Here is a 144,179-nt window from a genome sequence, read left to right on the forward strand (position 1 = left end):
TTTAAATATTTGACACTAAGTATTTGTAACCATTTTTAATGTTTTGTTATGAATTCGTTGGTGACGTTTATAATAGATAATTTAGAGGTAAAAGTTTTTGGATATTTTATTTATATTATACGTGGAAATGTTCATCCTTGGATAGGGTATATACTTTTTCGCGATCAGGTAATTTTATATATGTCCTTTTTACCGACTTTAAAGATTCACAAAATTTTCCTGCATTTTCTTGCAAATTTTTCTAATTTATGAGAAAAAAGCAGTGTACATGGATAAAGTTAAGAGTGTGCGCAATACCAGTTTTGTGCAATTCTGGGATTTTTTTTAAGTAAAAATAGGTCAACGTGCACATGGTTACCGTGTATGTGCCATTCTGAAAAACGCGGCAAGGAGTTGCCGATTCTGCACTTTCTCCCAATTTTGCAGTTAATATTTGTCATGATTAAGCAGTTTTGTTCCATAAAATTTCTAGCATAAGTGTAATTCGGCTAGTAGATTGTTGGAAAAAGTGTTCAGTAAATAAAAAGAAAAGAAATATGTCTTTACTTCGTGAAGACAAAATGGCGGTGGGAAAAAATAATAGAGGATTGTTGTAGCAGAGTTGGTCGCCAAAAAATCGCCAAGTTACCATAATCCAAAGATCAACCGATATTTTAAATACAGCTCATGAGAATATCATGAAAAATGTATTATGACTGTGCAACAATAAACTTATGGACATAAATTTTAGAAGTTACTGACTAAATATTAAAATATCTATGCTTGAAGTGCTAAATATTAAAAAAAAATCATATAAAAACTGAAGCATTTAATTATCAAAGCATTTGCAAAAATCCTCCCATATTTCCATTTTACATGAATATATTAATTAGCATTAAGGGGGGACATTTTAAATATTTATATTAAAAAATTATAATCTCATATTTTATAATTTTTATCCATTTCACCCTCAAGCCTAAATAATTATAAAAAAAAGCATTTATGATTATATTCTTTTTAAAAAATAAGGTTTATTAAATAAAATAAACAGGTTGAAGTACAGCAATGTTACTACAATAATTTCCAAAAATAAAATTTCAAAGTAATCTAGCAAATTTCTATGAAAGTTCTGCATTACAAATACCTGTTATGGGTTTTAGAAAAAGGTGTTTGTTTTGAATTAAAACCATAAAAATGGTAACCAAGTGCCAAATATTGCTAGTTTCTATTCAGTTTCAAATTTGCATTATTATGGGAACCACACGACACAATTTTTTTATGCTTCAGATATGAATAATGATAATTTTGCTTGATCTTTACAATATGGTAACTGGTAGTTTGGTGACATTTTGGAGGCGATAAAGGTTACTACCTGGGACTTTGGTAATAATGTGAGCAGTACTCAGTTCCGATTACGCATTATTTTGCGTGAGGGAAATGAGAGATCATGGGATATGTCATGTGATATTAATGGACGAATTACGGTTCTTTAATCGGAAAAGGGGGGAAATCGTGAAAAAATGTGGAAATTTTGTATTTAGCTTTATTCCATGTTGTGTGAAACAGTGTTGTGTAATTTTTGGATCCCATGGCCCTAACTAAAGTGATTCGAAATGGGTATTTAGGCATTGTGATAAAGAGAAGTTTGCTTTTTATTTAGCGGAGGAAGTATGGAGGAAAAATTTGCAGAAAAAATCTTTGAATAATTTTATTGAATGAATTAGAAAAGGGTATCTGCAACGTAATCAAGATTCTGAAGAAGATTAGGTAAGTTAGTATTTTGAATTATTTGAGGATATTATTTTTATGCATTGTTCTAAATGTAAGGTGGAAAGGAATTTGGTATTATTGGGAAAATTGTTCTTAGCAATGATTTAGTTTAAAGTAATTAGGATTGTAAGGTAATTTTTATTAATTTAATGTATGTGCTCATTTATATTTTAAGTAGTGTTTTTGAATTTAATTATATTTTAATGAAATGATAGTTATTTTGTGAATTTTATGTTTGTAGGAATTTGGTATACGTTTAAGTTGAAATAAACGTGCATGGAAATAATTTAAATATTTGATACTAAGTATTTGTAATACTTGCGGTATGAATTCGTTGGTGAATACTTCGGTATGAATTCGCCAAAAAATCGCCAAGTTACCATAATGTAACGATCAACCATAATTTTTTTAAATGTTTGAACACTAAGAGAGCTGCAAGTCAAACTGAGACATTTTTTTCCCTTTAGTACACAAATTTTCATACGTATAAAGTGCAAATTAAAAATTAAGTTTCTTTCAACATTGGATAAAAAACACAGAACAGTTTTTGGCTAATCTTTGGAATATGGTAACAGGTAGTTTGGCGACATTTTGGTAAGGCGATAAAGGTTACTAGCTAGGACTTTAGCAGTGTACATGGATAAAAGTCAAGAGTGTGTGCAATGCCGTTTTTGTGCAATTCTGGGATATTTTTTTAAGTGAAAATAGGTCGACGTATACATGGATACCGTGTATGTGCAACGCGGCAAGCAGTTTGCGATTCTGCACTTTCTCCCAATTTCGCACTTAATCTTCGTCATGATTAAGCACTTTTGTTCCATGAAAGTTCTAGCATAATCGTAATTCGGCTAGCAGATTGTTGGAAAAATATGTTGAGTAAAACAAAAAACATGCCTTTACTTCGTGAAAACAAAACGGCGTCCAAACAAAAAAATTAGCAGGTTGCTGTAGCAGGGTTGATCGCCGAAGTTTCGCCAAAAAATTGCCAAGTTTCCATAATCCAAAGATTAACCCAGTTTTTGAATAAATATTTACTATATTTGAGTTTCTTACCTGTATAGAAATATTTCCATACTGAATTCATTTTTTCAAATGTCTGCTTAGGTACTTTACACACATGGGTTGCTGTAATTGTTATGTCAGCTGACAATAGTTCTAATTAGCTAAAATGTATCAAAAAAAAAAAAAAAAAAAAAAAAGAACTATGTGACTTGACTGCAGGTTTGCAGTATTTCATCATAAATCACATATACACACAGACACAAAGCACTTACAAGTTACAGTACCCATTATGTGACGAAACATTTAGTCATGCTTCCAAATTGCAGTATCAGAAGTATGTCAAAGTGGTAACAAGCATAAGATCACCAGAGTGCATTTTGGTAGGTAAAAGATGTAACACTGAATATGAATTATGCAAAAGCTGTGAAAAGTGCAATCCACTGTCAAGGATTCAACTTTTGGAAAAAAAAAAAAAAAAAATGGACGAAATGTAAAACATATCAAGTCAGATTCTGAATAATAGCTTTTCAATCAAGTTTGGCACAAGCAGCTTTAGACCCTATAGGACAGACTAGTAGAAAATGTAGCTTCAAGTTAACATTACTTAAAAAGGACTTGAGGTATATCTTGTTAAATGAAGATTTTTGGAAAGAAATAGAAAGTTTTCTCATTAATTGCATCAAATGACAATTTACAAAATGCACGGAGGTTCAGCAGTACGTTATATATCACATGCTATAATGTCTTTAAAATTCTACCACTGAATCCCTCTCTTAATTCGAAGAATTTTGGCCACCATAGAATACTGACAACGGTTGTGAATGAAATTGTACCGCAAAAAAAAAAAAAAAAAAAAAAAAAGTGTTTTTTTGCTGCATGCGCAAATCTTTGCTACAATGATAAATAAATGTTGATACTAATTTAACCATCACCTCAAAAGACAGAGGACTTCTCTTTTGTGTACATAAACAAATATTTCTTCAAATTATTCTACTATCCAAATGAGTTGTTACATACATAAAATGAAAGACTCTCTTCTGCGGATATGCATATTTTACTGATCCTTTACTAAAAATGAATTTTTATATAGCACACACATGTGTTTTCTGCTCTGTGAACATGCATATGCCTGTCAAATTTACCCTTGTGACTTAAGGACTTTTTACACAACCGGATTTTCACCTCTGTGAATAAAGATATGTCTGGTTAAACTATCCTTACGACGAAATGACTTCTTACATACTTCACACACATGAGGTTTCTGTCCTGTGTGAATAAGCATATGAGTGTTTAAAGGACTCTTGTGTCTAAATGATTTCTTACATACTTCACACACATGAGGTTTCTCTCCTGTGTGAATAAGCATATGAGTGTTTAAAGAACCCTTGTGTCTAAAGGACTTCTTACATACCTCACACACATGAAGTTCCTCTTCCGTGTGAATAAGCATATGATTGTTTAAAGTACACTTGTGTTTAAATGACTTCCTACATACTTCACACATATAAGGTTTTTCTGCACTGTGAACAAGCATATGGCTGTATAATGCACGCTCCTGACTAAATGACTTCTTACAAACTTCACACATATAAGGTTTTTCTGCAGTGTGAGTATGCATATGGCGGCTTAAAGCACACTTATGACTAAATGACTTCTTACATACTTCGCACATATGAGGTTTCTCTCCTGTGTGAATACGCATGTGAGTATTTAAAGGACCTTTCTCTCTAAATGACATGTTACATATTTCACACACATGTGGTTTTTCTCCCGTGTGAATAAGGACATGCCTGTTTAAAGTAAGCTTCTGTCGAAAAGACTTCTTACATATTTTACACACATGAGGTTTCTCTCCTGTGTGAATAAGCATATGATTGATTAAAGAACGTTTCTCATTAAATGACTTCTTACACACTTCACAGATATGAGGTTTTTCTCCAGTATGAATAAGCATATGACTGTTTAAAGAACCCTTCTGTCTGAATGATGTCTTGCACACTTCGCACACATGATGTTTCTCTCCTGTATGAATTTGAATATGCCTGTGTAAACTAGCCTTTTGAGTAAATGACTTTTGACATACTTCACACGTATAAGGTTTCTCTCCTGTATGAACAAGCATATGATTGTTAAAAAGACGCTTCTGACTAAATGATTTCTTACATATTTCACACATATAAGGTTTTTCTGCAGCGTGAATACGCATATGGATGTTTAAATTACCCTTCTGACTAAATGACTTCTTACACATTTCACATACATGAGGTTTCTCTCCTGTGTGAGTAAGCATATGAGTGATTAAAGGACTCTTCTGACTAAATGACTTCTTACAAACTTCACACACATAAGATTTCTCTCCTGTGTGAGTAAACACGTGCATGTTTAAATTAAAGATTTGGCTAAATAACTTCTTACTTCACACACATATGAAGGCTTGAGGCTTGTCTCCTGTGTTAATAAGCATATGTTTGTTTGAATTCTCTTATGACAAAATTATTTCTTACATTCTTCACACATATTTCATTAGTTTCCTGTGTGAATAAGCAAACGCTAGTCTAAATTAATGATTTAAATAAAAGTCCTCTTATGTACTTCAATCATGTCACGTTTCTAGCCTATGTGAGTTAGCATATGCATGCTTAAATTACCTTTTCAATTAAATGAAATCTTACAAATTTCACACATATGAGGTTAGTGTTTGGTGTGGATCTGTATGTGCTCTTTTAAACACTGCTTGTTGAAAATGATTTGTTAGGCATCTCCAAGAACATGTAATTTCTGCACTACATTGATAACTGTAACTGACATTCTTGATATTATATAACTTGCTACATACCTCGTAATGAATTTCATCCTCTGAATGGATATAAAAGGAACTGCTGAACTGAAATTTCGGCCCAAAGTAGTTCTAAGATGGTTCACTTTAGCGTTTGATGCCTCGTGTAAATACGAGTGTTTATCTTGATAAGAGAATTAATACAAGTTACTTAAAAGACATATCAGCTATTTAATATTAGAATACCTTAAGGATGCATTGATTTCGAGGTGTGCTTCATTAAAAATCACTTCTTATCGTTCATAAAAATAAGATTCCTTGCCCGACAATCTAAACATGTAACAGGAATTTATGGAATTGTGTTTTTTTTCTAGAGTTGCTAGCCAGTGATTTATATTTTGAAGAAGTTACATGTTACGTTACAGGATTAGTAACAATTGTTGAAGCTTAAAAGAAAAAAGTCACCTCCTTTTCAAGCTTTCAATACTTAAAAGTATAAATCACACTTCAGCCTTTAATTAAAAATCACATGACAGTTTTAATACTGTCCCTATCATTAAAAAACTATAACTGCGGTGATTATTTACAGAATAAAGGTTCAATAAACTTTATTGTCACGAAAGAAAACAATCCCGCTACTAGCAGTACGTTGTTCGGAATTCCTTGCTCAGAAAGACAGACAATGTAAACCAAGGAGGTTAGAATACCTCATTGATGTAAACAGATGTTTTGTTCTGCACCTCTCTAAGTCTTTCAACCCGATGGGCAAAAAATCAAAATCAAGGAGCAAGGAAGTTAATTTACGGAGTGCGTAGGCTAGGCCTTTAACTTCACATCATCAATGAAAAATAATTACACCAAAAGAGGACTTCATGTAATACGGGAAAAATTTGGAAGCCTAAAATAAAATAAATAAAAGCTTTCAGATAACGCTTTCTCCATGAGATAAGAAAAAAAAGGTAAAAACTCAAGAAGGTCTTTTTATTTAAATTTCGTGTTTTGATAAGGGCCAGAAATCAATTTTGATAGGGGCAATCATCATCATTCAGAATTTAGAATAGAAATAAAAGGTGCAAAAGATTTCCTTGATCTTTGACATCTACGATAAATAAAAATATCCCAAGTCACAAGGAGAATGGTAGGAAGAGAGCTAGCCCAAGAGCAATAAATTTGAACTCGCACCCACTCGGGGTAGCTGGGAGAAGAAGGCAGCTGGGAGACCGGTTAGTTGAGCTTTGGAAGCAAGTTAGAAGAATCAGCTGAGAGGAGGAGGGAGATTTTGGCCGCTAATCAATGCGACATTTGAAGTCCTGCAATTGACACTTTAGGGGGGGATAAAAACAACCCGTTTAGCGGGTGAAAAGTAGCATTTAAGAATCAAATTAACAGTTAAGTGCAGTCTCGTATGGCTGCTAAGATAAGTTGGTCCCTTGTTAAAGAGACGCTAAAAGACTCTTTTTTTTTTTTAAAGAGTTGTAGTACGGGGTTCATTCGGCAAAAATTTGGAAAACTTATACTCAGTCAAGAAAACTATATAACTAAAATCTTAAAATACTTTGAAATGAATGAACGTAAACCTGTGAAGACTCCAGGAATATCGGGTGAAAATCTTAATGACATAGCATCTTCGACATCTGCGTCGAAGACAAAATATCAAGAAGCATTAGGTTCATTGATATACACTTAGCAACAGGACTTACTTAGCCTTTGCCATAACTAATTTGTCAAGATATAATCAAGATCCCAGAGAGGAACACTGGAAAGCTGTGAAGGATATTTAGTTATATTAAAGGAACACAAAATGCTTGTTAAGTATATACTTCAGGCAAAGAGAAATTAAATGCTACATCAAATACAAGTTGGTGCACCACTGAAGATGGAAAATCATTTGGAGGTTATTTCATTAAATTAGGTAAAAATTTCATAAATTGGAAGCGGCCGAGCGGTAACGTCGCTGAACACTGGTAGTTTGGTCTGAGGTTCGAATTCCACGAATGGGCTGGCTGCATGGGTGTTTTCGTGGTTTTCCCATGTGTAATGTGTATATGAGCCAGTTTCCCTTAAAAAGTCCTCCACGAAGGTATCCCTTCCTTAAGGCAGATAGCCCTCGAGTGCTTTGCCGTAATCTAATAAACCAAAAAAAAAAAAAAAAAAAAAAAAAAAAAAAAAACCCATAAATTGGAAGTGCAACAAATGAAGATTAGTTGCTCTATCTACAATGGAAGCTGAACTTTTAGCAGTCTGTGAATGTGGATTTGAAGTTAAATGACATCTTTTTACTTGAAGAATTGGGACAAGATGATTTAATTCACAAACCAATGGAAATTAGAACAAACGGTCAAGCATTAATAGAGTGGATAAAAAGACCAAAAACAAAGTAGTAGTTCAAGGCACATTAATCGAAAATATTTCTTTGTAAAAGATGAATATGAAGTGAATCAAATCATTCCTCAGTTTGTTTGTTCACAAAATCAAGAAGCAGATATTTTAACAAAGTATCTATCTAGAGTGAAATTGAAAGATGAACTATTAAAGTATGGACATGACTGACTGATTAAAATTATATCTTTAAATACAAATAGGGGGGATTGATAGTATTTGTTTATAAAGTATAATTTTTAAGTTTTAATTTTTTGGCAACATTGATAAAAACCTATTTCTAAACTATAAATTGTGTAAAAGAATGAGTTAAAATGTATCTGGCATCTAGGGAGTTTGTTATGGTTTTGCAGAATGCGGTAAGGTTTGTTATGACTAATTTTATTTAATAAAGTTTTCTTTTTATATATTACTGTACTTTTATTAAAAGTAGATAATTCTTTAGAGAATATCATTTATATGCCAATTCCAAACCAACAAATTTTCAGTTGCAAGGCTGTCAGCTAAAACTTCAGCCTTTTCAGTGTCTGTGAAGTGTGTCATCTGTGTGTCATCAGCCGTTTGAAGGGACGGAATGTGTCTAGTTTGTTTGCGTATTCGGGCGACGGCACGCCAAACCGAATTATCTCCGTCTGTTTAAAAAGACGAGTTTCAGTCCTTATCTCGTTCTGTATTTTGCGAAGTTGGGCGTGGATACTAGAATCGCGTGACCTTTGCCAAAGTTTTCGCAAAAGGTTTCCGTACTTAATTTTGGAATTACTCTCAGGTGGGAGTCTGACACCCAGATAGAAAATAGGTTTTGAACCCGCAGCTCTCGCTTCTTTGAGTATGGACTCGAAATTTTGTAAACACCTGTCAAAGTCCAAATTGCTGGAAATTTTGATAGATGGAGGTAGCAGTACGTTAAGATAAATCTAAGATCTTCCCAATTTGTAGAGTCGTAATCCTGTAATTTTGAGTAACAATTTTGAACATTTAAGGTAATCAAAATTGGATAGTGATCAGAATCAAGGTCTTGAATCACTTTTATTTCATGCCCTGCAGTTCTTGATCTGGCTGCCTTTTATAATACCATACCTGTTTCTGTTAGGGCAAAGCCAAGAGGTATGACGTGAATTTAGATCACCAGCAATGATTAGGCGATTTGATATTGATAAAAGTTTATCGAAATCACTGACAGGAAAAGTACTTCTTCCACGTGCAGCTGAAAGTGGAGGTAAGTATGCTTTTACTGGGGGGAGAATTTTGGAGGGCAATTTTGATAATTGTCGCTTCCAAAATACTTAAATCGGGGGGATATCGTGCGATGCTTAATCGAACGCTTCACGTAGTTACAGGTGCCACCACTTGCTTGCCTGGCTAATGACACGCTGTCAGTCGAGTACATGTCACAATTCCCAATTTTGGGAGTTCTCCCTGGGGTTAAGTGAGTCTCTTGGACTAATAACACGTCAAGATCGTGCTCTGTAACGTAAATACAAATAGGGGGGATTGATAGTATTTGTTTATAAAGTATAATTTTTAAGTTTTAATTTTTTGGCAACATTGATAAAAACCTATTTCTAAACTATAAATTGTGTAAAAGAATGAGTTAAAATGTATCTGGCATCTAGGGAGTTTGTTATGGTTTTGCAGAATGCGGTAAGGTTTGTTATGACTAATTTTATTTAATAAAGTTTTCTTTGACCTCATCGATCTTATTGATGAGGCCGTTTGTATTCCATGCACACAGGGTAAGTTCTTTGTTGGTAATAGAACTTTGTCTGTTTTTGACAATTGAATTTAAGGCCCTGATGAAAAGGTTACAGCTCTGAAAAACCTAAGACACGGGTCTAAAGTAGCCGAATAATCCTAATTTTATAGTATAACAAAACATTCATAAATTAGGAAGGCCCTTGTAAGAGCGTCTACCTGCCTAAGCTGTGGCAGGGCCCTTTGAAAGGTTTGCAGTAGAATATGCCTATCTGTAGCTGGGTCGCAGGAGATTTCAATAAGGCACTTTAAAGTAGAGGAGAAAACATCCTCAGAGTCTCCACTTTTTACTTGAGTAACCGGGGGGCTACTTGAGGCATATTCGCCGTAGCCGCCGGATTTTGACCCTTGTTTTGGGGTCGGGGCTCAGTAGGTACTTTACCTAGTGTCGCTGCTCGCTGTAAGAAGGAAAAACTGTAGTGAAATATCCTTGAAACAACAGTCAACAGTCTACACGGTTTTGTTTCCTGTTGATGTTTATTTTTAAAATTAGGCAAGACAACGAGCCTGCACTTGTTGGAGCAGTCACAGGGGCTTGTTGTACAGCTTTTGCTGTGGGTTTCGTGGTGCCCTGCGAGGCGCCTAACGGTGCACTGCCCTAGGAGCTTGTTTTTAGTGCTCTTTTTGTTGTTACCTGGGTAACGAGGACAAGATTTAAATGATGCTGGATGAGAACCTCCACATTTGCAACAGCAAGCAGGTTGATCGTCACTTAAAGTGCAATCTTTTGCCCAGTGCGGGCCAGCGCATCTCACACAACGGATGTTAAGGGTTCAAGTTTCAAAAGAATGAAAAAAATCGTTGGCACCTAAAGCATTGAGTAGGGCCTTTAGGTTGTGTTCAGACGGGGACATAAAGGGCACAAGTGGTTAAAGCCAAGCTGCATTGCTAAGTCAACTAGTCTGTGCTACGTCACATAATCTGGTTTAAGGCTCGTGGCACAAGGTTCCACATTTTTAATTTTACGCCGAGTTTGGAATAAGCGTTGACCAATCAGAGTGAAGCTAAAACGAAGCGGCTTTCTTTAGACGATTTCACTGTCATAACAAAGGCGACAGTTTTTTTTTAGTATGGAGCACATCGTATCCGAACGAAATAATGAGTTGATCTCGCAAGAAATCTACAGTACGATGATGACATGCATTTTTAATGAGTGATCCCATCCAATATTTTTCATTTTATTATGAAAATTCTGTAAAAATTGCATGGTTGCAAAAATTTTATTTTTTTCTGTGTAAATTATTATTATTACTTTCTTTCTGTTTATTATTTTTGTATAAATTATTACTATCATTTTCTTCCTGTTCAATTATTTTTGTATTTAAGAATTAATTTATTGAAAAAGCTGGAAATATTGTATTGCTGTTTGCTTCAAATGCTGATTTTGTTTCCAAACAAACTTCATGAATTAATTTTACTAAAACATCAAATCAATATCAAGAATCTGTTGGCTTTTTTTACAGTAAAAATATTACTTAAAAAAAAATTTTTCACTTATTTAAGAATAGTCAGATTAGCCAATTCATTGGTGTAAGCTTTGTATAAGTAATAAAAGATTAATCTTTTGAGAAAATGCTCTTATGAATTCCAAGAAGGAAAAACTGTAGGGAAATATCCTTGAAACAACAGTCAACAGTCTACACGGCTGTGTTTCCTGTTGATGTTCTATTCTGTTTTTTAATTATGTTCTCCATGAAAGGAATTTACTTTTAATGAAACTGAATGGCACACATAATTCATAACATGGAGTATAATTTAATGAATAGTATTTGTTATTATTATTCACTCTTTATTACTGTCATTTGAATGGAATTTTGATCATTAAATTCATGCTATTTCTCTGGTAGAAATTTCTGGATAAGGTATGAATGTTTATAATTTTGTTGTATTTGAAGACTTGATTACCTAAAATTTGTCAATGTGAAATTATGTACTTTTGAGATATTGGTCGTAAATAGAAATTACAGCATATGTTGAAATTAAACTCTTTTTTTGTGTTAATATTCATGTGTTCCAGTGAGTGAAGACTTGTCATAATCTGTCAGCAAATGAAAAATCATTAAAAGTAATTACTTCTGACAACAGACGTGGAAGAAACTTACATCTATGACATTTCACAGCAGATCAGAGTTGTATTTGAATTACTTATATGACGTACACATACCAGTTTGCAGAATTATCCACAAAAATTCCTGAAAGTTAGTATTTACTATGTACTTAGTCTCTCGAGTGTAAACTCCTTTTTTTTCCCAGAAAAAGCATATGAAACTCAGGAGTGCGGCTTATACACCAAATTATTAGAAATAGATGTATACAAACAGTTGGCAACACAGCAAAATGTATTTAATGATTGAGCGTAAAATACATTGTTGGGTGAACGTTTCATAGTATTGCACTAGTTGTGGTTGGTGGTCATGGTGACCAGTTGTGGGATACTAGTGATAATTGATACTGGTAGTGCAGCCAACTACTGTAGTGATCGACAGTGACAGTGAATGTGTGGTACGCACAGAAACATGTTCCTTTTGATTGAAAATTAAAAAAAAAAATAATAATAATGTATGGTAAGTACTGTTTTCCGCTTAACAGCTTTCACACCTGCAAAATGGAAAAATATTATATACAGGCTATATGTCACTTATCATGACGATTTTTTTTTAAAATTAGGCATATTTAGAATATCGCATTTCTCCTAAGAGAAATTACATATAAAAATTGAAAAAGGTTTTATGTATATAAATACGCATGTGCATGTTAATAGTATAGAGAGTACTACAGTACAATGCAGAAATATTCCATACTGATCTGCACAGAAATATATGTGTCAACCAAGTATTGGTCTTTCCAAAAAATATCTTTAGACCATTTCGTTCTTTTTCTTTTTTTTTACCTTCTTCCGTTGCCTCTGGCTTATGAGAAGGGCAGATAAAAGAGCATTCTGTCGAACCAGTAAAACTTTGTGGTGAGCTGAAAAAGCCATGACACAAAATAACGAAAACAAGAAGAGCGAGCGCGGGAAATCAATCGAGCTAGAAAACAGCGCTCGAAAGGTGTAGACACATCCACGCATGCGCAAATTTAGCTTCTCTCATTGGCCACAGCTTAGACTCCCGTCTTGCCGGTGTGAACGGATCCCCCGTATTCTATGCCCTTATAACTATGCCTCTATGCTCTTAATGCCGCCGTCTGAACGCAGCTTTACGGCCTCTGTAAGCCTCAATCGTGACTTCAGCGCCCCACATATCGGTAACGCTGTACAGTTGGTCAATGAAGGGATAAGGTCAAACTTGTATATAAACAAGTGGCATAGGGTGTCTAGTGCGCGGTTTAGTCAACCGAGCGTCCCTATGCACTTGAAAACCACAGAATTCCATTTCATTTTTTAAGTCCTCGAGTTCAGTTTCTTTAGGGAAGCCTCTAATGACAATTTTGAAAGGCCTGTCCTGTTTTAGATCAAAAAACTTAAATTGTATGCCGGCCTGACGCATCCATCATGTAACCTCCCTAAACTCTAGTTCAGTTTGAACAAATAATTTTAGAAAAGATCCAGTGAGAATGCACTTAATATTTGGTAGCCATCTCTTGCAGGAAAGTCATCTGCGTTCTTCACTGCTTGCTGCTCTTTAAGAGGCTATCACTTCTAGGGACACGCGCGGCTACGCGGGACAGTTCTGAGAAACGAGATTCTAGTAGCATTGCTTTAAGCGGGAGGTTTCCGAGAAATGTTTCGTCTAGCTAGGTGCAACATGTCCCGGCTATGAGCAACATTTTGAAACTTTCCCGAAAATGTTCCGTCTAGAGATGTGTTGTTCGTACGTTCAACCAATCAGACGAAAGTTCTGCTTCTGAAGGATCACGGGTAACTTTCAATATGGTGATGGCTCTCACTGTGAAGTCTGGAACGGTGGGGGCCGATTTAATTATTGCTGGTTTGCTGTAATATAACTAACTGCCAGAGTCATTTTAAAAATGTTTATATATGCATTAAATATATAATCGTGGAAATTTCAGAGCTGACAGTATTTTACGACGTTCTTGCAGTTCGGATTTGTTTACAAATTGTTCGTCAAATTTGTCGTATTTCGCGCTGATCGTGTGTTATCACTGTTATATAATAGAATTTTATTTCTTAAATTTAAGTTAAATAATTTTTAAAAATCCGTTTGTATATGCGCGGCTTTTCTCCTAATTACTTATCTTTTAAATTGCTAATTGCATAATCAGTGACACATTTTAAACAGCATAAAAGATGCATAAAAAACGAAAAGCATAGCTTATGTAATAATGAGAATACTCATTAAATCTGTCTATTATTTTCATGTTATTAAAGAAATACTTTTTGAATTATAAATACATTAGAAACTATACTTTTATTGTAAATGCTACATATTGAAACATTGAACATTTATGGATTTATTATTATGCAGGATGAAAAGCATTTGTATATACATTCATTAATATAAATCTTATTCATTACATTATTACTAATAAATATATATCAACAACTTCTAAACTATCGCATCTCTTTATCTGTATGTAAATATATGACTTATTAGATGTGTATATATATATGTATGTATGAATACAAAAATGGACATTGCCAAAAATTTTATTTGAAGTTACTTCTAATTCATATAAGCATCATGTAATTGGCAGCAACTGTAGTCATCAGTTCTTTGCAAATTATTATGGCTAAGTAATAATCAATTGAAAAATAATTGATGAGCATTTGAGTACTAAAGAGTGTACACATTTTTTGGGGGGTTAGTTCATAATTACTCGTATATCATATGTATGATCTACATAATATAAACATGACTAATAAATAATAAGAAATGTAACAGCTGTGCATTTATAACATTTGATTACTTAAAACAGTGCACAACTGATTATCACCTTCATGTGTGTTTATATAATGAATTCTATTTTCCAGTTATGTTACGGGCTTACTAGTGGCCTAAGCGTTGTTAAACACTGGTAGTTCTGTCTGAGGTTAGAATGCCGCGAACGGACTGGCTACATGGGCGTTTTCTTGGTTTTCCCCATTTGTAACTGGTATTCGAGCCAGTTTTAAAACATTTTCTACAAAGGGATCCCTTCTGTTAGGCAAATATCCCTCGAGGCTTTGCCGTAATCACATAAAACAAACTCATGATGTGCATCTCCTAATTTCTAGAGTTGGCATAATTAATGTGTTTTAGGTATATTACGGAGTGTTCTGTGGGACAGCAAACAACTCACACATGTTTGATTGCTCATGCATTCATATGCTTTATTTAATCTTTATTTTACTGAATAGTTTTTGCTGGCTGTGAGGATGTAAATATCAGCCATGTAGATTTTTGTCATAGAAGGTCTTGATCTTTTTGGCTGTTTGTTTGTTTATATTTATGGACAGAACAGTAATTATGAGTCATAAAGTTAGTCAAGATGGTAGTGTACGAAATGCGCGAAATTTGATCCAAGATCCCTCCTCCCCTTTTATCTAATACGCGAACTGCGCGACGTTTTCCTGTCCCCTCTTTCTAAGGACTTTAATTCCCAAGACGATGGGTGCTACAAAAAGTAATTTATCGCCATTAATGGGACATTTTATTGTGACTGCAAGCCTCTATTTTCATTTATTAATATTGTAAAAATTGTGCATACAAAACAAATACGAATTTAAAATCTGGCGTGTGCTAAAGTAAAAATGAATTCCTTTTACACTCATTTTAAAATTTTTTTATGCTTAAAAGAATAATGAGCCAGATCTTTTTTATTCTCTGTAAGAATTAAAAACTTTCCATGTTGTAGATTTAGCTTATATATATATATATATATCACAGTTTTGAATAATAAAATTGATAGATTAACGACATACATAAAACGAATACATAATCAATCTATCAAATATCGTATTTGTACCGCAACTTCATTTGATCAAAGTTTGGACTTCTAGTTTGTTGGCAAGTTCATTAATACGATGAAAAAGTGTCTTACCGACGTTGACTAGTTGCTGGTATCCGTTGGTATCCAAAGGTGCTCCGGTTCTTTTAAAGAACATATTTTGTGATTGAGTGGCTTCAAACTGAGCTTAGAGTCCGTAAAAATCTATAATCCATTTCGTGCGGTTGTCAGGGTCAATATCATCTGTGGAATTACTCTCAGAGGTACACAGTTGCACTGTCGAAATGTCTATGAGCGCGTTTTGAACATTTTGCTGCGATAAATCGCTAAATTCCTGTGAATTAGGCTTAGTTGGTGGGAGCTCGCTACACGAGCGACCTTCCTCTTCGGTGTCCATCCTCGGAATCCCAAAATGTCTTTTCAGGCGCAAGAAAGTCCAAAGTTACTACAGGGTATCGAACACGCGATAAAAATCAAGTTTAGGTGCGAAGGAAAGGTATATTGAAATAGGGCAGTTTCGTATTTCAGTGTGTGTGTGTGTGAGATTATGGCAAAGCCTCGATAGCTATCTGCCTAAGGGAAGGGATGCCTTCGTGGAGGACTTTCTAAGGGAAACTTTCCCGTATACACGTTACACGTGGGGAAAACCACGAAAAGACCCATGCAGGCAGCTCGTTCGCGGGATTCGAACCTCGGACCGAACTACCAGTGTTCAGCGACTTTACCGCTCGGCCGCTGATGGGATTTGTATTTCAGAGAAGAGTAAGAATATGAATTAATTTTCGAAAGGAAAAATGAATTTTTTTTAGCTAAGTACGACGGTCACTTAGTTACATTTTAATATAGAATCTGTAAAAATTGTTTTTAAAGCTTCTTCATTTAATCATTTGGGCTCCTTTGAACACTTTCACTTCATTAAAAATTTTTCTTGTTTACTTAATTATAATAATTTTCCAATCTCACTCTTCCTAATGCTTTTAGATTTTTAATAACTTTACGTTTCATTACTATGTTACGCAACACATCATGCTACATTCCTTCACTTAGAAAATCGTTTCGCTCCTCCCGATGAAGAAAATGTTTCCAGTATTAAAATTCGATGCAATAAATATCCAATTCAATTAATGGATAAATATCATCAGTACTTATTGTTGGTAGTGCAGAAAATCCTTTTCGGAATACTGAAACACTTGCTATTAATATGTCAATTTTGCCAACTGAAATGCAGAAGTGTAACAGTTATTTAGCAGAATAATCAAATGAATCCGTTAAATGAAACTCAGAAATAAAATGCAACTCCGTATGCTTGAAGGCGTACTCTTTATAAAATATGGTCTAAAATGGGATAACAAATATTAATAAACTTTTCTAATTTTCTAATTTCAAGGCAGCTTTCTTAAGATGGTATCATGGCCGCTAAGCGAGAATTGTAGCTGAAATTGAACAAATCAGCGCAATTAAAGAATTTCCCGAAGAAATAAAAATTAATATCTTATAAAATTAATAAAAATAAATAAATAAATTCGAACTTATGTCCTTGAAATATTTACTTCGTTCAGTAACGAGTGATTCACTGTTTAACCGATGATTATATAAATAAATGATTTCATTCTCACAAACTTGACAAAAATTAGCTCAAAATCAAGCTTCTACTGCAAATCTTAAATTTATCTATTGCAAATGTCCAACTTTATTTGCTTTCAGAACATATTTTTTTGCTGCTAAACTGCATGAATATTTATAAATTCTTTACACATATTGACAAATGTTACATTTTACATAAAAAAAAAATTCACATAACAGATTAGACTGAAAATACTCATCACGACTTGCAAAACGTAATATACATATTACTTTAATTAACAATTATAGATATGTTTCATAGATATATTATAGATATTATAGTCAGTAAAAATGATGTTACAGAACTGTGTATTTAAATCCAAGATTTTTAATTCTACAATCATGAGACGAATTGCTTATTCTTAGCTTAAAAATAGCGGAACAAAGCGTCGATATATTGCAGAGGTTACAAACAAGAGAACACCATAGAACGAGGTGTGTTTGTAGGCGGAACTTAATACATAAACTCTAGTATATGCACATATATAGTGAAAAGTGAATAAAATTTATTCTTATGACAACAAATAAAACAAAATGATGAAATTTCTTTACAGATATTTGTACAATATCGCAATATCTCGTGAACTACTAAAACGTTGAATAGAACTCAATTCAAAACACTGAGAAAGATAATCCGATCTTACCGCGAAATTCGCTGCAATCAATAACAGCACTAAGTAAACAACTGAACTGAGATGTTTTCCTCCAGCTTTTATAAACTTTTTAATCACGCACGAGAACATTCTGGTACTTTCTCGATTTTTCTGGATGGCAAATTTTATTCGAGATATCTATTTATTAAAATGTTAAATGCGCGTACTCCTGTATTTTAATTTTTCTGGCGTAGCTTTCTCTTCAAATAAGTCTCGTGCTGCATTGCACGGGAATATAAAATAATTTTAATTACAAATTCTACTAAAAATAGCTAAATACAAAATACATAACAGTATATACAATCATTTTTCTTTCTTAAATAAAAATTACGCAATAATTCAGCTCTATTAAAGTTTGAAGTTGTATCATAGTGGCCAAACTCGGTAGGTAAAAATGAGTATGCCCGATTCCGACACTTTAATATAGTTTTTTACTGGGTGACGATGAGGTGACAATGATTTTTAAGCATCTCTTGTCACTCGCCATAATCTTGAAAATTCTCTTTTTTTGTTATTTTTAATAACAAAATCAAAAAGAGTTGTTAATCCAACACTCTAACGTCAATATTTCCTTTAAAAGCATAATTCAAGAACAATAGTGAATTTTACTTCGGTATTCAGATTTGGAACATTCTTCTTATTTTCTAGCAACGCACTTTTAAAGGTCCAGCCTAAAAAAGCAATTTTCATTGGAAAAGACTGATTATATAGTAAGTAAAACGGTTACTCTATTTCTGTTAGGGCCAGCAGTGGCCGACAGGTAAAGTCACTGAGCACTGGTAGCTCGGTCCGAATTTCGAATCTCGCGAACTGACTGGCTGCATGGATGTTTTCGTGGTTTTTCCTATGCGTAATGTGTATACGAGCCAGTTTTCTTTAGAAAATCCTCCTCGAAGGTATCCCTCTCCTTTTAGGCAGATATCGCTCTGGCTTTGCCGTAATTACGTAAACCAAACGGTAGTCACAGACTATTTGGAACGAATTCCTACGCCTGAGACCTAGCCCAGAATGCCTTACGTGTAAATAGCATACTGAGGGTGTAAACAGCATTTCAGAAAGAAAAAAAAAAGTAGTTCTAGTGTCACCAGGAGTAGGGCGAATCACTCTACTTCCTGACAGGGAAAAAATGTTTCATTAGTGGGAGGAGTGGAATGACTTTGTACAGGAATGTGTGTAGCATGATGTGGTGAGCAAAGTGGCAATGAAATTAAGACAGCAATAAGACGCCGAACAAATACTAATTCAGAAGTCAAACAACAAAAATCAGCGTTATATTTTCAAATTTTCACAGGACTAGCGCATATGTTTGCGCTTTTGCAGCTGAGGATGGTGGTTCGGTAAAACCATCGAAACTAGTCCTATGAAAATTTGAATATATAACGATGATTTTTTGTTGTTTGACTTCTGAATTAGTAATGAAATGTTAAAGTATTAGAAATCTGAAAGTATTAGGAAATGCGAGACTCATTGTCGGCTAAATGTCCTGCCAGCTAACTATCCGTGTCGGCTAAATGTCCATGTCGGCTAAATGTCCTGCCGGCTAAGTGTCCGTGCTAGCTAAATGACTTGTCGGGTAAGTGTCCGTATCGGCTAAATGACCTGTCGGCTAAGCATCCGTGTCGGCTAAATGTCCTGTCGGCTAACTGGTCTCGGTTAAGTGTCCGCGACCGAGAAAATTTACACTTTGGAATTAATTTCATAAATATCTGGTGTAAATTAGGAAAATTACCAGTAAGAGCAATATCGCCTTATTTAGAAGGTATCATGAAAATCAGCCAGTTGCTATTAAGATTACAATAGATTACTCCCCACTTCCAGTTGTCAGTTTAACAGTATATCTAGGAGTCATTCTAGATGAACAATTAATGTTTAAAGATCATGTAGAACAGGGCTTAATTTCTAAAATTAGAAGTGCTGGAGCCCTCAAGAAAGAGAAACAAGAATAAATAAATAAATAAAATGACTAACAAAATCATTACTAATTAAAAAATTAAGTAATTGATGATTAAAATAATTAAATAATTAATGATTAAAGTAATTAGATAATTTAATAAAATATGAAAAGCGAAATTAAAACTTAATAAGCGTTTTTTAATTTACTTTTCCCATATGGGCTTTAGCCCAGATGGGCTATTAGTCTCAAAACCCTGAATCCCTTTTCAAATTGTTGCCAAAAAATATTATATTTAAAGAAACTAAATAATGAAGAATCTACATGAATGTATGAAGGTTTCTCGCATTGGGGAAAAACAAAGGTGCCATCAAATTTTGAGTAGCATAGTCTTGCAATGGAACATTGGTACTTGAAAACCCAAATATGGAATTGGTTTTATTGTCCATTTCATATTTTGTTAAAAGTTAGCAAATTTTTTTAATTAAAAAACTCAACAATTTCATATCGAGCATCAGAATAAAACATTTTTACCTCTAGTGCGCGAGACTGCCTATCGGAAACTCCAAAGATATGTTGTTTTTAAACATTTTTAGCGCAATGTGGCGTTAGCCCAAATGCTCTCGAAATGTGTCCACTAATTAAAAAGAAGAAAAGGCCCGTTTGGACGTAATATAAAATCTGAAAGCTTTCGGATTTTTTTATTACTAAAAATAAAATTTTCGAGATTAAATTTTTAGTGAAATTTTTGTGAAGTTACATAAAAGGAAGTGCAGGAGACTTCTCTATTTAGGGGTCCGGTGCGCTCCGATAAGAGTTATGATTAATACCCAAAACTTAGAAGTACCGGAACCAGGATTCGGTGAGCTCTGCCGCGATTTAAGCTCTGCTTTAAAGAAAGCCAACGCCGCCTTTATGTCGATCTACAGCTTAATCAGGCGAAAATCAAAACTGAATCTCAATATTAAAAGAAATTTATATCTTACTCTAATTCGGTTGATACTTTTCTATGCTTCGCCGTGTTGGGCCACCGCGCCGAAATAGTATCGGCCTCCAAAATAACATCCTTAGAAGCCTAACAAATTCACCGCGGTTTGGCAGAAATCAACAGATACATCAAGATTTAAAAATTCCTCATGCCCAAGATTACATATTGATGACCCTGCATAAATTCCTCAGAAGTGATGAACAAAATTCAGAACATCATCATACTGCACAACTCTCAAAACTATGATCCTACAATTTTGCATCCTTTCAAGCGTCCTCGTACTATTTATCACTCTGCATAAACTTCGCCTAAAAGTGCAATAACCTCGTTTTTCTCCTTGCTCATAGTTACTAAATCTCATTAAAGCAACAGTTAACAGACTACAAACTGTGATTCAACTGGCAAAGCATCAGGACTTTGTTTTGAATTCTCTACATCATTTTGCATTTTTATTTATGACGTATTCAACTTTCATATAACTTGCAAAGAAATGAACTTTGTTCCCGACAAAGCGGGAATAGGACTTTGTTTGTACCTTACTTCAACCCATAATTTTACTCTCAACGCAAATTATTATTCTAATGTTAGGGCATTTATGTAATTTGCAAATAATTTTCGCAGGAATAAAATTTCTTGATATATAATCTACTTCACCTAAGTTTATTATGTTTCAACTTTATGTTGCATTTTTCGTACAGAAAAAAAAACATTTTCATGTTTGTTTAACTTAGATACTTTCTTTCTTTTCACCATCGACGGAACAGCTGGCCCACAGGGTTAGGTGCTTTTCAGCCTGTTGGATACCGCGGATGGAATTAAAAATAAATACATGAATAAATATAAATAAAGAGCTTAGTACTGTGTCCTCCGGGGATTGGCCACGAAACGAGGAACATTGTAATAAGGACCAGAACATGGAAAGAAGGTGCATAGTGGGGACTGCTGAGACTAAGCGGAACACTTTTCACTATTATCGTACATGCTAGGCATACAGTTATATTAAGGATGTGCTATAATAATCAGGTACAGATGTAAAGATGACCAAATACATTACAAATTGTGGAATACATGAAATGAGTTCTGGATTAATCACATTACTATATATAATTAAAAAACAGCAAAAACAACAAAAAACACAAGACATTAAGTAAATTAATATATGTACAGAGCAGGCTGCTGACGGCACGGTGTCCAAGGAAAGAAGTCACTCCAGGTTGTCAGCAATACTTTTAGCAATGGTAGTGCAGTCTCTAATGCGGCTGAGCGCATAGTTATTCTTAATTGTGTTCTTGAACCATGCTGGCATATTGATTGCAGTTGGTCTTTTTAAATGCGAATTCCCTGTGTGCGAGTAGTCAAACAGACAGTGATCTGGATCACCAGTACTGCCACAAATACATTCGTCACTGTCTCTTAGGCGAAATCTGCGAAGATAGGACATATATGGGCCATGCCCTGTCAGATACTGTGTGAGGTGCGAAGAGCTGCTATTTAAATTGTGGTTAACTTTTGGTTGGAAATCGTACAGTCTTCTGCCTGTCGTGCTTGTCTCCCAGTAGTTTTGCCACTGCTTGTGCAAAAGCGCATTTTCTTCTATTTCCAGTCAAAGGCCTCAGAGCGCAGCGCCAACTAGAGGTTAAAACTCCTAGCGGTTTGATGCCTCAAGAACCACCAGCAATGTCCGACGTTCGAATTATTCCCTGCTGAACGGTGTAACACCTGGGTACCTGGGCAGCGAGGCTCTACCCTTAAACTGATTTATAAAAGTTTCCTATTTGATACTTTACATTATGGGCAATCAAGTTATAATCAGTATTAAAACATTTTTAGCCCAAAGGGGGATTTGTCCCTAAGGGAACTATTGTTTTCGTTTTGCGATTTTGCGTCGAATCACTCTGAATGTCCATTCCACCTTTCAAACTATTGCCACCAAATATTATCGCCCTGCATTATATTTGAAGAAATTAAATAATAAAGAATCTGCATAAATGTATGTATATTTTTCGCATTGTGATAAAAAAACAATGGTACCTAGAGCCATCAAATTTTGAATGACCTTATCCTAAGCCCAAATTTTAAATTTGGAATTTGGCTTATTATCGATTTCATATTTTGTAAAATTTTAACGAATTTGTGATTAACAAACTGAAGCATTCCAAAACGAGCAATGGCGACGTTATACAGTAAAAAACTTTTTTTTATCTCCATCGCGCGAGACTGTGTATCCGAAATTCTAAAGATATGCTCATTTTAAAATTATTTTGCGATATTGCTCTTGAATTGAACTTTTCAAACTGTTTTGCAATATTGCTGTTGAACTGAATTTTATTGTTTAAATGCGAAGAACATGATATTTATTATATTAAGGTAACGCACAAAATGTTAAAAAAGCCCGTTTGGAAATAATTTTAAATCTGAAACCTTTCAGATTTTTTAAAAAAGTTTTTGAAAGCTTTAAACTGTTTAGCTGTGCCGTTCGAGCTGGGTGTAAGAGCCTGAAATAAAAGGGGTTAACACACTGGGAAGTAAAAAGTTTTAGCGCTGCTGGTAAAGAAATAAGATGCAATAGAAGCAAGTTGGCACATGGAGAAAATTCATAGTAATACGACAAAAAATGCAAGAATATACATAAATATACAATAAGCAATAACTATAGATTCAATACAGAGGATAAAAAGAACCATATTACATGTTCTATGTATTCAGGTTGGCCATAGGTCTGTTTAAATTGAACAGGTCATAATCATAGTCGCAGATTTTGATGGCTGCATTATGGTTTTTTAACCTGGCTTTCATGAAATTTCTTGCTAAGATTCTAGTAGTGCGTTCGAAGTAATGCGACGTTAAGTTCTTCGTGGATGCGGGGTATTGCATAAGTACCAAGGAGAATTTGTAATTAGGCGGCAAGCAGCACAATTCTGTACCGTTTGTAATCTTTTCTATTTGATTTACAGGCATGAGCTCAGACTGGACATGCATAACAAAGTGATGGGCGTAGAACGGACTTATAAATGATTAATTTGTTATCTAAGAATAAAACACTGTTTCCAGCAATTAGGAGTGGAAGAGGTGAGCTTCTCGAAAACTTCTGTATAATAGATGTGATGTTTAGGGTTCATGTGAGAGTATAATTGAGGATCACCTCAAGATAAAAGACTTGCTTGACCCAGAGTAAAGGTAGTTCAATAAAACTTGAAGTTCTTATTGATATTCTTTTCCCATTGTGAATAAGATAGTTTTGGTCTTGTCGACATTCACAAGAATTTTTCACTTGATGAGCTAAGTCTCTAATGCTTGTATTTGTTGTTGTAACCGCTGGGTGGAATATGTGCCAGAGATTCGAACGACAAAGTGTCTACCTGTTAAGTAAGATTTTATAATGTTTATGGTGTAATCTGGGAAACTCAGCCAGTGTAACTTGTAGAGGAGTGCATCCAGCTACACACGATCGAAAGCCTTAGCAATGTAGATGAAAATTCCTCCGGTGACTTCTATTTTAGCCAGACCTTCAGAGATAGTCTTCACCACCTTGTGTAGCTGGTTGGTTGTCGAGAGAACTCTTCGGAATCCGAACTGATACGGGATGAGGATACTTCTTTCTTCGATAGAATGGCTTCCATAATTTTGCTCAGGCATGACAACAAGGTAATGGGTCTGTACAATTTTCTGGTGCTGTAGCAGGTTTGCCGGGTTCCAGGATGGGACTTATAAAAATCGTCTTCCATTCTCTTGGGAAGTACTGCCGTTTCAAGATGATATTGCATATTTTTGTGAATAGGAAAACAGTTTTCAGCGTAAATTTTGTAATCATGAGTTTGGCGATTCTATCGATGCCAGGGCTCTTTTTCTTCTTTAATTTTTAGATATAGCCAACGACTTCCGATGGCATGACTGGAATTATGTTGTCCATGTGTGGGTTTGTACAGTAATTGATGTTGAAGTTCAGAACTAAGTTTTCTGTTGTAGTATCATGAATGCTGTTTATGCAAAACTAAGATTCCGGATGCTATGTTAAAAGTTCTGCTTGCTCAGTCTCGTTTAGTGGATCCTTTTTGGCCTTTAAGAGGCGGAATGTTATTGTGGCATTTCATATACTTTACAATTGCTTACCAACGGGAGTTATCCTCTGTTGAGAGAGAGTTTAAGTATTTAGTCCTGTCGAGTTGTTCTTGTAAATTTGTTAGAGACTTGATTGCATTATTTAACCTATTGAATCTCTGCTTGTCATCTTTGTGTCTTCTTCTTTGAAATTGCCTCCCAGAAATTTCGTTCTTTGATGAGTTTAGAAAGCTCTTTAGTTCGTTTCACTTTTGAAATTTTGATTTCTTTTTTGAAAAATTCATGAGCATTTTGAACAGCATTTGTGAATACCTTGATTAAAATGTCAATGTCCGAATTGAGCTTTTTGTTTGGTTTTAAATGCTTATAATGTACTAGTCCTCGAATGCCCCACCATATACACAATATTCTCCTTATTCAGGGTCAAATTTGGTTTAGAGGTGGGAGGGCTAGCTTTTCTGGGTTCACAATACGCCGTTTCCTTTACGATTTTTCCGTGGATGAAGCTCTTTTCATTCTCAGTTATCATCCGATTCAAGAAGGGCTTCATTTTGTTCGGAGTAAGCAGAGATGTGCATATGACGACTCCATCATCCAAATTCTTCTGGCTAATTCATGTGGCACCCATCTTGAATATTTCCACACCAATCCTATCTTCCGAATATGGTTCGAAATGGTTTGCTGAGCTGAATTAAGCCTTTCTGCGATCTCTGAGGTTGTTAGCGATAAAAATAGAATGCAGAACATACGGCAAATAAAAATCTGCTTACGTGTCGAAAATTGTTGTCATAAAACGGACATAACTTTCCGGTAGACCGAATATTTATGTAGTCCAGTCGAGCGGAAAAATATATGCCACATTTTTTAACTTAAAAAGACATGTAGCAAGTGTTCATCAAGAAAAATTGCATGAAGAGCAGGAAAGATTGCGAATTTAAATGTTCTAACTGTACGCGTCAGTTCAACAAATTACGAGGCGTATTCGGAAACTAAGTACCGTTTTGAAAAAAAAAAAAATAGTAAAACAATTTTTTCGAATCCAATTTTATTTTTACATGAAAATACATGTCTTAAACTATTTTTCAACATAGTTTCCGCCAATGATCAAACACTTGTCATAGCGGGTGACCAGTTTTGTATACCATCGTCAAAGAAACTTCCCTCCAGTTTCGATAACCACGAGTCCACAGCATTTTTCGTGTCATCGTCAGATACAAAGCGCTTGCCACCAAGCTCGCGCTTCATGTGCAGGAACAAGTCATAGTCGGACGGCGCCAAGTCCTGGCTGTACGGCGGGTGATCGAACTGCTCCCAATGATACTGTCGAATTAACAATTGAGTGACACCAGCAGTATGGGGCCGAGCATTGTCATGGAGCAACACAATTCCTTTACTGAGCATTCCTCTTCGTTTGTTTTGAATGGCACGCCTTAGTTTTGTTAAAGTCTCACAATATCGTGCCGCATTAATGGTTTCACCTCTGGGTAGAAATTCAGTAAGCAAAACGCCTTTCCCATCCCAGAAGACAGTGCACATGATTTTTTGTGATGACATTGTCACTTTGAACTTTTGTTTTTTTTCGGAGAATGAGTGTGTCTCCACTCCATCGATTGTTGTTTCGATTCTGGTGTGAAATGACACACCCAAGTTTCATCACCTGTCACAATTTGGTTTAAAAAGTTTTCTCCCTCATCACTGTACTGCTTGGAAATGTCAGGGCACTACCAAGTCGCTTTGTTTTGTGAACATCAGTGAGCATTTTTGGAACCCATCGGGAACACAGTTTGCGATAATTCAAGCGGTCAGACACAATTTCGAACAAAACAGTACGTGAAATTTGTGGAAATGCCTCTGAAAGAGTTGTCATTGTGAAGCGTCTGTTCTCATGAATTGCTTCATCAACTTTCCTTACCAAATCATCGGTGACAACAGAAGGCCGACCACTCCCAGCCTCGGCGTGGACATTTGTTCGACCTGCATTCAACATTCTTACCCACTTTCTCACCATTCCATCACTTATCGCGTATTCACCGTAAACTTCTGTCACTTGACGATAAATTTCGGCCGGTTCAACATTCCTCGCGTTCAAAAATTTAATCACGGCACGAATCTCACAGTCAGCGGGAGAACTAATTGTCTTAAACATTTTGAATGCGCACAGCAAGCTGAAAGCACAACATAGAGCAACCAAAATGGCGACAATTGAAAGTCAGTGAACAAGAAAGACTAGTGCGCATGCGCGGGACGCCTACCACAGCGCTGCGGCGGCGCTAGAATGAAACGGTACTTAGTTTCCGAATACGCTACGTATTTAATATTTGAAAGCGCATGAACGGCAGATGTATGGAGCAGCCTCGTTACCCCGGCATCAGTCACATAAATGTCTGTTATGCGATTTCTATTTTACTAAGCGAAATACCATTTTGCATTTTGAAAATGATCATGATATAAGAATAGTCGAAGGACATTTAGAATTGGTTTCCTTAGAGGCATTTTATAACTAGAAAGAAGGTCACGGAGTATAAAGGAGATGAAACTGGCATTACGACTTTTTTCCAAAATGGCCGACTTTTTGTCGCATTATTTATAGATGGCGCTGAAATCACCACTGGTTCGTCTTGTAGTATTTGACATAGGCAGTAATACCGAAAATATTGATTTGATATCAATTTCCATTATGAATAAGTCATCTAATGGAAACCGTGTCATCCCTGGATGCAACACTGGTTATAGAACTCTTAGGCTGGATATAAAAGCATGGAAATCGAGAATCCAAGCATATTTAGAGCTTCAAATGTGACCAACATTTATATGATGTCTGATCACAGTCAGACGAATTTATATAACTTTTCAGAACGTCTGGATTGTTAGTAAATAAGAGAATATTTACTGTATGCTTATAAAAAATGTAATAAATTGGAAATTAGTTAAATATTGCACAAAACTTATGTGCATCTGCATTTCGTGCATGAAAACAGGCAATCATTAGATGTTAAAGTTAAATAAATTTCTAAAATTATATAAGAATGATGGAGTATTTGCCCTTTTATTTCATTTAGAGAAAAGAAGACCCAACTTTTCTGTTTGAAGTAGGTTTTTATAATAAATGGAAATGAACACAATGCTGCTTATAATTAACTTTAATTGAATGATTGAATTAAAAGATAACAGCAGATAAGTGTAATGAAAAATGGATTTTCCGTGAGAAAAATTCATTACATTGAATAACTTATGAATATTAAGAATTCATGCCATCTGATCACATAAATGAATGGCTATTAAAAACTAAGATTTTAATCTTGGTACAGTGCAGGATGAGAACTATTATGCACAAGGAGTTTATCTTTGTTCAAGTGTTACATGCTGCAATTAAATTTTAATTTGGCATTGCAATTTTCAAATTAAATTTTGATCTTTACATATTACATTTGCGTCAAAGTAATGTAAAAAATAATCTAATCCTGTCCAATCCGGTGCTTCTAGGAAAATAAAGACATGGAATTTCTTGGGCCTACCGAATACTTTTAGAGAAGGATGTTGTAACGATTTTATGAGACCAAATTGTCCAATGGCACGGTATTCAAATTAGAAATGGGCCACCCTAGACAAAGGAGCAATACTTCAATTTTCCCACATCTGTCGTTGTATTTATCTAAACCATCATGCAAAAGAAAAGCAACTTCTGCAAGAAATGTGTGTGTGATTGCTCCCTTGGTTGCACATAATGTTGCTGCTTCTAAAGCCACAAGGATTTTACTATTCCTCTGCTGAACGAAAGTCCGCAGAAGATTTCCAAACCACATTGTTTTTGGATCGTAAATTCTGTAGTTGTATTTATTGTATGTGTTCGATGTACTACTAATTACACGTGTGAGATAAGAGTTATAATCGATAAAGATATGACTACAAAGGTCAGTTTTATTTTGACATTTTTATAATTTCCGTATTGCGCATCAAATTGCATTTAGTACTACTATGCAACACAATTCATTTTCAATATTCGTACTTCAAGTACTAGTTCCAGCTTCACCTATCGGCGTGGTGGTTATCACCTCTATTTTTAAAAATTTACCAACGCCTTACCAATCTCTTAGACAGGCAGTCAAAGCAGGAGAGTAGTAACCCGGGGTACTCGTGCGGCTAAAGGATGCCGGCGTGACGTAATAGAACAGTGGATGGCGCAACGGAGGCGTGGTCTTCGCCACCTTGGAACACGTGACAACCGGAAGTGACGTAGATGGATGGGATGACGTCATGCATCGTTCCGTTTTTATTCTGTGGCAACGATCCTACGCTTCAAAGTTTTTATTTTTTGTGGCAACGAACAATATTTAGGTTTATGGCAACGGTATCTTGAACTACATGTTTGGACTGCACTTTTTAATTTATTATTTTTAATTATTTAACACGTGATTAATTTTAATTATTTACGCTTTTTAATAAGTATTTTAATTATTTAGTAGGTCATTATTTTAATTATTACCTTTAATTAATTTTTATTGAATTTAATATTATTTTCCCTGAATTTTAAAAATAACTCCACGAGGGGGCTTCAAACCCGCCATCTCTTGCATGGGAGAAAAGAGCGTTACCTCTCAACTTCCCTTCGTCTTATCAACCTTGTTATTTCACATTGTGGACCATTGATGTCACGAGGCTGAAAGTCTGCGCATGCGTGAGCCTGTCTTGCATGAAAACGGCTTCACACATTTGTTTTCTCACGGCGGTTAACGAACGCAATCTTGATGGCCAATCAGATTCTTGCTAATAATATCCTTTTTTTGTAACCAAAGAGCATGTTTATGTTTCTTGAAACGGACTAGGATTTCTTTTGGCTTCTAAGTCATTCATTGCTGTTTTAAATGGAAGATTTTCCAACATTTTAAATTTCTGTTTTTTTTTTTTTTTATTTTATTGGGATATTTTTAATTGTTTTCTTTTTTCTTCTCATTCTAACTAAAGTTAATTTATTAATTTTTCATTGTATTTTTTTCCTTTCCCAAACATAAATTTTATTTTTAACTTTCGCAAATTGACGTTTATTTCTACAAAAGTGAATTTACACTTTCTTTTTACTTTTTATTTTGCAAAAGATTTTTTTTTTCAAATTTATTCCTTTTTGTATTTTTACTTTAATTTTTTTATAATTAACTTTCTTTTTTTGGTTTTACAAAAGTACTATTTTATTTTTACGAATTTAAATTTTCCTATTTTGCAAAAGTTTTTTTCTTTTTTTATTCCTTTTCGTATTTTTAATTTATTTTCTTTAAACTTTTTTTTTACAAAAGTAATATTTATTTTTACTTTATTTTATTTTCTTTAAACTTTTTTTTAACAAAAGTAATATTTATTTTTACAAATTTTATTTTTTCTTTTCGCTTTTTATTTAAAAAAAAAGTTGTTACTACATTTTAACTTTATTTTTTTTACAAAAGTAAAATTTATTTTCACAAATTTAATTATTTTTTCAGTTTTTTCATTTTTATTTTTTCCTGTATGCATTTTACTTCGAAACGTAAATTTTAGTTTTTTCCTTTCCTTAAAAATTTTTTTCTTGTTACATTTTTATTTTACTCTTAATTTTTTTCCCTTGTTTTAAATGCAACATGATGACACATCTCCATTTCTCCAAAAGTAAACTTACCTACATTTCTCTGTCTACGAAATTTACATACATATAACTTCACTCTACAGGCTTTCATGGATAATATTTTCTGTAACTTTAAACCAGTACGGACAACGTTCATTCTATTTAGTTTAACTGGAATACTACGTTTCTTACTTTTTATACTACTTAGTTAGAGATACTCAGAACTTTCTCTTCTAATGTATTGTACTAACTATTAACAAGTGTATTAACTTTTTGACCAACTATACAACACTTCGCGGATTCTCTTTTACACGTCTTATCTTTATTCAAAGGATTCACCAAACTATGTCTGACAAATGTAATTTTTACACTTTCCATTAACACATTTACCCTTATATTTAGCTTATACAACATATTCATGCTGTATTTTTGATTCCTTTTCCTCAAAAATTAAATACAGACATACACAAATTTCTTTATTGCAAGACCTACATGACTTTAACCCTCCAGGCGGCAAGGCCGTATATATGCGTTCGAAAATAATGGCTCTCATAGCGGTAAGGCAGCATATATGCGTCCAAATATTTTGGTCCTCATGGCGGTAAGGCAGCATATATACGTAAACCTAAATTTTGCACGAAACGGCAAAGCAGCATATATACGGCCTGTCTCAGAATGCCCTCCCCTCACTGCTCTTAATGTAAACTGACAGGTGATAATTTTTCTCTGCGGGATGTAATTGAGGAGAGGAAACTGTCTATTCGCTAGGGTAAAATGGGTTTTATCTTTAGGTTTTGAATAACAGTTCGAAATAAATAGCTCGTTCAAAACTTCCAGCTGTTCCAGCTGTTCTGTGCTTATACCAGCTATAGTAAACTTAAATGTTTATATATAAATGTAAAGAGAATTTTCATTTTCCAGCCTAATTATTCTCCAAATTTTAGATGCAGTTTGGCAAAATGTAATTGGAATTAAAATTAAAATTGCAAGAAACTGCAACAATATTTTGAAATATGGGATTTCAATTATATTGCAATTGTAATTAGCTTCGCAATTACAATTAGAAAGTAAGTACTTTTTAAATGCAACAATAATGTATGTAATTGCATTTTAATTCTTAAGTCTTACAATTACAATGCAATGATAATCACAAACATTATAATTATATAATCTAATTACAATTAAAAATTTTATTGCATCTAATCACACCTACGGTAATATAGCTAATTACAACGTAATTTTAACTGCAATTGCTGTTGGTAATTATAACTACGTAATTAGGAAAGTAATTGTCTCTGATAATTAGAATTACTTAACATAGTGAAATTATGATCATAATTGTAATTCTAAGTGTAGTATGCAATTGTAATAAAATTATGCAATTACTAAGTAGTTATAGTTACAAAGTAGCTGTTTTTTTTAATTACAATTACAATTTACGTAATTTCATTTAAATTACAATTACTCTATATTTGTGAAATCCAATTTCATATTCAATGCAACTGCAATCATATAATCTAATTACAATTAGACTGTCATTGTAACTCCAGTAAGTAATTATAATAATGTAATTAGGATAGCAATTGTTTCTGATAAAAGCAGTTACGTAGCCCAGGAAAATCATGATCTTAATTGCAAATGTAATTGCAGAATGCAATTGAAAACACATAGTAATTGGAATAATATTATGCAATTAACTTGCAATTACAATGTAACAATTTTTAATTACATATACAATTTACTCATATGCATTTTAATTATAATTGCATTTTAATTGTGAAATCTATCTGAATAAACAGTATAACTGTAATTATATAATCTAATAAAAATTACAATGCAATTGTAATGACCTCTTAATTAAAATTGCGCAGCAGATGATTGTAACTATTTAATCAGAAAAACAACTGCCCCTTATAATTTCAGTGACATAGGCTAAGGAAATCGTGATAATTTTTGAAAATTACAGTCAATAATATTATATTCGAAATGTTTCTGCATTTTGGATAATGAGTTTTTAAATAATACAACGGGATAATCACCTATAAGAAAAATATTAATATTTTCTGTCGTGTCTTCTGAATCATTTTACATATATTGTAGTTTGTGGTACCAGCATAAATAGGAGTTTATTTAAAGGAAATATTTTATATAGACCGAAATGCACATAACGTTAGTAAGCAAATATGTATGTTTATGATCTTCGATATACATGTGAACTTAAATTACAAGATTAAGGGAAAGCAAGCAAAGAGTTTATGCCAGTGCAAAGGGATGTTTTCGCAAAGGATTTGTTACGGGACGCTTGTCTTGTTTACATTACACAAGAAATAAATCATAAAAATTACATTTATTCTTTTCTTTTCAGAAAGGTTTGCTTTGGTTTATTTAATTATGGCAAAGCACACTAGGGCTATCTGCCTATGAGGAGGGATGCCTTCGTGGAGGACTTTCTAAGGAAAACTGGCTCGTATACACGTTACACATGGGGAAAACCACGAAAACGCCCATGCAGCCAGCCCGTTCGCGAGATTCGAACCTCGGACCGAACTACCAGTGTTCAGCGACTTTACCGCTCGGCCTCTTTTCAGAAAGGAGATCATCAAGGACTAAACTAAGCCTCATAATTATTTTCTAACCTATTGCTTTAGCTGGTAAAAAAGGATTCTGATCAGCAATCAGTATGCTTAATTGCTGTGTGTATTAGACATTTTACTAAATCCATTTATTATGAATTACCGCCCAGACAGTAAAGCGGTTCGTGACTCTGGTTGCCGTACCGAAGAGCCTGGGTTCGAACCCCGGATAGGGCATGAATGTAATTTCTTCGTCCTCTTCATAGGTGGCAACGGTGGTCCACGTATTAGTTCCCTCCTTAATAACATGACCGGCCTTAGTAGTGATCAATGTCTATAAACGGCTACTACCTGCCATTGGAAAAAAAAATTTACGATTTGGTCTTTTATTCAACATAACACATTTTCCATAAATAGTTAAAATGCATTATTCAGTTACAAGTGAAAGTACTTGCATGAACTATTTTCCATCATTGTTTCACGTAAGAACAAATAAAAGTACAATTTTCTTATGCACCTGTGATTGTCATATTATTTGGATTACGGTAAAGACTGCAAAGATGCTTCTGTGGAGGACTTTCTAAGGGAAACTGGCTCATGTTCACATGACCCGTTAATAAAAGCAGAAAAAGATCTTTACTTAATTGAATGCAACGAAACGTTTAAGAAGAATGATGTACTCATAGAGAACTTTCTAAAATAAAATGATTTGTATTCATGTTACACATAAGGAAATCCACGGAGCTATCTAAACATTTAGATTGTTTGCCAAAATGGGCATCCGATTTGAACTAGTAGTATTCAAAAGACGACTTATTACTCTGCTGAGCGAAAAATCTAATTGCTTTTGAAATTATATTGAAATTCGAACAATCACTGTATTACAATTATTATTATTTTTTGTTCCCCAATGCCAGATTGTGAACAGTTACAGTGCAACACAGTCCATTAGTCTATACAAGGCCAGAAGTTGCAGTCACTTTATTATGGAGGCATCTAATATGTGGGATCATCGCCTCCTATGAAAGGACGAACAGTTAAAGCCATGCCTTCTCCGGGATTCGAACCCAGGCCCTTCGGTATCGCAGTCAGGCTTCCCTAACCACTATACCATCTGGGTGGCACAATTACAATTATAACTGCATTAGTTGTAGTTTTAACTACAATGAATTACCAGCTTTTCTCAGTCAATAACAGATAGCTTAAACTTTAAAGATAAATGGGAGGTCTTATAATTTGTCGAATGGCAATATTCTAAGAAAGTGTAGTCTCCAGGATGGTCGAAGTTTAATTACAGTCTTACATTTCGCATACTCGCAGCACTTGCCCAAAGGCTGTTCCAAGATTATTTCTGTTCACCTCATCCATTAATTTTGGAGCAGAATCATGTCTAGAGACATTTTTTTCTAAGGACAGTATTTTATATAATAGAAAAAAAAATAATAATAATGCGTCTCCCTCAAGGTGCAGGAAACAACAAATACTGATAAATTTAATTGAAATTACAATTATAATTTTAGTTAATACAAATACAATGTTACTTTAACGGTTAGAAATACATTATAGTTCTAATGGCAAAAATATCAAATGAGTGTTATAGATTAGTATACTTTTACTTATCACAATATTAAACTTTTAATGCCGTTTTATTTTATTTAGCTTATCACAATATTGAGCTTTTTAATACCGTCGGTACTGAAAAAATGTTTTACTACTGTCATGAAATGTATATTCGATAATAGTTTCTCATTGATGTTTTTCTTATATATTTTTCTGCATAATTCCTAAATGTTTGCAATGGAAATAATTCTGAGGCTTTTATAATACTTCTAAATTTTCATGAAATAAAGTTCCATTAAAGTTTACTTGAAGGAGACTCTCAGTGCAAGCACTCGAAAAGAAGTTATGCTACATTTACATATTATGAAACGGTTGAATGTACAGTATTTACTTGTAACAGCGGTGCTCAATATATCGCGTTTTCTGAAAGAATGCATATGTTGCCTAAAATCGAATTTAAATCACTATAATCAGAATAATTGGCTAAAGTATTAAATTGTAATTTTTACAGCATCAATCGAATTAGTGGATTTTATTGAAGATAAAAATGTGTTGATATTGACAAGGTATATTAGTTTTGGTACTATAATGAATGCTAGCTAATAGCTATATGAAGATAATGAAAGTACTATAATGAATGCTACCTAGTAGATACTCTAGTTAATAGCTAAAGTAAAACTCAGGATATGGTAACATTAAATAAATAAATAAATAAAATTTAAAAAAAAAAGAAGAAGCAGAAAACGAAAGCGAAAAGGAACTGAATACATTCGGAAAGAGAAGGCTTACTATGGTGAAACATTAGAAACGTGTATACAAAGTGTTAATACTATATGTTTTGAGAAAATACTAAGGACAAATTGAAATACATCATAGCTACGTTTGGTGCTTTCTATATTATTTGTATCAATATTAATATAAGTACCAAAAAATACTTAAAAAATAGGTATTTTCGAAACTTTAAAGGAACAAAATTGCAGTCTGAAAATTTATAGCAGCGGAACGTTTGAAGTAATTTCATGCCTTCTGAAGGTCGCCATGAACATAACAATTTATAACTGTCAGCTTTTACAACTAGGAATCAGATAAACTCTATTGTCTGGTAAACCGGACTGTCTAGTAATGTTTTCGGTACTGTCTAGTTTCCGGGAATGGCGATGTATGCAAGCTTTTTCCTCTTTCTGCCCTAAGAATAAACAGCTCATAGGGGAATTCTGAAAAATATATAACCCTTTCATATATGTACTCATACCCTGATATTCACAATAGCGTTTCTTAATTTAGATAGCTTTGAGCATGCAAATTCAGTAAAAATCAGAAAACAAGTACCATACTTATAACAAAGCAGGTTATCTCAGTAAATGAAGGGAATTAAGTATCGGCGGTGGCAAGATTTTCCCATGGTTTGAAGACTAAGTAATTTATTCCTTTCAGAAAATTTTCTCGGAAAGCAAATCATCACTTACGGATAGAAGAATGTTCTAAGAACTACGGGACAAATTTATAATGGGAATAAAAGAATGAAAGAAATCGGAAACTCTTTTCTAGTAATCATTTTACTCCTCGAAAGTTGGTTTCAGTATCACCTTTTTAAGGAAATGACACATGAAATGGATTTCAGAAACTGAATCTCGAAATCATCAATAACTATCCAAAATTCTGCATTTGTAAATATTTATCTAATTTGCATTTCAACCAAATGTTGAAAACAAAGCGGAAAAAAATCTCCTTACAAAAAGGGAAAAAAAAAAAAAAAAAAAGATTTCCATTTTTTACAGTGATATTCCATTAAATTATATCAGAAAATCATATCACTGATGGATGCAATAAATACTAATTTCAGACATGTTGCCTGTTTATGTTGTTAACTCTCTTTTGCAACTGAACACTGGTAGTTTTGCCTAAGTTTGAATTCCGGCGAATGCGTTCGTTGCTTGGTATTTTGGTGAATTTTAGGTTGAATATATCAAACCAGTTTCCCTGAAAAAGTCATCTACAAACGCATCCTTTTCCTCAAGCAGGTGCCCATCGTATACTGCCTGACGAATGTGCAAGAATTTTTCTTCTTTTACACAGCTTTCATAATCATATATTACCCACCAGGCGGCCGAGCGGTAAAGACGCTGAACAATGGTAGTTCAGTCCGAGGTTCGAATCCCGCGAACGGGCTGGCTGCATGGTCGTTTTCGTGTTTTACTCCATGTGTACATGTGTAACGTCTATACGAGCCAGTTTCCCTTAGAAAGTCCTCCACTAAAGCATCTTTCCATTTAGGCAGATAACCCTCGTGTGCTTTGCCTTGAATAGCACCATACCAATAATACCATAATCACATATTATATTATTGAACATTTTTAATTTGCAAAACTATAAGTTATGGAAAACTCAATGACATATTTATTTTAAATAAAAAGATAAAAATTAAATGCGTCATCGACATCATTTTGTTAGTAATATCATTATATAATCTATTGTACTTTTTTTTTTTTTTTTTTTTTTTTAGTGTACTGGGGAATTAAAGAAAATTTCTCAAAAGTATCATCATGTTTTCGTAAACTGATATATAGTGTTAAATTATTATATTAAATTTCAGTTTATTATAGCAGAAATCGTAAATAGCTGCATTATGTATAGCTCTTGCTTCGCTGAGCTTTCAGAAGTTAATCTGCGTCCATCCGCATAATCGTTGTGGGATCTTAATTCTACTGACCGATGTTCTATAAATTTAAAATATTTTGCCCTGCCTAAATTCTGTAGCTCTCTACATTCTAAAACTTTTGCCGTTGTCAAGTGCCAAATTCTTAGAATTTCGCCATCCCTAAATTTTCTTGTTCGATGCCTCTTTAAATTCTAAGAATTTTTCAGCCATTAATCTGCCTCCTGGCCAGACGTGTTTTTCGATGCCACATATGTCACTGAAAAAGTTGAAAAATCGGAATTTTAAAAGAAAACTTCCTACTTTTCATCAAATAAATTTTATCGATTAGCAGTGCTATGGAAGCATTAAAACATTTATGTAATAAATATACAAATACTTCAGAAACATTTTTTTCTCTCTACTGAAGAAAGGCCTGTCTCTGACTACCTGCGAATTTGATTAAGTTTTATCCAAAATCTACGTCAAAGCGTTTCTTTTTGGCCTAATATTAAATTTTACATTGGCATGTTCCTGTCCCTGCTTGATGTTGACAAGATTTATTCAAAACTTACTGTTCTTATTTTTTATTTTAAAACAAACAATTTAAATGGAAATCCTCAGCTTGCTTTTATTTATTTAAATAATAACATTTGATAATGTGAATTGAGATCAAGAAGTGATTTGCGTATTTGAACCCAAAAAAATGTTAAACACCAATTTTGAAGCTTTTGTTTTGGTTTGCTTTATTTTTCCTTCAAAGCAAGGGAGAGCTATCTGCCTAAAGGGAGGAATGCCTCCGTGGAGGACATTCTAAGAAAAACTTACTCGCGCCCACATTATGCACAGAGAAAACCACAAAAATTCCACTTTGAAAGGTAAAAGTGTCTAATTTTTTAGAGCGAGATTTTCCTAACAATGAATTTTAGCAATTTAATACAAGTGCTATATTTAATTAAGAATTAAAACAATGTTCTTTTGTGATTTACGTAAGGTAACTCTTTCTGTCAAAAATAATCATATGAAAATGCACCGAATTTCAGTACCATGTAATTTAGTTCGGAAACTGAGAGGTATCTGTGACATCTTGTCTATATGTAGAAAATTTTTAATAAGGTTATTATGACTGAAATTTGTTTCAAAATATTCAATCAACCAATAAATGCGATGAAGGTAAACGCCCCTTTTATAAATATGAAACAAGATAAACGAAATAAATTTGTGGTAAAATGAATTACAAACATTATGTCAAAATGACTGACACTGAGCATGTGTTTGTTATTTTAATAGTAATTTAATTATCAATTACATGTAGCTTTCAATAGGAATTAGGTATTTTAAACCTCTTATAAATTTTTTCTTAGCGTTAAAGCTCGATAACATGAATCAAAAACAGAAAATTAGTTAAACTACACTGTCTCACTAGTCGTAAGATTATATTACTGAAATACGCATATAAAAACAAATTAACATTCTATAAACGTACATTAAAATACCGAAACGCAATAAAAATTAATAACATTTATACTTAAAAGCAACAAAGCCGGGCTCATGTGAATCACTAGAAGAGGCGCCAAATTGGCTATGCGAATTCGAAAATTACTTTAATTATTAGGGGAAATAAGCTTCGTCAAACTTAAATCAATAAAACAAACCAAAAAAATTGCAAGAAAACCTAGAAATTAATGCAATATGCATTTCAGTGTTATTTCTTATTTATCAAAAACGAATTTTTTAACTTTTTCATTTGAAAATTATAAATAATTGGCTACATTATTTCTCTGAATTTATAAAACTACGATTAAAAAAATACTTTAAGAATTATGGTATAATTATGCTATAAGAGTTATGACATTTTGATTTAATACAATTACTTTTGCTTAATACAAGTGTAGCTATTTTTATATTTATATGGACGCGCATTGACCTTTCTGCCTCAGGTGAAAAATTATCTTGGCACGGCTCTGATAAGCAATTAAGATTAGAAATATGCACAAAATTAGTAACAAGGCAATACAAAACTTCCTTTTTCTGTTTTGGATTTCCAGAAAAAAATATCTTTTTTCGTAGCATGGACACAAAACGTGTTCCTTCCTCCGTAAGGGCAAAAGCAGCCCATCTGCTTACTCGCCTCTAGGCGGTAATCAAAGGACAGTAGGAAACCATCACTTAAGTGAAACGACTTGTTGATCGCCCTACAAGAAGGGGGAAGAAAATCTAACAAAGGCCGTTTTCAGGACAATTTTGGTTCACACTAAATGAAAAAAAAAATTGTAAACATGTTTAAATTTTACTGCAGTTTTCGAGACGTAAATAGATTTGAATGCGAGCCGCCCGGTGAATTAAACAAATCTAATAAGAAGCAATAAATTTTCATGGTATGAAGTCCACTCAAAAGAATGCATGGGACATTTCTACCCAGTTAAGTGTAGATACGTACCAATAGTACTTCATTTCTTATTATTTTACTCTATAGACATTTCTACGTATATATTCAGAACACTCCCTTTTATTCAGTAAGATTCATTTATACTACTAACACAAATTTTGCTAACTCTTTGAAATATTTTACGAAAATATCTTGTATTTTCTTACACCCATCCTACTTAAATCACCAAAAATACACTGAACCTTCATTTTCCTTCATGTGAAAACGTCACTCGGATTCTTATATGATTCCATCATTTACCGCAGAACTTTATAAACACTACTATATTTGAACTTATCACAGCCTTACTCTCTTAACAAGGTACAGAAGATTGAATTATATTTTAACTACAGAGAAGAATATTCACATTGTAAAGTATTATTTTAAATTTAACTTAGCCACATTTCGTGAATTAGAACTTAAAGTCTATAATACACATGGAATTAATATTCAGCCATGGAAATGAAATATTATCGCCTTTTTCCCAACTTGGAATATAAAAATTTGTCAACCTGGAATATTTTTAACGTATTCATTGTAACTTAACTAAAAAATACTTATATTTCACATTGTCAATAATTTATTTAGCACTGAACTTTACAGCCTTTTTGAGAACGAAATTTGGCCCACCAGTGGCCGAGCGGTAAAATCGCTGAACACTGGCAGTTTGGTCCGATTTTCGAATCCCGCGAACGGGCTGGCTGCATGGGCGTTTTCTTGGTTTTCCCCATGTGTAACGTGTATACGAGTCAGTTTCCATTAGAAAGTCCTCCACGAAGGCATCCCTCTCCTTAGGCAGATAGCCCTAGTGTACTTTGCCGTATACTCAATACACCAATGAGAACGAAATTTAATTTATCATACTTGACAAATAACTCCTACATAGTTATGATACATTACACGAAATATTGAGTAGAGTTCCAAATAATGATCCAACATCGTAACATAAAAGACCTAACAGAAATAATTTTAAGATAGAAATTTCAAACTGACATTGTTTAATAACGGACTTTTACAGCTTTTTTCACATTTAACTTCTCATAGATAGTAAATAAAATTACACACAAATAATTATACAGAATAGGTAATAATGACAGAAACTCCATATAATGATCTACTATAGTCACCAACTTTAAGAGTTTTAACGCATTTAATATGTCATTAGAAAGACCACACTTTTTTGAAAAGCATTATTTTATTTAAACATTGGAGCGACACAGTCCTGCGCACATGTATAACATTTCTATTTATCATGAGCATGACACATAATAAGTAAATAAAAGTTTCCCAAAGTACGAAACGCATATTTCTTTTAACCGGCTGTACTAAGAAAAGATGCAGTATGGAATGCTTAGAACCACTCGGTGCCACAGTTCCTCATTTCCCAGCGCATTGATCAAAATATACATGTACTTTAAAATCAGTTAAACAAATTCAAATGCAAGTATTTAAACAGGAATACTTCACAAATTAGATAAAAGATAGGTACACAATGAACTTAAGTGATAAACACAAAAAAGTATGTAAGGACCAAGAAACAAAAATGTATTCGTGCAGAAACTTTTAAGATAAAGTTGCTCTATTTTTGCACGTGGGTTGCATGTTTCGTTTCAGATTAAGCAAACATTCAAGATAATTGCTGTATAGCTAGGGATTTTATTCACACTTGCTAGTAATTTAATTTATTAGAACAGTGACAGACATATAGGAGAAGTATGCCATATCCATGAAAAAAAAAATTTCCCAAACCAGACTGTAATAGTGAAATATAAAGGGAATAAGAAAATGCCATATTACCAACAAAATTAGTATCTGAGTGTGCAAAACATGAACAAAAAATGAATATTTTTTCTGAAAATGTTCCGAATGTGATAAGTCAGGAATAAGAACTTTGACTAGTTTCATGAACAAAGCATGAAAAATAATGAAGAATTTTTAATTTTATTTTGTCTGTAGTACGTTTACTTATACTAAAATCTTCCATTTGGTTGACTGTACTTTACATTTAGATGCAAGTTGATAAATCAGACTGATTTTGTGTTTTAAAGCTTCAGATTGAGAACTATTACAACTTCAGAAATAATACAACTCAAAAGCAAAAAGATTAAAACGACAAGAGAATATACTGTAAGTAAGCGAACGCGATAAATGACTTTTCTGGGCTGATTTTCATGAATTCATAGATTGATAGCAAAATTTTAATGCACTGTATATGAACTATTTTTCAAATGCATTACGATCACTGTTTTTCAACTATAAGTAAACATTTCATGTTAATTTACCATTTTTCCTGAGATTTATCTACGTATTTACTAAATTTTTGCATTTTGTTTATAAATATAATACCAAAAGGACATAAAGAGAACATTTGTTTCTTGAAAATGTCCATATTTTTACCCAACTGTTATTTCTTTCATATCTTTGAAGTAACCTATTAAACACATAGTTATCTTGTATTGCCCAGACAACCGTTGGCCTTGCCAATGTCTGAGGGAAGTCACAAAGCTAGAAAATTTAAGAAATATTTTATCATTACGAAGAACTTCTTACTTCGTTTTCGATGAAAATTGACCGAATTTAGTAGTTCATTACCGATCTATTTCTTCTTTATCATATTCGAAATAAACAATTAACCGTACATACCTAATACATTGCATTGATGAGTTATATTTTAACTTACTGCATTGCATTTCAAGTGAATGTGTTATTGCAGCTTTTAATAAAATCTTAAAAGCTGAAATGAGTGTTTCATTACCAAATTAGTACTTTCTAACTTCATTCTATTGAAACGAAAACATTCATAACTTATTGCAAAGAAATATTTTTACATGTTATACTTTTGAATTAATTTTCATACCACAGTATTTTCTTTGAAAATTTGTTTCCTGGTCCACTGCTAATATATTACTAATTTTCGCTCTTTCAATACATTTCGTACATGACCAAAAAACTCAGTTTAGAAACGTTTTTACTTAACACCTTGTATTGCATTGCTTTCATTTTTATTAAATATCATGCGAATATTTTTAAAAAGGCATATTTTTTTCCTTCTGTTTGGACAATTTTAAACAGCATTTTACTATTACAGAGACTATACTTTGGTAAAATCGCAAGGGTTAAACTGAACGTTTCATTACTAATTTTGAAGATTCTGGAGATATCCTACTTAAAAGTTCATAACCGATTAGCAAAATAATTTATATATGTACTTCGTTGTGCTCGTGGTTAAATTTTAAATCGTTGTTCAACTATAACACTTGATTTCTAGTGAAGTATCGAAATGATTATTTACTTTCCGCTTTTTCCAAAGAATTTCCTAGACACATATGTTTAGTACAGAAAATTTTCTTAACTTAAAAGTATTATTACCGAAACAGAAAACATGCAAAATTTTACTGAAAATTTATACTTTTTTTTTTTTTTTTTTTTTTTTTTTACAAACATGTACACGAATACCCACATTTAATTACTTAATGTGTATTTTCCTATATCAGAACGAAAATTTCGAACGAAAATTTTTAAATAATGTCATGTTCCATAAAATTTATGTATTTGTGATGTCATTGTCAAACGTTTTGAAAGTGTGCTCTAGGTAGTCGTTTAGACATTTCGAAACTGTTTTCTCTTTGCTATTGGAAACTATTTTATCTCTGCTGCTTTATCTCTTTAAACATATCCCAATGAATTGTCGATACTTTTTTGGTTTATCTTCAGCTTATGAAATATTTAAATACTTAAAAATATATTTTCAAATCGTTTATGTAGACACTTGTGATAGATTTCCTGGATGTTTCTTTTGGAGAATGTATTTATTTTATTCACGTGAATGAAGCTGATGTTTTCTTAAAATTTTATTATGACAGAATACCGGATTTGTTCTTTTTATTCAACATTCATATGAACTTCAGTATTCCAAATCTCTCACGTAAATGTAATTTTTCCTATCAGTAATAGGAAGACGAAAGGAATAAATGCAGTTTATGCAGACATAAGGTAAAAATCTGGAAGTAAAGGAAATTCTTCAGAACTAGGCAATTCAGTAGAATGTGCTAATATTCATCCTATTCGAAGGTTAAATTTTGGAATTACATAGCATATAAAATGTAAATTTAATAAAAAAAGATCAAGTATACTGCAAAATCTGGACGGTAATTATACAAAATTAGTTATAAAGCAGTTTTTCATAAAAAAAGCGGTTCCAACGAAGAAAATATGCCAGCAATCTCCTGAAACACTAAGCAGGCGTTTGATCTTCGCTCTTACGTAGAATTTACAATTCTACTTAACTTTTGTAAGAGCAAAGATCAGGTGCTCTCTTAGAGTTTTACTCTCTTAGAGTTGATTCTTAGAGTTTTAGGAGACTGTTTGGTTTGGTTTATTTAATTATGGCAAAGAACCCTAGGACTATCTGCCTAAGGGGAGGGATGCCTTCGTGGAGACTACTTAAGGGAAACTGGCTGATACACACATTACACATGGGCAAAACCACGAAAACGCCGGTGGGCGGAGGTCGTCAAAGAGAGAGCAGTGTATGGGTCATTGTGGGAGGAGATAAGGCCCACACCAACACAGGCACGATCAGCAGATGGATTGTCCATTCTTACTGTGGTATATCTCCGTATCTTAGCATGTCTGCTTGGTTTTAACAAGGACTGAAGTGCAAAGCAGGCAGGTTGATAGATGTTGATAAAATTATTGATATTATCCAGGTCTTGACAGAAACCCCGGCAATTCCACGAAATAAATGTGCCTATTATTGATGCTTGTTTTGATGGTGGTGTTTTTTCGACTTTCGAGGCAAAGTGTTTCGGAAGGGATAACTCTTGTTCAACGTCCATTTCGTCTAGGCGTCCTGAACTCATGCTTGCAATAGAACCTGGCTTGGGGGGTCCTGGGTTTGTGCTTATTTTTCTCTTTGATAACATCCCTATGTTTAATTAAGATACAATAGCACGCCGAACAAATATTAATTTAGAAGTCAAACAACAAAAATCAGCGTTATATTTTGTTTTAGGAGATTTTAAAAAATTCTGTTGTCATTCCCTTCTTTCCATCAATTAGCTATAAAGTTGCAAGTAGTTTGCAGAAATTTAACTTTCGGGTCGTTTATTCTCCCATCAATAAAATCCAAGTTCCATACTCAAGGACCCATTCCGGATATGAATTCCTGAGGTATTTACAGGATTCCTTGCCAGTGTGGCTTAATTTACATTGGCCAAACTCAGACTGCTTTAAAATTTCACGTTAAGGAACATGAGACATATGTTAGAAAAAAAGGAAACACAGAAGTCTTCTGTTGCCCAACATTGTTGGTCCGAAAATCACACTTTCAATTTTTCTGCTGCCAAAATTATTGAAAAACATCTTCCATTGGTGAACTGGATTTTATAGAGGCCTTTCACATTCAAAAAAATCTTTCTGTTCTAATTAACGACCCTAATTCCAATCCATCTTTGGCTTCAGCCTTTAAAGAAATTATGTTTTAGTTCTGGTTTCATCAACAAATGACGCCAGTAGCTTATCTCCTGTCCAGGCTTTCTTATCTTATCTAATCATTATAGCTTATCTCGTTCATTTGCGCTTTTGCAGCTGAGGATGATGGCCCGATAAAACCATCGAAACTAGTCCTATGAAAATTTGAAAATGTAACGATGATTTTTGTTGTTTTAATTAATCTCTATGTTCATTCTGTTTTCTTTTGGACGCAGTCACCAGCGTACTACTTTCAACTTCAGGTTTTTTTCTCTGATTTTTGATTTCTAGGATCATCTGTCATTGCTAGTTCTTTTTTCTGTGCGGTTATTGTGGTTTGCTTTGATATTGATCTGAATGATTTTGTTGCGGGTACGTAAGATTTATTATGTCTTGGCTGATTAGAGAGAACAAGTCTTTTGGCTTCTGCAAATGATATCTTTTGTGTAATTTTAATGTTCTCAATTTGTTTTTCTATCTGCCATTTCGGACATCATCTTGAAAAATCTGGGTGCTCACCTTTGCAATTTATACATAAGGGGAAAGCAGAGCAGCCTTCACTGGCATGGCCTACGATGGAATATCGAGCGCACGTGAGGCTACTGCGACAAGAGGTCTTTCCATGTCCAAAGCGCTGACATTGAAAGCAACGCATTGGATTCGGTATATACGGCCTGATTGAACAGTTTAGGTATCCAGCTTTGATGTTCTTATGCAGGTTAGGAGACTTGAAAGTAAGCGTATGCTTAGTGGGAATCAGAACCTTCTTTTCGTATTTTGATCCTACGAGTACCACACACGTTATGATCTGCCGACTCTTTAACAGATTCCTCTTCAGTTACTCACAGTCAGAGACTGAAGACTGTCAGAGATTACTCCTTGGGACAAATTTAGAGTGTTATGTGGTTTAACTGCAATGTTTGCTTGTCCTAATTTAGTTAGTTACAAAAGAATAAAAGAATATTAGACTGCTTTCCAGACACAGCTTTTATCAAAAGGTCTCCACACCGAAATCTCTTTATATTTTTCAGTTCTCCTACAGAAGACAAAAGATGTTTGTTCATTAGAAAGGGTGACATTTTTTTCAATTCTTCAGAGCTGGCTATAATTAAGAAATGTGGAGAAATACATCTGACACAGTCCTTTCTATGTCGTTTCTTAGTTCTTTGGTCACAATCGGAGTATCGGGTACATTGTTGGAGCAGAAAGGTATCATAGCATTCATATTTAAATGGAGAAAGATTCGGTTCCGACCGCCCCACTCACCATGGAGCTGAACAAGGGGACGTGGATTCCTACACCAGGGCTAGCCGGACCTATACGCAAACTGAAGTCCCACAGTCGGCTTTCCCAAAAGGAATAATACAGAACTCAGCAAATCGGGACCCGGAAGTGTGTTCTACGTCATTACTGGATATGTACCTTTGATATCTCCGTTGGCAGTAAAGCTTGGCGGAGCATTTGGCGTTATTTTTTTCTCGCGTAAATTTTTCCGCAAGCTCAAGAATTGGCGCCAATTTAGTTTAACTGCTAATTAGCAGCTGTGATGTGTGTATTTTTTTGCGCCATTTTTCTCGCTTCATTTGAGCTATTTACTTCTTTTCTTTAATTAATAATTATTTGTATTTTGTTATATTTATGAATAGTGTTTGATTTGATTTTCATTTAATTTATAGTTGCTTTTTACTTACAGCGTATTTAATTATAACTAAATTACTGACCTGTGTTTCGATTTGTAGTTGTTTGTTTTGCCTATATGCAACCAAAAAAAGATGAAATTACTTATAATTCGAGATTCAATGGTTAAATATTTGGATGAATATATTTACCGGCGAATCTTCTGAATTATGAAATTGATTTGCATTCTTTTCGTGGTGCAGTGATAGAAAGGTTAAGACGCAAGATATCCTTTTTGGACAATCAATACCATTTGATTTTGGTACGTGTTGTACCAACAATTCGGATGACAGGGTTGAAGTTGTTCTTAAAAAGTACGATTGCCTCTTTAAGGATATTAAACGTTTAAACCTGAATATCAGTGTTGTCATTTCAGATATCCTACCATGTGGTGAAGACTTTTTCACAATTTTAAATTAGCGAGTAGCAGCTTTGAACCGTTTGCAGGTAATTAATGAGAAAATTTACAAATTAATTCTGAAAAAATACTGTCAAAATGTTTCACCAGAACCATATGAACCTTCATATGGTTCTGTTATGGTTTTAGATATGTATGTAGAAAGTCTGTCTGATGAAGTAGGAATTCAGGTTTCTGAACGCCTGGACAACAGATCAGTAACGGCCTTCACAGTATCATCTATTTTTACACACCTTACCGGAAGCAAGGTCAAGTCTCTCACTCATAAACCAAATCACTCATAAACCAGAACCATATGAACCTTCATATGGTTCTGTTATGGTTTTAGATATGTATGTAGGAAGTCTGCCTGATGAAGTAGGAATTCAGGTTTCTGAACGCCTGGACAACAGATCAGTAACGGCCTTTACAGTATCATCTATTTTTACACACCTTACCGGAAGCAAGGTCAAGTCTCTCACTCATAAAGAAACATTGGAATTCTAAATATGTCCGACACTCACATTCCTTTAAAAGATGCAAATATTGGGAAATCTTCAATATTAAATGGATCACTCTAGATTCTAAATGTATAAACTGTTAGATGTAGTAGCGTACATATTACCAGATCAGTGCTGTGAAGTAACATTTTAAGTTGGTAGACTTGGGTTTTCTGTCTATCGTTAAGGAGGGATACTCAATGACATACTCAGTTGCTCTGTTTACATCTTTTGTTCAAGATTATTCAACAATTCAAGATTGTTCAACAGTTCAAGACAACCATTGTTCAAGATGTTGGAAATTATTGCAAGTATGTCAATTTAATAAGAAAAGTAAACAAAAAAGAAAAAAATTGGTTTAATGCAAAACTTACCATCGGTCAGTGAACGTTTTGAAATATTGTCTACTGATACTGTTGGAGGTTTAAATTATTAAAATTCTACTAAAACGTTTATCCACATAATTATTGATCATGCAACCAGGTATATGTGGCCTTTTGCTTCTAAAAGTGTAACTACTGATACTTATATAAATTGCTTAAGGCAAATTTTTCAAACTCAGGTAAAAAAAAAAAAACAATTAAGTGATAGGAATGCTGCTTTTACATCTTCAAAATTTAAGCACTTTTTAAGGAATCATAATGTAAAACAATTATTAACTACTGCATATAGACCCCAAACTAACGGTAAAATTGAACATGTTAATCAAACGATTATAACTAGGTTAAAATATAAGCTAAATTCTTGTCTAAGTAATATTGCGTGGACAAAATAATTACCCCAAGTAACTGAAGAATATAATGACACCCTTTATTCTGTAACAAAATTCCCACCATTATACTTAATACTTAATGGAAAATTACCTTATGATTCCTTAATTCAAAGTCGAGAATTATATCCGATACAAGAAGCTAGAAAAATAGCTCAAAAAGATCTGATAATTATCATAATGCAAATAAAGAAAGCTATGATACTCTTTATACACCTCGTAATTTTAAAATAGGTGATTTAGTAATGTATGAAAAATTTTAATATCATAATGCACGTAAACTTTCTCCTCCATTTTCAGGACCTTACAAAATTCTAAAACAATATTCTGAAGTTACTATGAAATTGATAAACCTAATCCTCTAACTAAAATCAGAAATTGTTCATTCAACTAGACTAAGACCTTTGAATTCAGCAAGTGAATTTAAATTAACTGTTAGAACCAGTAGAATTCCTAATGTCTGCCCAAAATTAATTTAATTTTTCAAAATTCCCTATTAAAAGTTTTCCTGATTATGACCTTTTAATACCTGATTTAGATCTAAACCTTAACTACGACAAATTCTTTTCCCGATCTTGACCTTTTGTACTTTTCACATAATTTTAGAAAACAAACATTTTCTTTCTTACATTATTTTGTAACATTTTTTTCCCCTTTATTTCTTCTTTTTGTAAGATAATATTCATTTCTAGTTTTGTAGGATTTTGTATTTTTACAAAAACACATTGCTACAATGTACAATGTCAAAAACCAGTTACCTTTTATTAGACAACAGAGGTTTTTGATATTTTGTACCTAGCACCCCCCAACCATCAGCGAACTAGTCACGCTGATCTATTGGAGAGGAAATGCCAAAGAATTTTATTCAAGGTGTTATTGTCTTATTAAATATTATATTATATTCTTAGAGATTTATATTGAACAGTTTTCTTAAGGTATTATATCAAAATGTTTTATATTAAATTTTTAAATTATTTTAAAATATGTCAATGTATTGTTAATTTACCTACGATGAGAAAAATGAACGCACGTAATACATTATGCATAAATTGTGTATCTTCTAAGTTTTATATGAAAAAATGTTCCCCGCATAATTTTTAAATATCTTCTATTCAAAAATTATATATGAAACCATATTCATTGGAACAAGTGCATAATATCTGTGAGCTTATCTTTATCTTGTGGACTTACTGGCATCAGGAAACTTCAATCAATATTTTCACTCGATGAATAGGACTGTTCAATGAACATTTTGAGAAAAATTGAGGTTTTCTCTGATTGTAATTTATTATTTATTCTTCTTCTTCTATATATTATTGTCTCATAGTTCTAAATTTAGTTATAAATTATATGTTCATTTATGAATCATTGTAAAATTATATAATTAAAAAAATTTCTAATTATATGAGAAAGATCATGATTTATGAAAGTGCATGGTTAAAGCCTGTAAGCTATGTCCTGGATGTCTTTCTTCATGTCTTTTCTCATACTTCTTGCTTCACTAATCTACTAATGCTTAACTTGCCCGGCCTCTTGTTTTTGAGGGGGGGGGGAAGATGTAAAAAGCACGAGTCTTTGCTCTATGTGAACACGCAACCTTTAATTAACTTTCTGCAGTTTCAGGATCTTCCCCCTAAACCAGTATTTTCGAGAACATTCCAGCCTATTACGTAACCGCTTCTATAAATAGAGAACTTGCGCCATTTTGCGTCAGAGAGATCGCCTTCTCCCTCTGCTGCTAAGATCTGTGCCGCTGCACTTCTGTCTTTTTTTTGTTAGAATAAAATGGCGCATTGAAATTAATTTATTTAGTAAACAATGATAATATGCCTGTGAATTGATAAAGATGTGGTATCAAAACAATTAACTTCTGTGTCGTCCTTGGATTGAAAAGCTTCACTCATGTGCCCGACTGCCAAAATATCACACACATACTACTATATTAGGCAAGAGTTTGTAAATTGCATTGTTTTTCTTAAAATTTGGTTTTCTACTCTTAATTGACTTTTAATTAATTTAATTAAATTTAACTCTAGTCATTTACTTGCTATTTTCTTAAAATTCCACTGTTTAAATTTTTTTTTTTTTTTTTTTTTTTTTTTTTTTTTAATAATTCACAACATTTGATTTTATTTTTGGTTTTGAATTTTAATTTTATCCTTGCATATATGAATGATGAAACACGAAATGAGTAATTGAAGAGTTAGAATTGGGGGCAACTTCCCCTTGATAAGTCTGTCTCCCACCTGCTCAACAATTATTAACTTATGCAACTTTAAGAATAATAAATTTAATTTTTTGGAATAATATCTTTTTTATGGTTTTAGATAAATGCAATTAATTTACATATGCTTTTAGAATTTAAATGATATTGTAAATTAGTTTGCAATAATAATAATTTTTTTTATTTTTATTTCTGAAATTAAAATTTCGTAATTAAAATTAAAATTTTAATTTTATATTTGCTTTTTTATTATATTATTAAAAGTAAGCACTGCTTTTTTTTATATGTGAATAAGGGAAAAAACCAAATATATTATTTTCACTAAAATTGAAATAAGGAATTGTTTACCTGATAGATCAATAGATATCGTAGAGTATGAAATGAAGCCAATTATTCCTTACCTTTAAATCAGGAGTTCTCGTCATTCTTAAAAGCGCAACCTATTTATTATCGTCTTACATGGAGGTTAGATGTCTAACCTCCTTGCTCTTGTATCTTGAGTTAAGTTGCTCCTGATGGCAACATTATTAATATAGCATTTAGAATAAGTTCATATTTAAGTATAATTATATTCTCAACTGAGAAATCGTACTTTAGTGAACGATAAGAAATTTTTTTGGATTGAAGCATTCCTGGAAATCAAGGCATCCTTGAGGTATTCTAATATAAAATAGCTGATATGTCTTGTAAATAATTATCGATTCTTTTATCAAGATAAACACTTGTATTTACACGTGGCATCAAACGCTAAAGAGACCCATCTTAGAACTACGTCGACCGAAGTTTATGTTAAGCAGTTCATTTTACATCCATTTGGAGGAAAAAATTCATCACTAGGTATTTAACAAGGTATATTATCTTAAGAAAGCCAGTTATCGTTATCAATGTAGCACAGAAATAATGTGTTCTGGCAGATTGTAACCAATTATTTTTAAGAGGCAATGTTTAAAAGAGCACATGCAGATCTATACCGAACACAAACCACATGTGTGTGAAATTTAGATTTCATATTGTCGAAAATGTAATTTAAACATGCATATGCTAATTCACATAGCAGAAGAGCCTGATATGATTGAAGTGCGTAAGACTTTAGTTAAATAATTAATTTAGACTCGCATTTGCTTATTACAAACCGTATATATGTGAATTATGTAAGAAATAATTTTGTCGTAAGAGCAATTTAAACAAGCATATGCTTTAACACATGAAACAAGCCTTCATATTTGTTTGAAGTATTTAAGAAGTGATTAATTCATAAGGTTAATTTAAACATGCACATGTTTACTCAGACAGGAGACAAATCTTATGTGTGCAAAATATGTAAGAAGTCATTTTGTCATACGTATGGTTTAAATAGCCATTTGCTTATTCACACTGCAGAAAAACCTTTTATGTGTGACGTTTGTGAGAAGTCATTTGGTGTGAAAGGTTCTTTGATCACTCATATGCTTACTCACACTGGAGAGAAACCTCATGTATGTGAAGTGTGTAAGAAGTCATTTAGTCAAAAGGGTAATTTAAAGAGCCATATGCTTATTCACACAGGCAAGAAATTGCATGTGTGTGAAATATGCAAGACGTCATTTAGTCAGAAGTATTCCTTAAACATCCATATGCTTATTCACACAGAAGGAAAACCTCATGTGTGTGAAGTATGTAAGAAGTCATTTAGTGAAAAGTATAGTTATCACAGGCACATGCTTATTCACAGAGGAGAGAAACTTCATGTATGTGAAGTGTGTAAGAAATCCTTTAGTGGCAAGTTGGCTTTAAACAACCATATGTTTATTCACACAGGAAAGAAACTTCATGTGTGTGAAGTATGCAAGACGTCATTTAGGCTTAAGGTTTCTTTAAACAGGCATATGCTTATTCACACAGGAGAGAAACTTCATGTGTGTGAGGTATGCAAGATGTCATTTAGGCTTAAGGTTTCTTTAAACAGGCATATGCTTATTCACACAGGAGAGAAACCTCATGTATGTGAAGTATGTAAAAAGTCATTCACTCATAAGCGTGCTTTAAACAGCCATATACTTATTCACAATGCGGAAAAACCTTATATTTGTGAAGTATGTAGAAAGTCATTTAGACAGAAATCTAATTTAAACAATCATATGCTTATTCACACAGGAGAGAAACCTCATGTGTGTGAAGTTTGTAAGAAGCCATTTCGACAGAAGTGTAATTTAAACATCCATATGCGTATTCACGCTGCAGAAAAACCTTATATGTGTGAAGTATGTAAGAAATCATTTAATCAGAAGCGTTATTTCAACAATCATATGCTTCTTCACATAGGACAGAAAGCTTATATGTGTGAAGTATGTCAAAAGTCATTTACTCAAAAGGTTAGTTTACTTAGGCATATTCATATTCATACAGAAAAACCTTATATGTGTGAAGTATGTAAAAAATCATTTAGTCAGAAGCATCTTTTCAACAATCATATGCTTGTTCACACAGAAGAGAAACCTTATATGTGTGAAGTATGTCAAAAGTCATTTACTCTAAAGGCTAGTTTACAAAGGCATATTCATATTCATACAGGAGAGAAACATCATGTGTGAAGTGTGCGAGATGTCATTCAGACAGGAGGGTTCTCTAAAGAGTCATATGCTTATTTATACTGGAGAGAAACCTCATGTGTGTGAAATATGTAAGAAGTCATTTAGAGTGAAGTGTCCTCTAAAGACTCGTATGCTTTTTCACACAGGAGAGAAACCTCGTGTGTGAAGTATGTAAGAAGTCATTTTGTTGTAAGGATAATTTAACTAGTCATATCCTTATTCATAAAGGAGAAAATCCTCATGTGTAAAAATGTCCTTTAGTCACAAGGGTAAAAATTTAAAGAAATATATGTTGATCTGCACAAGGGAGAAGTGTTTTGAGGAGATGCTAAATTAGTATCAATTTTTATTTATCAGTGGAGTACAGATTTCTGTATGCAGCAAAGAAACCTCATCTCTTGTGTTGAAGTCAGTCTCAATCACAACAGTTGCCCATATTAAGCGGTGGTCAAAATTCTTGGAATTAACAGAGCCATTCACTTACAGAATATTATATTTAGAGACATTATAGCGTGTGATTTAAAGCATAATGGTGACACTTTGTGCAGTTTGTAAATTGTCATTTGATGCAAATAAGTAATAAATCTTTTATGTCTTTCCAAAAACAAAAAGCTTCATTTATGCAAGATATATCTCAAGTCCTTTTTAAGTAATGCTAACTTAAAGTTAATATACTACTTTCCTGTTCTAAAGGGTCTAAAACTGCTTATACCAATCTTCATTGAAAAGATGTTATTCAGAATCTCACTTGATGTGCTTTACATTTCTTGCACTTTTTCTCAAAATTTGAATCCTTTGCACTGATTTTCATAGCTTTTGTTAAACTCACAGTGTTACATCTGAGACCTACCAAAATGCATTGTAGTGCTCATATGCTTGTTACCACTTTGAAACTTACACTTTACTTTTTACTTTACACCACTTACACTTTACTTTTTACCATGGCTATATTTTTCGTCCGATATGGGTACTGTAACTTCTATGCGTTTTGTGTGTGTGTGTTTTGTGCATGTATGTGTTTTGTGATGAAACACTGAAGACCTGCAGTCAAAATACGTAGTTCCACTTTTTTGACATACTTTTGAGCTAATTAGAGCTATTATCAGCAAATATTATTCTCAGTATTGCTAACCAGCTGCAATATCAAATGTGTCAAGTGTATAACACTCATAAGACTAGAATATGGTTAAGGCAAAGGAAAATGAGGTCTTCTACAATCAAATCCTGGACATACCAGTTAGAGCAACCCTGTGTGTGTAAAGAAAAAATGAATCAGTATGGAAATTCATTTTAATGCAGGTAAGAAACTCAAATATAGTAAATATTTATATAAAAACTGTTCTATGTTTTTTATCTGGTGTTGAAAGAAACTCTATTTTTAATTTGTAAGGATGTACACTTTATAAGCATGAACATCTGTGTACAAAAGAAAGACAGACGTCTCTGCTTCGGTAGCTTTCTCAGTCTTCAAACATTCTGAAAAATTATCATTATTTATATCTGAAGCATAAAAAAATTGTGTCATTTAGTTCCCATAATAATGCAACTTTGAAACTGAATAGAAACTAGCAACATTTGGCACTTGGTCACCATTTTTATGGTTTTAATTCAAAAGGAACACCTTTTTCTAGAACCCATAACAGGTATTTGTAATGCAGAACTTTCATAGAAAGTTGCTAGGTTACTTTAAATTTTTATTTCATGGAATTTATTGAAGTAACATTGCAGTATTTCAGCCTGTTTATTTTATTTAATAAACCATATTTAAAAAAAAATTATAATCAGAAATGCGTGTTGTTTCATTTATCGCAATCTGAGTAGTTAAATGCTATGGAAACATTGTGGTGAATTTGGAAAGTGCATGTCAGATTTTGGGGAAGGGCTTGTGTGTGTTGGATAAGTATGTTGTAATTTTGTGATTTAGATGGTGAAATGTCTGAATGTGGTAAGATTAATTTGAAGCTTTTGTGCGAACAACGTACGTGCAACGCCCTTCCATGTAAAATGGCATCCGAAACGTAATGCAATAAAACATAATTAAAAAAAATTATAATCTAAATAAACTGCATTTTAAATCAAAAGAAAGCAAGTAAATAGTACAGAAATGAAACTATACATTATCTAATCTGCATAATGCAAAAAGGAAATATTGACTTACCTTATTTAGAAATTTCGGCTTTTCATCCGCAGAGAACCGTTGGCGCTTCGGGAAAGAACCCGTTGGTGCATTTTTACTCACCAAGCTCGCGTTTCATCGACGATGAGCCAAGCCGCAAACGTGATATTTTGTAAACATGATTTTTTAGTGCATGTAAATTCAAGTTAGCAGACAAAACAATATATTAAGCATAAGGTAGTAAAAATTCACAGATAATAAGCATGTAGATGTAAAACTAACTTGTTAAACGTAATATACAAACATTGTATTAAATTCAAGTTAGCGCAGAAAAGAATATACAGTCAAAAGTCGTTAATTCGGACACCCATAATCCGGAATGATCTATAATCCGGACCTCAAAGCTAAAATCTTTCTGCGCATGCGCCGCATTGACGCATGTGCATAGGCGTTTTACTCGTGCGCACAAGACATTTAGGACTGCGCAAGTGCAGAATACGTTTTCGCGTGCGCGTTTAATATATAACGGATGGTATAAGCTAAAATTATCTAATTATCTATTTCAGTTAATGTTGATGATTGCGTTGTTCTTTAATCTTCGAATTGGATCCGGCTTATTATTTTTTGCAGACTGTAAGAGCAATTTTCTAAAAGTAAGCTTGAACTTTCGATTATGTCAAATAGAATTTCCGATGCTGGAGCTCCCAAAGGATCTAGAAAACGAAAGTATGTTTCGATGTCCATCAAACAAAAAACGAATTGCTACAAAAAATGGATAAAGGCATATTCTTTGTTTATCTAACCGTTCCGAAATCTGTTTATCAATTTCACGCTGCTCTGCGTGGGGGGGGGGGGGGACATCGCGGCGCGCAATGAACTGGAAGTTGATTTGTCAACACTATCGTTATCTTCAGGGCAGATGTTTTTTTTTATTCGGCTTATAATTCCTTACTAAATGTAGTATTTAATTTCGATGTACTCCGTCTTTGATATGATTTAAATCAAATTCCTCGTCATTATAAATATCACGAATACAAATGAAATAGTTTTCTGGTTGCAATTTTCTAATTTCGGCTATGCATAAGGTATGCTTTACGCATCCGCACGTTGAAAGAAATGTTTAATAAAGTAAACAAATAAATATTAGGCCTCTTTTTTGGTAAATTTTGATAGCCTCTAGATCATAATTGCTCATTATTTTATAAATTACCGTTTCATATTTTTAATTTTATGATTTCTGCATGCCATCTTACCAGATTTAAACTGATGATCTATAATGCGGAAAAATCGATAATCCGGAATCGCCGAAGTCCCGACGAGTCCGGATTAAAGACTTTTGACTGTATTAAGTATAAGACAATATATAAGCATTTATAACGGAAATAAAAATTCATTTGAAAAATATAAATTAGTATTAATGTACTGAAATTAACCTGATAACGTGATAAACAAAAAAAATTTGTCTTAAATTCCAGTTAACACAGAAAACGATATATTCCTTACACCAGCAGTGGTTTGCTAATTTTGATGACCATGGTTATGCATCAAACTATTCTGTCATCTTAGATAATCAATAATCTTTTTTATTTCAACTTAATCATCTATTTATGTCACACCTGCCATCCTCTGAAAGGTTATTGTTAGAAAAGCATTAACAGTATATTATCTTGTTAAAATTTTACGCCAGAAAATTGATTTATTCTCATAATTTTAGATGACAATAACCAATAATAAAAATAAAAGCATTACTTAGTTATTTAAATTGCTGGTTCTTAGAGCTGTTAATAATTAAGAACACAACGTGAACAGCCGTGTTACAAATTAGCATTCACCCCTCCCGCCGTATTTTTTTCCTTTCATCCCGAACCGAGAACCGGCATCTATCTACGAAAATATTTCTATCAATTCGTTGTTAAAAATTCAGAAAAAATAATAATAAATAAGAGAAGAATAATATAAATCTGCAAATGCGAACAACGACAGTGATAATTCAACAAAATGAACGCAAGAGGAATGGTTGCAAACTTCGAACAAGCAAATAGGATAAATCCGCTGAGTTACCAGGTTTGAACTATTATCGCCAAAGTTGGCGATGTTTACATTTACCGTGTTCTCTGCGGAAGTGCTTCCGAAATTTCTGTGTCTTCAGTGTGTGGCACACAAAATTCCTTAATAGCATCCAAAACCTGTCTAAAATTATTTAAACTGGCATCTATGCTGCTGTCACCCCCCCCAGGGGTCGACGTAGAGAACTCTGTGAAGCTACTGGCTAGGATCTGTACCTAGGCAGTCTCGGCCACAGGGGTATAAAATTTATGAACTTGGTGGTTCTGAAGGCTCTGGGAAAGGTCACTCATTGGCTGGCCCCGGAGTCTGGCACATCCTAGCGCGGTGTGGTTCTGGTAACCCGGGGGTCTCCCCCGGGGTCGCTGGGTAATGTCCCGCTGCGACGGGCTCGCCCAAGTGACTGGTAGGAGCATTTGACGACAGGTGTTGCCTGGTGTTGTATCCAGGTGGTGCACTGCTCTCCTGGAGGGTAATAGTGGAAGTTGAACTTCCACGATGTGCCCAAAGGGTGAGTGGACCTGCAGTGAGATTGAGTTCTCGGAGCAGGGAAGCCAAAACTCTTATCTTATCTATGCTGCTGTCACCACATAAATTCACAAAAGTAAGATTTAAATTATCCTCCATTGCCGGACTTCTGGTGGCATTTCTTTTAAAAATCCCTTTATATTACACCCCACATACTTTTGATAGTGTGGATATGAGCTCCACTTTCGGAATCCTTAAATGTAACTGTGTAATTTACTGAGAGATGAAGAAAACGATTTTTCAGAAAGACAATTGTACAACTTCCAGCACTCGGATGTGATCGTGGTTCCAGGTAAGATATTCTGTTAAATTACAATTAAACCTTCACACCGATCAATCAATACTGTCTTTCTCACTCACTCTAAATCAAACAGAAACATCAGATTATTTTGATCACCGTCAGCTATTTCATGGTTATAAAGCACAAAATAAGCATCGTACTTCCTAACTTCAGAAAAGTTTTTTTTTTTTTTTTTTACGCCAAGATCGGCACCAGGAAAGCACAATTTCAAGATGGGTGCTACATAAAACCAAAATAAGAAGTTAAAGAATTGCACAAATTCTGTGTCCATGTACACATTGATCTTTTCTCACTTAAAAAAAAAAAAAAAAAAAAAAAAAAAAAAAAATTCCCAGAATTGCACAAACTAGGCATTGCACACTGCCTTAAATTTGTCCATGTACACATCAATCTATTTTCATTTTAAAAATATCAGGAAGCTAAAACAAAGTTAAAACTATCATGGTAACCAGAAATGAGGTTTCGTCTCTAAAATTAAAAAAAAAAAAATTGTCGCTAAACGAAGGGGCATCCAATTCTACACTAGAGCCCTAACTTCTTTCCTTGGCGATAATCCAAGGCTTACCTGAAAATACAGACAACCCGTGCTAGTACATTCTCTCTTCTGTATACCAATATAATTTCTTGTTTAGTTACAAAGATCCATAGTTCAAGTCCTGTAACTGTTGTTTCTAGAATTCCGTTTAAAAATTTTTTAACAGTAACGTCTCTTTCACTTTTGGCAGCATTATTTCCTGGATCTAGTACTATACTACAGATTTTGCCATCCATTAATTTATTGATGATTAGGGCATTGCCATCGCAATCAATAGCTTCTGTTATCTTCATTTATTATCACTTCTCCACATATCTTTACAAAATCTTTAAATTGGAACATTTCACCCTTCATTAGTGATATCGATAAACCTTCATCATTGCAGCTATCATCTTCACTACGAATTATGGTGGCTGGCAATAAATTTTGCCAAGCACTTTTTAAATTATCTGGAGAAACATCTTCCCATCACCTTGCGATGCTCCACACGGCAAATTTTATGCTAAAATATTTCACATATTCTTGAATAGTCTTGTTTTCATTCAATAAATTTAACATAGATTTTAAAAATGGTACAGTCAAGAGTCGTTAATCCGGACTGGTCGGGACTTCGGCGATTCCGGATTATAGATCATCAGTTTAAATCTGGTAAGATGGCATGCAAAAATTATAAAATTAAAAAAAAGAAACTGTAATTTATGAAATAAAGAAGGTTAATCTTTGGCAAAAATTTGGCGACAAACTCTGCTACACCAACCCTCTATTTTTTTTTCGCCGCCATTTTGTCTTCATGAAGTAAAGACATGTTTCTTTTTTTTTTTTTATTTACTCAAATTAAAAATATTAAACCGTAATTTATGAAATAAAGAGCAATTATGATCTAAAGGGTATCAAAATTTACAAAAAAAAAAAAAAACCTTAATATTTATTTCTGTATTTAACTAACGACGAGGAATTTGATTTAAATCATATCAAAGATGGAGTACATCGAGATGAAATACAACATTTAGTAAGGAATAATAAGCCAAATAAAATAAAAACATCTGCCCTGAAATTAAGGATAGTGCTGACAGATCAAATTCCAATTCATTGCGCCCCTCTCCCGCCGCAGAGCAGCATGAAATTAATAAACAGATTTCGGAATGGTTAGATAAACAAAGGATATGCCTTTATCCATTTTTTGCAGCAATTCCACTTTTTGTTTAATGAACTTCGAAACATACTTTCGCTTTATAGATCTTTTACATATTAGTAAATATATATCGGAAATTCTATTTGACATAATCGAAAGTTCAAGCTTACTTTTATAAAATTGCTTTAACAGTCTGCAAAAAATAATAAGCCAGATCCAATTCGAAGATTAAGAAACTACGCAATATGCAACATTAACTGAATTAGATCATTTTAGCTTAGCTTATACCGTCCGTTATACATTAAACTCGCATTCATAAACGTATTTTGCGCATGCCCACATGCATATTCGCAGCTGTAAAGCTCTTACTCTGCGACGCATGCGCTGAAAGTTTGTAGCTTTGATGCGTCAAAGCAACGCATGCGCAGAAAGTTTGTAGCTTTGAGGTCCGGATTATGGGTGTCCGAATTAACGACTTTTGACTGTACTTTATATTTGCATTTCAGCACAGGCACTATTCCGATATCCATAGGCTGAACGATGGGCGTACAGTTTTGAGGAAAGTTCAATTTGGATACGTTATCTTTCACTAAAACTTAAGTGAAGTATGAGCATAGCAGTTATCTACAATGAGGATGATATTTGCGTCATCAGATAATTCAAATATTGCCAAGCCTCGGATATGAAATGATTTTCAAACCAATCATTCATGAATGCTTGCATTATCCATTCTGTTTTATATAACAGGGAAAATATTTACTCCTTTTAATTCTTGAGGTCATGTATTTTTTCCAATTATGAAAAGTTTATAGTTGTGCATTCCTACAGCATTTGTGCATGCTAAAATTGTTAGACTCGCTTTAGAATCTTTGATACCATTTGGAGCCTCTTCGGTAGAGCTTGCCAAGGTAGTTCATTTTAAGTATATTGCCAGAAAGACCAGTTTAATCAACATTGTAAATTTCATCTGGAGATTTTTGCTGTTAATGAGTTCAGTGCAATAGTTCATTTGCAAATAGTTCAGCAGCTTAGCATGAACTGAAGCTCTTTTACCTGAAATTTTAAGTCATTTTTATTTCACCCCAGTTTTTTTATTGCCTTATACATACTTTATATTGACGATTTTGAAATTTGGTTAGCCAATCTGTCAAATATGTACACTCAGCTTTTAAGTTCACTTCTGCACGAAATATCTTGGCTTAAGCCATTATCTTGACCTGTCAGTTGCAGTCAGTCACTGTGATGCTGTCTGACCCATTCAATCGTTACTTTTGGTGTAATAAAAAAAATTTTTCTCTTATTCATTGCGAGTAGAGTGTCAAAATCCACAAAATATTCAAAAATTTCCTTTTCTGATTTCTGATGTCATATACAGTTGAATTTCCAAATCCATACTCCTCGCATAATTTTGAGACGGATATATCTTTATCCATCTTTTGCAACAATTCCACATTTTGTTTAATGGACATCAAAGTATGCTTTTGCTTTGAAGATCCTATTTCAGCTCCAGAATTAGAAATACTCTTCGTTATTCATAAGTTCAAAATTTAATTTTTATAAAATTACTGTAATAAAAACAGTTTGCAATAATTAATAAACTGAATGAAACCAGAAAGTTGTTTAGGAACAGTGAAATCTGCTATAACTGAAATATAGAGTTAATTTTATCAGTATATAACAAGCTTCCAGTAATTGCGGTAAAAGTAAAGTTTAGGGTACCCCTTGGCGATTTTTGGCTGTACATGGATACAGATTTTGTGCAATTCTTTAAATCATTATTTTGGCTTGTGAAGTGGCGATTTTTCCGCCCGAAATACCGAGTTTGTGCAATTGTTTGTCTTGTTATTTTGACTTTGTGAAGCGGTGATTTTTGTGCCCAAAATCGCCGCTACACTTTAAAAAAAATCCCAGAATTGTACAAACTTGCATTGCACATTCCCTTTATTTTGTCCATGTACGCATCGATATATTTTCACTTAGAAAGTCAAAGGAGGACCAAATTCTACAATATAGGCAAAGAAAAAATACATAATCTCAATAAAATACATTTTAAACCAAACAATAAAATAACATAAAAAAGGAAAAACGTGTTATACATTTAAGCATTCCCAAAAGCAAATATTCATTTACCATGATTTTCGGGTTCGCTTCGTACACCCAGAGCCTTGTAAAAATCAAAATATCAATCATACTCAAATGACGTCTTTCAAACCAGGTACTCTTTTTGATCGAACGCTTCACATAGTGACCATCTGAACCTTTCTTCCTACAAACCCATTCAAATCCATCTAAACGGTTTTTACGTTTGACTTAGACGCATATCCTTCCTACATATAGGATGCTTATAATGGCTTCTAAGTAAACCTTCATTTACACACCAGTCAATTAAAGCCCTTTTCCCCTTTCACTCTAAATCGTACAGAAACTTCAAATTAATTTTACTATATTCGGCCATTCTACTGTCTAAAGAATCAAACCAGCAAACACCACAAAAACACTTACAAAACATCCCATGATTCAAAATTTCCCAGAATCATGCACCCGATTACGTCACAATACTGTTTCCATATCATTCAGCTACTCAGGCTACCATAAATGAAAGAACAACTTGGCGATAAATCAAACAACTTTGCCATAATACAAGGGGTACCTTAAAGTCTACTCTACCCATAATTGCTTATGTTAAAATGTTTCAGTAAAGTTCTGAAATGTTTAAAAAAAGAAAGAGTTACAAATATTTAAATTAACATCTTCTTCTATAAACTGTAATTTACAAGAAAATAATATAATTGATTTATTTATCATGTCTAAAAATTACATTTTTAAACTGATAAGAATATATGCTAAATACAAGAAGTAACATTAGAAAAGTATATTTATGGGTACCATGTGGCTAAAATAGGTGTTTTTGACAGTACATGGATACTGAGTTTGTGCAATTCTTTGACTTGATATTTTGGTTTGAGTAGCTGCGCCACTAATGACAAGAAAAGTATTGCACAAACTCGGTATCCATGTACACATTGACCTATTTTCTCTTTAAAAAAATCCCATAGTTGCACAAACTTGCATTGCACACTCCCTTGACTTTATCCATGTACATATCGACCTATTTTCACTTTAAAAAAAAAAAATCAGAGAATTGCACAAACTAGGCATTGTGCACTCCCTTTGTCCATGTACACATCAAACTATATTCACGTCATAAGTCAAAGGAAGAGTCTCCCAAAAGATGTATAATCTCAATAAACTCAATCATCAAACAATGAAATAACAATAAAAAAAGGAAGTTCATCTTTGCAATACACAAAGGAAATATCCATTTAACTTATTTACAAATTAACATGCCTTCATTCAAACAAAATTCCTTAACAGCATCCCAAAACTTCCTAAAATTATCTGAACTAGAAATCTGTTAAATTCACTAAATAAGAGTGAAAAAATATCCTCCATAACTCCGTTATAGTCCGACCATGCACATTTCCTTCCTACAAACAGAACACTCAATAATGGCTACTAAGTAAACTTTCATGTACACACCAGTCAAGTAATGCTCTTTTCTCCTTTCTTTCCAAATCCTTTAGAAACTTCAAATTAATCTTATCACATTCAGATATTTTACCATCTAAACCAGAAAACAAGCAATGTACTTCCTAACCAATACACAGCACGAGCCCTTACAAATTCACTGCAATCATGCAACCAATTCTGTCCTAATAGGGTTTCCATAACATTTAACTACTTAGGCTATCATAAATAAACCACTACTTGGCAATAAATAAAACAACAACTTCACGGTAATACAAGGGGTACCCTTCTCTCAACTCTTAACCATTAAATTTGTGGGAGTTATATACACATGTTTATTATTATCATTTGCAAACCAGTTTACTGAAAGGACCAAATGTGGTTGAATTTTTGACTATATATTTTGTTACTTACATAACGGAAAAATGTTGAAAGTGATAATGTTGCATGTGTACAGGTTCGTAATAGATTGAATGCAGAAGTCCGATAAAAATTAATAAAACTTATTCGTATCACAAGAAATGTAACAAAATGTTAGTTTTTTCGTCAACAATATTTGTTCAATATCACATCGTAGTTATATTTTAAACTACTCCAAACGTTAAATACAGTCAAAAGTCGTTAATCCGGACTCGTCGGGACTTCGACGATTCCGGATTATCGATTTTTCCGTATTATAGATCATCATAAATATCTGGTAAGATGGCATGCAAAAATTATAAAATTAAAAATATGAAACTGTAATTTATGAAATAAAGAAGGTTAATCTTTGGCGACAAACTGCTACAGCAACCCTATATTTATTATTTTGTCTTCACGAAGTAAAGACATGTTTCTTTTCTTTTTGTTTACTGAACACTTTTTCCAACAATCTGCTAGCCGAATTACACTTGTGCTAGAAATTTTATATGGAACGAAACTGCTTAATCATGACAAATATTAACTGCAAAATTGGGGAAAAAGTGCAGAATCGCAGACTCCTTGCCGCGTTTTTCTGAATTGCACATACGCAGTAACCATGTACACGTCGACTTATTTTTACTTAAAAAACATCCCAGAATTGCACAAAAATGGCATTGCGCAAACTCTTCACTATATCCATGTACACTGCTTTTTTCTCATAAATTAGAAAAATTTCACGAAAATGCATAAAAATTTTGTGAATCTTTAAATTCGGTAAAAAGGATATATATGAAATTACCTGATCGCGAAAAAGTATATACCCTTTCCAAGGATGAACATTTGCACGTATAAAATAAATAAAATATCCAAAAACTTTTAAATCTAAATTATATATTATAAACGTCACCAACGAATTTATAACGCAAACATTACAAATGGTTGCAAATACTTAGTGTCAAATATTTAAATTATTTCCATGCACATTTACTTCCACTGAAACGTATACCAAATTGCTACAAACATATAATTCACAAAATAACTATCATTTAATTAAAATATAATTAAATTAAAAAACACTACTTAAAATATAAATAAGAACATCCATTAAATTAATAAAAATTAGCTTACAATCCTAATTACTTTAAACTAAATCATTGCTAATAACAATTTTCCAATAATACCATATTAGTTTATTTACTCCTTACATTTAGAACAATGCATGAAAATAATATCCTCAAATAATTAAAAATACTAACGTACCTAATCTTCTTCAGAATCTTGATTACGTGGCGGATAAACTTTTCTTGTTTCCTCCGCTAAATAAAAAGCAATTGTATGTGCGCCTGTTTCAGGATCTTTAAAATCATACTTATGGTTCACAGCAAGATGTTGAAAACCTTCATCCTCCAAACAGACATATGACTTCCAGCAATCAGATATTATTCTTGTACCAGGTAGAATATACCGCTTAATAAAACTTAATAACCAATCTTTACTTCTATCTCGCACAACCTTAAAAAAACACTTATTACTACCCCTTTCAATCCCTCTAAATACCCATTTCGAATTCACTTTAGACAGGGCCATGGGATCCAAAAATTAACCAACACTGTTTCACACAACACAAAATGAAAAAATTTCCAGATTTTTTCCAGATTTTCCCCCTTTTCCGATTAAAGAACTGTAATTCGTCCATTAATGTCACATGACATGTTTCATGATCTCTCATTTCCCTCACACAAAATAATGCGTAATCGGAACTGAGTACTTCTCACATTATTCCCAAAGTCATAGGTAGTAGTAACCTTTATCGCCTACCAAAACGTCGCCAAACTACCTGTTACCATATTCCAAAGATTAGCCATAAAGAACAATTATGATCTAAAGGGTATCAAAATTTACCAAAAAAAGCTTAATATTTATTTGTTTACTTTATTAAACATTTCTTTCAATTTAATTTGTTTAAGTTGCTTCGTTTTATGTAATAATACTTTCTCTTTAATTCTATAAACAGACATAATTTCTTCTTCAGTTACAAAGTTCTGCTGTTGAAGTCCTATAATTGCTGTGTCTAGAATACCGATTAATTTGTCAATCGAAATTTTTTCGTTTTCAATAACCTGTGTGTCTATTTCTTCACTATCGGAAGCGAATTATAATGACGAGGAATTTGATTTAAATCATATCAAAGACGGAGTACATCGAGATGAAATATACTACATTTAGTAAGAAATTATAAGCCAAATAAAATAAAAACATCTGCCCTGAAGATAGGATAGTGCTGGCAGATCAACTTCCAATTCATTGCGCACCACGGTGTTCCCCCCCCCCTTGCACACACACACGGCCGTAGAGCAGCATGAAATTGATAAACAGATTTCGGAATGGTTAGATAAAGAAAGGATTATGCCTTTATCCTTTTTTTGGAGCAATTCCATTTTTTGTTTAATGAACTTCGAAACATACTTTCGCTTTGTAGATCCTTTACGTATTAGTAAATATATATCGGAAATTCTATTTGACATAATCAAAAGTCCCATCATACATATATAGCTTCAGTAAGGGACGAGCAAGAATGGGTAAAAATTTAGAAACGGAATTGCTCCCATCGTTATGAATTTCTCTAAAGTATCAACTTCTTCAGCAACTGCAGAAACTGTTATCAAATTGTTGTTCGATTTGTTGTTGAACAGCACAAACTCTTCCTTCGATTTGTTCTTTGACAGAAGAAACTCTGTAATCTATTTGTTGTTCCACAGCCGAAACTCTCACTTCTATTTGTTCTGTGGCAGAAGAAACTTTTTCTTCAATTTTTCCAACTTTTTATTAAACCACATCTTCTAACTTATATGAAAAAGGCTAAACGTGACGGGATGAAAGCATAAGAGTAAATAACTATTTCAGGTCATTATTATAATTTATTATATAAAAATTGCTAAACATAACTGAATGGATGCCTGCATCGCTATTTAGCTACCGACTTATCATTAAAGCATAATTTCATCTTGTTGGTTTTTCAAATGTAATTTTCTATAATTAATGATGCCTTTCTTTGAAAATATTCTTAGTAAAGTGCAGAATCGCTCACTTATTTGTTTGTCGCATTTTACAAGGGTAAAAACAATTGAATTTTTGTCAATTTTCTTTTTTTTTAAGTGAAAATAGGTCGATGTGTACATAGATAAAGTCAACGGTGTCCTCAGTGCCATTTTTGTGCAATTCTAGGATTTTTTCCCTTAAGTGAAAATAGGTCGATGTGCACATGGATACCGAGTATGTGCAGTTCTTAAAAATGCGTCAAGCAGTGGGTGATTCTGCACTTTATCCAAAATTCTATTGACGACTTTTCGTCATGGGCAATTCCCAAATTGTTAAATCCATAGGATATCAAGAAAGGATTTAAAAATTAAACTAGTATGTTAATGGAGTCTTAAGAAATATAGAACTATATAAACTTACGCAATCTGAAATAAACGCATACGCTAGATTTGGCACGCTGTTAAATGGGCGCGTTTGCTAGATTTGGCGCTTTTGTGCATACATTTTCGCTGCAATTTTTTTATGGCCCTCAAATCCAAATAGTACCCTAAATTTTAGTTTTTTTTTTTTTTTTTTTTTTTTTTTTTAAGTTTAAGATATTTATTGCCATGATATACTGTAAAAGCTAAAAGCTCCACTGTCTGGAAATCTTACAGAAATACTGAATTCCAGATACATGAAAATTCCATGTAGTTGAGCGTATAAAAAAAAATGGAATTCATGTTAGAAGATTCAAATCAATGAACAAAATTTAGCTCTAAAACAATAAGAAGAATCATCTTGTATGTTACCAACATGAATCTCAAAAACCTACATTTAAAATTATATTGTTATGAATTTTGCATATATGTAAATACTTTTATTAAATTTTTTTATAAATTGTGTCATGGGTAATGTAAGACAAAAGGCCTCAACAGTGTGAAGTATTCCTAGAAAAACAAGGTTATAGTGATAAGTACATTTAACACTGAGTTAAATGGCTATCTCGCGAAATTAGTGAGATGGTTCCAAGTTGGCAGTGGTCTTGGTAGACAGTTTTTGTCTCTGAATTTGGTGACAAATCACCAAATTTGATGACACTTTAGTCTTATACGTACATAATTAGTCCAATATCTATGTTAAAAAAGTTCCCTCTGGAAACATTTTTTTGAAATAGACTGCTTACTTTATGGTTAGTTGAATGTTACATAGTCGCGCTTTTACTTTGTATATATAGAAATTCTTTCACACTTTATTTATCATCAGTTACATAAAATTTCAGTTCACTTTTTCTCAGTTGTGATATGAAAAATTTTCCCTTCAACAAATACTGTGCTTTAACTGTAACAAGGCACTTAAAAACCTGTATATATGCTCAGTTGACGCTGAATTAGAGGACTCAGTAACAAATTACTGCTCATTTGGGTGAGTGAGTGAGTGAGAGTGAGTTTATTGACTCAAAACCAAAGATGATTATAATGCTCCAAAAGCAAGGTAGGATGATCTAATTTGATGAAATCAAGACAATTTATTAGTAAATAAAAAAAAAGGTGGACAAGTGTACCAAACACAGAAAATGAAGTCATATAAAAACAAGGTAGTAGCACACAAATGGTAAAAGCACACATTAAAATACAATACACAGTCTTAAAAACAGATTACATCTCTACATATAATAAAAGAAAGAGTCTGTCTGTGTGCTTGTCTTTCGATTGCGATGCGCATAAGCTAATAGACCCATGGCTACAAAATTTGCATCTAGACAAAAGCCAGTGCACCTCGAAGCGTTTTTTTCGAAATTCGAATTAGAATTTTTTTTATTTTATGTTTTGTGACAAAATCGCGTCATTTTGAGACATAATGGGCTATAGCAAAGCGAGATTTTACTCTACACACTCCATTTTCACATCGTCATGAAATGTAGGCACTTAGCTATTTTACGAACTTAAAATAAATTTCGTGTTTCAATAAATCGATTAAATACAAATTTATTTAACAAAGGGAGCTTAACACCTTTTCAATGGGATTTTTTCTAAAAAAGTTTATTTTTAAAAATGTACATTTTATTTTTCTTTGATTTTTGGACATGTTAAACTTTCATCCTTGCGACTGCTTTTACAAAAAGAATTTGGAAAAATGATAATATTTTGTATTTTTAAAGAATATTTTAAATGAAGCTTCTGAGTACACTTCTCACATCTCACATCTTTAAAAATGTGATTTTGGCAACAATTTTCCTGTCTTATTGTTGTTGATAGATTTTTGATGAAATCGCATCATTTTGAATAGTTTCATTATTTTAGAAATATGGGTTTGGCAACAATTTTTCATCGTCTTTCTTATGTTGTTGTTTTTAAGAGATTGGCATATTTCATTGTCATTTATATATATATAATACATTTTTATTCATTTTTTTTTGATAAAGTTGTTCTGCAGAGTAAAATTCTGCACACAATTTTATGTTTTTTGAGTTGCTTTCATGTTATTTTTTGCTTATTTTACTGTTTGTAAGGTATTGAAAAGTTTTGCATGATTTTTTTTCTTCAACGGAAAGTTGGTTAATTTTTTATTAGGATAATTAATATTTGTATTAAGGGATATAGCTTATTTCATTGTAATTTTTTTGTTTTTTGTATTCTTTTATGTTATGCTCATTTCACTGTTTTAAGATATTGAAAAGTTTTGAGTGATTTTTTTAGGAAACAAAGTTCTTAACCTCCTTTATACCATTTAAGTTCTTAAGTTTTTGTAAAGAGAAGTTGGTTAATTTATTTATTAGGATAATTAATATTTGTATTAAGGGATATTGCTTATTTTGTTGTAATTTTGTTATACGTAATAACTTTTTTTTTTTATGAAGTTGTTCTGCAGAGTAAAATTCTACACATTTTTTCAATTTAACGTTTGGTGTTCCCTTCAGCCATTTTTCAGGTACATTTAAAAGCTAGATGAAGGCTGGCAACGAAGCTGCTAGTTAAGTAATAAAAGCAAGTCTCTTTAAAAAATAAAATAAATTACGGTTAACCTTTCTTCGGATTAAACGGTGGAGAGTTAAGTTGCAGCTATTAAAATATTTCTGACGAAGACTATTAAAACATGGACACTCAATTAAGGTTTGATGGACTGACAACAACAACAATATTGACTTCCCTGGCCTCATGAGACTTAGCCACATTACAGGTTCACTGCCCCTTTAAGACAAGTCGCAGAGGTTCAACCTCCGCTATTGCCCCTCCAGGAGGGTGGTGCACCATCTGGGATTCCCCAGGCAGCACCAGTCATTTGATTTGCTACCTGCCTGTCGCTCGGGCTACCCTTTTCAGTGGGTCATTATCCAGCGAATAGAGGGGGTACTGCACCCCGGCTATTAGAGTGGTACCGCTCAGGATTTGCCAGATCCCGAGGCTGGTCAATAAGTGACATTTCCCAGGGCCTTCAGAACCACCAAGTTCATAAATTTTATACCTCCCGTGGCCGAGACTACCTAAGTACTAATCCTAGCCAGTAGCTTCACACAATTCTCAATGTCGACCCCTGGGGGGGGGTATCATGGACTGACAGACAAACATTACAATTTAAACAAGCAGGCTCATTGTCAGCCTTCAAAAGGTAGTTATGTGTCACTCTGGTGTGACCAATTCTTAGGCAAGTCGAAAGAACTTTGTCCTTACAATTTCTACTAAAAACCCAATGCTCAATTCTAGGTTTTACCCTTCTCAACTTGTTGTGAAGCTCAACGTCTCTAAGTTGCTGCTATTTTTTTTGGATCTTCTCTTTGATAGCACGACAGATACCTCTAAAAGGGGCAAGGTGACTGGATAGTTCAACGGCAGATTTCACTGTTATATCTGCCACCTCGTTTCCCTTTATTCCCGCATGCCTGGGAACCCAATAGTACAGAATTTCATATCCATGACTCAAGTTTATATGAATCTTCAGAACATCCACTACTGCAGGATTCTAAGTGTTGGGAAAATCTTCTAGCACTTTCGGTGCTCTATACAAGTTTGTGTAAACTATGAACTTTTTGTGGCAGAGCTTTGAGATGTACAAAAGACTGTAATATATTGCAGTTAGTTTGGATGTTAAGAAAAAGAAAGCATGGTACAAGCATCTCCCCTCTATGTGATCTTCATTTACAAATACCATCCCAACGTGATCATTTCACTTGGATCCATTGATATATATTGTATATTAACTGCTATATTTGTGCCTGTGCTCAGTAAAGATTTATCTGTAAACTATCTAAGTAGTGCTTCTGTTCACGTGATGGTTTATAACATCATCAATCTGGATTCGGGTACTTTCCCAAGGTGGGATTTCAAAATTCTGCTCTGCTTGGGCATATATATCAGAGAGGAACGGATCCTCAATGTCAGGTCAAACTCCTAACCCTTTGCGGCGCACTATACGTTAACGTCCGAGTTTCAACAAAAAATTGTATGCAGTCTATTTAGTCCTAAAGGAGTATACAGGTGAAATTTTATAAAAGATGCACTTACCGTTTTAATTCTGTGGGTGTTCCATGAGGTGGAAGACTGCGTCGCCAGAGCTTTTAAAAGTGCGACTAAGCGAGCATTGCAGTGAAGCACGAAAATGAGTAGAAGCGTTTGTATAAGAATGAAAAAACTCTGTATTAAGGCTGTATACATGGTTTCCTGGATATACACAATATTTTTGAATATATACGGATAAATGAGATAAATATCTATATAGACAAGCCCTATATACAAAAATATTTACAAATTTTCGGAAAGAGTTAGACCTCTCCATGCCATTTATGGAAAATTAATAATAAAAAAATTAACTGCGTTTAATATTAACAATAAAGAAAAAGAATCCTATAATATATACATACACAAAAAATATCTACACAATTATTGAAAATAAACGGGAATGAGACTAAAAAACGACAGCAAAAAATTCGCGCAGGTCTAGTAAAGATGAGTCAAGCTACTAATAAAATTCTCGCCTAAAAACTACTCCTAAAAAATTAGAGATGCCAATATTAGGGCTTTCATAACACAAAACACACCTCACCCCTCAATACTGCTTTGTTTGAATTCATTCCCCCCCCCCCCCCCCCGAAAAAAAAAACAATGGAAACAGAAAATGTAAACAACGGATGTCCTCTCCTAAGCACAGATGTTCTGATTCCTAACAGCATGAGATCGCTAAAGACTCAGTGTTCCCGCTAATGGAACACTCGGTTTTATTCAATGATTCTGCATATGGTTTTTGTATGAAAGATTAAAATAAATATAGAACAAAAAATTTGGAGTACAATGAGCAAAATTGTGCCTAATTTTTTTTTTCCAAATAAAATTTTGTTTATCATTAAAAAAATAGAGAAAATTACTTGAAAAAAAAGTGGATTTTAATAACACATAGTAAATGAAAATTCTGTGTCTCCTTGTGATATGCTGCTATCTACTGTTTAAAAAGAAAAGTTCAAAGTATATTATAAAGGCATTTTTATCTATTTACGGTTGAATTTAAAGGTTTCAGAAGCGATTGAATTTGGGTGTTCCATGTAGTGGAACACTGAGCCACAAAGGGTTAAAGGAAAGGAAGGCATGCAGGATGGACATCCTTCAAATAAAGTGTTACACACATTATCAAGTAAGCACAGCATATTAGGATGTTCAGGTTGCGATAGACAATTAAAATATTGCAAAAGGGACAATTGCTCACGCCTCAGATAAAGTGATGGTTCATTAGAGTCAATATAAAGGTTCTGGACAGGAGATGTCCTGAAGGCTCCAGAACAAATCTGCAGAGCTTGATGATGAACATGATCACGTTTTAGCAACACTAAAGGGATCCGTAAATAACTGAGACTAGTGTAGACCAGACAAGCACTCTGTAAATGCAAAGCATAGAGCAATCCTCTGTACCACAGGAGGTGTTCGCCAGTACTTTAAAAATATTTAATGTTTTTAAACAGTTCTCAGATTTAAGACATGAGAAAGAAATAGAGACCTCGCTTTCTACAAAAGTGCACACACACACACACACACTGCTTTGAAAACGCAAATCCTTGTCTGTTTGCCCATTCCTGGGTCCTGTTCAAAGCAATCTGGAGCTGCCTTTCTACATGTCTCATATCTGCACCTCGGCAGCTAATTTGTAGGTCATCAACATATAAAGCTCCTGGAATGGTGGGAGGATGTTCTTTTAATACAGAGTTTACTTTTAGGTTGAATTTAGTGTTACACTAAGCCCGTAGCCTTGAGGCACACACTCTTCTTGTTCAAAAACATTCAACAAAACAGAGCCAATTATTACTTGAAAAGCTCTAGCGTTAAAAAAATTCTGAATGAAAATTGGTAGGTTGCTGCTCAATCCACTCCCTGTGAAGATCCTGAAGTATGCCATATCTCCATGCCTTATAAGCTTTTTCAATGTCAAAATAAATAAATATATATATAAATAAAAAATAGAGACAAGATGGTTTCTTCTAACAAAAGCTTTTGGAATGGATGTCTCCAAAAGGAGCATGTTATCTATGGTTGTTCTTCCGTTTAAAAAAAACCGTTTTGATAAGGCAATGTAACATTATTCTTTTAAGTAAGTAGTAAACTAGGCGGCTGTTTACTGCTTTCTCAAACAGCTTGCAAACACAACTCGTAAGGGCAATTGGCTGATAGTTGGAGGGATTCCTTGGGTCTTTCCCTGGCTTAGGAATAGGAATCACAACAGTTCTTCTCCATGCACTGGAAAAATTTCCCTCCTTCTACACTATTTTAAAGAGCAAGAAGGGCAGTCAGTGACTTATTAGGCAGATGCTTCAGCATTTTGTAATTCACGCCCTCAAGACCTACGTGTCTGTAAGAAAGCCCTCTAACTCAAACGTAGTAAAATCTGTATTATAAGGCTCACAGTTGGGAGAGGTAAAAGCAGTCAGATTTCTCTCAAAACGCTGCTTGATAGAAAGAAATGCAGGTGAATAATTTCTGCTGGAAGAAACTGCGGCAAATGTCTCTGATAATATTCGCAATTTCTTCTCTAGATCTAATCACTCGGCCATCTTTTTCCAAAAAGGAAAGTGAGTGGTCTTTATATATTCCATATGCTTTTCTAACTCTTTCCCAAACTCACTTATTAGACATAGAGAGTGTTATTGAATACACATAACGAAATCCATGAAACCATCTGGCTGTGCCATCTTACTTTTCGTGCATTTGCTTTGTCTCTTTTAAAAGCTATAAGGTTTTGCAAAGTAGGGTTCTACGAAAAATTCCCCATGCTTTTCTCTGTTTTTTCAGTACTTCACCACAGTTACGATTCCACCATGGTTTAGAATACCGTGTATTTTTCCTGATACGTAACATTTTTCCTGATTTCTAGGAATGGATAGCGTAACTGCCTGAATTATAACATTAGTAACCAATTCCGATGCATCTTCGATCTGCACATCTACCATTTCCTCTGTGAGCACTGCAGTGGAAGAGAAGAGTTTCCATTCACCCATATCCATTATAAGATGAGGGGATCTCGACATGGCTTTTGCTCCTCCTCGTATGAGAGATTCAAAAATGGGATAATAATCGCTGTTGTAAAGATCATTCCTGACACTAAAAGTTCAAAATGGCAACGGAGATGGTGAACAAATGGCAAGATAAACAGCGTGAAACGTCCTTGTAGGTTCATGGAAGTATGTGTCCTGCCCATTATTCAGGAGACAAAGGCAATGATCTTGGATCATCTGTTCAATTTGTCTTCCTAGAGAATTGGTGTTTTTTACTTCCTCACAGCAGACTGTGGACGTTAAAATTAAAATCCCCTGTTGTGATAAAGTGCTCAGGCAGCTGCTTTATGAGGTCATTTAAATGCTGTTGATCAACATACTCATTTGGAGGCAAGTAAAGAGAAATGACTGAAACCACAATATGCAAATTTACCCATATAGCGACAACTTGAAGGGATGTCATCAAAGGAAGTGTATCTGATGGAAAGTGATATGAGGTGAGGAGACCTACACCTCCTCTGGCACGTTCACATGGAAGATTATCTTTCCCGACAAATGAAAAACCTCCGAAGTTTTGCTTGTTGTTCTGGTTTCATGTTTGTGTCCTGTATTGCCAAGCAAACAAGACGATTTTTTTGATGTCAAGTTAATTTCGGTGGAAGTCGCGACAGTTCCATGAGACGGCGGTGGCCATTATGCTTTATAATTGTTCTTTCTGTGCTGCATTTTTGTTTTTTGTGAAAGTAGATGCTTGGGAACATCTAGCCCGTCCTGTACTTGCATACTATTTGAATCTAAAGATTCAGCTAGTATGCAAGATAGTATTCAGATAGTATGAATCTAACACTATCTGAATCTAAAGATTCGGATAGTGTTAGATTCAGATAGTAGAAGCCTTAGCAATAGCAGATTCAGATACCATATCATCAAATGAGCTAAGGCTTCTATTTTTGTTAACTGTTTTTGGGTTTACTTTGGATTGCTATTTCTTTTTTGTGTACAACATGTTTGCACAACAAGACACTCTGATATTTGAAGATATTGTAAATCTACCATAAGTAGAACAAGAACTATGGAAAAGAGCTATGGACGAGGAAATGAAATCTATGGAAGATAACGACGTCTGGGAACTATAAAGTTTACCCCCTGATAAAAGAGCTATTTCCTGCAAATGGGTTCTACGTAAAAAATGAGATTCAACTTACAAAGCCAGGCTTGTTGCTCGTGGCTTTATGCAAAAGGAAGGCACAGATTATACACACACGTTTTCTCCAGTGATTAGTATGTGCTCTTTATGTTTAATCCTGGTAATTACCAATAATGAAGGTTTGCAGACTTTTACTTTAGATGTCAAGACAGCTTTCTTGAACGGTAAGTTAGATGAAATCATCTACATAGACCAGCCAAAAGGATATGATGATATGAGTGGTAAGAAATGTAAACTTTAAAGAGTTTATATGGTCTTAAACAGTCTCCTCGTCAATGGTATCAGAAATTTCTTAATTTTGTTATTAAATTAGATTTTAAGCAATTGGACTCTGAACCATGTATTTTTATCATAAATTTAAATTGTAAGAAAGTAATTATGGCTGTTTATGTAGATGACTTATTAATTGCAGGTTCAGATGTAAAAGAAACAAATATTATAATATCATTGTTGTCTAGTGAATTTCAAATGTCAGAATCCGAAAGGGTCTCAGAATTTTTGGGCATTAGACTGAAATTTGAGCCTGATTGTTTATATTTAGATCAGAAACCATATATTGAAAAATTACTCGATAAATTTAAAATGTCTGATTGTAAAACAGCCCAAACTCCCATTGAACCAAAATCTACAGCAGCTGATTTTCAGAAAGGAAATGCATTTAATGGCCCATACAAAGAATTAATTGGATCTTTACTTTACTTAGCATATATTACAAGGCCAGATATTTTATTTGCAGTAAATTGCTTAAGCCAACTGCAGGAGCATAAGCTACTGATGTTGCCTGGTGTGCTCTAAAGAGAATTTTTAGGTACTTGAAAAACACCTTAAATTTAAAATTGATATACAAAAAGGGTGATTTGGAAATGGAAAACGTTTGTTTGTATGTAGATGCAGATTGGGGGGGGGGGAGAAACTCAAAAATATAAATAGGAAATCAAAAAAAATAAAAAATAAATAGGAAATCAATTACTGGTTACTTTATAATGTTTTTAACTGTCCTATTATGTGGTGCTGTAACAAGCAAAAGTGTATTGCACTTTCATCAACAGAAGCTGAAATAATTGCTTTATGTAAAGGTATTCAAGATGTTTTATGGATAAAAAATGTAGTAAATGAAATTTCCAGTGTTAAAGTTGTTTATATTTTTGAAGATAACCAGTCATGTATCAAAAGTATTGTTAATGAAAACTTTACAGATTGAAACATATAGATATAAAATTAAAGTTTACTCATAAGACTGTTAAGGAAAATAATATTAGAATTGAATATGTACAATCAGGTTTACAAATTGCAGACATGTTAACTAAGGCTTTGTCTGAAACAAAATTCTGTGAACTGTTATCATTGAGCTGTTTAAGAATTGTGTAATTCTTTTATCTTTTGTATAATGTGCGATTAAGGGGGAGTGTTGAGATATCTCTAATCTCCTTCTTACTGGTTAAAAGGAAGTATAGCTTTCTGTCACGTCCAATACATTCATTAGTTTTTGGTCAGGTCCAAATTCTTCTGAAACTTAATCCCATTCTTTATGTTATTTTTGATTAGTTATTTATTGTGTCTTGTTTATGATTTGTTAAACCATGATCTGTTGTAAAGTTATATATATGACCTCTGTAACCGCTTATTGTTGCTTGTGCTTGTATTTGTTTGTGCTTATCTCTGCTTGTTTGTATTTCTTTGCATGTAACTCTGCGTGTATCTCTGCATATCTCAGTAATAAATATTTGTTTTGCGAACCGCGACATTTTCTATGTTTAACAGATCTCAAATCATGTAATAACTGCTGGTATTTCTGTCTGTGTTGTCTCCTTCAGCTTGCAGGTCATCACTGTTTAAATCTGCTCTCTCACATGCAATTATCTTCAGAACCGTAAGGACCATTAGATATCCCCATTTTCTTGAAGACCTTTCATATTATTGCTTCACGAATTAGAGTCTATTTACTAGCAATTTAATTAAGTAAAGGAAATCAACCATTACATACAGCATTACATTAAACTAATTTTAAAATTCAAAGGCTCTTGCATTTTGAACACCATGAAGAAATTGAAAATTACGTGGCTACTTTAAAAATTTTCGGAAACTTGTGCTAAAATGCTTATGGGAATCATTTGAAAAATATGAGTAAATATGTCATATAATTAAGAGACACGACTGGGGATAACATTAATGTACAAACCTGTTTGAAACCTAGCTGTTATTTATGTTTACCTTGTACATAAATATATTAATTTTATTGTAATCTAAATTTTATTAGACTCAGTGTAAGTTATTAGTTTAATTATTAACTAGAATTTTTATATAGTGAAAAGAATTATGAATATAATTCATTAGAATGATTTTTTCTTTCAGCATTCATCTGTAGATGATACTTAACCCACCCTAAAGTTTTCAACACTTGTTTGCAGTGGCAAAATTCTGACCCTGAAACTGAACTGAACGCATAAACTGATTCTTAGCCTCAGCTGGAACATGTACGAGTATGATGAGTCCATTAATGCAATCTGAACATATGCTTTTGAATATTTATTTGGCCAAGCTGATATAAACATGCAAAATATAAAACTTTGTGATATGAAGATTTGACGAGTCAGTCACCCAGAGACATGCAAGTTATCAGGAGGTATTTTGTTACTATTGCATGTTGAGCAATATGGCACAAAATTCAGCACAGGATCTTTATATGATAAAAAAATAAAAAATTCTTAAAGTAAAAAAAATATTCTTGTTATTTGTAATTCCTTTTGCTTATTCTAATTGTTTTTAGTCTGTTTAGAAATACATATGCTTAATTTCCACGCAAAGTTGTCTGTGATTTCATTAAATATACTGGAACTGATTTTTCACACTTTGCAGTGAAACTTAATAAATCTTAAATATAATTATTCAGTGTTATAGGATTTCATTGCAAAATTCTAATGCACTGTGATTGATGCATTTCCAAATTTAACAAAATGATTAAAAATATGTATACATATTCGAATAATTTCCTGACATTAATTTTTGGCTTAATAGCAATTGTGTTTAACCATTTGATCACCTAATGAATGGGAAAGGAGTTTATAACCAAGAACAACAGAAAATATTTCTTTTATTTATTTTTGAGTTTCATCCTACTCTTTTCAAAGCTGTCTGCATTTGACCACAATATTTTAAAGAACATTTTTCTGTCTCTTAAAAATTAAACTTTTTTTTTCTCCGATTAATCGGATGCTAGATGTAATTACAAAAGAAAGTGGTAGATGTGGTTATGTGTCTTGTTCAGAATGAATACTTCAGTAAAAGTACTTCAGAATGAGTAGTTATGCAGTGATGTCACTGCAAATAAAAGGAATGAATGATTAATTAATAATTTTCACTTTAATGTTTTTTATTTCCGTTTTTATTAAGTCTTGATTATTTTAAATCATATGCAGAATTTTCTAATGTAAAATGCCTAAAACAGAATTGTCCATTGCTACCGAAACTTTTTGAATTCATTTGGAATGGGTTGCAACAGATTCGAAGTTTTTTTTGCAAACAAAATCAGCAGTTTTATACTTTTTGTGTAATCTGAAATTAATGGGGTAAATCTAATTTATAATTTTTTTATTTGTAAATTTTTCTATAAATTTTACATTTAATAAAATATTTAACTTTTTCAAGTTATGTTTATTGTTAGGGATGCCATTCATATCACAAGTTAGATATTGCACAAACATTTCTGCTTGGCATAAAATGTCGAGCTAATTAAAAAAATATGCTAAATGTACATACAGGGTGTTTATAAAATCCCGGACCCAATTTGATGTTTAATAACTCATAAAATAGTGAAGATATAAACAAACTTATGGCATTTATTGATGGAACAACTTGTATATTTTCCTTTTCAGGTTGTTGAGCGTGTCAGAGAGACATTTTTACACAATCCTAGAAGATCTGCGAAATGAGCGGCAAGAGAATTGGATATGCCGATTTCGACAGTGTACAAGGTTATTATGAGAAGACTGCATGATACAAAGTTGAAATTGCTGAAGTTTAGGAACTGGACGATAGGCCTAAGAGATAGGCCTTTGCAACAGATATGCTAAGGAGGATAGAAGATGATGTTGAATTTCTGAAGGGCATAATGTTCTCCGACGAAGCATCCTTTCATCTTTCTGGCATTGTTAATCGCCATAATGTGCGCATATGGGGATCTGAAAATCTTAGTGAATACTGTGAGGCGCAAAGGGATTCCCCAAAGGTTAATGTGTGGTGTGAACTAATGCACGACCGAGTCATTGGGCCTTTCTTTTTTACAGAAAAGACGATCTCATCTGTCGTATACTTAGACATGTTGCAAAACTTCGTATTTCCACAACTGGAGCTTTAGCCACTTCTCTTTTTGCAACAAGATGGTGCACCACCTCATTGGGGTACCATCGTTCGTAGTTGTTTGAATGACCATTTTACAGGAAGATGGATTGGGCAAGGAGGTCCAATTCCTTAATCACCCAGATCACCTGGTATAACGCCGCTGGACTTTTTTCTTTGGGGATTTGTAAAGGACAACATTTACAGGAGGAGAGTGTCAAACATTGATGACCTAAAAGCCAGAATTACAACTGCAATAGCATCTGTCGATGCCGACATGCTTGGTGGAACCTGGCGTGAAATTGAATATCGACTTGATATTCTCTGTGCGACGAAGGGGGCACACGTGAAAGTTCATTGACAAGGGTCATGAAACTTTTTGAGTCTATCTAACCATTTATGTTATTAATTTTAATCTGTCTTTATTATTTTATGAGTTATTAAACATCAAAATGAGTCCGGGACGTTATAAACACCCCATATTTTAATACCCATTCATTTTTTTCTATTCATCAAGAGCTGCATTTAATCTCAGTATTTTAAATTCTAGTTTTACATTAATTTAGTAAAAAAAAGATGCAGAATAAAAAAAAGTAGCCAAGCAAAAAAAATGGATTATATTGAATTCCTAGAATTAAAATTAGATGTCTTCTAACTTGCATTTTATAAAATGCATATAACTTAATGCCTTGTCAAAATTCAAAGACTTCTAAAGCATAGCTGAAATATCTACTGATACAAAAATATTTTTAGACATTACAGGGCAGTTTTCAAATTAAGGCCTCTTGGTGATTCATGTTCGGGTTTTAAAAAGCATCAGACAGTAGGCTGCTGTTCCTGAGGTGCTAAAAAAATAGTTATGTCTACTCGTCCAATTTTATTCCGGTTAGCTCATACGCCGTAGAAACACTAAATGACGTACTAGTTGCGCAGAGACGCATTTATAATTTCTGCGCTTTCGGACCAGTCGTGAAGAAATGTATCTTTACATTTATGTTGATTATAGAAGAGTTATTTGTTTTTCCATGTAAAGCTAGAATGACAAAGAGAAGGTTTTTGTTATTTCATTTATTAAATAATAGCTGTCATTCTTCAATTGATATTTAAAAATTTCTACAAAATAAAAAACTATAAATATATCTGAGTATAGTTCTTATTTTAAATTCCTAATAATTGACCATTTTATACAGATACAGAGTTTACACAAATAATGAGAATTCCTTGAAATTCTAATCAACAAATTAACATAAATCATGCATGCAAGCAGTAAACTCACATTCTTCTGAAACGAAATTAAAAAGCAAAATAATCTTAAAACTTTTTGTAACATTTTGATCATGTGTAGCTAAATATTTTTATAAAATTTCATATAGAAGCATTATATATATAAGGAGAGCGAGTGTTCAGGGAGTTTGATAAGAGGAGTTTTCTGAAAAGCTGTTAACAAACCACCCCGCTCTTTAAAAAAACAGAAGTTTACAACTATTTTTTTATCATAATTTTGGTTCTTGAGCAAAATTATGTATGCAGTTTGCTTTAAACTTTTAGACAGAATTAAATTTTAATATAAAGGCATGAAAAATTTTGACCTTTTTGATATAATATTGTGTACTTAATTTGTAAAAAATACAGTTGACTCTCTCAACTTCTAATTAATATTTAATATTGAAAAGCAGGAGGGGGAATAATACAAAATTATAATAAAAATATCTCTAGGTATTTCTTTATAAATATATATGACTGTCTACAGACTCTGAATATATAATCTAATTGCTTAAATGGCTTATGCAGTAGTATTTGTTTTATTATCATATCCTGCCCCCGTAAGTTAAAAAGTAAGATATTGTACGGGAACACAGAAAGTCAGTTTTACCTCCAAATATGTTTGATGATATTGAAGTATGATGAGAGGTGATTATTTTTGGCAGAAAAATTATAATATTATGAATATTTTTTAAGCAAAATCTTTTCCTTTAAAAAATATATCTTTATTCAAAACTATTCAAGCAATAGATAGCAGCATTATGTTTTATCATTTATGTGAGCTTTGTCAAAAGAACTGATAGATATAGGATCAGAGCACCTAATTTCTTGTGTAAGAACTTTATTTTGAATGTCCCTTTTTTCTTTCTGTTTCCCTGTAAAATTTTACCTTTATACTACTTAGAGATATGAAGTCTAAAATACTTGGCTTAAATGCAGTTTTTAATGAAAAATCTAAATATGGAAGTCCGAGAGATATTTGTATATGGATAGAGTAAAATATTAGTAAATTATACATAGGTACATTATTAATGTAACATAATGTATTTAAAAATATTCAGTTTAATGCAAAAATGTGGATCAATTTAATGACATTAATTTTATGTGTCTGACTTATGTTGGATGTTTGAAGTAAACATTTCAAAAAAAAAAAAAAAAAAAATTTAACCTTTTCATCAACTTATCTTACACTTGATCTTCATTATAAAGTAATGTCACAAGCCAAACATCCTGTCCGACTCATGACATCTGATCACTACTGGCGTATCTACCAAACACGTTGTGATATTTCTTTGGCAATGTGAAGCAACTCCATTGATAGAACACAGAAAAATCTTAATTTAGCACTCAAAATGGCGACATGCAAAACAAGAAAAAGAAACGAATTCCAATACTTAAAAATAAATTACATTCTTCCTGCGAGAGTCGCATGTGGCACACGAGCCTGCGTTTCAAACATTGCCATTCACATATACTTTAATGTTCATCTAATTAACTTACTTATTCTAAACTACAAGATTTTAATAATATTTAAAGCTGTTACAACCTGTACCCCAACAGAGAGATTTTTCCGAAGGGAAAAGTTCTGTAAAATTTGAAAGTTTATAAGCTGAGCTTGCTCAAATGCTTAAAGAGAAAAGGTAACTTCTCTCCTAAGTTTGCAAATTTCAGGCGAAACATTTTAAGTTTTAAACAAATACTTTTACACCACATTTGAATAGAAAAAATGGAGAACGTTCAAATACATCAGTAGAGCATACATTAAACAATAAAATAAATTCTAAACGTGGTTACATACACTAAGAGTTATTATATTACTTAATTCTACTCAGAACATCTAGGTTCTTGTGCAAAGGTCCTTTGCGAAGAATGACCTTAAAATTATAAGGTTCTAATGAGAATGCCCAGCACATCAATCTAGAGTTACATTTGGCGTTGGATTGTAGCCAGACCAAAGGGTTATGATCAGTTTGAATCAAGAATTCTTGCTGATCATCCAGATAAAAATGCAGTTTCTTGATAGCATAGATGATAGCAGCGCACTCCTTTTCAGAAGTACAATAATTCTTTTCGAATTTAGTAAACTTTTTGCTTATATACAAGATAGGATGTTCATCATCTAATTGGCATACTACTATACCTATGCCATTGTTTGAAGCATTGGTTTGTATAACAAACCTTTTATCAAAGTCGGGAGCATACAGAATTTGTTTCTTGCATAGCAACTCTTTTAAATTTTTAAAAGCTTTGTCACATATTTCAGACCATTTTATATTTCCTTTTTTTGTTACCCTCTTCAAAGCGTCCGTGAGGGGTGAAGCAATTTCCAAAAATCTCGGTATGTACTGGTGATAATACCCTACTAGTCCTAAGAAAGCACGTACTTCTGTTTTGGGTTTTAGGTGTAGGATACTCCTTTACAACCATGATCTTTACATTTTTTAATACAAAGGGTAAATGTAGAGGCCTGAAACTTCCAAAACTAGTTACAAATGTTGCATATCTTTGGTTTCTTTTTGTTAATGAAATTTGCCAGTAGCCTCTAGATAAATCTAATAGGGTAATATATTTTGGTTTTGCTACAGTTTCGATACGTTCTTGAATATTAGGCAAAGGATAGTATTCAGTTTTAGTAACAGCATTGAGTTTACGATAATCAGTACAAGGCCGAGGATCCTTTGATGAAGATTCTATCAAAATCATGGGAGATGTATAGTCCGATTCTCCCGGCTCTCTAATTTTAAGATCCAGCATTTTCTGGATTTCCTTTTTGAGAATTTCAGTCTGTTGCGGTGACAGTCTGTATGGCTTTATTTGTGTTGGTTCGTTATATAATAGCTCAATATCATGACAAACTAAGTTTGCTAGTACAGGATTATTTGAAAAACAACCAGAATATTTCCATAAAACCTTTCGTAAATCTTTTATTTGCTCGGGTTTCAACCTTTTCGCAAGTTTATTCTCCTCTATGATGTCCGAGAAATTTAATATACTTGATGAGGATGGAAGGTAAATGAGGAATGTCCATTTCTAAGTCCTCTTCCACTTCAGTTATCATATTAATCATTTCTGGTCTTTTGTAATGTTGTTTAAGCATGTTAATGTGATATACTTGATTTGGCTCATTTTGTTCCTCGAAACTTTCAATATAATCGGCTCTTTTAACCATCTTCATCTGTGATCCATATTTCTCGCACTTCATTAAAGAAGCAATTAGCGAGGTTTCCTCCAAAAATTTAAAATAAATTTTCTCCGACCCTTGTAACAATTTGTAAACAAATCTTTGATTAGGAAAGCCAGGCTGGTCAAAATAAGGTCTCAAAGGACAATTTTTTGATTCCGATACCAATAATTCTTGGTACTTACCAATAACAACATTCATCTTAGACATCTTTGATGGAATTCGAAGATATGAATTAAATTTTAAAATGGCGCGGAAATGCACAAATTTTCAGTAACCAATCAGGGAGCTGATTACAGCTTGTTAATGCACAAATATTCTATAACCAATCAGAGAGCTTATTACATCATGTCTAGAATTAAAATTATTTAAAAATTCATACATAATAAAATCATTTTTAAAAAAATGCAAAATTAAATTGTATTTTAATATTTAACAGCCATAAATAATGTTTAAAGCATTAGATTAAATTTATACATATTAAAACCAATTACTTTTAAAGTAAGGTGACGTCATTGATTACATCATCCACAGCATAAAATATGATAAACAATAAAATTTTTATTTCAAATAAAAATGCAAAGTTAAATTGATTTTTAATATTTAGAAGCCATAAATAAAATTTAAAACATGGAATTTATGCACAATAAAACACATTATTTTTTAAATAAAATGACAACAAAGTATTGGTTACCATAAATAACTTATCCAGCAATGGGTTTACCATAAGTTGTATTACTCGCCAAAAGAAAAATCGCCAAAATCCATGCAACTGTCTACCAAAGTAGCACCCTGCTTTTACGTCTTCAAAATTTAAGCACTTTTTAAGGAACCATAATGTAAAACAATTATTAACTACTGCAAATAGACCCCAAACTAACAGTAAAATTGAACATGTTAAACAAACGATTATAACTAGGTTAAAATATAAGCTAAATTCTTATCAAGGTAATATTGCGTGGACAAAATGATTACCCCACATAACTGAAGAATATAATAACACCCTTTATTCTGTAACAAAATTCCCACCATTATACTTAATGTACGGAAAATTACCTTATGATTCCTTAATTCAAAGTCGAGAATTATATCCGATACAAGAAGCTAGAAAAATAGCTCAAAAAGATCTGATAATTATCATAATGCAAATAAAGAAAGCTATGATACTCTTTATACACCTCGTAATTTTAAAATAGGTGATTTAGTAATGTATGAAAAATTTTAATATCATAATGCACGTAAACTTTCTCCTCCATTTTCAGGACCTTACAAAATTCTAAAACAATATTCTGAAGTTACTATGAAATTGATAAACCTAATCCTCTAACTAAAATCAGAAATTGTTCATTCAACTAGACTAAGACCTTTGAATTCAGCAAGTGAATTTAAATTAACTGTTAGAACCAGTAGAATTCCTAATGTCTGCCCAAAATTAATTTAATTTTTCAAAATTCCCTATTAAAAGTTTTCCTGATTATGACCTTTTAATACCTGATTTAGATCTAAACCTTAACTACGACAAATTCTTTTCCCGATCTTGACCTTTTGTACTTTTCACATAATTTTAGAAAACAAACATTTTCTTTCTTACATTATTTTGTAACATTTTTTTCCCCTTTATTTCTTCTTTTTGTAAGATAATATTCATTTCTAGTTTTGTAGGATTTTGTATTTTTACAAAAACACATTGCTACAATGTACAATGTCAAAAACCAGTTACCTTTTATTAGACAACAGAGGTTTTTGATATTTTGTACCTAGCACCCCCCAACCATCAGCGAACTAGTCACGCTGATCTATTGGAGAGGAAATGCCAAAGAATTTTATTCAAGGTGTTATTGTCTTATTAAATATTATATTATATTCTTAGAGATTTATATTGAACAGTTTTCTTAAGGTATTATATCAAAATGTTTTATATTAAATTTTTAAATTATTTTAAAATATGTCAATGTATTGTTAATTTACCTACGATGAGAAAAATGAACGCACGTAATACATTATGCATAAATTGTGTATCTTCTAAGTTTTATATGAAAAAATGTTCCCCGCATAATTTTTAAATATCTTCTATTCAAAAATTATATATGAAACCATATTCATTGGAACAAGTGCATAATATCTGTGAGCTTATCTTTATCTTGTGGACTTACTGGCATCAGGAAACTTCAATCAATATTTTCACTCGATGAATAGGACTGTTCAATGAACATTTTGAGAAAAATTGAGGTTTTCTCTGATTGTAATTTATTATTTATTCTTCTTCTTCTATATATTATTGTCTCATAGTTCTAAATTTAGTTATAAATTATATGTTCATTTATGAATCATTGTAAAATTATATAATTAAAAAAATTTCTAATTATATGAGAAAGATCATGATTTATGAAAGTGCATGGTTAAAGCCTGTAAGCTATGTCCTGGATGTCTTTCTTCATGTCTTTTCTCATACTTCTTGCTTCACTAATCTACTAATGCTTAACTTGCCCGGCCTCTTGTTTTTGAGGGGGGGGGGGAAGATGTAAAAAGCACGAGTCTTTGCTCTATGTGAACACGCAACCTTTAATTAACTTTCTGCAGTTTCAGGATCTTCCTCCTAGACCAGTATTTTCGAGAACATTCCAACCTATTACATAACCACTTCTATAAACAGAGAACTTGCGTCATTTTGCGCCAGAGAGATCTCTTTCTCTCTCTGCTGCTAAGATTTGTGCCGCTGCAATTCTGTCTTTTTTTTTTTTTTTTTTTTTTTTTTTTGTTAGAATACTATGATGTATTGAAATTAATTTATTTAGTAAACAATGATAATATGCCTGTGAATTGAATAAAGATGTGAAATCAAAACAATTAACTTCTGTATCGTCCTTGGATTGAAAAGCTTCACTCGTGTGCCTGACTGCCAAAATATCACACACATATATTAGGCAAGAGTTTCTAAATTACATTGGTTTTCTACTTTTAATTGACTTTTAATTAATTTAATTAATTTTAACTGTAGTAATTTACTTGCTATTTTCTTAAAATTCCACTGTTTAATTCTTCCCCCCCCTTTTTTTTTTTTTATAATTCACAACGTTTGATTTTACTATTGGTTTTGAATTTTAATTTTATCTTTGCCTACATGGATGATGAAACACGAATTGAGTAATTGAAGAGTTGGATTTGGGGGCAACTTCCCCTTGATAAGTCTGTCCCCTACCTGCTCAACAATTATTAACTTATGCAATTTTAAGAATAATAAATTTAATTTTTTGGAATAATATCTTTTTTATGGTTTTAGATAAATGCAATTAATTTACATATGCCTTTAGAATTTAAATGATATTGTAAATTAGTTCGCCAGAATAATGATTATTTTTATTTTTATTTGTTTGAAATTAAAATTTCGTAATTAAAATTAAAATTTTAATTTTATATTTGCTTTTTTATTATATTATTAAAAGTAAGCACTGCTTTTTTATATGTTAAAAAGGGGAAAAAACCAAATATATTATTTTCACTAAAATTGAAATAAGGAATTGTTTATCTGATAGATCAATAGATATCGTACAGTATGAAATGAAGCCAATTATTCCTTACCTTTAAATCAGGAGTTATTGCTATCTTTTATGTGGATGATCCAGTAAAGTATGGCCTTAATTTATTTTATATTGTGTAATTTATTTTATGCTGTTTATTTTGTATTGTGTTTATACTTACTTCTGTAAGCATCATGGGATAATGAGTGGTACATGGAGAACTTCTTGTTTCTTTCAGTAAAATATATAGATAGATAGATAGATATTGATACGGGTCCATGCTTATAGGTTTGGTAAGTTGAAATAACCCAATAAAAGTAGAATTGTTAGCATCAAATGCGTTATTTCTATCGCGAAACACTCGAGGTTTTTGCAAATCTTAAGAAATTAAAATATCCATTACGTACACTTCCAAAATCTATTGGAGAGGAAATGCCAAAGAATTTTATTCAAGGTGTTATTGTCTTATTAAATATTACATTATATTCTTAGAGATTTATATTGAACTGTTTTCTTAAGGTATTATATCAAAATGTTTTATATTAAATTTTTAAATTATTTTAAAATATGTCAATGTATTGTTAATTTACGTACGATGAGAAGAATGAACGCACTTAATACATTATGCATAAATTTTGTATCTTCTAAGTTTTATATGCAAAAATGTTCCCCGCAAAATTTTTAAACATCTTCTATTTAAAACTTATTATGGAACCATATTCATTGAAAGAAGTGCATAATATCTGTGAGCATATCTTTATCTTGTAGACTTACTGGCATCAGGAAACTTCAATCAATATTTTCACTCGATGAATAGGACTGTTCAATGAACATTTTGAGAAAAATTGAGGTTTTCTCTGATTGTAATTTATTATTTATTATTATTCTTCTATATATTATCGTCTCATAGTTCTAAATTTAGTTATAGATTATATGTTTATTTATGAATCATTGTAAAATTATATAATTAAAAAAATTTCTAATTTTATGAGAAAGATCATGATTTATGAAAGTTCATAATTAAAGCCTGTAAGCTATGTCCTGGATGTCTTTCTTCATGTCTTTTCTCATACATCTTGCTTCACTAATCTACTAATGCTTTACTTGCCCGGCTACTTGTTTTTGAGGGGGGGATGTAAAAAGCACGAGTCTTTGCTTTATGTGAACACGCAACCTTTAACTAACTTTCTGCAGTTTCAGGATCTTCCCCCTAGACCAATATTTTTGAGAACATTCCAGCCTATTACATAATCACTTCTATAAATAGGGAACTGGCGCGAAATGGCGCCAGAGAGATCGCTTTCTCTCTCTGCTGCTAAGATCTGTGCCGCTGCACTTCTGTCTTTTTTTTTTTTTTTTTTTTTTGTTGTTGTTAGAATACTATGACGCATTGAAATTAATTTATTTAGTAAACAATGGTAATATGCCTGTGAATTGAATAAAGATGTGGAATCAAATCAATTAACTTCTGTGTCGTCCTTGGATTGAAAAGCTTCACTCGTGTGCCTGACTGCCAAAATATCACACACATATATTAGGCAAGAGTTTCTAAATTACATTGGTTTTCTACTCTTAATTGACTTTTAATTAATTTAATTAATTTTAACTGTAGTCATTTACTTGCTATTTTCTTAAAATTCCACTGTTTAATTCCTTTTTTATATATATATATATATATTTCACAACATTTGATTTTACTTTTGGTTTTGAATTTTAATTTTATCCTTGCCTACATGGATGATGAAACACGAATTGAGTAATTGAAGAGTTAGATTTGGGGGCAACTTCCCCTAAGTCTGTCCCCTACCTGCTCAACAATTATTAACTTATGCAATTTTAAGAATAATAAATTTAATTTTTTGGAATAATATCTTTTTTATGGTTTTAGATAAATGCAATTAATTTACATATGCCTTTAGAATTTAAATGATATTGTAAATTAGTTCGCCAGAATAATGATTATTTTTATTTTTATTTGTTTGAAATTAAAATTTCGTAATTATAATTTAAATTTTAATTTTATATTTGCTTTTTTATCATATTATTAAAAGTAAGCACTGCTTTTTTGTATGTGAATAAGGGGGGAAAACCAAATATATTATTTTCACTAAAATTGAAATAAGGAATTGTTTATCTGATAGATCAATAGATATCGTACAGTATGAAATGAAGCCAATTATTCCTTACCTTTAAATCAGGAGTTATTGCTATCTTTTATGTGGATGATCCAGCAAAGTATGGCCTTAATTTATTTTATATTGTGTAATTTATTTTATGCTGTTTATTTTGTATTGTGTTTATACTTACTTCTGTAAGCATCATGGGATAATGAGTGGTACATGGAGAACTTATTGTTTCTTTCAGTAAAATATATATATAGATAGATAGATATTGATACGGGTCCATGCTTATAGGTTTGGTAAGTTGAAATAACCCAATAAAAGTAGAATCGTTAGCATCAAATGCGTTATTTCTATCGCGAAACACTCGAGTTTTTCACAAATCTTAAGAAATTAAAATATCCATTATGTACACTTCCAAAGTCTATTGGAGAGGACATACCAAAGAATTTTATTCAAGGTGTTATTGTCTTATTCAATATTATATTATATTCTTAGAGATTTATATTGAACAGTTTTCTTAAGGTATTATATCATAATGTTTTATATTAAAATTTTTATTTACTTTAAAATATGTCAATGTAATGCTAATTTACCTACGATGAGAAGAATGAATGCACGTAATACATTATGCATAAATTGTGTATCTTCTAAGTATTATATGAAAAAATGTTCCCCGCATAATTTTTAAATATCTTCTATTCAAAACTTATTATGGAACCATGTTCATTGAAACAAGTGCATAATATCTGTGAGCTTATCTTTATCTTGTGGACTTACTGGCATCAGGAGACTTCAAAAACAGTATTTTCATTCGATGAAAAGGACTGTTCAATTAACATTTTGTGAAAAATTGAGGGCTTTTATGATTGTTATTTATTATTTATTATTATTATTCTATATATTATTGTGTTATAGTTCTAAATTTAGTTATAGATTATATGTTTATTTATAAATCATTGTAAAATTATACAATTAAAAAATTTTCTAATTATATGAGAAAGATCATGGTTTAAAAAGGGCATAGTTAAAGCCTATAAGCTATGTCCTGGATGTCTTTCTTCATATCTTTTCTCATACTTCATGCTTCACTAATCTACTAATCCTTTGCTCGCGTGGCTTTTTGTTTTTGAGGGGGAGAAGATGTAAAATATAAAAAGGAGGATGGCTTTGCTCTATGCGAACACGCAACCTTTAATTAACTTTCTGCAATTTCAGGATCCTCCCCCTAGATCAGTACTTTCGAGATCATTCCAGCCTATTACGTAAAAGCTTCTATAAATAGAGAACTCACGCCATTTTGCGCTTTCTCCCTCTGCTGCTAAGATCTGTGGCGCTGCTCTTCGGGTGAGACTAAATTTCAACTTGGCAGGAAATTTTGATTGGTTGGCTCTGGTGACGTCATTCTGACGTATTTAAACTCTGCCTCTCATGTGGTTTACAATCAAAACTCATCATGCGCCATGTTTGGTCATGACCAAAGATGGGTTCTTCTCTTGCTATATCAAGATGTCCGTATAGCCAGGGTTTAAATTGCGTCGGAGTGCACTAGAGGCTTGGTCCGGTACTTCTTAGTTTTAGAGAAAATTCAAAATTTTAGCCGGAGCCCTAAATAAGAAGGCTCCGGCACTTCTTTTATGTAACTGAACAATAATTTCAGTAGAAATTTGAGCTTGGAAACTTTATTTTTAATAATGAATTATTTATTTTTTTAATTGTTAATGATTTTATTAGTTATCTTATTCTTTTATTTATTGTTGTTCCTCTTTCCTGAAGGTCTTCTATAGGGCTCTGGTACTTCTAATTTTAAACCTTGTGTATAGCTGACCCTTTTGTTTTTCTAATATGCTTCCTTAGGGATTATGACAGCCATATACTGGTAAAAGGCCTTAGACCATTTACCAAAGTAAAGATCCGAAATGGTTTATATCGTAAGTAAGAGAGTTCATAAGGAAGGTTATATGTAAGAATTTCGTTTGGTACGAAAACTTCAGTTTTCATAAAGGAAATTGGATAAAATGCAGATATTTTTTTCCCATGAGAGAAAAGTTCTAAAACTACTTCAACTGTTTTATTTTGTAAATGAAGATAAAATAGCGCCTGATATGTGTATGTACTAAAGAGAACTTCAATTATTTAGTGAAATAAATAAGGACAAAATACTAAATTTGAAATTAAAGTTTAAAAATAGGTTTTTATTTGATTATGGTAAAGCACTCGAGAGCTAACTGCCTACAGGGAAGGATGCCTTCCTGGAGAACTTTCTAAGGGAAACTGGCTCATGTACACGTTACAAATGAGGAAAAACACGAAAACGCCTATGCAGCCAGCACAAATCATGGTTGGAATAAAAATTAATTTGTTATTCATTATCATTTGCGATTATTAGTGGTAAATATGTATTGAAATCCATTTAGAGCAAGTTCTGGAATGAAATGAATGCGGAAGAATCTAAATTCTCAGAGGAGATATGCAATTATCTAATTATAATTAGTATAATTTGCTTCAAGTTAATCCATATTGTGTAATGTTATCAAGTGGCTAAAAGTATAAAACACTGGTAATTAATTCTCCTTTCCTTGATTTGTAGTACAGTCAAAAGTCGTTAATTCGGACAACCATAATCCGGAATGATCTATAATCCGGACCTCAAAGCTAAAAACTTTCTGCGCATGCGCCGCTTTGACACATGCGCATAGACGTTTAAGCGTGCACGTAAGACCTTTACGACTGCGCATTTGCGTGTGAACAAGCGCAGAATACGTTTTCGCTGCTCGTTTAATGTATAACGGACGGTATAAGCTAAAATTATCTAATTGCCTATTTCAGTTAATGTTGATGATTGCGTTGTTCCTTAATCTTCGAATTGGATCCGGCTTATTATTTTTTGCAGGCTGTAAGAGCAATTTTATAAAAGTAAGCTTGAACTTTCGATTATGTCAAATAGAATTTCCGATGCTGGAGCTCCCAAAGGATCTACGAAAACGAAAGTATGTTTCAATGTCCATCAAACAAAAAGTGGAATTGCTCCAAAAAATGGATAAAGGCATATCCTTTGTTTATCTAACCGTTCCGAAATCTGTTTATCAATTTCACGCTGCTCTACATTGGGGGGGGGACGTTACGGCGTGCAATGAACTGGAAGTTGATCTGTCAACACTCTTGTTATCTTCAGGGCAGATGTTTTTATTTTATTCGGCTTATAATTCCTTATTAAATGTAGTATTTCATCTCGATGTACTTCGTCTTTGATATGATTTAAATCAAATTCCTCGTCATTATAAATATCACTAATACAAATCAAATAGTTTTCTGGTTGCAATTTTCTAATTTCCGGCTATGCATAATGTATGCTTTATACATGCACGCGTTGAAAGAAATGTTTAATAAAGTAAACAAATAAATATTAAGCTTTTTTTTGTAAATTTTGGTACCCTTTAGATCATAATTGCTCATTATTTTATAAATTACGGTTTCATATTTTTAATTTTATAATTTCTGCATTCCATCTTACCAGATTTAAACTGATGATCTATAATCCGGAAAAATCGATAATCCAGAATCACCGAAGTCCTGGCGAGTCCGGATTAAAGACTTTTGACTGTAGTTGAATGAAATAATCATAAGGTAATTTCATGACAAAGAAGCACTTAAAAGTCTATCATGCCTGAAATCTTGAATGTTTAGTCATAAGGGTACAAGATCTGAAAATATATGTTAGAATGTGTCCACAGTTCAAAAAAGGTTGGAGTAACTTCTATACATTTTGTGTTCATTAAATAATCTTGTACAAATAGTACAAATGATTAGGTAAAGTTTTTTAAGTCTTTTGCTATTAGTTGATTCATTAGCATGCTAATATAGTCTAACTTCATGCTTATTTTTACCCTATGTATCAATGATTTCTTATTATATACAGATAATATTAAGTTTTGGTCATTATTCATATTGTCAATAAATCAATATGAAGAATACATTTGTGATTTAAATTGAAAACGATTAGTTCAGTGTTTACAGATTCATGTGATGTAATGAAAGTTTATAATAAAATTAAGAATATTGTGTGGTTTATTTTCTTAAAGGAAACTTTGTTTTTCCTCTTGGGAAAAATCCAAATAGCTTTATGTAAGAATCATTAAAGGGATCTTCATCAATAACAATGTGTTAATTAATAGAAACTATATACTTGTGTCTGTATCAATAATATTTTCCTTTGAAATCTGTGTATAGGCCTTAGAGTAAATAACCTCAAGGTGTGAGATTTATAATGTTGTAATATTCTGAAAAGTCACTTGGCTTTAATATGTATGCAAGTTTCATGAAAAATTAAAAGCTGTATAATTTGCATCCATACATAAAAGCAAGAACTATGTATACATAAATTCTACAGTTTTACTGTGTGGAGAAAATCAACAAAAGCATTATCAAAGCAGCACTATCAACAGTTTCATCACAAAACAACTACATTGCAGTGCATGTTTCCAAAGTATCTCAATTTTGTAACCTACTGATTCTACTGAAAATGTGTTGTTTACAAGATAAATAGCTCTTGCATGCTTCGCCACTTTATAAAATTTTTAAAGATTTTATTTTTGTTTCTGTTATTGGTTGTCATATATCTGCATACTTTTGCAGCCCAATGATTTATTTACTGTAGGAAATTTATTAATCAATTCGCTTGGAATAATTTAAATTTTCGCTATTCATAAATTGTTATTGTAATCACTAGCGATTCAAAAATGCTCAGTAACAAAATACAGTAGCATTTTCAAAAACACTAAGATTTACACTTATATGAATGTAAGAATTTTAAATCACACTATATTTTTGTGGCATTTTTAATCATTTATTTAGAGAAATACCAGCACACTCTGATTTGTCAGCGTCAGCAGATACTGAATTATGATTTTCCTTTGTAATAATCAAGTGCTATTCTTATTCGTATTATGTTCTCTATCTGTATATAATGTTATTATGTTACTATCTATATTTGACTGAATCTGTAACTGCATATTTCATGCTGAAACTTTTAGTTCTTCTGCACATATTGTTGTGATACGTCCTAATAAACACATTATATGTCGATGTTTTGTAAAATGATGTTGCTAACCGTACTGTATGTGTACCATTAACTGGAGAACTTTAGACTGATAATTTAGTAGTGAAATACTGCGACAGAATATGCAGATCAAAAACTGATTAATAAATTACTTGTGTAACTAGCAAGGATGAAGTAGTGACAAGATTAAGAGCATTTTAAATTTATATACTGTTTTTAATTCATCATATTTTAATATATAAACTATTTAGAGATTATTTTATATGCAATATATTTACATGATGAGATATCAATATACATGATCAAAAGAATCATGAATTATAAGAGTTTCATTATTTCCAATGGCACCTATAACAGCTTTCTTATATGAAGTTGTTGCAATATTTTCAGTACTGCATAGACTTTTTCTTTTCTTTCTCCTAGAAAAGAAATTCTTTTGTTTCTCTGCTTTTTTATTTGTAGGTCATAGTTCACCATTTTCAATTTCGGCTTTTCGTTCTTTAATTTTGTAATCACTTTATTCAATGTGTTTTCAATATCTTTCAAGTTATATTATTTACAGTTGTTGATGTTACAACATTTGATATGATACTCAGTTGATCTATGATATGGTGCTTGGTTCCTGAGTTTTTAAATTTTTGTGCTGATAGATCAAGAAAGGATTTTAAATCATTTGATTCTTTAGTTTTAGCTGGCTGTTCTTTTTTAGGTAATCTGGTCTTTAAAATTATAGCATGTATATGTTTACAGACACTTCCTTTAATCGTAGCATCTGTGCATGTGCATACAAATCTATCGTTACAAATTTTGCACCATTTACAAACAATGTTACAAATAATGCACTGTGTATGTATTTTAGTAACTGTATATTCAAGAGTAGGGTCACTTTCTGAAATCACATGCCAAGAAAACTCATTGATTTCTGTGATATTAAGAGCTGGAAAATTTTTACCTCTGTTGTGTCATAAATTTGTTTGGTTGATCTTTGATGTGTATCTCCTTTTGTTGTTTTGATAAATCTCTGGAACCATTTATCTTGCACCATATTAATAAGCTTAGCAATGCACCTATCAACCCTCTTGTTTCTCAATCCATCAAGATAAGAATATTTTAAAACTCAATGCAGTGCTTCAAGATGATTGTTTGTTGTGATGTTACATTTTTTTCTATAGCATTTAGCCCACAACTCACATCTGTTTGCATAATTTGAGGCAAAATATTTAGCAAACTTGTCTGTATCTCTCTCAGCAAAAAGTTTGCTCAGGAAATCAGATATCAGTGCTTCAAATTCTTTTGTATCATGACATTCAGATACTACATTTAAAAATTTCAAAACTTCCTTTCGCTTTGAGGGGATAATTGAATTTGCTGCTTGCAGCCATGCCTTTTTAATGTGCCAGGTGCATAGAATTCTAAATTTGGCATCACACATTACTGATGTCCATGCAGTACAATATACTGGTGCATCATCACTCATAAAGCAGTTTACAGACAGCAGTCCAACTTTGTCCCTAATACACTGAAAAAATTTTGCATTGAAGCTAAATTTACTCTGTTGCTTAGGCAAAGAGCAACAGGAAATCCTGAATTAAATTCGTCTATGACTAAAACTGTCAATAATTGAAAATCGTAAGCATGTGTGCTATTGATGCATATTCTATCCGATCCAAACTTTAAAATCATATGCTTTTGAACATTTGTCATTATGATGATGCAGAACTCACTAATTTCCAAGTGCTGATCTGCTGCTTCTCCTTGGAATTTTACAAAAAGAACTGGATTATCATCCAAACATATCATTTTTTCTATCCATATCCTTAAACTGACAGCATCAGTTGGATGATATTGTTCATCATTACCAATACAGTAAGAATTAGAAATGTTATGTATGTCTTTTTTTGTCAATAAATGCTCCCTGTAAATGTCTTCTTTAATACTATTCGCTGTGGAATCTAATATTTTCTGTGGTGGAATGCCTTCATTTAACTTACCTGAAAATATTGCATTTATATGATAATGTTGCATAATAATGTGTATTTTATATTGAATTTCACAATCAAGTTCATAAAGAAACTTACCTGCAATCACTTCTCATAAATCTTTTGTTAATGGCAAATGTTCTAGATCTACTGTGTGTCCCATGTGTGTTTAGATATATAAAATCTTAATAATGCCATTATTGGTAACTTCAATAGTAGATGGACAGTGCCCCTCTATTTTGCAGATACCTTGTGATTTTAGAGCTCTTTACTTTTAGAATTATAAAATCCAGATCGATTACAAAGGAAGTAACTCTTTTCCCCACCTTCTTTAAGAGTTATTGTACTTCTCAAAAAGTAAGAAATTTTTTCCCTTCGTTCTTCCTCACTTTTCCATTGTAAGAAATCTAAATTTGAAGGGTAAACATTAACCTACATACAATATAAAAACCCATTATAATTGTGAACTAGTGAATCTTTAAAACACAATTACTAATTTAAAACTAGCCAAAACAACAACCTTATTTTGGCACTGATTGTAAATAGATACTAGTCATTTTAGCAGAATTTTTTTCTCTTCAAGAAGAGGGACCTGTGTCTAATTGCTCTCAAAACTGATAGTTTTATTTAAAATCTACACTGAAATAAAGTTTAATTTTAAGTTGTACATTGGCATATTTTTCTTCCTATTTGACAGTTACTAGTACTCGTGTTCCAGCTAAATAGACTTAAAACATATTCCCCAAAGTTGTATAATAATGCAAGAAATTTATTCTTAAGGGACAAATTGTCATCAGACATTTTCCATAACATAATTGTAATCTAGCCTATCTAAAGTGAACAAAAACTTTGTAGCCTGTTTTTTTGATAACTGATACAATGTGTATAGGTTATTAAAATTTTAAGACACTGAATAAATTTCTTTATTTTATTTAAGTAGTTTTAAAATAACATATAATAAATTTTAAGCCTCATTTACATATAATAAAATAAGTGTCTATCATTACGATACTAAACTTACGATTGAAGGTTGCCACTTTAATAAAGATTTTAACAATTTTTTTATTAGGTCCACATTATTTTTTATTAGGTTACATTATCTTCATCATACATATGCATTAAAGAGATCCGTTTGTGTAATAACAGGATAGTCTTTTGAATGAGAGCACTGAATTACATGTATAAATAATTATGTAGCAGTACATCACTATATATGTTTTTATTATTTAGAAAATGTTTACTTCATATTTCAAATAGTTGAGGAACAGAAATATTACTTCGAAATATTTTTACTGAAGAATAATGGTGGTTTATCAGGCTAACAGAAAAAAGCAAGATGCTAAGGAATTTATTCTGTTATCAATTATTTTCAAAAAAATAGATGTATTTTATTCCCCAGCTTGATGAATGAATTTGCAAAAATAGTAATTTGTACTCATTTTTGGGCTATTCAAATTAAAAATGTTTATCGCAGAAAATGCAAATTTCTAATATCTCATCTTCATATGTATTAAATGTCATTTCAACGGAGTTAAGAGTGTATCCATGTTGATCTCTTGGATTAATAGGACATTTCAAATTTCCTTCAGCCACAACAGGTACTTTATGTACTTCCCGGATGTGTTCATATAAAACCTTTTTCTTTTTGTACTTTTTGCATCAGTACATACATTCAAATACTGCTATCTTTTCACATTCCATTGTTATAACAAAAAGTTATGTACTGCAATAGAGAATAAAAAACTTATTTTGTCATCAGAAATAATAAAAAATGAATAAAAACTGGTAGCATATATTAAAATATTTAATGTTTGACACAAAAGAATGGTAGCATATGATATTAAAATATTTAATGTTTGACTGAAACTAACACGGCTTAACAAAGGAAATTTCCGCTAAATTTATCTGTTCTCAAAAGGCAATATATTCAAAATAAATAGATTAAAAAAAGTTTGTCTCAAAAATAAATACTTTACAATAATTTGTAATAACGTGTTTAATTACAAACAAACAATACCTAAATTACCAATTAAAATATTTTATCAAAAAACACTTTTAGCCCGCCAAAATTATCACTGCACAGCTCAGAAAACAAGCAACCGAAAATGGCAGGTAATCCTGTGAGGTAAATCTAAAACAACCCGCTTTTGACGTCGCACGTGACTGACCAATCAAATTTCCTGTCAAGTTGAAATTTAATCGCTACCCTGCCCTTGTGCCTTTTCTTTCTTAGAATACTATAACGCATTGAAATTAATTTATTTAGTAAACAATGGTAATATGCCTGTGACTTGAATAAAGATGTGGAATCAAAGCAATTAACTTCTGTGTCGTCCTTGGATTGAAAAACTTCACTCATGTGCCCGACTGCCAAAATATTACACACATATATTAGGCAAGAGTTTCTAAATTACTTTGGTTTTCTACTTTTAATTAATTTTAACTCTAGTCATTTACTTGCTATTTTCTCAAAATTCCACTGTTTAATTTTTTTTATTTTTTTTTTTATTTTTTTTTAAATAATTTACAACATTTGATTTTACTTTTGGTTTTTAATTTTAATTTTACCTTTGCCTATACGGATGATGAAACACGAATGGAATAATTGAAGAGTTAGATTTGGGGGCAACTTCCTCTTGATAAGTCTGTCTCCTGCCTGCTCAACAATTATTAACTTATGCAATTTTTAGTAATAATAAATTTAATTTTTTGGAATAATATATTTTTGCATGGTTTTAGGTAAATGCAATTAATTTACATATGCTTTTAGAATTTAAATGATATTGTAAATTAGTTAGCAAGAATAATAATTATTTTTATTTCTTTGAAATTAAAATTTCGTAATTAAATTTTATACTTACTTTATACGAATAGAGGAAATTTGTTAAATTCAAATTTCATTCCTTGCAGCAATGGCTCAAAAGAATTACATAAATTTAATTTAACTTTACTATTTTCTTGTGAAACAATATATATATATGTAATATTAAAAGCACAAGGAAAGGAAAAGCCGGAGCAGTGTCGATGCGTGCTTAGATCCATAATTGAAGAAGAATTTTGATTGCGTAGTATGCTAGTAATGCTAACTTGGTAATATCTAAAGAACTTGGCAGTCGAGGCAGTTTTAATTCCATTTTTATTTCCAATTGATATTTGTGGCCACAATCACTTAGCACTCTAGTTGTACCTTTCCACACAAGATTTACATTTTTATATATTGTTAAGATAGAAAGCAAGCCAGCGAAATTACATCTTAGCAGAGTAAAGAGCAAAGCTGAAGTCCTTAGTTATGAAAGATGGAAGCACGCAAAGAGAAAAGTTTTGGTTTACAATTCGGTGATTGGTTGTTAAGAGGCATCTGGTATTAACGGTTACGTAAGATCGCATGATTAATTTGAATGACGCAATGCAGATAAGTTATTACGATTTTAGAATAGAGAGGAAGAATTAATGTTTTTAGTTATTCTGATTCATACATTTTTATCTTACATATCCCCCCCTTCAAAAAGAAAAAGGCGTAGCGACAGAGAAGCCTTTTTAAAGAGAAAGAGTTAAAGCACTAGCAAATGAAAAAAAAAATAAATTATAAAATTTTTGTCCTGTAAAGTATAATTTATAAATATTAATGTTTTTTAAATAAATTTTTAATTTTTAGAGTCCTATTGAATTTTTCAGCATTTCAGTCCAAAAGTCTTTTTGTTTGAGAATTCACATAATCATAATTCTTCAGGGAAGGTTCTTGTTATTACAGAATATCACAAAAACTTTTAAATAATCATTACTTATAATTAAATGTAATGCAAATAAATATTTATGATACTTATTTCTATACTGATAAATTGCAATTTAACTTCAGAATTTATGGTTTCACGTGAGGTACATATTCTTATTTAAACCCTTTATTAATCAATTCCACTAGCGGCCGAGCGATAAAATCGCTGAACAATGGTAGTTCAGTCCGAGGTTGGAATCTCGCGAACGGACTGGCTGCATGATCGTCATTACCAATATATCGCTGGTAATTTCCTGAAGCAAAGTTTAAACACGGCAATAGAACCTCCCATACATCACACTTAGTTGCTATGACGTTGCAGAGACCTATCAATGTTGCATTTTCTTCATATTTGTGACCACGGTATAACGTCGCAGAAATGTCGCATTGTGATGTGGATGTGGATGTGAATGTTGTACGGATGTCACATACACGTCGCAGCAAACGTTTAATGTGACGACAAGAAATTCGCAGTCTTCCCCGCCCTGATCTTTTTTGACCTTGCACACGTAATTCTTTAATGGGAGGTATTCCTGCGCGCTGACCTCCCTCCGCCCGATTCATTGCTGTGTGTTTCAGTAAACTTTCTAAATACAGTAAGACGCCGCTTAACGCGGGGGATACGTTCCATCAAAGTAGAGCGTAATGCGAAACAGCGCTAAACGAGGCTATCTTTACATGTAAATATTGGGGTTAGGGGAAGATGGCTAGGAAATTGGTTAGATATTAAATTTAAAAATTATGTTTTTTTAATAAAAATAAAACCAAACATTTATTTCTTAAAGCCCAAATTAATACCACATTATTATTTCTTGCAAAAATAAATAAAAAAAAAATTAAATAACAAAACGAATATTCTTTAAAAAAAAAAAAATAAATAAATAAAAATAAAAAATAAAATAAAATTCTAAGTCAGTCATATTTAGTTAGCCTTCCGCGTTTTCAGTGTTCTGCCTTTTTGTGACAAAAGCATCTAATGTTGTTTGCCTTTTTCTTTTGCGTTGTTCTCTTAAAAGTTCTTCATAAACGGATAGAGCATCTCTAACACCACGCCTTACTTTTGAGCTCCTGTCAAAATTCGGATCATTTCCAATGAATTGATCCATTATTTCAGTTATGGTAGACAAACTCCTTTTTACAAACGCCATCGAAAGTTCTTTTTGCTCTTCTTCTGAATCGCTGCTGTCAACATTTTTGTTTTCTTCTTGTTCAGTTAATTCCTTGAGCTCATCATTAGAAAGACTAACCGCTGCTTCTTGAATTATTTCTTCGACATCTTCCACATTTACCCCTTCAAAATATGTCTGTACAATACCGCACCAAACAAGAAATACAAGTACACTCTTTCGGATATGTATTTGAAACCTATCGCTGCATAATATTTCGGGGAATCCCCGTATGCTGCGAGCGATTTCGTGGAATCCCCGGGTTGAAATAAAAGAGCGCTAAACCGAAACAGCGTTAAGCGGGGTCTTACTGTAAATGATTCTTTTATGCTAATAGCTGGAAATTTTCGTTATTTCTTTTTTATTAGAAATATTAACAGTTTTTAGCGTGTTTTTATTGATGTGGTACTTCGAAATCATTGAACTATATTCTGTGGTGAATGGATACACATTCTACCGTATCTAGTATTATCAAGAGACACTGACGAAAGAGTTTGTTGTCTGCATAGCATTTGTCTTAAGGATTTTCGCGACCATTTTTTACTTCTGTTCACCGAATACATCGTCTGTGCTACATTTTCAGGTAAGCACTTTTTATTGTACATTGAAGTGAATGATATCAGTAATAATATGTAATAATAAAAGCGTAATATAAATGCTATGAACGAAAAGAAATACTGCCAGTAGGCTAACTTTTATTTGTATTACAAAGAGTGCGAGAGCAAGGGCCGTTATCAAAAGTCATTTTATTTTTGTCTCACTGCTTAGAAATTTTAATTTAGGGAGTCAGGTTTTTTTGCTAGATATAATTAACTTTTTGTTGTTTTTAATGTTAAAAGATAATATGAAAAAAAAATTGATTTTATGCATTTTACTGCAGCACTTTCATCGTGTTCAGCTATTTTTCGAAATTATTCGCAAAATAATTACTTACTTCCATGCGTGGTACTTAGCGCCACTTTATAGATGATGCAAGAATTGCATAACCACGTTTTAGTTGCATAGAACACGTTTTTCAATTATTATAACTTTACAAATGGTGTATTACTTTAAAACACTGAAGTTTTCTACATGTTTCCTATATGTAAATTTCTGAGATTAGTTTTAAAATTTATTATATCCGATCTTTTTCTTTTCGCAGATTATGTCAAACGTTTACTTGTAATATGTTTGTATTGTTAAAGTAACCTAATTTCCTTATTAAGAGATTTAGTTAGAGAAAAATATTTCCTAGTTTAGGTCAAATTATTTGAATATGGCAAAACATACGACGGCTGCCTACTTAAGAGAAGGGATGCCTTTGTGGAGGACTTTCTAAGGAAACTAACTCGTATTCACTTCATATATTAACAGAAACATGAAAAACCTGTGCAAAAGTATTTGTTGAGAGATTAAGAGAGTATATTTATGGTATTAATTTTTTAAATAGATACATAAATTATTTAAATGATAACAATATAAAAATATGGAAATTACATTTCATCTTTACTTATACATGAAGGAAGTTAAAATTTCACTTGTGACAAAAGAGTATAAATTAATGATAATTTGTTAAAGTTACTTTCTAAAAGTTACTTCATGTTATAAAGAAACCGAATTACAAATTGTATTTTAAGAAAATGTAACCTATTGCAGACAATTTTATAAATGTACAAAAATTACTATAAATCGAAATGTATATTTAAGAATCACCGAAAAACTTTATTCGAAATAATAATTTTATTTTAAATTAATATATTTCACTTCTGCAAACAAAATATTTTATTTTGTTATTATAAACTTAAAAATTACATCTAACCCTCTAATTACGTCTAATTTAATTATATAAGCTTATCACATCTAGTTTTGCTTTAATGTATCGTTTGCAGAAATAGACATTGAAACGATACTAATTTCTGAATCGTATTTAAAAAGCTTAGAAAAATTAAGAAAGGAATCTTTCACAAATGAATTTAAAAATTTCATTGTAATAACTTGGAAATTAGCATATTATAAAACACTGATGAATTAAAGTCTTTGCCAAACAGGGAAAGAAAAACTGATTTTAATGTAAAATATAACTTCATGGAATTATTTTTATTGGGACAGACCGCAGTTCTTTGCCGCATTTAAATAAGTAAATAAATTTATTTGGAAATTTTATAACAGAACGCCAATTCCTGGAGAGTCAATCGAAGGTTCTGGTTAGGTTAGGTTATTTAATTACGACAAAGCCTTGAGGGCTATCTGTCTAAGGGGAGGGATGCCTTCGTGGAGGACTTTCTAAGGGAAACTGGCTCGTATACACGTTACACATGGGGAAAACCACGAAAATACCCATGTGGCCAGCCCGTTCGTGGGATTCGAACCTCGGACCGAACTACCAGTGTTCACCGACTTTACCGCTCACCCGCTGGTCGGCGTCGAAGGTTCTAAAAACTCCGTATAATTGCGCAGCATTATACTACGGAACAAACAAATATTTCTTTTAGTGTAAGAGGAGGAGTTTTATAGTTTCGTTATTTTTTAATTTTAACAAAAGTTTTAAAGTTATTCCTACAAAATTAAGTAGTGGAATTACTTTCATAAATACAGCCAATTTCAATTTTAACTTAAGGATAACTGAAAATCTGTTTTAATTGCATAGTTTCTAAAATGAAAGGCATAAACGTGTTTTCATATTTCATTTCACACCGTGTTTTCATTTTTTTATATTAAAGAAATCAAATAATCTATTTCTCTTCAGTTAAACGTATACTAGGGAAACTGTTTCTTTAATTCTCGTCTAGTAAAAAAACGATAACATCATTGCTAAAACATGTATTGATGACCTTTTTCGCATTTTAACAGTTTGAAATCATTTCTGATTTCAATAAAGAAATCAAATGAAAACTTTAAAGAAAAATTAAATACTTTAAAGAAAGTAAAGCATCAGGATCTTATCATCAGATGTTAATATCTGAAACTAATCTTATAACTACTTCTCTTAAACATTTATATTACGTTCCAAATTCTTATACATACAGTATATGTGCTCCATTATTTTCAAATGCCTGATTCACCCAAAAACGGTACGGCTGTGTGTTGTACAGATTCATTTAAATTACATTAATAACTTTTTGAAAGTATGCATTATAAAACATGATATCTTCATATTATTTAAATTAAATAAAAAAAACTGAATCGTGTTTATATTAAAGGAGAAGGATAGCAAGAACGCCTATATTTTATGTTACCTATGAGGTAACACATTTTCCGAATCCTCATCTTTGCTCTGAAAAATCGTATTAAAATAATTCCAAATGCAAATTTCATTGTCTGTTTGTAGAAATTTGTGAATAGCAAAAAATCTTCATTGATTTTTCTCGCGCCTCTATAAAGTTCATGCATCTCTGGTATTTTTCTCGTCGATAATCGCTTCATTCTTAATAGTAATTTAACGTATTTTCAATTATTATATATTAATTATTACTGCTATCATTAAAGTCAGTATACAATAAGTTTTAATCCCCATATGTGTTGATTAAATAAAGGAGCTTGTGTAGTTTAACCCATAAACAGCCGAGTGAACTGAATGGAGAAAGAAACGAATAGAATTTAAGCATTGCTGTGAAAGTCATAGTATAGTGTATATTCTCAGAAGTGAGTAATGCAGATTTTCAGCTTTGGTAACAACAATTATTTTATGAACTGGAATAATTAATTCATGCAAATTTGTTATGCTTTTGCATACTATTTGTTGAGAGAACAGAAAAATGCGTTTAGGAAATGCTGAAATATTTAAAACAAATGATTCACATTAATCATCAAATGAAACAAATTATGCGATATTTTTACCGTAATACAATTATTTAAATATATTGAAGCTATGCAGTGTAAGACACTTATTTTAAATTTATAGCTTAAAAATCTCATAAAATTATAATTTGTCACTGGAGTAATAATGGTGAAAGAGAATGCCCGTTTTGTATAACTAATATAACTTAGTATAAATATTTATTTCCTGTAATTTAATTTCTATAACCACGTTTCCCAGCTACTGACTCTTGTACCCATAACTATTTGTTCAGTAGTATAGATTAAGCAACAAATCGCTAATTTGGAAAAGAAGATTGTAGTTAACTAATTTGGAGTCTATGATTATGTTGATTTATAAAAGCTTTTAATTCAAAACGAAACATTTCGTTATATAACAAGATAATAAATTAGGTAAATGTCCTATATTTTAATATAGTACTAAAACCTATATTTTAATATAGTACGGGTTTTCTTTCGTCCAGTTATCAAAATAATTTAGCTCTTTTTCTGGAAGGAAAGCAATTAAGGAAAAAGGGAATGGAGAACAGAAAACAGTATTAAAAGCTAAACTGTTAAAAAATATTCCAAACTAAATAGAATTTTTTTACAGTATTTCTGTTTAGAATGAGGGAAGAAAAGGTATTAAGAAATATAGTTATTATAAACATTGCAAACCAAAGAATATTTTTTGAAATATTTCTATTTTGAAAGAATGGGAAAGAAGGTGTTAAATTAAGAAATAAAATTAAATTTTTAATAAGTTATAATAAGAACTCAGATTTTTAATACAATTTAGAAATTTTGGAAAAATATGAACTGTCTCTAACATTAAATTCTAAAGAATGAAAGCAAAATTATATAGCTTCTGAACAGCTTATACTCAAAAGTATTAGCAATTTAAGAAGGTTAGAAAATGACCATAGATCACTTTTGCATCATAGTATTGTAACACATTCTGCATTTTGTGTACACTCTAGTTTACACAGATATGTAACAAACATAAATGGATTACCTTAATAGGGTGAGATAAAACCTCAATAAGATGGCGAAATTTCAAATGATTATATTGGATATTTTTAATTATTTAAAAATTTCGAATATTACGGAAGTATTTTAATACCTTATTGAATCATTAAAACATTGGGATAAGGTTTGGAGAACAGCCTTGGTTGCGCCAACTTGGCTCCTTTAAGGATATGGGCGACATTTTGTTATGCCAACGGAAGTAAATATCATGTGGGGAATAGGTGCTAAGGAGAAAAGGAAAATACATGGGGAAAAACGGGATGTGTTTATATTTGTTTGGCATCTGATTCCTAATTTTGTTATGTTGCTAAATTAGCATTAAAAGTCAAGTAATGTGCATCTATTGCGAAAACGCAGGGCAATTACTTTTCGATCCGATTTTATACATGTATTATAATATATCACATTCCTGCTCATATGATCTCCTCTGTGGTGACAAAAGTCATGGGATAGCAATATGCAGATATAACACATGGCAGTAGTATCGCATACAAAATTCATTGACAATGCATTGGCAGAGCTTTCATTTGTATTCAAGTTATTCATGTAAAAAAGGTTTGTGACGTGATTACGGCCGCAAGACGAGAATTAACATACTTTGAATGCGTAATAGTAGTTAGAGCTAGACGCATTATATTTCGGAAATCGTTAGGGAAATCAACATTCCGAGATCCACAGTGTCAAGAGTGTGCCAAGAATACCGAATTTCACGCATAACCTTCCATCATGGACAAAGCTCTGGCCAACCGCCTGTACTAAATGGCCGAGAATGACGACGTGTGCGTAGAATTACCTGTGTTAACAGAGAAGCCACACTGCGTGAAATAACCGCATAAATCAGCATGGGACGTACGACGGACGTGTCTGATAAGAGCGATCACCGAGGCAAGCGGCTGCACGTTCGCAGCGCTCCGTAAAAAAGTGAAACAAAATTCCTTTCCCCTTGGCCCAAGGCGTTTGACTTCCGGAGTACCTTTGCAACTTAATGCAATTACCTCCACAACTTCGATAAGGAAACTGAAGTAATTAAGAAAGAGCATTGGCTAAAGGAAAAATGAACGAAACCGTTAAGGTTTTTTCCCCTTGGTGATTATCAATTAAATTACTTTGAAATAGTGTTTTTTCTACAAAACCTTATCTTTTCAAAGAATTTCCGCTTCGACGTTGACGAGAATAAAACAGCGGACAATGTGAGGACTACGAAAGCCTGGAATTTTAAGATAAGTACTTTTCTTTCATCTAAACTAAATCAAATTTCTATAAATAAGTGCCTTTAAATCAATAAATTTTAATTTTTCATCAGTTTTAGCATTAAAAAATACTGTAAAGGATGGATTATTCTTCACTGCCTTAAATAAATTCTTAGAACTATGAGCTTATATAAATTACAATATGCCTCATTGTGTTATACTAGCATTAATTAACTAGTAATAAATTATGATAGTAAAATAATTAATCTTGTAATAAATTATGATAGTTAAATTAATAAATACTATGTTTAATTTGTGTTTTATAATACATATACTCTGTAATTTACACACACACACACATATATATTATTATTATTTGTTATTTATATATTTTTTTTGTGTGTGTGTGCGGTTGTGGTCTTGTATTGTATATGGTTCTGTGTTGTTTATCTGCTGCTGTTTTTTGAAAAATGTATGAAAATGTTGGGAACGAAAACAGCATAAGTTACTTTAGTTAAATTAATATATACTTTTGTTTGATGACTTGTTGATATCTCAGGATGCAATCATACATATTACTTTATATTCCATGCTAAATACAATGATACGAAGCATTTTAACACCGTCAATATTTTTTTTTTCCCCAGTAACACATCTATTCACCATTACTAAACACACTCACTACACACACACACCTGTGAGACACTATTTATTGTAAATAAAGACAGATTCTTCTCCCTTTAACTACACTCATGGACACAATCGTATTTTAGGATATTTTTTACTTCTTTTCCTTTTCTTTCTATAGGCCTTTTTTTTCCCCCTCTTTAATTTTTGGGCCATTTATTTTAAATTTTATTTTGTCCCATCTTTTCTTCCTGGCCTTTTGAACTCGTACAAAATGTACGAAGTTTCTTTTTACTCTCCTCAAATACGAAATTGGCTCCCTTTCTATATACCTTTCTTTCCCACCTATACTTGATTTTTCGCCCATCGGGGCAGAAAGACTTAGCGGGTGCAAAACAAGACATCTGTCTACTTTGTCTGTCTGTCTGTCTATGTGTCTGATATGTCAGTGCGGCGAAATTTGTCATCATCTGAGATTTTCTACCACGTCCGGATTTCTTTATATCAAGTGCCCTTGGGCTTTAATTCTAGAACCGGTAACGTTGCCCTTAGCAATAGCTCGTTCAATTATAGAGTCTAAGTCTATGTCTTTAATGGGCTAAACCGTCGCTTGGTTAGATGAGTTAAAGAATATGTGCATTACATCTATGGAGCCTTTCCTTCTTTAAATAGACTTTCTTTGGGTGAGTCACAGTTTCAGTTGCTAAGCGCGTAAGGTTCGAGTGGTGCCAACTTTTTAAAGCCATGAATCCAAGTTGTCAGCAAAACACCGTGAAAGCTGGTGGTGGACCCATTATGGTGTGGGGGCTCTTTTTTTCATGGCATGGCCTGGGTCCTCTGGTCCAGGAGAAACGATCATTTACTGGAAACGATTATGTTCAGCTACTGGGAAACCACTTGCAGCCATTCATGGACTTCATGCACCCAAGCAACGACAGCATTTTTATGGATGACAACGACGGCATTCGATTGGTTTGAAGAACATTCTAGACAATTCCAGCGAATGATTTTCCCACCTAGATGGCTCCGCATGAATCCCATCGAACATTTATGGGGCATAATTGGGAGGTCAGTTCGTGCACAAAATCCTACACAGGCCAACATTTTCGCAATTGTGAACGTCTCTATAGGCAATACGGCTCAATAGTTTTGCAGGAGACATCCACCGACGGGTTGAGTCCATGTCACGCCGAGTTGCTGCACTTCGCCGGGTAAAAGGTAGTCCGACACTATATTAGGTGGTATCCCATGACTTTTGTCACCTCAGTGTACATATGTATCCGATAACTAGCTACTTTCGACACTTATTTCTGGATATGTATTATTTTATAACTTTTTCTGCTTTGGAAACCCAAGTATTGAAACATTATGCGTATGCTTGTGAAAATATTATTTCAGATATTCTCGTATAACTAACTATACTATAATCTCATATTATTCAGTTGTCATAACTATGCTAGAAATATGCTTCTATTATTTACTTTAAAAATGCAGTATTTGATATCCTTCCACATAGTAGGCATTCTAGAATTAGTTCTGTAATGTTATATAATGTTAATTGTCTTATGCATTATTTTGTCTAATTATTTTGTCTCTTGCATATTCATTTTCATAAAGAATGTATAATCAATGTAGAGAATGCGAGTTCAATATATTTTAAAGACAAAGATAATAAACAAAAAATAAAAGGGAGACTACACATGCAACCAGATGAAAGTGACCATATTCTAAAGAAAATTAATAAACTCAAAATGATGTGAAAGTATAGCCTATGCCATAAAATTCACTTAAGTATTATTTTTGAGTGGTAAAGCAGAACATATATATATATCAGAGTGCATTTTTTATATCTAAAATAAAATCTGTTATTAGTTGCTGATGAAAAAGTAAGAAAACAATTTTTATGGATAGAAATTTATGTAGCTGAGTATTAAAAGTCTGATACTTAATCGACACTGAAATAGCAATTTATATATTGTATGAAAGTGAAAAAAAAAGTGTTGTTTTTTGAAAACTTCAAAAATCCGAATAATGTTCAGAACAAATTAAAACAAATTTATTTATTAGAAGTTATTTTTTTATCATTATATGCCATATACTTTGTGTACAGATCAAGCATGGCCAAACTGAGACTCGGAATTCATAATTTACTTACGTAATAAGCAACTCTCGTTGTTTTGCTTTTGAAACAGAATAATTTGTGTGTCTTTTTAATAATTACTAATTTAATTTTTTGAAATCACATTGTGTGTATAATAATTTCAAACTATGCCATATTTGCTAATCTCTGATAAGTAAAAACAAGTCAGTACAGCTTGAGTATAGGACCCCATTGGCGATTTTGCTTGGAACAGCAAAATCTGTTCTAGTTAACGATCCTAATTCCAATCCAAATTTGCCTTCGGCTTTTAGAGAAATTATGTTTTAGTTCTGGTTTCGCCAACAGATGGCGCCACTTGCTTATTCTTATCCAGGCTTTCTTATCTTATCTAATCATTATTTCCTATCTTGTTCATTTGCGGTTTTGCAGCTGAAGATGATGGTTCGGTAAAACCATCGAAACTAGTCCTGTGAAAATTTTGTAAATATAACGCTGATTTTTGTTGTTTGACTTCTGAATTAGTATTTATTCGGCGTGTTATTGTGTCTTAACTTTGAAAAGTACTTGATGCATTGCACAAACCAAATTGCATCCGAGTACTGTAGAAAAGTCCAAATGGTGTGCAGATAGCAGTTTTATGGACGTCCTCGGGAGCAATCGGAATTTGATGAAATGCTTTGACTAAATCTACATGGGAGAATATGTTGGACCCATGCAGTTCACTTGTGAAATCAATAATACTAGGGATTGGATATTTGTCCTTTTTAGTCTGAGCATTAAGGGCCCTAAAATCACCGACAGGACGCCAATCATTCATATCTTTTTTAGGGACCATATGCAATGGCGAAGCATAATTGCTGTTGGATGGGCGAATGTGGCCTAAACTCTGTTAGATTTAAACAGATGTTGAAATTCCATTTTTGCAATTTTCAAACGATCGGGTGCAAGCCGATGTGGTTTGGCAAAAACGGGAGGGCCAAAAGTTTCAATATGATGCTGAGCTGAATGTTTGACAATTTGGTTAGCACAGGAAGCTTGAACAATATGAGGAAATTCATTTAACAACTTACCATAATGATTATTACAAATTACAGATTTCACTGAATATATACTAGCAACATATAAAATACCATAAGAATTTAATTTGGTGCAAGTATCGTTTAAGCGACGATTTCTAAGATCTGGTTGTAGGTTAAAATAATGTAAGAAATCTGCACCAATTATAGCAGTTTGAACATTGCATACATAAAAAGGATAAACAAACTGTTTTCTTAAACCTAAATCTAAAGATAATAACTTTTGTTTATATACATTTATCTGAGTACCATTTGCAACCAGAAAAGTTTGAATAGGAGTAGTCAGTTTATCAGATCTTGAGGCTGGAATTAAGGAACAATCACTACCGGTATCAATTAAAAAATTAATATTGGTTTTGCGGTCACGAACAAATAGCGTATGTCACCGCTACTCCTTGCCCTGGAAATTTCCCTGAAAATTGCAGGGTGGGGTACACTTTTTTGCTCTAGAAGCAAATTTTTGGTGGTACCAACATAGATCACTTTTTTCAGATTTCTCACGATTTGATGAATAACGAAAATTACGATTACGAGACTGACTTCTTGAACGTCGTAGAAATGCAACTTCCTTGCGAAGCGAATTTATCTCTTTAAGCAGTTCAGAGTTCGGTGTAACACACCGATGCACATCGGATGATGCACAAGAATCAGAAACTACGCTTACCTGAGCAGATGATACTTCCATTATTTTATCTGCTATTTCAGCAGCCTTTTGTGTGGTTAGAGGGATGATCGATGCTAAAATAGATTGCAAATGTGTAGGTAGTTGCTGCAGAAATAATTCCAAAACAAAAGTATCCATCACGTTATGATTTTCTGCACGCCGCTGCATAACGCGTAAGACTTCAGACGGCTTTCGATCCCCTAGTTGCTCACCGGCAAGTAAGCGACGTATTTCCTGCGATTTGCTTCCACCACAGCGAGAAATGACTTCATTCTTCAGTTTCCCATATGGATCCGTGTGGTCAGGAGAAATGATGATATCCCTCACGGTCATAGCGATGTCAGGAGGTAAACGCGCCGCACAGTGGTTATACTTGGTTCTGGATTCTGTTATAGCTTTTGGAACCGCTAATTCAAGAGTAGATTCCACCATCGTGAACCAAATAGATGGATCAGAAGGAATGAAAGGAGGTATTTTCACTGCAGATATTTCATCCATTGTTTATGATGTATGGATAGTTTCGTTTTCGTATTTTGTCCAGATTCCAAGAAACGATCAAAAGATGTGCGTTGTCCAACTTCAATCACTAATGTAGAAGTTCCATGGTGAGGCAAGACACTAGTATAAAATATATAATCTTTATTTTACACATCAATAATAACATTCCGATGAGAAGAGAAATTCCCGCTCCATACACACCGCTCTCTCCTTACCATCTGCCGCTCATCCGAGGCGGGCATGCGCAGAACTCACAAAACTTCGTACGGTGTTTCCATGGCAACACCACAAGGTATATCTCGCTATGTTTCTGTTAATAATCATTTTTAATATTATTTGAGGACTATTAAGTTTAAAAACACGCTTTAATTGTATGGAAATAAATCTTTTCACATATTCTATCATATAGAAGTTTCATTCATAACATCTCAACTGGAAAAGGCAGTTGTAGGTTAAGTTAATTGGTAAGCACCCGTGCATTCCCGAAAGTACATTGTGTTTCGCTGAGTCTTGTTAACTAGTAAGCTGCATCTAAGTTTAATGGAAGATGGCCCTGCGGGTGTTCTGAGGGTCTTGCAACTTTTATTCCTCTACTGTCAGCTTCTCGAGAGAATTTCGGCTAGCCTTGTATTTTGAGTGCTCGCTTGCTTCACGAGAAAGCATGGATGATTGTAAATTGATAATAGCTTCACATTATAAGCTGACAAACATCCATGCACATGGTGGCTTATAATGTGAAGATATTATAAGTTTACCAATAGCTACGCCTTCTTCAGGATTCGAACCCAGAACCAGAAAAACCAAATTCATACATAACCAAGTGTTTGGATTTTATTCCTTAAAATACACTATAGGTCGAACTAGGGATCTGGTGGCCTTTTTGCATGCACGCACTGCGCATTTAACAGAACTGGACCTGAATATGAGATACATTCTGATATAAAGATTCAAATATCGATGGTTAAAAAAATTAGATTGTAGTACAGATTCATAAGAAGATAACAAATACGGTGCTGTTGATTCAAATTTCTATACCAGGAAGCAAAGCAAATAACAGAATCATATTTATCGTATGTATTGTATTTATTAATATAATGAGAGGAAGATATGATTAAATTAACAAGTGGTTTGGCATTCATAACATGAGGAATTAAGTACACAAAGCTGACACATCTGGCAGCCAGTAACATCTGTAATCCGGTTGAACATGTAATTGAACTAAGCTGATACAGGTACTTCATTCCATGCAGCTTCAATTATATTTTCTGGCCAGTGATGGCATGGCAATCTCACGGCAACCCATGATAAGATGTTCTCAATGAGTGAGAGGCCTGGAGAATGTGCTGATCAGGGCAACACTCGGAAACATTCTGTCTCAAAGAACTTTAGGGCAGCATAAATTCGTGCATCATCTTGTTGAAAGATGACGTCAAGCAGGCCTTGAAGACAGGGCACGGGCATTAAGACATCACGAATGTAACAACATTTCCCCTTATGGGTTATGGGAACATGAGGTGACCAGGATGAAGGTGGAATGGCACCTCATGCCAACACGCCAGGTGCTGAGTCCGTATCAATTTCACGAATGTAAGCTGGCAACGTTCATTCTCCTCTATGCCTCCACACACGGATGCATTCGTTCTCATGCCGTACGCAGAATAGATTTCGTTTGAATCACAATATGGTGCACTCCTGTGCCCAGTGTCGTCGATGACGTCCATTGTAGGTGCACTTGTCTCTGTTGTAGCGTCATGGGAAGCAACAACAGTGGTCACTGTCCATGGTGCTGCAGACGTCGTATTTATTAATGTAAGTAAGTAAGAGAGGAAGACGTATTTATTAATGTAACTAGTAAGAGAGGAAGATGTGATTAAATTAACAAGTGGTATGGGTTTAATAATATGCGCAATTCAGTACATAAAGCTAACACCTCTGGCAGCAGCAACATTTGTAATCCAGCTGTGCATCTAATCGAACTGCCGCCCAACCGGTATCGTGGTTAGCCTTGCTGACTGCCGTGCCGAAGGGCCCGGGTTCGAATCCCGGAGAAGGCATGGACGTTTGTAAATGTTTAATAAAAAGTTGTAAAAACGTTTGTTGTTAATTTCAATATTAACCCTCACAGATTGGAGGAAACGGCATTCGCCAAAGCCCTCATCTTCTTTCTTATTGCTTAAAAAGCAATATTGATACAGATCTAATCGAACTAAGCTGGAATGGCAAACACAGGTACTTCATTCCATGCAGCTTCAATTCTATTTTCTGGCCAGTGATGGCATGGCAATCTCCCGGCAACCCATGATAAGATGAGTGAGAGATCTAGAGAATGTGCTGATCAGGACAACACTCGAACACATTCTGTCTCAAGGAACTTCAGGACAGCAAAGACAACATATGGTCGTGTATCATCTTGTTGAAAGATGGCGTCACGCAAGGCTTGAAGACAGGGCACAGCCACGGGCATTAACACATTAAATGTAAAGACGTTTGCCCACATTACCGATTATGGGAACAAGGTAACCAGGATGCAGGCGGAATGGCACCTCATACCAGCACAACAGGTGCTGGGCTCATGTGATTTTTACGAATGCAAGTTGGCAACGTCATTCTTCTCTGTGCCTCCGCACACGAATGCGTTTGTATCGTGCTGTATGCAGAATGGGTTTCGTCTGAATCACGACATGGTGCACTTCTGTGCCCAGTGTCGTTGATGACGTCCACTGTAGGTGCACCTGTTTCTGTTGTAGTGTCATGGGAAGCAGCGACAGTGGTCACCGTGCTGACTGTCCGTGATGCTGCAGACGTCATCTCATTGCCCGCAACGTTCTCTCGGGTTTTAATGCCCCAAGGCTGCTGAGATTTTGCATGGCGTTCAATATGGACCCATTCATCTCATATTCGGCTTAGAGTCATGGGATCCCGACCAACACGGCCAGCAATGTCGCGGAAGAATGAATCTTGAAGTAGTTCTTGAAGTAGTCTTGAAGAGTCCACGATCTTGCCGTAGTCGATTTCCAAATCATACTAGTAAGAGTTTCTTCTTTTTATAGGGGGTGTAATATAATCTTAATCCGAGCAACTAACGCTTAAATACGATTTCTGAATGAAAAACCCGTTGTTCAATTTTTCCCCCCATTTCTATGCAATGCAAATGGTATTACTCGTACATGCTTTGCACGCATGCGCTGGAATGCTAATTGTTCTTATATCCAGGATGCAGTACTTGGGGTTCATGCAAATTTGACATTTATTGCATGTTGCCTTCATTATGCTGCAATTTTATTAGGTAGTAGCGTAATTTTATCAGCTGACAAATAAGTACTATTGCAAATAAATTGAAATCTACCGTACGTACATACAGGTATACATACAGCCTATAACAAAGAAATTGACTCATTGAGAAGTTATCCAAATAGGTAGATATTGCGTATGGCTATACCTTACGACGAAATATGGAAGTGATTAACATTTAGTGTTGAATGATTGACAAGCTATGGAGCTCCAGCGGAGCATCCAGATGAAATGGATAGTTATGTCAACACCTCTACACTCCACTGCTCTGCCAACTAAGCTATGGACGGATGGTACATAAAACGGAAGATATTCCACTGATAATGCATAACTTCTAAGCGAGTATGGGTCCGTCGATCTAGGTTGACTGTACCAACGTCTCGTAGACGGGTTCGTCAAAAATATGAGCAGATGTCACTATTTAAGAATAAAGGAATGAGGGCCGCAGGATAGCTAGATATTTGGCCTATAATAGCCGAGCGATGCGACCATTCTATGATGTTGACAGGAATGGGTGAACCATGGTTGTAGAGAGCGTCAAGAATGTAACGGTCGAGCGAAAGCGACGGCAGAACGCAAAGACAAAGTGATCGTCCGAACTCGCTCACAACCTCAACGTCTGATACTTTAATCCGACGTGTAGCCGAAACATCAGTGCAATAACAAGTGATAATGAGACTCTGGGAACGGGGACTGAAGTCACAGAAGGCATTGCGCCGGCTACGCATCGTCATTGCACACCGTTAAGTATACTTGCAGCGGTGCCGGAGGTATTCGACCTGGGATCTAACAGACTGGAATATAATTGCTTTCAGTGATAAGTCCTGCTTCGAAGTGAGTTCCGACGACTAGCGAAGACATGTCTGTAGACGTTCAGAACAGCAATGCATACTCATCTGGATACTGTCAACGAGACAACTAGGAGCTATGGTATGGGACGCCATTTCATTTGACAGCCGGCCTCGTTTGGTGTGGCAGCCTTATATAGCACGGCAGCACTTCGATGAGATTCTATCTCCCTTTTTTTTTGCTCTTCCTTTCACAGATCTCTGGGCTTACATTTCAGCAGGGTAATGCTAGGACGCACGCCTTTCTAATAATTGTTTTTGTGCGTCTCCAACACTTCCCTGGCCAGCGCGATCGCCAGATCTCTCCCAGCCATGTCCGACCCTCCCTGGATGGCCCCGATCTAACTTGCCGGTTTGAAAGTACAGGGTGTTCGGAATAAATTTGACATATTTATAATTGATTATATTTTTCCGTAGGTTGGAGGTATTGACACTCACTACTCGTCATTTAAAATTTTGGACCCTTCTTCATTCATATACAAGATGTCAGAAAGGATGGATGACTGGAACCCACCTGAATCATGGAAGAGAATAACTTGTATCACGATGATTCGTGCTGGCCGTCCAAATAAGGATATTATGACTGCTGCCCAATGCTCCCTGAACACAGGAAAAACAATCAGGCATGAACTAGAGACTTGCAATGGTGACTACGAGGATGTAGCAAGAAGCAAGATCCCTAGCAGACGATCTGATTGCGTTCGTACAGCAGAATTCCTCGCAAATCTGCAGGAACAGGTGTTGAAGATCCCTGGCATTGGAATTCGGGCTTTGTCACGTGAAATGAATTTTGCAACCTCTACTATGAAGCTTTTTTTTTTTTTTTTTTTTTTTTTTTTTTTTTTTTTTTTTTTGTCAATTCATTAAATTTAATAGATACAAAGCGGATTTTCTTTTTCCTTACGAAACAGTCAAATTTATCCCGAACACCCTGTATATGCCAAGGAATCCTCCAGGAGCACATCCGCCAACTCTACGAGTCCATGCCTAACCGGATTAGAGCTTGCATTAGGGCTAAAGGTGGTCCATTGCATTATTTATTTTGCTTTTGTAGCTGTATTTCCTAAATAAAAAATTAAATTCCTATCATACTACAGTCTTTTTCTGAAAATAAGACATCCTCCGAAAATAAGCCCTATCGTGATTTTTGGAACTTTTTGTAAAATAAGACATCCCCCGAAAATAATCCCTAGTTAAAATAATGTGACAAAAAGGATTCGTTAAAAAATGCTGTTGATTTATTAAGTATAAGTAATAATATGTTTAGCTTTCCTAATACTCGTATTTCAGATAAATGTTTGAAACAAAATATTCCAATAAATTAATTGTTTACCTCTACAGTTCGTCTCAAATTAATTCTTGGAATTTATCTTAACCAGTTCACCGTTTGCCCCGAGAGAGATGCATTCACAGGAGAGGCATCGTCATCCGTTAGCGTCGGCAGACTCTCGTCGGGGTGAAATTTGGGCTGAACCGTAACCCCCGAAACACATACGACACAGCGACCTTTTTCCAACCCCCACAGAATGAGTCGAAAATCAAAAGGTGTGATTGATGGGTAAAAAATTCATGGGACAAAATAACTGATAGTGATGTTTCCAATGCCCTACGAACAGGCTACTTAGACAAGAAGTATTCATTTAACGATAGCTATATCGCAAGACATGAGAGATTCAGACCAGTGATTCAACAGGAAATGGATTTGGAAGAAAATCAGAATATAATTCAGAATTTTATTTATGACGATGTTCCAGAAGAAGATGACATGACTGTAATATATGACTTGAATAAATTTAAATTTCTGTATTCTGTGTAAAATAAATATTAAATAAAAATATATAAATATGCTTTTATTTTTGCCCTCCCCCCGAAAATAAGCCCTAGCGCGTATTTTAGACCAAAAAAGAAAGTAAGACAGTGTCTTATTTTCGGAAAAAGACGGTAGTTTCGTTTTCAATCCATCTACAGATTTTCGTCTCATTCAGATAACTCCTTTTTGGTGTGTCATTTTATATCTTACAGAAATGCAACTGAAATTGTAGGTTAAATTAATTGAATATGGCGATGTTTACAAGGGGTATCTGCTTAAGAGGAACAATGCTTTTATGGAGGACTTATTAAGATAAACTGGCTCATATTTATGTTACGCATGGGGAAACCACGAAAACCAATAATGGCCTTTATTTGTGTGTCTTTCTAATAAAATCTTGCATTGCTATATATCTTATAGCTAGAATAGAGCATTTTCACAGGCTGATTTCATAAATGTTATCAAAATAATGTTAGAATTATGTTTAATGAATTGGTTTTTCTTACATTAAATAAGTCCTTCATTACCTAAATTCTTAACTTTCCTCTTATTATTCATTAAATACCAGGGACACAAGTGAAATTTCTCCCATATAAAGACAGATCTTTTTTTTTCAGTGTCCTTCAGCTGTTTATGAAAAATACTTTAGCTATATAAATTCCATCTTCTTTTTGTAATAAAGATTATTTACAATATTTTTGTTATTTGCTATAACACTTCAGTTTTGCATTGACAGGACAATGAAATTAACCTCTTTTGCAGTTCTTGATACAGATGCCTGTAAATCTGAAAGTAAGGCATTAAATTGTTTTAAATTTTACCCACTGTGCATGTAAGTAATTTTAGAAAAAGTTATATAATTTCATCTTTAAATCTATGGAAGATTTAAGGATGCTTTCAGTTGAACTGCTGCCATGGTTTTGGTGCTAAGAAGCATCTTGTTCTAGGCAGATAGCACTTGAAATGCATATGCTTATGATTAATAAAACATTAAACCACATGGTCAAAATTCAGTGTAAAACTTCTCATCCTTTTGTAGAATGTTTTTTAATACTGACATGTAAAGTTGAATGTCTTGTGAACTTTCTTCTTCTTGTTGCTTTATTTATACAAGATCATCTATACTGTACAATGGTTCTATCTATAACGCATTTTATTTTAGAATTTCATTCCCTTTTCTATATAACATTGTAATTTACTACTCTTGGTATTCTGAATAACTATTTACAAGAAATTACTCTTGGTATTATAAAAATTTCTAAAACTATTAATCTCAATGTTTTTGAAAGAGATAATTTTTCCCCCTCCTTGAATTTTCCATTTACGGTAAAAAAATTTTAAATGCGAGTTTAATGCAAGACATAAAAATGTGTCATCAGTTATGATAAAGCAGAATTTATTTTACTCAGTGTAAATGACAGCACATGTCTTATAACTCACAGGTAACCAGTGGCTGAGTGGTAAAAAATCACTGAATACGGGCAGTTCCTATTCGATTTCAGAAGAATTGGGTTGGCTGCATGGGTGTTTTCATGGTTTTCCCTACTTGTACCATGTATATGAGCTAGTTTCCCCGAGAAAGTCCTCCACGAAACTAGGGTCCCCTTAGAAAGGGAACCCTAGTTTGCTTTGCAATAATCAACTAAACCAAACCAATTATGAGTCACAGTTCAAAATACCTCTGATATATTAAAAATTACCTAGTTTATGAAATGAATTTAGTTACATAATGTGAATTTGCCTAATTTCTTATTAACAGTTTCAGATATATACATACCTTAAAATTTATTATATACTGAGATTTATAATAACCTGAGATATCTCAATAATTACTTTTGTAAAAATTAAGTAAGTTTAATTAATAAACTGATCATAATTTTAATAAACTGAAAATTTTGAAATTCTGTAATAAATACAATTTTTCAAAATAATAAATAATAATTCAGTAAGTAATAAATGAAGATCGCATTTTGGCAAGCATGCTCTGAAATGAAAATGTATTTGAAAGCTTAAGATTGTGTTTGCAAAATAAAGTGAACTCATTAGCCAATGGTCTTGTATTTATTTTTTCTATCATCAGCTGCTCTAGCAAACTTTTGCTTCAGCAGAATTCAAATGCCCACATGCCAGAAAGAATATGACATTCACACCCTCTCTGAGATTTGATACATGAAACTGAACTAGGTTGATGTGACAAATTCTGCTTGATTATTAGGATTATCTGGGTTACTTGTAGAAGGCTGACTGCTATCTTGGGGTTTAGATGAATCAAGATAACAACCTTTTTTAACTAGTTACATATTTAGTAGAATTTTTTGGAAGTTTTCTTCTGGCAATTTTAGAAAACCTTTAGGAATATCTTCAGATTTTCTTCATTACTACCAGAAAAAGTATCTGGTTTTCTTTTAAGATGCAAGATTTCATTACTTTGTGTACTTTGTAACGTTGCGCGCCTCCAACTTGCATGCCACCAAGGGGTGACTGTGAAAACTGGATAAAACACAGAGTCTTGTAAAGGGTTTAAGTCCCTTTTTATTCAACGTAATAAATTACAATTGCGTGCTCTTGACGCTCACAGACTGCGCCAACTCGGCGGTCAAATAAAAATAATAACCTGAAAAGAACTTAAAGACAAGACTCTAACTACGAGGCTCTCTAAAATAACTAACTCACCGCGTTTTACAATACCGCTGCTAATTCAGCAGACTTGAAGCTCACTTGAACGATTAACACTACTTCCCGCCAAGCACATAGGCCGAAACGCGGGGTTCTTCAATTTCTCGCTAACTACCTCCGCGCTCGTGAAGTAAGAATATCACACTCCGAACTCGTTTCCTCTCTATTTAAATCATAATACTTTCGCTGATAAATTGAATCCTTGCGCGTTCTACTCAAATTTACATATTCTGGCATTGGCAGTTCCAGGGGAAAGTAAGGCTTGACAGGAAAGATAGTTTAAACTTAAAATAAATGTTAGTTAAAATAAATATAAACCCTACATTTGCCGCTGCCAGAATTTGGAAAACTTGGAAGCAGGTCCTACAAACGACCTGTTGTAAGTTTCTCTAATTCTGAACTAACTGGCGAGAACCTCGTTTACACAAAAAAAAAAATCTTATCTAACAAATTGTATACTAAAATTCTGTTGATCGTTATAAAGCTCTCTTCTTACAGCAACTTTTCCTGGACTTCATCAATCAATCTTGGTCTTTCCTTCCAGCATCTGGAAGGAATAAGTATCAGTATCTTTCTAAATACATTATAATTTACACTTTCTTGACACAATAAATTTTTGTTTTTAAACGATTCGTTTTTCTTAGTTATTGCTTACTTCACATTCATTCAATTTTTCAAGCATTAATTTAACTTTACCCTGGCTCTCCACCGTGTGTGGTGTCAAACGGGAATATTCGTGTTTTAGTCTTACAACACTTCCCCTAACCACCATGATTTGTTAGAATTCAACGACCAAATAGACACACCTTACTCGACATTCTACAACTCAATGAGTTACTTTAATATTCTTAAAAATTCAAATGTAGGTGGAGAACCCTACAAAACACATTCATTCTAACTTCCTCCTCATTCATCTTTAAACATGCAGGCTTTCGCACTAAAGCATGACTTTATCTACAATTTAATACTTAAATTTTGACTTCATTGCTTTTAAGCATTCACTTTTAGCATCTACAATTTTATGCTTCTAGACTAAATTCTACTTTTACATAACATTCAAGTATTTACGTACATTTACAAAATTTTAATACATATGATTTTTACAATTTACCATAAAATGAATAAGAGAAAATAAATTTTTACTTTACTCATTCTTCGCCAAGCTGGCGGCACTGAAACTAAAATTCTTATTAATACAAGAATACGAAGTTATTTTTATCTTCGGCCAAATTTTGGCTTTAACATAACAGAATTAGCCTTTCGACCAACAGAAAATGCTTGTTTTTAGCTTTTACACTTAAAGAAAATAATACTTTTGCCTTAGCTAAATAAAGTAAAACAAAACTAAGTCTCAACGGAGACATATTGACTTTCGTCAAAACATAGAACTTCGTACTTATGCATAACATTTCGGAAAAAAAGAGAAAAAAAAAATTATAGAAGGTTTTAACTTATCTTTGAGTTTTCGATGCTTGAAACTCCGTCATTCGTTTTTGGCAATATTGCTCCCAAGTTAGAGGTTTCATGGATGTTAATCTTCTCCTTACTGCCCTCCGAGTGTCGTCCACATTACTTTTTCTTTTGCGTCCTCTACATGCTGGCCTCTTGGCGGAGTAATCGTCTGGTGGTTGGCATTTCCGTTTTTCCCTGGGACGGCTGGTCTTGACGTCCTCCGGTCTGGAGTCCTTCTTGAATTTCTTCTGTTCCTCGTATTTTTGTGCCTCCTGTTGCCGTTTCAGTTTCCGGAACGGCTGCCTTGCTGGCACCTGACTCTGTGGCCGTGTGCGCGTTCTCCTTGATGTATAATTTTTCCTGCAATTCTTTGTAGGTGGTGTTTTTCTCTTTACCACGGTTTCTTTACCCGGTGCATCTGTATTTTTGTTTTTCTTAAACGCTGGAGTCTGAAAGTTATTTTTTCTTTTTGATACCGACGTCCGGGTTGTAGAAGGGCTAGGTCTCTCTTCAGTTCTCTGTTTCTTGGGTGGTGGAATAGTTGTTGTTGTCCCTGGACCTTCTACTTCGTTTAGACTTGAGTCCTGCAAGAAACTTTTAAGGATTTCAAAATCATTTGGATTATAGTATTTTTTCACCTGGTCGGGACTTGCTTTACAGATTTCCCCTCTCTCGTTCTTAAGATATAATACTACTCCTTTGATTTCCTGAATTACATAGGGGCCTTCAAACTTTGGAGCTAGCTTTGCCGTAAAATTGTCTGGGGCACTTGATAAAGAAAATTTCTGCTTCAATACTTTATCCCCAACTTTAAAATCTGCTTCACGGCGTTTTCTATCATAATATATTTTCTGCCTATTTCTTGCCGTATCCGAGGTTTTAAGCGCCTGATCAATCAGCTTTTGCACATCTTTTTGTTTAAACTCCTGCTCTCTTTGTTGCACAAAGAATAATTTATCTAAAGGCGTAATTAACTTTCTGCCTAAAAATAATTCTGCTGGAGTTTTTCCCGTAGTATCATGATTTGCCGTTCTTAAAGCATAAGCTAATTCATTTATGTAGCCATCCCAGCGCTTGTGATGTGTGCTCACGTAACTGCGAATTATTTTTACTATGTTTTTATTAACTCTTTCTGGTATGTTAGCCTGTGGTCTATATGGAACCATTTTGATATGGCGTATGCCAAGTCCATTGCATATGTTTTCAAATATTTGACTAATGAATTGTTTTCCGTTATCGCTAATGACTTTTATCGGTGCACCGTATTTTAAAATGTATCTGTGTAAGAATGCATCTGCGACTGTTTTGGCTGACGCGCGTTTAAGTGGAACAATTTCTGTCCATTTTGAAAAATGATCTACTATTACTAAAAGAAAACGATTTTTATTTAACTCGCTCTGGGGGAAGGGACCAAGGAGATCTATGCCTAAAATTTCATTCGGAAATGTAGCGCGAATGCTATTTAAGTACCCGGCCGGGCTGTAATTAATATCATTTATTAACTGACATTGATTGCAGGACCTGACATACGCCGTTACTATTTTGTATAATTGCGGGAAATATACCGCCTCGCGTACCCTTTTTAAAGTCTTTCTGACCCCTAGATGGCCCGCTGTTTTTGCTTCGTGCAACTCCTTCAAAATGCTTAATCGAAGCGAGGCTGGGATGACTGGTTTATACTCAAGATTTTCGTTTGTTGTTTTCGTATAGAATAATAAATTATCTATTATTTCATAGTTTTTTGCTCTATTTCTTATCGCATCGATATCTGTATGCTCAAAGCTTTCGGGGTCTTTCAAATAAGCATAGATATTTCCAAATTCAGGATCAGCTTTCAGTTCAGTAATAACCGTATCTCTAGAATCTAAAATTTTTGAAGTCAACACAGCGCATTTAAGTTCATTTCCTTCATCGTCCAGTTTTATACGAGAAAGTGCGTCAGCTACATTGTTTTCCTTACCCGGTTTATATTTTATTGTGATATCATATTCTTGGATTTTTAAAGCCCATCTTATTAACCTGGGCGTTAGGTTTTTCTCCGAGTAAAGTCTACCAACAGCCGCATGATCCGAAAAGACTGTTACTGGCGATTTGCCGAATTAAACTCGAAATTTGTGTACAGCCATTAATACGGCTAAAGTTTCTCTTTCTGTAGCTGTATAATTCCTTTGTGTCTGATTCAATGTTTTACTAAAAAATGCCAGAGGATGGTTATTTTGCATAAAAATCGCACCTACCGCATAGTCTGACGCATCTGCTGCAATTTCCAGGTTTTCGTCCCCCTCCGGGAATTTTAAAACAGGGGCATTAATAAGCGCTTTTTTTAATCTTTCAAAAGCTGTGTTAGCTTCCGCTGTCCACGTAAATTTACCCCTTTTTCTTTTGATTACTAAGAGTGGTTCAACAATATTAGCGAAATCTTTTATGAAAGATCGATAGTAAGAACATAACCCAAGGAAGGAAGAAAGTTTCTTGGCGGTGTTGGGCGGTGGGAAATTCTTAATAGCTTTTATTTTTGAATCTTGCGTTTCTATACCCTTTTGCGAAATTTTATAACCGAGATATTTAAGTTCTTTAGTTGTGAACTTGCATTTTGAGGCGTTAATTGTAAGACCGGCCTCTTTTAATAATTTAAAAACTTGTTCTAGATCATTAATGTGTTGTTCCTACGTACTACTCGTTATAGTTATATCATCTAGATAAATTAAAGTTGATTTTCCTAGGACAGGCTTTAGAACAATGTCCATAGCTCTCTGGAATGTTGATGGGGCCCCACACAACCCAAAGGGCATGCGTAAAAATGCATAAGTGCCCGATTTTGTTATAAACGCGGTTTTGTGTATATCTTCGGGTCTCATAGCTATTTGATAGTAGCCAGACGTTAAGTCCAAAGTAGACATATATCTTGTCGATTTGATCTGTCTAATGATCTCGTCTATAACCGGCAAAGGGTAAACTGGAAATTTGGTAATACTATTTAGTTTTCTGTAATCAATAGCAAACCTCCAAGCCCTTTTATCCGAAGGAGGAAACTCGTTCTTTTTCCTACATAGTACGACTGGACTCGCGTACTCACTATTTATGGGCGTTATTATTTTATTCTTTAACATCTCCTGAATATGTTCTTCGATGATTACGTCTTCTTGTTTGTCATACCGATAAGGTTTAGTCCTACAAGGTTTTTCGGCATTTAATTGAATCTTGTGCGTAACTATTTGGCAGTTTCCTGGTTTTTCTGAAAACAAATGAGAAAAATTACTCACCACTTGCTGTATTGCTTTACTTTCATGGTCATTCAGATGGCTAAGGTCCACTTGAGGTGTCTCCACAGGTTCCACCACCCTCTGGTCCATCTCCAATACCACGGAACTATCTTGAAAATTTAATTTGGCCCTCGCGGCCCTTAAAAACGCCATACCTAAAATAAGAGAGTTTTGCAGGTCTTTCACTACAAAAATTAATACTTTGAGACTTTCCTCTTTTACCTGTAAGTTTAATGATAATTTCCCGATGCAGTGACATGTTTTTCCTTGCGCCGCTATAATTTCCGTATTTTTGGTTTTAAATAATCGTACCCTATAAAAATTCTTTTTGAAGAAATTTTCACTCATAAAATTTCCTTCTGCTCCTGTATCGATGAGGGCTTCTACTGGTACATCGCCAACCAGGACTTGTATAATTGGTAGCTGTGAGTTTTTTACGATGACCGTATTTAAATGTCTATTTGAGGGTTTTCTTAAAACTTCCGGGGTCTGGACCCTCCCTTTCACAGGCCCCTCTACTCGTTTAAAGCTTTCTTTTCAATCTGTGTCTTCTGGGTTCGCGGATGTTTATTTTCAAATTTTCTTTTTGGGCCTTGACCTTCGAGTTTCGATGCGTTAGCTTGATAGCTCTTTCCCCCATAAGAGCGATTTCCATTTCTGGTTTCCTCATTTGAAGATTTCCTTCGGGTACTTTGAAAATATGTTTCCCCTCTCGCTTTTTCCGCTATTCTGCGATTTTGAAACTTCACCGCCAATTCGAAGAGTTCCTGCAATGTGCTTGGGTTTCTAATTTCAAAGTAGTCTTGAACAGCGGGTAACAATCTTGGTAATATTATTTCAATAATCTCCGCATCGGGTTTCTTTCCATACAGCATATCCGTTAGCTTAATTTTTCGTAAAAAGTCCGTCAATTGTGCTATATCCCGTTGATAGAAACTATATAGCTCGGCTTCCAGCCGTGCGCGATCTTTCACTATGGGGAAGGCCTTTACTAACGATTTTTTGAAATTTTCAAATGTATATGTCTGGCTTCCAAATTCCCCTAATAAAAATTTGCCTATGTTTTTCCACCATAGCGCGGCCTGTCCTCTTAGTGCTGATGTGGCGATGGCAACTTTTTGTCTTTCAGGAACAGGGTAGAGCTGAAAGTGGTCTTCTAGACCTTCTAGAAATACCGCCACCGAATTTTTTCCGTCGAAATGGACGTTTGGCTTGATTGACGCTCTCAAAGTCTGGACCAGGTATCCAAATCCTTCTAACTGGCTTGTCATTTCTTGGTGTTGTCCAGCGGCTTCCATCCAATTTTCGGCCATTTCAGTTCGATAAGTGTTCGGGCGCCAATGTAACGTTGCGCGCCTCCAACTTGCACGCCACCAAGGGGTGACTGTGAAAACTGGATAAAACACAGAGTCTTGTAAAGGGTTTAAGTCCCTTTTTATTCAACGTAATAAATTACAATTGCGTGCTCTTGACGCTCACAGACTGCGCCAACTCGGCGGTCAAATAAAAATAATAACCTGAAAAGAACTTAAAGACAAGACTCTAACTACGAGGCTCTCTAAAATAACTAACTCACCGCGTTTTACAATACCGCTGCTAATTCAGCAGACTTGAAGCTCACTTGAACGATTAACACTACTTCCCGCCAAGCACATAGGCCGAAACGCGGGGTTCTTCAATTGCTCGCTAACTACCTCCGCGCTCGTGAAGTAAGAATATCACACTCCGAACTCGTTTCCTCTCTATTTAAATCATAATACTTCCGCTGATAATTTGAATCCTTGCGCGTTCTACTCAAATTTACATATTCTGGCATTGGCAGTTCCAGGGGAAAGTAAGGCTTGACAGGAAAGATAGTTTAAACTTAAAATAAATGTTAGTTAAATTAAATATAAACCCTACAACTTAATTTATCTATTGTCAGGTAGTGTAGCCTGTTATAGAAATAAAAACCCATTCCTTTCATTGCATAACATTAAGAGTTCTCCCCCCCTTTTTTTTTTTTTTTTTTTTTTTGTTAAATATTTTTGGCAGTTTTCAAAGGTGAATTTATGCAAATATCAATGTATGGAGCCATACATAGTATCCCTTGATTAATGATTCCATACTCTGATCCAATTCTTGTACTACCACTTTGATAATTTCAATATCTATATAATTCAGTAGCATTCTTCAGTAAATGAAGTATCTATCTTATTATCAAGTATTCACGCACAGGATCATTCCAATCAATCTTTCCAAATGGAACAACAGCACTCGCTGGCTTTCTAAGGCTGAAACTTGAATGCATGATATATACAAGTATGTCTTATGAATGTGTACAATTATGATTTTTATGAAGGGTACACTTTTAAACTGAATACTTTGCATAATAAGCATTGAGCAAGTTTTTAATTACAAAAATATTATTGGGGGCACATGGATGAATACAAGTCATTTGCAAAATGACACCACAATAGTCTTAATATCAAAGCTTAAAAACAGAAAATAAGTCTGTAACTGTTTCAAAGAAAAATGTAAAAATACAATGCAAAAATTTATTCCATCATAACAAAAATGTGCCCACCAGTGCATGAGCAGTAAAATTGCTCAAAGCTGGTAGTTTGACCTGACTGCAATTCTAGGTAAACAGATTGGCTGCATGTGTAATGAGGATACGAGTGAGTGTCTTTTAGAAAGTCCTCTATGAAAGCATGCTTCTGTTTATGCAAATATCTCTCACATACTTTGACATAAACCAATCATGCAGACCAAGCCAAATCAAATTAAAATAAAAATGAAAATCACAATAAAATAAGTCAAACTATTACTAAATAAGTAAATTAAAAAGTATGTAATTTGAGTGTAGCTGTAAGTCCGTAAAATGTCCTATGCATTATATGTTTTTATCAAGAAGGGGGGCAATTAGCTAATCTAGAATCAATATTATTTTTAAACATATTAGTTGAATAACTGTATCGCTCTTACATGAGTAACAGATTTTACATGTTTCATTATTTACATACCTTACAAAATTTTCTATGCCTCATTATTTACATAGCTTACAGGTGTTAAATGCCTCATTTTGTTTTTATTTGGTAAAAAGGAGGATAATAAATTTCATTGCAAAACATTTTGATAGGTAGTTATGTATATGACTTATGATATGAACTTTATATTCAACTATCATATAAATACTATTCCTAATATACATAAAATTTAATTTTTATTTGCTTCTATAGTCAACCCTCTAAGGTATAATATACTCGTAGCATGGCTTAAGTAATAATTTTCACAATACAATTTATTGTGGAATGTCAAACATGAATACAGAAACATATTAAGTGCAAAGTACATAGAGAATAATATGCCATTTTAATCATAGATATTTACAAGAAATAATGCTTGATATTTATCACAATTGTTCAGATGAACTGTTACTAATTGCAATACATGCATCACAATGACAAAGAAGTGATTGGCATATGCTCTGAAAGCTATTCAGCAAGTCTCTGCTGCAGTGATGCTAATTGGCTGACAAGGTCTGCAGTAGAATCAATCTCTGTTTGGTAAACAAGATCCACTGTCATTGTAATGCATGAAGTTTGCATTATCTATTTGTACAATTCATTTATATTAATTCTCAAATATCTTGCTGTAATCATGAACAATTACCAAGGACTTCAGTTTACTTAATTAAATTAGATAAATCATGAAGGAAATACTACTGCAAAATTTTCACTATCACATTCTGTAAGTTGGAGATGATTTATATTTATGACAATTAAAATCAAAAATGAAGCAAACTATTTTTAGTTTATTTTTATTTAAATCTACTTTTATTAACTTCATAGAGCATTATTTTATGATATCAGGAAATAATAATTTATTAAAATTTATTGAGACTTTTCAGTTCATAATGCATTATATATATATAAAATAAAGATGAGGAAATGTTTAATGCAAATTACTCTTTCCATTACATAATGCATGTAACTAAATATGTGTTTAAATACTACAAAATATGTATCCTTCTAGCAGGTTTAATGGAATTTTTATATTTATACTGCAGTTAAAAAATGAAATACCATTGCATTTTGCCGAATTTTGAACATTAAGACTTGAGAGTATTACCATGTCTAACAGCACACAAATTTATCGCATACATATTTCTAAAAAGTTATTATTTCTAATTCGTACAATAAATACTAAAAATATTAAATGTGCTATAAACTAAATATCAGACTGAGGCTACAAATGTCCCAGAACAAATATACTGCAAATATGCTTAGTCTAAGATTTTAGGTCTGTTTAAGCCAGATATTTCTAGCAACTGTGAAGTAAAACTGCCACTCTATAGGCAAATTTAAAGTTCCTCTGAATTCAGATTACTGTACATAACTATGAATATGATATGAAAGCACACATTGACTTATTTTATTGCACTACGATATGAAAGCACACATTGACTTATTTTATTGCACTACGATATGAAAGCACACATTGCAAGAAAGAAAGTACAAGAAAATGTTTATAGATTGCTTGCAATCAATGCACATAAAATAAATACTAAAACGCTATAGAATAAACCATGTTTGAACATCGCTGAGTACAGGGAAGCATAACAAAGCAAATGAAAACAGAAATTAAAGCATTAAATAAATATTTACAGGTGCAAGACACTTATTTTTACATATATTATCAATATTTTATATTTTATTCAATTATGTGCTATTTCTAATTTAATACTCTTTGCTTGATAAGCAAACAGCAAACATAATAATATTTTCCGAATAAGTATCCCGATCTGCTGCTACGGATAATCCCTTAGCAGAGAAAAAGTATCACGCTGTCCTCCTAGAAGAAGTACGTCATCGGATGACAACCATAACTTGGTCTACCATAATAAGCCGTTTCTCCCCGTTTTGGCGTTAAGGCTGTTCTCCGAAACTTATCCGCTTAGAAAGTCCTCCACGAAGGCATCCCCCCCCCTTAGGCAGATAGCCCTAGTGTGCTTTGCCGTAATTAAATAAACCAAACCGGACCTTATCCGATAGGATAAGGTTCTGTAAAATAAGAGTTCATCACTCTAATCATTTATAAAGTAATCCAGTGTTGCGTGACATCCATTTACATCTTTAGTGACATTATATTCATGGCACTTTATTATGCTGCATTCATGTCACTCTATGGCTTTTTATTAAGTCGAAATGAGTTGTTACATGAATGTCGTAGTGTGACTTCACAACAATATTACAGTATAACTTCACAACAAAGTCGAAGCGTGACTTCACAGCAGTGTCACAATGCGACTTCCCATCAAAATCCCAATCTGACTTCACATCAACGTCGCAATGTGACGTCGCAAAAAGCGGACATTAAGCCATTCCTAAAACGTTACTGCGACATTGAGATCGTTACAATGCGACACGTTTGCAATGTTGCTGCGACAATGTCCGTGTTGTTTGGGCTGTTTAAAATAAATAAATATCTATATATGTATGAAAGTGTATTATAAATATATTAACATATGCAGTAAAAGGACTTGCAGTACGTATTCCTATTTATACCCTTTTTAAATTGATCTCAACAGCGGCCGAGCAGTAAAATCGCTGAACACGGGTAGTTCGATTCCCGTGAAGAGCTTGGCTGCATGGGAGGTTTCATGGATTTCTCCCCTATGTGTAACGTGTATACGAGCTAATTTCCCTTTGACAGTCCTCCACTAATACAACCCTTCGCTTCGGTGGATAGCCCTCGAGGTTTTGTAGTAATCGCATAAAACCAAAACCAAACACTTTATAAAATCTGAATAAAAAATACACAAAACTAATGTAATATCTAAAAGCAGATCACATAAAAAAATCTGATAATTAATTATAAATCTTGCATTAATATATTTAGAAGAATTTAATTTAACTGAAAATTATACAGATATTTAACATGAATTATGCAGAAGATTTTAAAAAATATTGGAAATTGACATTTATATCGGTACAGTTAAAATTATTTGAATAAATTTTTTAAAGCAATTTAATATGAATGTTTAATTTAGGATGTGCACAATTTGAATATATACTGCATATTATTTAATGCATTTGTTAATGTATTACATTTTACACACTACAAATTAAATTTATACACACTACAAACAAATTAAATATATTATATATTGATAAGGGTCCATGCTTATTAGGTTTGGTAATTCGAAATAACCCAATAAAAGTAGAATCGTTAGCATGAAATGCGTTATTTCTATCGCGAAACACTCGAGTTTTTCGCAGATTTTAAGAAATTAAAATATCCATTACGTACACTTCCAAAAACTCCCCGTGACATCCGCAATCTTCAGTTTAGCTCTAAAACGACAGTCAGAAACTTAAGCGACAGCTATCCAGCTGACGGAAAAATTTCCGACGCATGGATCTCCGTACTGAACGAGACGATAACACCAGACTCGCTCTCTGATCGCGTTCTTCCATCTCGACGTTGTCCAGACTAGGGCCCTACGGCCCATTGTTGATTGTTGTTTACGTTGTGAAGAATAAAATGACGTCTACATAACAAACATTTATTTTAACTATGAAGACGTTGAACAGCAAAGTAGAAACATAATATTACACAGCGCTTTGCACTTCTCTCTTACATGCAATACTTACCATTGACTTTGGCTAACTACGTATTAACTAAGTATAAGTATTACGCAGCAGAGAACTTGCTTATCATGCGCACGCGCTAGGGAAATCAACGACGGTTGCCAACATACCCCCTTTCGACGTTGATTCTCTTATTCCTGAAAAGTAAAACAAAATACATATTAAACAGTATTCAGTCCTACAATTGTACAACAGTTTTGATGTTTAACAGGAGTCAGGGGTTTGGTTAACACATCAGCTCCCATTTCACTGGTAGGTATGTACTGCACATCTAATTCACCGCGTTCATATACTTCATGCACAAAATGATGGCGAATGTCTATGTGCTTTGTACGGGAGTGAAACACAGAGTTCTTCGTAATTTTCTGAGCTCCTTGATTGTCGCAGTATATTGTTGTTGAGTGTTCTATGGTGTAACCCAGCTCCTTCAAAAAACGACGTAGGTAGACGGTTTCTTTGGCGGCCTCAGACAAAGCCATAATTTCCGCCTCCGTTGAAGATAGAGCTACACTGCGTTGTTTTCGTGATTCCCTGGTTATGGCTGAACCACTTAATATATATACAAAACCGGTGTAGGATTTTCTATCATCGACATTTGATACCCAATCTGCATCCACAAAGGCGATGAGTGGTTTTCCCGTTTTCGTATAAATTAGTCCTTGATTTTGTGTTCCCTTTAGATATCGAAGTATTCTTTTCGCAGCATGCCAATATCCTTTTCCCGGATTGTTGTTAAATTGACTTCAGAAATTCACGGCATATGTGATATCTGGCCTAGTAGCTACTGAAAGGTACATTAGTGATCCGATCAGATTTCTAAATGGAACATTTTTCATGTCAGCGAGTTCGTTTTCGTTTTTAGGACTCATCTCTTTTGATAATTTTTTGCTGTTATCTATAGGTGAAGACAACGATTTAGCATTTTGCATATTATACCGATTTAAAATATCATCAACGTATTTCTTTTGAGAAATTTTAATTGAATTCTCATTTTGGTGAACTTCTATGCCTAAGCAATAATGTAACTTCCCCAAGTCTTTCATTTTGAAAGCAGAAGCTAAATTATCGCGAATTGTTTCATACGTTTGCTTAGAATCGGTAAGAACGATAAGATCGTCTACATAAACGATTATAATAGTTTCACTGTTAGGCGTCTTTTTAATATAAACGCAATTATCTGAATTAAGAGATTTAAATTTCATAGTTTTAAATTTTTCATCCAACTTTTTGTACCACTGACGTCCTGACTGTTGAAGACTGTATAATGATCTCTTTAAAAGGCACACTTTATCTGAATTAGTTTCATCGCGAAAACCTTCGGGAATTTCCATGTAGATTTCTTCATCTAAATTTCCATTTACATAGGCCATTACAAAATCTAATTGGTAACCTTTGAGATTCTGTTCTACAGCGTAGGCTAAAACTGTTCTTATGTAACTTAATCTAGCAACAGGGCAAAAGTTTTCATTGAAATAGAGACCAGGGATTTGAGCGCACCCTTTAGCAACTAGCCTAGCTTTGTAATTTTCGATAGTGCCGTCGTGATTATATTTTAATTTAAGAACCCATTTACTACCAATAACTCTCTTGTTTTCAGGTCTTTTTTCTAATTCCCAAGCCTTTTCTTGAACAAGCGAGTTATATTCTAACAGCATGGCATTATGCCAATTTTCAGCATATGGTCCATTTAATGCTTCTTGCGCTGTAGGATTAATGCTTTCCTCAACAACATTTTGAGTTTGTTCATTTTTATTTACAACTGTATAGTGATATTCCTTTTTAGGCCTTCCTGGCAAACCTGTTTTTATTTTCTTGGGTCGACCAAGCCCCCTTTTAATCAGGATAGGAAGCATTGAATCGCTATCTAAATCACTTCCGCTTTCCTTTTCAGAGTCATGTGGGGACTCGTTGTCGTCCAGAGATGATTTTTCACAACATGTTTTATTTATAATTTTTTATCCGGAGCGAAAAGCAGATTTATTTCTTGCTCTGAGTCATAACTACAGCAGTTTTCAAACTCATTAATAAATTTTACGTCTCTGCTTATTATCACTTTACGTGCCTCGGGATCCCAAAGTCTATATGCTTTTGATTCATCAGAATAGCCAATAAAAATACATTCTTTAGATCGAATATCAAATTTGCCTATTCCTGGCCTTTTATTTAGCGAAAATGCTTTTCGGCCAAAGGTTCTGAAGTGAGAGACAGCTGGTACTCTGCCAAACATCACTTCGTAAGGTGTTTTTATTTCGTTTTTTAAACCTCGTGTTGGGCAGCGATTTCGAATGTAAGCAGCCGTATTGACGGCTTCGGCCCAGAATTTCTGAGGCAGATTGGATTGCAATAACAAACATCGCGCCATTGAAACTAAAGTGCGATTTAATCTTTCGGCGACGCCATTCTGGGCTGGCACGTAAGGAGTGCTCATTTCGTGTTTTATTCCCGCATCGTTAAGAAATTTATTAAAGTTTTTCACTAAATACTTTAGCCCGTTATCGGTTCGCAGGATTCTGATTTTAGAGTTAAGTTTATTTTCAAAAGATGCTTTAAAATTTCTGAAAGCTTCTTTAACCTCATCCTTAGATTTCAGAAAATAAACACGAACATATCGAGATTTATCATCGATAAATGTTGCGAAATAAAATGATTCACCTATTGATTCAGTTCTCATGGGACCACACAAATCAGAATGAATTAGATTCAACAATTAAGTACTTCTATATTCAGATTCTTTGGGAAGAGGGGTTGCGGTTTGTTTACCCTGAATGCATACCTTACAAGTAGAAAGAGAGTCATTTTGAGAAAAAGAAAGACCTCTAACCATGTTATTTATTTGAAGTTTTTTAAGATCATTTTCATTTAAATGGCCAAATCTTATATGCCACTGATCTATTTCTTTAGCAATTGATACAGATTCAAATATTGGCATGACAAAATAAAGATCACTTTCACGTTTAGGTAAAATTAGTGTTTCGTTATTAGAATTAATTATTTGAGCACATTTTTCTTTGAAAATTACTGAAAGATTATTTTCAGTTACTTTAGACACTGAGATTAAATTATTTTTCAAATCAGGTACACACAATACATTTTTGGGTTTGATATTTTCAGTTTTAGAACCTATGCGAACTTTAAATTTAACAGTTCCTTTTCCAATAGCTTTAACAATTTTATCAGCAGCTAATTTAACATAAGTATCACCTACCTCGTGAATTTCCTGAAACAGTTCCTTGCTGTTACACATATGCGATGTTGCACCACTATTCAGACAAAAAATGTCTTTAGAATTACTTTTAGTGCATGCTACGGCTTTTTCTCGCTCCAAGGAATTCCGAATTTCTGCAGACATCGCAGTTTCACTGAGGCGTTTGCTTTTAGTTTCTTTATTTTTCTTCCTACATTCCGATGCTCTATGCCCATAGATATGGCAGAAGTTGCATCTGTAGTTAACTGGATACTGTCTTCGGTTTGCAGACTTATCTGGTTTTGGTTTAGGAACCGGTCGTTGAGTATACTTAAGATCTTTCGAATAGAATGCATTTTGTGGTTCAGGAAACGATGAATCTTTATTTTTGCGAGCGTTAGCTTCTTCCAACAGTTTAATTTTCAGCATTTCTGGCGGAGGCAGTTCATCACGAGATTCGATGGCTATTCGAAAAACTCATTAATAAATTTTACGTATGCTGTTTACTGAGTCCTGTATGCTATATAAAAGCAATATTGTAAGCAAATCATCCGCAATGTTTATTTCCATTTCTTTCAGTTTGTCCACAAGAATGAAAAAAATCATTTAGATGATCAGTCATTTGTTTAGAATCACTCATTTTTGTAAAAAGCAAGTTTTTTAGAATTGTCGCCTTTCTAGCTGGTCCCTTCGATTCGTAAACAGAATACAATTTACGCCACAGTTCGTGAGATGTTATACAATTCTTTACGTGTGGAAGTTCGCTGGGTAAGATGGATAGGATTATATGCGCTCGTGCTTTTTGGTCAGTAGTTTTCCATTTAGCAAATTCTTCATCACCAGGTTCTGGTTTCGGAATTTTCCCAGTTACATAGTCCCAATGATCATTTTTAATCAGTATTGCTTCCATTTGCAACTTCCACGTATCAAAGTTGTCCTTGTTTAGCTTTTCAATTGACACTGTATTAGTCGTCGCCATTTTCATTTCTGTCGACGCAGCTTGGTTTGCCGAAAGAATTTAACAATGGTAGTTGCACTGCACAGTTAAGCGCTATCTGGGCCCATAACCTTTGAAGAATAAAATGACGTCTACATAACAAACATTTATTTTAACTATGAAGACGTTGAACAGCAGAGTAGAAACATAATATTACACAGCGCTTTGCACTTCTCTCTTACATGCAATACTCACCATTGACTTTGGCTAACTACGTATTAACTAAGTATATAAATATTACCAGGGGGGCCCAAGAGCGATGCGCAGTGCAGGGAGAAAGTTATGCCACATACGCATGACGTCATGTGGGTGACATCGTTAGTTCTTGGCGTTTGTTTACTTTCGTTGCATCAACAGTTTGATTTGATTTGTGTTGTTAATTTGTTATTATACCTAGGCGGAAGTGGCAAATTGTGCTATAGCGTTGTGTCAGAATTATACACGTTAATACGTTTTTTGGCGGAAAACACTCTTTACAACCAGATAAAATAACTATTTTTTAATGAATTTATGTAGTTTTCATACATAACTGTGATGTAATTTTACATTTATTTTTCATTTTACTGCTATTTTACATTTAAATTGAAAAATTTCTCATTTTAAATCATTTTTTTATCATAATCTTCATTTTGTGTATGAGACTTACATCGTAGTGAGATATTTAAACTCAGTGTCATGTTTACCAATACTGAGTACCTGAATGATTAGTTAATAAATTCGCGTATCCAACTTCATTCACATGTTTTGGTTACTTTCTTTACATCCCAAACGTAATTCTATGTATTGAAGCAGCGTCTGGGTTAAGCTTTGCGAACTAAGTAAACTGATACATGCCTCACCGTGAGGAAAGAACAATTTCTCGACCTCGCTATGATGCAAACATCGAATGAGTGAGTGACATATTTCTTTCAGTGTTATTTAACTGATGCATACAGGTATGTGTGATGTAATTTAATTGATATAACTTACACATGCTTGAACCTGAAGGAAAACAAATCTGTGTATAATGCTAGAATAAATATAGCGAAAGAGTAAGTAAGATGTGTTATTTAACTGCTGCATAAGTTTTAATTTTAATTCCATATAACTTGTTTTTAATTATAAGAGAAAGAAAAATAATTCAATATTGAACACATATTTCGAGTATAACAAAAGTATTTTAAGAAACAACCTTATAAAAATACATTAGTAATTAAAAATATTTAATTTGTGTACAGTCTGAATTTAAATTAAGATGTGGTGGTGTATTTAATTATGGCAAAGCACACTAGGGCTATCTGCGTAATAGGTGTTATGCCTTTGTGGAGGACTTTCTCAGGGAAACTGGCTCGTATACAAGTTACACATGAGGAAAACCACGAAAACGCCCATGCAGCCAGCCCATTCGCGGGATTCGGACCGAACTACCAGTGTTCAGCGACTTTACCGCTCGGCCGCTGGTGGGCCGAAACTAAGATGTAGGGCAAGTTTATTATTATTATTATTGTGCGTATATGTGTAAGAAAATGTATTTTTATTGTTCCATTTTTAATGTATGGAAGGAAGAATAGGATGCCAATATCGAAGATTATTTACTAAAGCAAATAATCACGTCAGGATAAATGTTATATAGAAATCTTGGGAGTGTAAAGGATTATAAGAGTACTTTTAGATTATACTGAAAATATATGCACTTCTGCTAAAATCTGAAGTGAATCAGTATGAAGTGACTTTTCACTTTAAAAAGAATGTGATAAGTATGCTATTTAAAAGTATAATGATGGATATTAAGAAATTTGTAGAATTTTATGGTATTTAAATATGAATTTGTTAAGTCAAATCTTTTTATGTATATTTTTGCTTGAGATATGTAATTTAAACTGAAATCACTATCATATATTTCTCATGGAATGTCAAAGTTCATTTGTATTAAAAAAAGTGCATGAGCAATGAAAATAAATAGAATAATACTTTTTGATTATGTTTTTACCATGGTCTTAGCAGTTATGCCATCATGTGTTCTGTTCAACAAGATTAATTTAGTGCAAACAATACTACGAAAAAATATTCAAAAATACCTTGTTTTGCAATATTTATTTCCCTTAATTAACTTAAATATCGTTTTTCATTTTCTAATGCTTTCCTTTACGAAAAGAATTTAATGTTTACAATTATTTTCAGCATTCGTACGAATTCTGTGCATAAAATAAACATTTTCTTTAACAAAATACTTAATCGGAAAGTATATACCCGGTATTTCCGGTGTATCTACCACATATAAAATGATCATTTTGCTTTAGTTTACATTTTTTCCATTACCAAAATCATGCAGCAGATGCGTCTTGTCTCCCGGGTGACGTCACTACCAGCAACCAATGGCACGCTTTTTCCGTTCCTGGCCTAACCTTAGTATATTAAAAAACCTTGAAATATTACGCAGCAGAGAACTTGCTTATCAGGCGCACGCGCTACAGGCGTCTCAAGACCAGAAGAGGAAAATGCGTAACCTAATGCTGATTGGTTATTACAGGTCACGTGGTTTTCTTTCCTTTGGACGTCAGCATTAACACTAGAACTTAACTGTGTAAGTTTACCACTTTTGGCGAAAATTTAATATTTAGAATCGCCAAAATAAAAACGCCATATCATAATTGCTAGTTGCTTCGTTTGTGATGAATTACCAAAATAATTCATTAGTAAGATGGGGAATATTAAAAGGAGCAACAGTTTGCTTAAAAATTTACATTAAGGTTCAGAAGTGGTGTCAGTTTTTTCAAAGTGAGCCAGAGTCAGGCCTAAATGTTAATACAACATTTTGTTTATTTAACACTGTTTATATTATATTGTAGTTCATTAGTTTGCGATGTGCTGTTTACCACTTTATGAGATGAATATATTTCAAAGACTAAAATCATATTTTGATGTTCAAAGTAAAGATATGATCACATTAAAATGGAATATATAACGCATTTTATAACATATGGAATTATTTGCATGCATTTCTCGGGTCATAATTAAAGAATTATAAAACAAAATTAAGAATTCAAGTGTGAACAGGCATACCAAACAGTATATTTGAAGTACTATATTACACAGGAATTATATAGAAATTGATTTGAAATAACTGGGTTTGTATTATAATAAGTAAGTTGCAATGACAGGAATATTATGGTAATGCCATTGTGAATTAAAGTATATTTCTGCTATGCAATACTTTTGCAACTGATGTCAAAATTAAAATTGCTATATTTTATAACTGCAGACTAGTTTAATAGTTATAAGTGTATCTACTTATAATTTCCATTAGAATATCATTTATGTTATTGATAATTTGTCAGTATGTTTTCTGATGTTAAGGAATTACATATTAACATATTGTTTATTTTGAAGATACAACTTATGTACCTTTTTTTTTTTTCAAATCCATTTCACTTAATAAATAATGTGAGGCATTTCAATATATATTCTTTCACAAGATATTTTGGCCCTGTTCTGTTATCGGAACCAGATTCAGAAATGTACATATCAGAGTTGGCCAAACTTCATTTCAGTAAGCACGTTTGAATTCAGGAATGTTCGAGAGCTGCATTTAAATTTTCTAAAAGCCACAAGTTCATATTTACATCATTATAGAAGTAGTGGAGGAGGTTTTAAATAGAAAGAAATCCCTGATAACTTTGTAAAAAGAGTCTAAACTAATTAATTACTTCCTTTTGGACACTGAATAGTTTTAGTTTACCATATTTCATACATATATTTTATATGCATGAGCCGCACAAATTGCCTGCAAGAGCCGTATAAGGCTCGCGAGCCGCACATTGGCCACAATTGGTATATATATTTTGCACGTGCATATATATATGTATGCATACACACACAAATAGACATGCACATACATATACATACATACAATCAATCCTCATAACAGAAGAGTATCAATATTTCTAGCAGCTGCTTTCTTAATTTTGCATGAAGTTATCCTGGTTATGAAATCTCATTTTCATATTTGTTCAACTACCTTTCTTCTATAATTCAAGATAATTTCATATGTTGTATAAAAATTAAAAGCAGTTTCATAGAGTGTTCGTAAGATTATTCTTCATGTCCACCTGTGATTTTTTAATATTGTGAATTCATTGTATTCCTGATTACTTGTATTTACATTCCACAATAAAATATGAGCATATAAAAAGTGTGGTTTCATTTTGGCATGAATGCAACTTCAGTACTTGGTTTAAATTTCACGAAACTTTCCCGAGTCAATAGGTGTTTTTCTAAAATTAATACCATAAATACTTAAATATACACTTATGCATTATTTCATTTAGCCTGTTTATATTATAGACTTTTAAAAATTTAGTACCTTATTCATATTCAGTTCTTGTTCTTCATTTTTAATCTAACTGATATGCAGTTTGAAGTTTGCTCACATGGTATCAAGCTTGTAACAAATTGGTTAAATGTGGTACTTTATGGTGTATTTTCAGGAAAAGCTATATCTTTAAATTATAATGTTTTTTAAATGTAGGGTTATGAAAACTATGTCAGTGCTTGCATTGTTATAGTATTCTGTATTAAGAATTAGTCAACTTTTTATATAAACCAACAGATTTTTAACATCTGAGATAAATTTTTTATCGCTTAATATTCAAATTTGGCATCTTCGCTTATTTGTTATCTGATGAAAGGTTTTTACTTGTTTCATTCTCGTTATTCTCCATAATACAAATGAAATAGTTAAAATTATCTTTCAAAAAATTAGCAAAAATATACAAATTTTATTCAGCTTTATTTTCCTAAAATAAACACTTGCATTTATGCTGGAAATAAAGCAAAGATAGCAAATTTTCGTTATTTCATATAGCCCACCAGAGGCCGAGCGGTTAAGACACTGAACACTGGTAGTTCGGTCCGAGGTTCGAATCCTGTGAATGGGCTGGCTGCATTGGCGTTTTCATGGTTTTTCCCATGTGTAATGTGTATACGAGCCAGTTTCCCTTAGAAAGTCCTCCACGAAGGCATCCCTTCCCTTAGGCAGATAGCCGTAATTAAATAAACCAAACCAAAACCATTATTGATCTTCATCAGTAACTAATAATAATATATGTAAAACAATAATAAATTCTCCTGGTCAAAAGACAAAAAAAATTTAAAAAAAAAAAAAAGTTAAAGTGAGACATTGAAATCAAATTATGAGCCATACTGTGCACTTTTATAACAACTTTTCCATATTAAGGAACAAGTAGTACAACAAATTATACATGGCAGTAGATAAAAAAAATAAGTTGCATTTTTTGTTAAATTTTTATAAGACATTATAATAAAAATATACAAATTGCACCCACACAGAAAAATAATCTTAGTTGTTAAAACTATAGTGTTCTGAAATTATAAGTTTTATAGTAATTAATGTATGCTAATTTTTTCAAATAAATGTATATTTGTGTGCTGAAACAGCTTAAATTAATAATACCATATATATGTTTTTTCAAATAAATGTGTGTGCTGAAATAGCTTTAATGAATAACACCGTATTCATTAAGCTATTTAATTTGAATATAAAAAGTTTAAGGGCTATATACAGAAGTCACGTAATATATTTTTCTTATTTATAATTGAACTAAAGAACAAAATAAGGAAAAGATCATTACAAACCTTGTTTTTTATGGAACTCTAAGTTTCATACATTTTATCATGTTATTATAATTATGGCGAGTCTTTAATCTTAATCTTAAAGTGACTTAAAACTAACTTAAAAGTGAGATCTTAAATCTCCTGTGGTGAGAAACAGTTCTAGACATCCTACTTCACTGAATTTAATATTTTTTTCACATTACGTTATGAATGCATATTCTGTGTTTGCTTAAAATTGATGATGAATATGGCGTAACTTTAGCAACGGTATCTTTGTGCATACGTTTATGTGCTTTTAAATATCTCATCACATAGAAAGATGCACTGCAAGATTTGCATTATGTTTAAATATCTATATAATATGGATATGTTTAAATATCCATCTCAGTAATAAAAGCAAAAAGAAAGAAAGCGAAGTGCAAGCTCTTTGATTTAAACAAACTGCTAACAATTGACGAGATACGCAGTTGGAGGAGAACTAGAAATAGAGCCAACAACGTTTCAGGACTGTCATGTGATATAGTCAATGACAGTAAAGATAAGCATTTTGCGTTATCTCTCTTGAGATGCCTGTTGCAGCATGGCTCTAGAAACTTCTGGATGAATTGGTCACAGGGCTTCGAAAATAGGTTTTCGTGTCATAACGAACTTTGCATTTATCTTGCATAACACATCCTGCAGAGTATAAATATGGGTCTGAGAACAAGAGAGCTTGTGAATCAGGTGCAGACTTTGCAGTTAGCTGAATTACAAGTTAGTGTTTATCCTGAGAAAGTGATTTAGGAAACTTTAGAATTTATTTCATGAGCTAAAAGTGAATTGCTAAATATCCCTATTCTCCTTGATTTGTTTTCAGCCATTTTTGTTCTGTGTGTAATAGTATTGTGCCTATTCTCCTAATAAATTGTTCATACCATCCTGCTTATCTGGACTCATTATTTAAAGAAACATCAGCAATCCTATCACCTAACTGGACAATGATTACGTATATGATAAATGTGTAATTCACATTTACAGTAGAATAGTTATTATAAAGCATGACTTTATAAATAGATTTAACGTATGCGTAGATTAAGTATAGGATAAATGCATAGCTTAGATATACAGTAGAACAGTTATAACAATTTTATTAAATTTATAATAAGATACATAATTAAATTAAAATGAGACATCCAGATTAGTTACATAAAAATCAAATAATTTGTTATAAATACACAAATTTTAAAAATACTTAAATAGCATAATTTTCTTAAACATTATTTAGTGACTTTTCTTTTAAACTTTTGGCATTCAATTCACTGCAATACAAATGATCATAGCTGGGATCTGAATTAACAATTAATTGATTTAATAAAATAGGTTTGGTATTATTTTTTTCTGCTGTTGAAGGATTTCCAAACTGTACTTTTTTACACACTTTTCGTTTTTTAACTGAATAAAATCTCTTTTGGGGAACAATTTTTTTATTTGTTGGTTCTTTTGAAACTGAAGCATGTGCTTTATCTAACAAAGGAACTTCTAATAAATGTTCAATTACATTTAAATGCTTTTTTATTTGTGTAGCAAGATTAATGTCCATATTTTCAATGCAGTTTAATTT

At 33.1% G+C, this 144,179-nt stretch overlaps 4 protein-coding genes across 6 annotated transcripts in view; 1 reads left to right on the forward strand and 3 right to left on the reverse strand.

Moving 5' to 3' along the window:
• LOC118203590 (uncharacterized) overlaps positions 1-6,226 on the reverse strand; it is a 13,486-nt gene extending 7,260 nt beyond the window's left edge. The window contains exon 1 of the mRNA XM_035375873.2: positions 2,803-6,226. Within this exon, the coding sequence (XP_035231764.1) occupies positions 3,914-5,131 (1,218 nt within the window). The 5' untranslated portion in view covers positions 5,132-6,226 and the 3' untranslated portion in view covers positions 2,803-3,913. The remainder of the gene's footprint in view (positions 1-2,802) is intronic.
• Positions 6,227-51,442: 45,216 nt separating this feature from the next.
• On the forward strand, positions 51,443-88,799 carry LOC118203588 (uncharacterized). The gene is made up of 2 exons (XM_035375870.2): positions 51,443-54,455; positions 77,811-88,799. Exon 1 carries the CDS (start codon positions 51,858-51,860, stop codon positions 53,154-53,156), a length of 1,299 nt encoding a protein of 432 aa, XP_035231761.1. The 5' UTR covers positions 51,443-51,857; the 3' UTR covers positions 53,157-54,455; positions 77,811-88,799.
• Positions 88,800-111,738: 22,939 nt separating this feature from the next.
• LOC146994006 (uncharacterized) lies at positions 111,739-112,990 on the reverse strand. The gene has a single exon (XM_085826448.1). It carries the CDS (start codon positions 112,808-112,810, stop codon positions 112,037-112,039), a length of 774 nt encoding a protein of 257 aa, XP_085682574.1. The 5' UTR covers positions 112,811-112,990; the 3' UTR covers positions 111,739-112,036.
• A 30,691-nt stretch (positions 112,991-143,681) lies between these two features.
• LOC118184058 (uncharacterized) overlaps positions 143,682-144,179 on the reverse strand; it is a 6,807-nt gene continuing 6,309 nt past the window's right edge. For all 3 annotated transcript variants that reach the window (XM_085826714.1, XM_085826713.1, XM_085826712.1), the window contains exon 2: positions 143,682-144,179. This exon is cut by the window's right edge and continues 1,387 nt beyond it. The gene's annotated coding sequence lies outside the window, so the exon portion shown is untranslated.

Source organism: Stegodyphus dumicola, chromosome 11, assembly GCF_044657685.1.
Source record: "Stegodyphus dumicola isolate Sdum_Otavi_A_Nest chromosome 11, ASM4465768v1".
Lineage (NCBI taxonomy): Eukaryota > Metazoa > Arthropoda > Arachnida > Araneae > Eresidae > Stegodyphus > Stegodyphus dumicola.

Bases quoted from the DNA above. Each gene is read 5' to 3' on its own strand.
- LOC118203588 (XM_035375870.2), top strand. From the start codon at position 51,858: ATGCACATGTTTACTCAGACAGGAGACAAATCTTATGTGTGCAAAATA.
- LOC146994006 (XM_085826448.1), bottom strand. From the start codon at position 112,810: ATGGATGAAATATCTGCAGTGAAAATACCTCCTTTCATTCCTTCTGAT.